The 135,591-nt window shown below is 56.5% G+C and overlaps 6 protein-coding genes across 13 annotated transcripts in view; 3 read left to right on the top strand and 3 right to left on the bottom strand.

Annotated features, from left to right (window-relative positions):
• Window positions 1-20,367, top strand: part of COL5A3 (collagen type V alpha 3 chain) — a 38,864-nt gene extending 18,497 nt beyond the window's left edge. For both annotated transcript variants that reach the window (XM_062179231.1, XM_062179230.1), the window contains 40 exons: window positions 1,348-1,392; window positions 1,522-1,575; window positions 1,706-1,813; window positions 2,426-2,479; window positions 3,899-3,952; window positions 5,275-5,319; window positions 5,515-5,568; window positions 5,696-5,740; window positions 6,672-6,725; window positions 6,822-6,875; window positions 6,975-7,028; window positions 7,205-7,312; window positions 7,447-7,536; window positions 7,825-7,878; window positions 8,302-8,409; window positions 8,512-8,619; window positions 8,701-8,754; window positions 9,288-9,341; window positions 10,212-10,319; window positions 10,395-10,448; window positions 10,609-10,662; window positions 10,750-10,803; window positions 10,924-10,977; window positions 11,435-11,542; window positions 12,488-12,541; window positions 12,682-12,735; window positions 12,972-13,025; window positions 13,130-13,183; window positions 13,341-13,448; window positions 13,617-13,670; window positions 14,076-14,129; window positions 14,314-14,421; window positions 14,718-14,771; window positions 14,854-14,889; window positions 15,236-15,289; window positions 15,758-15,977; window positions 16,055-16,167; window positions 18,567-18,635; window positions 19,068-19,307; window positions 19,401-20,367. In XM_062179231.1, the coding sequence (XP_062035215.1) occupies window positions 1,348-1,392; window positions 1,522-1,575; window positions 1,706-1,813; window positions 2,426-2,479; window positions 3,899-3,952; window positions 5,275-5,319; window positions 5,515-5,568; window positions 5,696-5,740; window positions 6,672-6,725; window positions 6,822-6,875; window positions 6,975-7,028; window positions 7,205-7,312; window positions 7,447-7,536; window positions 7,825-7,878; window positions 8,302-8,409; window positions 8,512-8,619; window positions 8,701-8,754; window positions 9,288-9,341; window positions 10,212-10,319; window positions 10,395-10,448; window positions 10,609-10,662; window positions 10,750-10,803; window positions 10,924-10,977; window positions 11,435-11,542; window positions 12,488-12,541; window positions 12,682-12,735; window positions 12,972-13,025; window positions 13,130-13,183; window positions 13,341-13,448; window positions 13,617-13,670; window positions 14,076-14,129; window positions 14,314-14,421; window positions 14,718-14,771; window positions 14,854-14,889; window positions 15,236-15,289; window positions 15,758-15,977; window positions 16,055-16,167; window positions 18,567-18,635; window positions 19,068-19,307; window positions 19,401-19,547 (3,102 nt within the window). In that variant the 3' untranslated portion in view covers window positions 19,548-20,367. The remainder of the gene's footprint in view (window positions 1-1,347; window positions 1,393-1,521; window positions 1,576-1,705; window positions 1,814-2,425; window positions 2,480-3,898; window positions 3,953-5,274; window positions 5,320-5,514; window positions 5,569-5,695; window positions 5,741-6,671; window positions 6,726-6,821; window positions 6,876-6,974; window positions 7,029-7,204; window positions 7,313-7,446; window positions 7,537-7,824; window positions 7,879-8,301; window positions 8,410-8,511; window positions 8,620-8,700; window positions 8,755-9,287; window positions 9,342-10,211; window positions 10,320-10,394; window positions 10,449-10,608; window positions 10,663-10,749; window positions 10,804-10,923; window positions 10,978-11,434; window positions 11,543-12,487; window positions 12,542-12,681; window positions 12,736-12,971; window positions 13,026-13,129; window positions 13,184-13,340; window positions 13,449-13,616; window positions 13,671-14,075; window positions 14,130-14,313; window positions 14,422-14,717; window positions 14,772-14,853; window positions 14,890-15,235; window positions 15,290-15,757; window positions 15,978-16,054; window positions 16,168-18,566; window positions 18,636-19,067; window positions 19,308-19,400) is intronic.
• Window positions 20,368-34,139: 13,772 nt separating this feature from the next.
• Window positions 34,140-92,480, top strand: OLFM2 (olfactomedin 2). 2 transcript variants are annotated; one of them, XM_062179133.1, is made up of 6 exons: window positions 34,140-34,161; window positions 86,927-87,076; window positions 89,444-89,590; window positions 89,784-90,003; window positions 90,287-90,393; window positions 91,367-92,480. In XM_062179133.1, the coding sequence occupies exons 2-6, from the start codon at window positions 87,068-87,070 to the stop codon at window positions 92,042-92,044; spliced, it is 1,161 nt and encodes a 386-aa protein (XP_062035117.1). In that variant the 5' UTR covers window positions 34,140-34,161; window positions 86,927-87,067; the 3' UTR covers window positions 92,045-92,480. The 2 variants fall into 2 exon arrangements, with proteins under 2 accessions (XP_062035117.1, XP_062035116.1); XM_062179132.1 differs by lacking the exon at window positions 34,140-34,161 and adding an exon at window positions 49,269-49,403.
• A 3,525-nt stretch (window positions 92,481-96,005) lies between these two features.
• Window positions 96,006-106,201, bottom strand: PIN1 (peptidylprolyl cis/trans isomerase, NIMA-interacting 1). Its single transcript, XM_062178450.1, has 4 exons — window positions 106,095-106,201; window positions 104,811-105,026; window positions 97,255-97,365; window positions 96,006-96,549 (listed from the first exon to the last, which is right to left on the bottom strand). Exons 1-4 carry the CDS (start codon window positions 106,150-106,152, stop codon window positions 96,440-96,442), a joined length of 495 nt encoding a protein of 164 aa, XP_062034434.1. The 5' UTR covers window positions 106,153-106,201; the 3' UTR covers window positions 96,006-96,439.
• LOC133749231 (uncharacterized) lies at window positions 97,374-101,859 on the bottom strand. 5 transcript variants are annotated; one of them, XM_062178446.1, is made up of 2 exons: window positions 99,244-101,859; window positions 97,374-99,147 (listed from the first exon to the last, which is right to left on the bottom strand). In XM_062178446.1, exon 2 carries the CDS (start codon window positions 98,702-98,704, stop codon window positions 97,394-97,396), a length of 1,311 nt encoding a protein of 436 aa, XP_062034430.1. In that variant the 5' UTR covers window positions 98,705-99,147; window positions 99,244-101,859; the 3' UTR covers window positions 97,374-97,393. The 5 variants fall into 5 exon arrangements, with proteins under 5 accessions (XP_062034430.1, XP_062034429.1, XP_062034431.1 ...); XM_062178445.1 differs by having other exon boundaries at window positions 97,374-99,279; window positions 99,342-101,859; XM_062178447.1 differs by having other exon boundaries at window positions 97,374-99,920; window positions 99,965-101,859.
• A 6,046-nt stretch (window positions 106,202-112,247) lies between the features above and the next one.
• On the bottom strand, window positions 112,248-113,731 carry UBL5 (ubiquitin like 5). Its single transcript, XM_062178612.1, has 5 exons — window positions 113,642-113,731; window positions 113,259-113,325; window positions 112,981-113,064; window positions 112,836-112,873; window positions 112,248-112,404 (listed from the first exon to the last, which is right to left on the bottom strand). Exons 2-5 carry the CDS (start codon window positions 113,312-113,314, stop codon window positions 112,361-112,363), a joined length of 222 nt encoding a protein of 73 aa, XP_062034596.1. The 5' UTR covers window positions 113,315-113,325; window positions 113,642-113,731; the 3' UTR covers window positions 112,248-112,360.
• Window positions 113,732-124,815: 11,084 nt separating this feature from the next.
• On the top strand, window positions 124,816-128,195 carry FBXL12 (F-box and leucine rich repeat protein 12). 2 transcript variants are annotated; one of them, XM_062179095.1, is made up of 3 exons: window positions 124,816-125,088; window positions 125,175-125,247; window positions 126,785-128,195. In XM_062179095.1, the coding sequence occupies exons 1-3, from the start codon at window positions 125,003-125,005 to the stop codon at window positions 127,604-127,606; spliced, it is 981 nt and encodes a 326-aa protein (XP_062035079.1). In that variant the 5' UTR covers window positions 124,816-125,002; the 3' UTR covers window positions 127,607-128,195. The 2 variants fall into 2 exon arrangements, with proteins under 2 accessions (XP_062035079.1, XP_062035080.1); XM_062179096.1 differs by lacking the exon at window positions 125,175-125,247 and having other exon boundaries at window positions 125,004-125,088.
• Window positions 128,196-135,591: the final 7,396 nt, after the last annotated feature.

The raw sequence follows: 135,591 nt of genomic DNA, 5'->3' as shown, positions 1-135,591 counted from the left end.
CACCGCAATGCCCACCCCAGAGGAGATTTTTTGGAATGTTGCCAACCTGTGGTGGGTGGACTTTGTGGCCACAGAGCCTGCAGATACCAGTATCTTACTGGACGAGCGTGCTTCAGAAAGTTCCTAGAAGTTTGAATTAAAAGATAAGCTCATTTTGATGCAAACAGTTGAAATCCATGCAGTTTTTTCATAATATGCATTAAAAATGTTTTATTTAACAAGAGAGAGTGAGAAAAAGAGCTCCCATCCATAGGTTCACCCCCAAAATGCCCACAAGGGCTGGGGCCAGGGCCAGGCTGAAGCTGGGAGCTGGGGTTCAGTCCAGGGACTCAACTGCTTGAGCCATCACCCGCTGCTTCTAGGGTGTGCGTCCCAGGAAGCCAGAATCTGCAGTGGAGCAAGGACTCGAACCCAGGCCCTCCAGGGTGGGGTGTGACATCCCAAGTGGTGTCTTCCCTGATGCCCCCATGCCTGAACCACGATTTGTCTATTTGATTAGTAGCTATTGTGAATCTCTTACTGTGCCTAATTTAGAAGCTCATCTTTGGCATAGGTATTTGTGCGCAGGAAAAAGCCACCATACATGTATTCCAGCACTAGGCAAGTGTCAGGTAGGCACTGGGAGTCTTGTGCCCCGAATCCCTCAGGACAGGGTGGAATGGCTGTCGTCAGCACCTGTGTTGTTGGCAACCTAATAACATTGTAGTTGGAGCCTATGAACAACTGTGGATATGGACTCCCAGGCTGTAGTTGAGTCCACTTACAATGGCCCCAAGGGAAGAAAACAATGTAGCCAAGTTCAGAGACATCATCCGTGGTGAAGTGAATGACCCCTAGCAGGAGCCGGCTGCGACATTGGCCGAACACATTGCTACATTGTATCCAAGTGCACTTCCTTTGTGGCTGCTGAGCTCAGCTGGGTTGTGGCCAAGGGCAGTGTCCCGAGTTTGGCGTGAGTGGCATCCAAGCCCGCCCTGAGCAGGCTCCTTGTCACCAAGCACAGAGTCGCCTTGTAGTCGGCTCAATGGGGAGACATTTCTCTCCTTCAGAGAGAGGACTGTTCATCCTCTCTCTCTTGCCAGGAGGAACTGTGCACACAGTGTCCCCGGGAGATGGGAATGGATTACTTGGAAATTTGGCCTTCCCTGCACAACTCCCATTCTGAAGACCCTGGGAAGCTGCCAATCTGGGAGGGGAGGGGGAGGCGGGGAGGGGCGAGTGCACCCCACGCTGGCAGATTCCCGGGGAAGACCACTTCCTCTGAGGCTGCCCCCAGCCCGCTCTGCTCCAGCATCCTTTTGGGACTGTTCTGGCTGGTTTATTTATTAATTATTTTTTATTCTTTAGGGTACTTCCGGCAATCGGGGTGTCCAGGGAGAGAAAGGCGAGAAGGTGAGAAGGGAAGGGATTCCTTGGAGGGGCAGGGGGAGCCCCCCTTGTGTGGCCCTTCCCTTCCCCGAGACCTTGACTTCTGACCTTGATTTTGACCTGTCTCTGCTCCCCCCAACCCCCATCTTCCAGGGAGAAGACGGCTTCCCTGGCTTCAAGGGCGACGGGGGCCTCAAAGGCGATCGGGTAGGACAAGCTCTGGATGAGGGGTCGTGAGGGTCTGGGGGGCTTGGGGACACAGGCAGGGGGTGGGCGAGGGCTCCAGGAAGCGGGAAGGACCAAGAACTGATACCAGGGCCTCTCTTTCCCACTCCAGGGGCAGCCTGGACCCCCAGGTCCTCGTGGAGAGGATGGTCCTGAGGGCCCAAAGGGGCCGGAGGGGCTGGCTGGTGAGGAAGGTCCCCCAGGTGCAGCTGGAGAGAAGGTGAATGCCCCTTGGTCACCCCTCCCTCCTTCTTGGCTTGCAGCCCAGGTGTTCTCCAGCCATTTGCCTCTGCCCTCTGCCCTTTCACCTCTGACCCCAGGAGGTGGCCCCTCTCACTGTCATCTTTCTCAGCTCAGCATTTCAGAGCAATCCCATGCAACAGGCATTTTAAAGAAAGATTGATTTACTTGGAAGGCAGAGAGAGACAGAGAAAGAAATATCAATCTTCCACCTGCTGGTTTACCCCCCCAAATGGCCACAATGGCCTGAGCTGGGCCAAGCTGAAGCCAGTGACTCCATCCAGACCTCCCACATGGGTGGCATGGGCAGCTTGGGCCATCCTCTGCTGCTTTCCCAGGCGCATTAGCAGGGAGCTGGATCAGAGGTGGAGCAGCCGGGACTCAAACCGACCCTCCGACGTGGGATGCCGGCACTGCAAATGGCAGCTTAACCCACTGGCCCCATTTTACAGATGAGAAAATAGGCCTGCAGGGGTTGAGTGCCAGCCCCAGGCTCACTCTGCTTCCGCCCCACCCCCCCACCCCCACCCCGGCCTTTCTTTCCAGACTTCTGGGTTGTAGTTTCTGACTTTGCCCCGTAATCTCTCTGCAGGGCAAGCTGGGGGTGCCAGGTCTCCCCGGTTACCCCGGACGTCCAGGCCCTAAGGTAAGAGGCTGAGGGACTGGGCCGGGGCGGGGCAGGGGTCAGGGATGAACATCCAGGGCTGCTGGCTGTGACCTTGGGGGTGAGCTGCCCACTCCGTGGTCACTGGGAGAAGATATGGGCTTTGGCATCAGGCAGGCTTGGGCTCAGACATTCAGTGCTCACCTGCTCAGTGCGCTTGAGCAAGGCATTCCTTTCCACTATGTTTCTTGAGATCCTTTTATTGTTACCAAGTTTCTTTTTATTTATTTGAACAGAGGAGAAAGAGAGAGAGAGAATTGCCCATTTGCTGGTTCACTCCCTTCATGCCCCAAACAGTTGGGGCATGGTCAGGCTGAAGGCAGGATCTGGGAGCTCCATCCGGGTCTCCCACATGAGTGGCAGGGGCTCAGCCACCAGAGCCATCACGGCCGCCCCCCAGGGTGTGCACCAGCAGGGAGCTGGAACTTGCAGCAGAGCCGGGACTCGAACCCAGGCGCTGCAGTGTGGATGCAGGCATCCCAAGCAGCGCATCCTCACCTGCCCCCCCTTGGATCTCATTTTCTCACCCGCAAAATGGAGAGACCGGGAGGACTGACCCGATCAAGCTGATGAAGATGGGTAAAATTTAGGATCCTTCTTATTGAGTACGACTGAGATTTGTTTGTTAACCACGTCAGTGAAGGGGGAGAATCGTGAAAAACACTTATCTTCCATATCTTGGATTAATTATAGTTTGCAACAAAATGTTCTTAAACGAAACATACATTTGCTTGCCAGTGTTTTGATGGATGAGGACACCAATAAAATTCATCTTTCTCCCTAATCCACACCCACATTACCTCATGGGTAATTTCTCGGTTCTGTTTATGTCAAGGAGAGCAGCAACTTAAAGACATTTGGGAAGGGATTTGAGTTTTGTCCTGTTGAGCTCCTGCTGTAGTTATCTCACCCACATCTAATTTGATAGCAGTTTTTTCTAGTTACTTCTTAGATTTCTTTTGTCCACTTAATTTTGATATACATCTTTTATTATTATTTGAGAGGGGGAGGTCTCATGGGTTAGTTCGTTCCCCAAATGCCTGCAACAGGGGTGCAGTCCGCGTCTCCCATGAGTGGCAGGGACCCAAGTACTTGGGCCATTGCCTGCTGCCTCCCAGGGTGCGCATTAGCAGGGGGCTGGAACGGGGAGCAGAGCCGGGGGCTCGAACCCAGGCTTGGGCGTCCCAATGGACGACTTAACCACTAAGCCAAGTGCTCAATCCCATCACGACTTTTACAAATGCATTGAGTCCTTGCTCGAGACGTGGATTGAGTTCCTGACTCCCAGCTGTGGCCCTGTGGGCATGTGAGGAGAGAAGCCGCAGATAGGTGCTCGCTCTGTCTCTCTGTCTCTCTGCCTACGCCTCATCCCCTCTCTTCTCTTGGATTCTTTCCATTTAGGGATCCATTGGATTTCCTGGGCCCCTGGGCCCACTAGGAGAGAAAGGGAAGCGGGTAAGTGGTGAGCCAGGAGGAGCAGTTTGCTCAAGGGGGCCAGCGTGTGCTGTGCATGAAGGTGGCTGGGCCATGGGTGGCTGTGTGTGTGCCTGCCAGCATTTGTGTGCACACATGCCCCTGTGTGCGGGGCAGGGCGCATGGCGGTGGTCACCGCTGCTGTGTGACTGCGTGTGCCGTGAACACACGTGCGCGAGGGGCGTTAAAAGTTTGTGGGCAATGGATGAAAAGATGTTTGCTTTGGTGCAGAGATTTTTTTGAAATCCATGCATAGTTTTCAAAATATGTTTTCCATGAACTTGAACATTTTTATTTATTTGAAAGTTGAGAGAGAGAGGGAGGGAGGGAGGGAGGGAGAGTCTTCCATCATCTGGCTCACTCCCCAAATGCCCACAACAACCAGGACCGAGCCCATCAGGAGCCAAGAGACAGGAGCTCCATCTGGGTCTCCCACGTGGGTGGCAGGGACCCAAGTGCTTGAGCCGTCCCTGCTGCCTCTGGGGTGCACGTGAGCAGGGAGCTGAAATTGGAAGCAGAGCTGGGACTCCAGCCCCGGGCACTCTGATGTGCAATGCCTGCCCCTCTGTGAACATTTGAAGAACTCTCCTGTGCATGGATTTCAAAACTTGTCTGCTTTTTGACGTTGATCTCCGTTTTGCACGAGCATTTTCAAACACTCTCGTATGTGTCTGTCTCCTGTGTTTTTCCATGCAGAGCTCTCGGGCTGCAGCCTGGGGGTTCTGCCTGCTTGCGTGTTACGTGACCATACACAGGTGCCTACGTGTGTATGGTACTCACGTATGTGTGCATGCTGCCACCCACACTCTGTGCTCTGTGTCCATGGACCCATGTGTGTGTTGTTTTGCATGTATTGTAGCTGGGCCAGTGGTCACTGTGACTGCACAGACAGTGGCGTGTTGGTCAGGGCCTTCCTGTGAATGCATGCACACACATGTTTGCACCGTGTGCAAGGCATGCATTGGCTGAGGAGCGCTGTGTGTCACCCTCGGGCTGCAGACCACCAAAGGCGTGGCACAATGGCAGGCGGCGATGTGTGCAGACCGCAGAGCTGTGACAATCGTGTGTCCGTGCGGGCGAGCAAGCTTGTGGGTTGGGCCTCTGTCGGTGTGCTCCATGTGCAAGGGTGCGTCTGTGACCTTTGCTGGCTGTGGGTGTCGGTGCTGGGTGTGTGTGTGTGTGTGTGTGAATGAGTGAGACACCCAGGAATCTTCCTGGCCTGCAGAGCAGAGCACCGTTGGGCTTGTGTCACCCCTCTGCACCCCAGCTCTCTTCCGCTTTCTCTCGCCCAATTCGTTTTGCAGGGCAAAGCAGGGCAGCCGGGGCTCGAAGGAGAGCGAGGACCACCAGTAAGAACACGCAGGGACTGACTGGGGGGCGGCGCAGGGAGACGGCGGGTGGGCAGGACAGTGGGTCTGGGTTATGTTGGTGTCCCTGGTGGGGGGAGCAGGAGGGGGCTGTGGAGGGAAAGGACTTGGGGGGATGTGGCCCCACCCTCTAGGCTCCCCTCTCACCTCTGATCTTTTGTCTTCTTTCTGTTTCAGGGCTCCCGTGGGGAGCGGGGACAGCCGGGGGCTACGGGGCAGCCAGGTCCCAAGGTAAGGAGCAGTGGCCAAGGCCCCCAGGCAGCTCCTTTGTCCTAGGCTCACCCAAGCCCCCTCGCTGCCCCGAGTCCCTCCCAGCTGAGTGTGTTCTGGGGCCTGAGTCACCTTCGCTCTGTCCTAGGGTGACGTGGGCCAGGATGGAGCCCCCGGAGTCCCTGGAGAAAAGGTGAGTTGAGGGGCTGAGGGTGCACTTTGGAATTTCTTATTTATTTGCATTGCAGTTATTTTCTTAAAAAGATTGATTTATATATTTGAAAGGCAGAGTTATAGAGAGAGAGGGCAAGACAGAGAGAGAGGTCTTCCATCCACTGGTTCACCCCCCAGATGGCCGCCATGGCCAGGACTGGGCCAGGCTGAAGCCGGGAGCCAAGGATTCCATCCAAGACCCCCACGTAGGTGGCGGGGACCCAAACACTTGGGCCATCCTCTGCTGCTTCCCCACGTGCACTAGCAGGGAGCTGGGTCAGAAGCGGAGCAGCTGAGATCCAAGCCAGGCACTCAGATATGGGATGTGGGCATCCCAAGAGCAAATGCCTGCCTCTCTCTCCGCACCCACTTAATCTGAGAGGCAGAGAGAGGGAGCGGCAGGTCCCCAGATGCCTGCAACAGTCAGGCCAAAGCCAGGAGCTGGAACTCAGTCCAGATCGCCCATGAGGGTGGCCAGAACCCAGCGAGTGCATTGGCCGGAAGCCGGGGTCAGGGGCTGGAGCTGGGACTCGAACCTCTGCTCTCCAGCGTGGGATGAGAGTGGCTAACCGCCTGTCAGGTCAGACACCGCCCTGTGTGTGAGATTCTGAGTGGAGGACAAACCCAGGGCGGGGGCGACCTAGCACAGCGGAGAGAGCCCAGCTCTGACATGCGAGACCTAGCTCGCTGTGTGACACTGGGCAAGTGGCTTAACCACTCTGTGCCTCCATTTCCTCCTCTGTAAAGTGAGCGTTACCACAGTCTTCACCCCAAAGGCTGGGGAGTCTCCATCCTCTGCCTGGTATGCAGTAGGCGCCTAATAGCTGCCAGCTCTCATGGCCATTCTGTGGGGCTCTGGGGGTGGAGAGCAGGCTGGAGGGGGGAGACAACACCTCCTGCCTCCATTTCAGGGCCTCCCTGGTCTGCAGGGCCCCCCGGGATTCCCTGGGCCGAAGGGCCCTCCCGTGAGTGATTGGGGAGCCCCTGGTTGGGGGGTCGGGCGGGAGGGGGACCGGGGAAGGGGCGAGGCTTCATGCCTGTACTCACACGGTGTCCTCCAGGGCTCCCAGGGGAAAGACGGGCGACCGGGGCACCCCGGACAGAGAGGAGAATTGGTGAGTGACCGCTTGACTTTGAACGCCTGACCCTCTTAGGGCCCCGCCTTCCCCCCCTCTGTGTGAAACCCCCTATTCATTAATTAATTTTCTCTCCAGGGCTTCCAAGGTCAGACAGGCCCGCCTGGACCAGCTGGTGTCCTAGGGCCTCAGGTCAGAGTGGACCCCTCCCCCTCCCTGTTCCCCCTCCCCTTCCCTCTTCCCTCTCCCCCTCCCCCTCCCCGCCCTGTACTGCACCTGCTGGGAGAGAATTTGGTGTGGGGGGGGAGCTGCATCTTTGACCATCCCTGCCCCCTCCCATTCAAAATGAGCCCTTTCCCCCTCCACAGGGAAAGACAGGAGAAGCCGGGCCTCTGGGGGAGAGGGGCCCCCCGGGTCCTCCGGGGCCGCCTGGAGAGCAAGGTCTTCCGGGCCTGGAAGGCAGAGAGGGCGCCAAGGTGAGACCCAGCCCATAGGGGGTCTTGGCTGAATGGCCCTAAATCCCCTCCATGGCTCTGATCATCCCTGGGGGAGGGGGATCCCCCCACCAGATGCAGCGGCCTCACCTCTTCTTCCCTTTGTCCTCCTGCAGGGGGAGCTGGGCCCACCAGGTCCCCTGGGAAAAGAGGGGCCAGCTGGTCCCAGGGGCCTCCCTGGCCCCAAAGGAGCCCCCGGTGACCCAGTGAGTAGCACCTGCAGCCCCCCCCCCACCTCCCGTGCCTGGATGGGCTGTGAAAGAGAAGGGACATGGGGGGGGTCACTGGGAGGGTCGTGACAGTGGCATCCTTGGATGGAGACAACGGTGAACATAAAGGCATGGCAGGTGCAGGGGCCTGGGGAGGCGGGCCTGGAACTGAGCCACAGTGCCCAGTCCCCAGAAGGAGGTGTGGACCGTGCCCCTGCTCCAAAGTGAAGACGGGACCTGCGCTTCCTTGGAGGCGTCTTGACTGTGGGTCACTTCCTTTCCCAGGGCCCTGTCGGCTTGAAGGGTGACAAGGGTCCCCCAGGCCCAGTTGGGGCCAATGTAAGTGTTAGCCCATCTGCTGGGTGTGGGTCAGGGAGGAGGGGACTTGGGGTGTCCGGGAAGCTTGGGTTGGTCACGGTGAAGCCCTGGTCTTGGAACTACACAGGCCTGGGTGACCCCAGCTCTGCTACTTCCTGGTTGGGCCATTGTGGGGGGGCTCTGTTTCCTTGTCTGCCCGACATCTGATGGGTGACCTCATATCTCTATACGAAAGTCTTCAAAAAGAGCAGGGAAAGCAGGTGCACCTGTAGGACAGAGTGGATGGGGGAGGAGCAACCTAAAGAGGCTGGTGGGGCAGGTCTCCCTGAGAGGTAGCATCAGAGCTGAGACCTGAACGGGATGAGAGAGGAGCCAGGTGACGACAACGGCCTGTGCAAAGGCCCTGTGGCCTGCTACTCTTCATTCTCCCTCCCTCCTTCTCAGGGCTCCCCAGGAGAGCGGGGTCCTTTGGGCCCAGCTGGCGGCATTGGGCTCCCTGGCCAAAGCGGAGGCCAAGGCCCTGTGGGCCCTGCAGGCGAGAAGGGGTCCCCGGTGAGTGACCTGCCCGCCCCCTACCCCAGCATCCTCAGGACCTGGCTCCTCCAGAAGCTCCTAGCCCTGACACCCCCCACCCTTGTCCCCTGTCCCCCTCAGGGAGAGCGCGGCGCTGCTGGCCCCACTGGCAAGGACGGGATCCCAGGGCCCCTGGGGCTCCCGGGCCCTTCTGGGGCTCCTGGGCCTTCTGGCGAGGAAGGGGACAAGGTGAGGGGTCCACAGAGAGGCGGGGAAGGGTCTGGGGCAGGAGGAGGCGGCCAAGTGCTCCTCATTCTGCTTCCTCTTCAGGGAGAAGTGGGTGCGCCTGGTCACAAGGGAAGCAAAGGAGATAAAGGAGAAGCGGTGAGTGGGGGTCCCTGGGTGTGCGTGTCGGGGGTGACCTTCAGGGGAGGGAGGAGGGGCCAGGGAAGTGGAGGATGGGCAGGTTAGGGCGACACCTGCATCCCTGAACCCTATGTCGCCACCTCCATGCAAGAGGAGCTCCTTGGGCTCCCTGGAGTAGCTGGGCTCCCGGAAGGGCGGGTAGCAGGTGTTACTCCCACTCTCCGTTTGCTTGTTGTGCACATTTCCCTCTGTTGCAGCTTCGCATGGCTCTGAGCCATTCGAGCCCCAGCTTCCCCCCTCCCCGAGTTTCAGCTCCAGTGCTGGACACCAGAGAGCCCACCCCGTCCCAGTCTCAGCGGGACTTCTGGGAAAGTGCCTGTGTGTGCCGTGGGCTTGGGCTCCCGGTCTCCGACCCCGTCCACTGGCAGCGGGGGACGTTAGTGGCTGCGACTCTGGTGGTGGGGAGGGGGTGGCTGACATCTGTAGTGCTGCCCCCACCCATCTGGAACCTGATAGAATGTTAGATTCTTCTATTCTGTTCCCTCTTCTAGGGCCCCCCTGGACCAACAGGGATCCGAGGTCCTGCAGGACACCCAGGCTCCCCTGTGAGTGCTCTCGGCGTTACGCCCCCTGCTCCAGCCCCTGGCGGGAGCAGAGTGTTCCCCCTCACTCAACCTCGACCCACTTCTCAGCCCCAGAATCTGACCCCATCCCAGCCTCGCTCCGCCCCGTGGTGCCGACACCCACCCAGTCACCTGCAGATGACTCGGCCCCGTTTCAGTGTCAACTGAACCCCTCACCCCAATGGGTCCTTTTGATTTTAAAGACTAATTTATTTATTTGAAAGAGTTACAGAGGGAGGTGGAGAGAGAGAGGGGGGTCTTCCTCTGCTGGTTCACTCCCCAGATGGCTGCAATGGCTGGGGCTGGGCCAGGCTGAAGCCAGGAGCCTGGAGCTCCATCCAGGTCTCCCACATGGGTCTCCCCCTGGGGTCTTGACTCCACCCACGATCTTCAGTCCCAGCTCACCCCTTATCTTCGGCTCTCCTATGAAGCCCACCCTAACCCAGCGCTATCATCAGCTCACCTGTGACCCACCCCCCAAGGCGGACCCCAAATCTGACCTGGAATTCGGCTCTGACCCTTAGTCCCTTTGAGACTGATGGCTTCTACCCTCATGGCCTCATCTGATCTACTACCCAGTAAAGGGCTCCAAATACCACTCAATGGGAACTTGGGGATCACGTTTCCAGCACTAGAACTCTGGGGAGACACAGGCCCGGCACAGCAGGCCCCGACCGGACCCTAAATCCCCAACCCTAAATCCTGTCTCGGTTCTTTCTTGATTTCATCTCTGCACTCTGACCCTTTACCCAAATCCTTCCTGAACCTAATCCCCAGCCCGACTCTTAACCTTTAACCCTTAACCTCCAACCCTAACCCTATCGCCAACCTTTGACCCTGTTCTTCCCCTAGGGAGCAGACGGAGCTCAGGGCCGCCGGGGACCCCCAGGCCTCTTTGGGCAGAAAGGGGATGATGGCCTCAGAGGCTTTGTGGGAGTCATTGGCCCCCCTGGCCTACAGGTGGGTGTAGGAATGTGCGGGGCGTCACCTCTGGTTCCTTTGCTCCATATGCATACTTGTTTTTTTGTTTCACAGGGGCTGCCTGGCCCTCCTGGAGAGAAAGGGGAGGTTGGAGACGTAGGCTCCATGGTATGGACTCCCAGGGAAAGGCTACTGGGTGGGGGTGGCCCCATTTAGGGGACCACGGGGTGCAGGTCACTTTAAGGGTCATACACCAAAGGTAACGTCTGGGGACGTTGTGGTTTTGGGGGGCGTGGAGTCACTGGCTGCTGCTCTGGCCCTCCCACAGGGTCCCCACGGAGCTCCAGGTCCCCGGGGTCCCCATGGGCCCAGTGGAGCAGAGGTGAGAACTCGGGGGCTCCGAGGTGGGGACTCCCGTTTCCCAGGAAGGATCGCACAGTCCCACCTCTAACCCTTGCTGTCTCTCCAGGGCCCTCCAGGGCCGCCTGGAGGGGTTGGTCAGCCCGGAGCTGTGGGCCAGAAGGTGAGAGAGCGAGGACAGGGGGTGACAGCTGTCCTGATGGGTGCTGGGCACTGGTGTGCTGGGGCTCCTGCCTGCCAGGAGGGGACTTCACTCTGTTCTTTCCCGCTTTGCCCCCTGCAGGGTGAGCCAGGGGACGCTGGAGACCCAGGACCCCCAGGATCCCCCGGCATCCCGGTGAGTGACAGCACCATGTGGCCTTGCCCCTGTCTCAGGGGACGCCTGCCCTGGGGCGTCCTAGGTCACGTGGCCCTCCGTGGGCAGCTCTGGGTCACCCACTGATGCAGTGCCCATGGGAAACTTGATTGTCCAGAGGAAAAACCCCAAGAAGCTCTCAGAATGGGCTGCTGGGTGCACGGTGCGCGAGGGTGATGCTCACCTCAGAGATGAGTTGCCCAGAGGGGACCGCTTTGCTCATTCACTCAAGGATGGCACAGGGGCTCCACGTCCCTGCCCCTGACCAGCGGACAGCTGGGCCATTCAGACCGCCGACCCTTCTAAGTCCGGGCCTCCTTTGGCAGCCTACGCTACTGTGAACAGTAGCAGACCACCCTGATGTCTGAGCCACGCGTGCTAACCCTTGGCCTCAGGAGAGCCCAGGCCACTCTGACCTCTGACCTCTGTCTCTGCAAAGGGGCCCAAGGGAGAAGTTGGTGAAAAGGGGGATTCGGGCCCATCTGGAGCTGCTGGACCCCCAGGCAAGAAGGGGCCCCCCGGAGAGGATGGCGCCAAAGGAAACATGGTGAGTGGAGGGGGGGGGACAAGAGGCAGAGACGGGGCTGCTGAGTGTGCTTGCACCTGCTCCCAAGCTCCCACCCTCCAGCTGCCCGAGCCCTCGAACAACCCAGAATGCGGCTGGATCAATGAATGAGTCAATGGGTGAACAAATGAATGGGTGAATGAATGAAACAGAAATGCAGTGGCGGCCGGCGCCGCGGCTCACTAGGCTAATCCTCCGCCTTGCGGCGCCGGCACACCGGGTTCTAGTCCCGGTCGGGGCACCGATCCTGTCCCGGTTGCCCCTCTTCCAGGCCAGCTCTCTGCTGTGGCCAGGGAGTGCAGTGGAGGATGGCCCAAGTGTTTGGGCTCTGCACCCCATGGGAGACCAGGATAAGCACCTGGCTCCTGCCACCGGATCAGCGCGGTGCGCCGGCCGCAGCGCGCTACCGCGGCGGCCATTGGAGGGTGAACCAACGGCAAAAGGAAGACCTTTCTCTCTGTCTCTCTCTCACTGTCCACTCTGCCTGTCAAAAATAAAAAAAAAAAAAAAAAAAAAGAAATGCAGTGGCTATGTGTCCTCGTATGGGGTGAGAGGTGACTTCACAGGGAAGGAAAGAACCCGCTGCTGTCAGGTGCAAGGCCAGACTTGGGGGGATGTGGGTTTTGGCATTGGGGTTTGGGGTGCGGCAGATCCTGGAGGGCTTGGATTTGCACCTCCCACCCCCACCCATCGCTGGGTCCCTTCTCTGAGCGTCTGTTCTGTCTGGGAGTCCCACACTGGGAGGAGGAAGCGAGAAGATGCCGGCACCCATTAACCACCAGGGTATCCGCTCCAGCAGGCGGGGGACTTGGTGTCTTGTTCACTCATGTGTACCCAGCAACCAGAACTGGGATGTTTTATCTGTTCAATAAATGCATGACTGCCCAATAACTCAGAGACGTGAATTTGGGTCATTCTGTCTTCCAGGGCCCCACGGGGCTCCCCGGAGACCTAGGACCCCCAGGAGACCCTGGAGTTTCGGTACGTGGGACCCCCCCCACCATTTCCCCATAATACAGCCTAGACCCCATTGCCCTGCCCCCATGAGCCTGGGCAAGGTCAGTGGAACATTTCCCCCAAGCCCTGTGACCCCTCCCAACTCTGCCTCCCCCCTCCGCCAGGGTGCAGACGGTGCCCCAGGGGAGAAAGGAGACCCTGGAGATGTCGGGGGACCGGTGAGTTGGGGAGCAGAAGATGTGGTCTGGGAGGGGGGTATGCGGCTGGTGGGTGGGTGAAATGGGGAGGGGGCGGGGAGGTGGGTTTGTGGGGGCACCCAGGACCCCTGCAAATTCTCCTCCTCTGCCTCTCGGGGACTGCCCATGGATGCAGCTCGGAGGAGGCGGGAGGTGGCTGGGACGGGGGTGGTGTCTGGGGAAAGCTGTCACACACTCCTGGTGTTGTCCTTCCACAGGGCCCGCCTGGCGCTTCTGGGGAGCCTGGTGCCCGTGGGCCTCCCGGCAAGAGGGTGAGCGATGCCTCCCACGGGTGACCTCGGCTCTGACCAGCCCGCCCCACCCCCCACACCCGCCCCTGCAGGTGCACCACCTCTCACTGGCTTTCTTTTCCCAGGGTCCTCCGGGCCGCATGGGTGGAGAAGGCAGAGAAGGGGAGAAAGGTTCTAAGGTCAGTCACCCCCACCCCGGGGAGGGCTCCCTGCACTGATGCCCAGGGCCATCAGAGGGATGGGGCTTGTGCCCAGGGCAGAAGGGGCTCTGACTCCCTCCCCCTCCCTGCTGGCACCCTCTGACTCTCTTGGTCGCCCCCCCCCCGTCCGTTTTAGGGGGAGCCGGGTCCTGATGGGCCTCCCGGGAGGACAGGCCCTGCCGGGGCTCGAGGGCCGCCCGGGCGAGTCGGGCCTGAAGGTCTTCCAGGGATCCCAGGCCCCGTGGTGAGTGATGTGGGGACTGGGGGTGTGGCAGAGGTGGGCCTGGCCCCTCCCTGTCTGCTCCCCCTCCTCATGACCTCCTCCCAGTCAGGAGGAGCTGGCCCTGTGGGCGGTGGGCATGTGCTGTGCATTCTGGCGGGAGACAGCCCTCACTCTCTGTTTCGTCCTCAGGGTGAACCGGGCCTCCTGGGAGCCCCCGGACAGATGGGCCCCCCAGGTCCCCTGGTAAGAGACTTCTTTGTCCCTACGGTCCCAGCCTCAGGAGCACACTGGTCACCCAGTGACCATATAGTGACCATTGGGGCTGCTGGCCCTGGCTGGCCCCTCTCCTCTAACCATCCATTCTGACCGCTCATCCTATTGGTCTACACTGATCACCCACATCGACCATCATCTTGATGGTCTACACTGACCACCCATGCTGGCTGTCCATCTTGACGGTCTACACTGACATTGATCCCAGCCACTGACCCTTCATTTGGGCCATTATCCAACCAACTCTATTCTCCTCCATTGTTCCTTCTGTCTCTTGACGGCCCCCATGATCGCCTCCCCCCATCTGAAATGTGGGTAATTTTTCCTGGAGATTTCTCACTGAGAATTGCTGACTGGTCCTTGCTCTCCTGTCAGGGGCCGTCTGGCCTCCCGGGGCTGAAGGGAGACGCCGGCCCCAAGGGGGAGAAGGTAAGGGCATCTTATCCCACGCTTCCCCCACCTACCCCATCCCCTCCTTCCCTCCCTCCCTGGCCAGGAGCTGGGAGATGGGGGTATCCTGCTCCCAGACTCAGCACCCAAAGGTTCTAGAGGAAAAGCCTCCAGCACCCCCCACCCCACTTCATCCCCTGCACGTACCTCTTTCGCCCTCCAGGGCCACATCGGACTGATTGGCCTCATCGGTCCCCCTGGGGAGGCTGGAGAGAAGGGGGACCAGGGGTTGCCAGGTGTGCAAGGCCCCCCTGGCCCCCAGGGAGACCCTGTAAGTGTGTGTCCTGCTTTGGGCGGGAAGAATATGTTCAAAGGAGTGGGCTGGGGCGGGGGTTGAGGGGGACGGCAAAGACTGGAGCCCCTGAGGACTGGGAAACCCAGCTGTGGGTTGTGTCTGGGCCAAATTGGGCACTTGCGGCTGTGGGGCTGTGTCTGGGGCTGGGGGGCTCTCTCTTTGGAGGGACTGGATGCTTGTGTAGGGCTTGTGTAGCAGATTGGGGTCTGGGCTGGGGACTTGAGCAGTAGCATTGCACCCCACCTGTAGCGACACTGATGTCTCTTTTGCAGGGTCCCCCTGGTCCCATCGGCGCTGTGGGCCACCCTGGGCCCCCAGGCGTGGCGGTGAGTGTGGACGGGTTGGTGGGATGGGGCCACTGTGGTGGGCCAGGCTGGGACCCCAGCTCTCCCTGTCTCTACCCCACAGGGTCCTCTAGGACAGAAGGGCTCAAAGGGGTCCCTGGTGAGTACACGGTGCTCCCCTGGACTCCCATCCACCTCGGCTTGGCAAAGAACCTGCCATGCTTTTGCATTTAGTGTTTATTCAACACCTACGGTTGTGCCTCATCAACCGCTCGATGCCGTCTATGGTGCAATGCACCGTTATTTTATAAACCGCACGGAAAGCGAACCGCTCTGCCAAGTCAACTTGCCAGAGACGTGAAGGCACTGGTGTTAAATTACGGAAGGAAAAACTGTGGCTTCTGCTTAGCCCTGCACGTGTGTGTGTGTGTGTGTGTTGTGGGAAGGGGTCACTGTAGAAGGGGTCACCATAGACAGAGTCCAACCTCAGCGACTTCTCTCCATAGGGATCCCTTGGTCCCCGGGGAGACACTGGACCTGCAGGACCCCCCGGCCCCCCGGTGAGTACCCCCTGGAGGGAGGAGAGGACTGGGGACAGAGGGCAGGGGGTGGCCTCATTGGATCCCTAGGAGCGCCGCAGTGGGCCCGGTGCTGAGAGGGTGCAGATGGGGAAAGACGGTCCCTTACAGCTGGGAGAGGCCCTGGGCTGGGGAGGGCTGGGAGGGTGGGGACATCCCCAGGGGCTGGGAACCAGGTCTTGTCTGTTTGGGCCCCGTCTCCCCCTCCCCCATCTCTCCCTCCCTATCTCTCTTTGGGACCTTTACTCTCTCCACCACTGTTTAATCTGTTTCTCTTCTCTTCCTCCCTCCCCCACTTTGCCCCACCCCCTGCATCTCTCTGCCTCCTGTGTTTCTCCCACCGGCTTTCCCCTCCCTTTCTTTCCTGTTTTTCTCGCCTATGTCTCTCTGCCTCCCGTGTCTCCGTCTCCATCTCTGCCTTCCTCTCACCCTCTCTCTCCCCCTCGCCAGGGCCCCCCTGCGGAACTGCACGAGCTGCGCCAGCGCCGGCGGAGGCGTTCGGTCCCAGGGAAGCCAGAGCCGGCGCCGGATGGCGGCCTGGAGGAGGTGCTGGCGTCGCTCACGTCCCTGAGCTTGGAGCTGGAGCAGCTGCGGCGCCCTCCCGGCACAGCTGAGCACCCGGGCCTCGTGTGCCACGAGCTGCACCGCAACCACCCGCACCTGCCCGATGGTGAGGTCCGGCGGGCGCAGGGGGCGGGGAACATAGGAGCCCCTCCCGCTCACCTGCTCCGCGCGATTCTGCGGCAGGGGAGTACTGGATTGACCCCAATCAGGGCAGCACGCGGGACGCTCTCAGGGTTTTCTGCAACTTCACGGCGGGAGGCGAGACCTGTCTGTATCCGGACAAGAAGTTTGAGTTGGTGAGTGATGGAAGCCACCAGGCTCCTCCCCTTGGCGGCTGGGCACTCGGCCTTGTGTGGGACTTTATCAACCAGCACTTGCTGCACCTGCTGTATGCCAGGTCCTGTCTGGGGCTATGGTGGATGGCCCAAAAGAAAACAAACTGCTTTAAAAAAAATTATGTATTTTATTTGAAAGGCAGAAAGGGGAAGAGAAGCAGAGAGATGGAGAGAGATCTCCCAATCATTGGTTCACTCCCTGCTAGCACAGTTTGGGCCAGGCAAAAGCCAGGAGCCAGCAACTCCATCCTGGCCTCCATGGGGGTGGCAGGGACCCAAGGACTTGAGCCATCACTGCTGCCTCCCAGGGGGCACATCAGCAGGAAGCTGGGGTCAGGGGCAGAGCCTGGACTTGAACCTGGCACGTGCTTGTGTGGCACGTGAGCGTCTTCATGCTGGCCTAAACGCCCACTTCTTGCACACAGCTTTTAATTCCATTTTCCATGCGGTCTTTGAAGCACACTTAGGCAGGTCTCTATGCTTTTCTGCCTCTCAAATAATTAAAATATAAACACAGGAGCTGGTGTTGTGGCATAGGGGGTTGGGCTGCCACTTGTAATGCCAGCATCCCACATGGGCACCGGTTCGAGTTCCAGCTGCTCCACTTCCGGTCCAGCTCCCTACTGATGGCCTGGGGAAAATAGCAAAGGACGACCCAAGTGCTTGGGCCCCTGCACCCACATGGGAGACTTGGAAAAAGCTCCTGGCTCCTTGCTTTGGCCTGACCATTGTGGCCACCTAGGGGAGTGAACCAGTGGATGGAAAAATCTGTCTCTCTTTCTCTCTGTCTCTGCCTGTCTCTGTGTAACCCTGACTTTCAAACAAATAAGAAAAAATTTTTAAAGATGCATTTAAGGGCCGGTGCCGTGGCTCAACAGGCTAATCCTCCGCCTAGCGGTGCCGGCACACCGGGTTCTAGTCCCAGTCGGGGTGCCGGATTCTGTCCCGGTTGCTCCTCTTCCAGGCCAGCTCTCTGCTGTGGCCCTGGAGTGCAGTGGAGGATGGCCCAAGTGCTTGGGCCCTGCACCCCATGGGAGACCAGGAGAAGCCCCTGGCTCCTGCCATCGGATCAGTGTGGTGCGCCGGCCACGGCGGCCATTGGAGGTGAACCAATGGCAAAGGAAGACCTTTCTCTCTGTCTCTGTCTGTCTCTCACTGTCCACTCTGCCTGTCAAAAAAAAAAAAAAAAAAAGGATGTATTTAAGACTCTTCCAAGTTTGGTTCTCTCTCATATATATATATATATATATATACATATATATATACATATATATATACATATATATGTATACTTTTGATATGAAAAGTTTTTGAAATTCAGATATCATTTTCCTTCCATAAAAATATTCATGGAAATGCATGGATTTCAAAGATTGTGTGCACCAAATAAAGTTATCCTTTAATTCATTTTTTGAAACATATACATTATATATACGTAAGATCTCTTTCCTTATTTGCAAGGCAGAGTGACAGAGGAGAGAGAGAGAGAGAGAGAGCGAGAGAGCGAGCTCATCCATCTCCTGATCCACTTTCCAAATGGCCACAATAGCTGGGGCTGGGCCACATGGAAGCCAGGAGCCAGGGGCTCCATCTGGGTCTCCCATGTGGAGGGCAGGGACCCAAGCACTTGGCCCATCATCCCGGCCTCCTGGGCACATTAGCAGGAGACTGATTGGAAGCGTAATGTAGCAGCACCTCAAATGAGGCACTCCCTTCTAGGGTACAGATGTCCCAAGCAGCAGTGGCTTAACCCATTGCACCACAATGGCCACCCCTACCTTCGTATCTCCGCTTGGGCAGAACCCCAATTCAGTGGGGTCTCAGGTGCCCAGTGGGTGGGAGTTTAGACAAACTCAGATCTCCGCACTTTAGGAAACCTGGAGAAAAGAATGTGACCTCTACATAGTCACTGACGTCCGGGGGCCCTTGGTGGTCTAAAGGGAGGCCAGGAGTGGAGTAAGAGGTTTTCTGGGTTTGGGTTCCCCAGCAAAGACCTACAGCAAAGACCGGAGCGCCAGTCATATGTTTAGGAGGTGACCCAAGAAGCATGAGGGGTGGAGAGAGGAAAGGAGAGAGGTGGGGGCAGGCAGCCAGGAAGGGATGTGGAGTTAATGTTGTACCACTGGGGGCCAGAAGCATAGTCCCCCTGGAGAATCCTAGGAGCCGAGGCACCTGAGCATTGTCCAGCTTGGGCAGGGAGCCGGGGTATTTATCACTGGCTGTGACAGGATCCTAGCTGGGCCCTCTGTCCCCAGGCTGGGCAACATCCCAAGATATCCCTGGTCGACATGAGCCAAAACGCAGAGGGAGTGAGGGTGGGCACCCAGGGGGTCTGCTACCTTGTCCCCTCCCTCCTCCAGGTGAAACTGGCCTCCTGGTCCAAGGAAAAGCCTGGGGGCTGGTACAGCACCTTCCGACGAGGGAAGAAGGTGGGTGCCCAGGGGCTGAGCCGGGGGTCGTCGGAAACTGCTGGGAGCCATGCGGGGGAGGGCAGGGAGGCTGGTGCAGGAGAAGAGGCTGCCTCACTGGGCAGAGTGCCTGTAGGCTCTTCGGGAGGTGGTCGGGTCTATAGTCCGTGTGGAGCTGGAGGCAGAGTTCAGAGTTCTGGGTAGAGGTGAGTACGTGAGAGTCCCATATTTGGGAGACTGAGTGGCCGCAATGGTGGGGGAGATCAGCTGGGCCAGGCGTGGGGGGGAGGGAGGCAGAGGGCATGGGAGGATGGCTCTTAGGCGTCGAGCTTGGATCTCTAGCTGGGGACATGGGGGAGGTGGCAGGCCCAGATGGACAGATGAGTGGAGGCTCTGGGAGGCATGTTCTTGAGAAAGAGGAGGTGCTGATGGGACAGCCCCCTCCCTCCCCAGTTTTCCTACGTGGACGCCGACGGGGCCCCGGTGAACGTGGTCCAGTTCACCTTTCTGAAGCTGCTGAGCGCCAGCGCCCGCCAGAGCTTCACCTACACCTGCCAGAACTCGGCGGCCTGGCTGGACGAGGCTGCGGGCGACCACGGCCGCTCCCTCCGCTTCCTCGGGGCCAACGGGGAGGAGCTGGCCTTCAACCAGACAGCAGCGGCCACCGTCAGTGTCCCTCATGATGGCTGCCGGGTAAGGGGGCGTGGCAGGGGCTGGCCAGGAGGGGGGAGGCGAGACCTCTGCTGCCCTCTCGCTCGCTCACCCCCTGTGTCTTCTCGCCACCAGCTCCGGAAGGGACAGGCGAAGACCCTCTTGGAGTTCAGCTCTTCCCGGGCGGGCTTTCTGCCCCTGTGGGATGTGGCGGCCGTGGACTTCGGCCAGACGAACCAGAAGTTTGGGTTTGAACTGGGCCCCGTCTGCTTTAGCAGCTGAGGGTGGGAGGGGCTCTGAGGGAGCCCCACGCGGGGCACAATGGTGCTGAGGCTTTGAAGCCACCGTATTTATCGTCTCCTGGGAAGACTCCGGAGCCAGCAGGTGTGACTGGGCTCAGCGTGGTCAAAACGGAGGTCCTACTCCCTTCCAGGAGGCCGAGGGTTGGACTCCCTGGCTCAGGGTCCAGCCCCCCACACACTCCAGGTGGTTTAACTGTAGTCTGGCTTTCTCATCTCCATCTGCACCCGACATTCAACTTCCACCCGACCCCCTAGGACTCCCATACAATAACTGACTCAGACCCTCCACTCAGCCAATGCCTGCCCTCCCAGCCATGCCCTTGAACACCCTTTGGTGCTACCTTTGCCCGGAGTTAAGCACTGGATTTCTCCTGATCCCAGGCCGGGCCCCCTTTGCTCATTCCTCTTCCCAGGTGGGTCCGTGGTGAACGGATTCAAGTCAGACTGCAGAGGGAAGCGGCCCTGCCCTTGGCCGGGCTGTATGTTCCCTCTGCTGCCTTGGCCCAGCTCTGCAGACTCCCCTCCTCCACTGCCCATTTCCCCAAGGTCACCTTGCCCTGCCAGGTGGTTTGGGGACCAAGATGGTGGGAGTGAACCAGGATCCTAATGGTGCTGCCCTATTTATAGCCGGGTCTGTATTAAAGGGGAAAGAGCTCCTCTGTTGTGTATTGAATCTGCTTCCTCGGGAGAGAAGGCTGGAACATGATGGGAGAGATTCCAGCACAGCCCCGGCCCTCGCCCCTTGGGCTGTAGGGCATAATTGGCATCTCAAGTCTGAGAATAAACCAACGAACTGTGTTCCTGTCTCTGTCTTTCATCTGGTGCTCGCCATCTCCCTCTAGGCTCTGGCTCTTGTCTCCCCTGTAAGGACCTGCCACTACCTATCTTCATGGACTTGGAGTGTCTTTGGGGAACTCAATTATGATTGCACTCAGTGGGCCTATTCACTAACCCAGGAGCCTAGAGGAAACAGCCAGCTGTCTACATTGATTGTGGTCAATGCTGGACTCTCCAGGCTGGATCAGGAGTGGGGAACGTCCAGCCCATGGACCGGACAAGACCTGCAAAGCCATTTGGTTCTGGCCCTGCCAAGGCAACAGCAGATGGGACTCAAAACTCAATAAAATCCATAGCTGGCTGATTTTTAAGTTGACATTTTGTATGGCCCTTGAATGATGTTGTAAATACCCAAAAGGTCCTTGGCAGAAAAAAGATTCCACAACCCCGGAGTATTAAGAGACAACAGCGACGTGGTTATGCTGTGGGGTGAGAGGACAAGAGGTTATCGGTCTGGGTGGCGAGTTAGGGGGGGACTTGGAGGTAGAAGTGAGTTTGCAGTTGAGGACTGGGTTGAGTTGGAGGTTGCGGCTGAGGGGTTGGTGAGTTCGATCTAGAACGAGGTAGAGATGAGTTGGAGATTGGCTCAAGACAGTGTGATGCTTGTCAGCTTTGTTACTACAGAGAAACAAATACCTAAAGTAGCCAGCTTCAGAGAAGAGGTCAAGTCAGCTCAGAGTTGTGGAAGTCTGAGGGCAGCAGCCTGGTCAACGGTGGGGGCGCTCCTGGTGATGTCACACATGTGGTGAAGTGACAATGGTGAGTGTGTGGGAGCAACGCTTTCCAGCCAGGAACCAGAGAGAGAGAGAGAGAGAGAGAGAGAGAGAGAGAGACAGAGAGAGAGAGACAGAGAGAGAGATAGGGGAGGGACAGGTTTGATCTTTTTACAATAATCCTCTTGTGAGAATAGCTAAGGGGTTGCCTGAGAACCACCTTAATCCCTTCTGAGATCAGGATCTCCAGTGACCCAAAGCCCTAGCTCTTTTTATTTTATTTTTTTAAGATTTATTTATTTAGGGGCTGGCGCTGTGGCACAGCAGGTAAATGCCCTGGCCTGAAGCACCCGCATCCCATATGGGTGCTGATTCGAGGCCCAGCTGCTCCTCTTCCAATCTAGCTCTCTGCTATGGCCTGGGAAAGCAGTAGAAGATGGCCCATGTCCTTGGGCCTCTGCACCCACGTGGGAGACCTGGATAGAGCTCCTGACTCCTGGCTTTGGATCGGCACAGTTGCGGCCATCCGGGAAGTGAACCAGCGGATGGAAGACCTCTCTCTCTCTCTCTCTCTCTCTCTCTCTCTCTCTCTGTGTGTAACTCTTTCAAGTAAAAAAATATTTTTAAAAAGATTTATTGATTCATTCATTTATTTGAAAGGTGGAGTTACAGAGAGGAGCCCTACCTCTTAAAGGGTCCACCCTTGCCCATAGACCCTTGGGGGCCACCCACACCACAGCTGAACCATAGCAAGTGAGTTGAGTATGTTCACAGCTGTGGACTGCAGATGGGATCGGTAGGGTTGGTGGTTGGCTGATGGGGGTGTTGAGAGTTCAGAACTGGCTGTCAGCTTGAGTTCTGTTAGTGCTGACTTGAGAAGTTGGTTGTGGATGAGGGTGGGGACTGGAAGCTCGGTAATTCAAGCCGAGATCAGTTATGACAAGAATTGGATTCACGGTGACTTGAATTGAGGGTTCCATGTTGGGTTGAGGTTTGTTTTTTTTTTTTTTTTAAAGAAACAGATTCACTGAGGTATAGTCCACATAACATATAATTCACCCAAAGTGAACAACAGAGTGGTTTTTCGTATTTTCACAGACCACTATAACCATCACCACAGTCAACTTTAGAATATTTTCATCATGCCTTCCAGGAAAAAAAAAATGTCCCGCATCCATTAGCAGTGACTCCTCATTTCTTCTGAACCAGTAACCCGCGGTCTGTCTGTATGGGACTGCCTACAGTCCTTCACAGTGTGGCCCCTTCTTCACAGTGGTCTCTGGGTTCCTGTTGTAGCACCCATGCTCAGTCCTGTGCATTGTGGAATGGTGTCCCATTGTATGGACTCACCCATCTTGCTTACCCATTCATCACTGGTGGATGCTGGGTTGGCTTTAGCTCCGAGCGATGGGGGACTGTCGCGGGGTGAGTCGGATCCAGTGGGAGGGGGTGAGTAGAGGTTGGAGATGGGGGTGAATTTTCTTCCCAGAACCCAGGACTCGCTTACCCTAGTGCTGCCTCCAGGGCCTCCTTAGACTGTCTGGGTCCTTGGCCTGGATCCTGTCATTCACTCAGTCCCTGCTGCTACGGGTCCTGTCCTCACTTACCCTTCCACGTCTCTCGAGTACTTTCGCAATGCCAGGTGCTGTTTGTAGATGCTAGGGAGAGAAGGAAGATGTGGCAGAGAAACAACACCCGAGTCAGTAGCTCTAGAGTGCGATTTCGTGGCTGTGAGGGAGAATCAAGCCAAGTACAGAGCAGAGAATGGAGGGCGGAGGGGCGGTCAGAGCAGGTGTCCCCAAGGTGACTTTTGTGTAGAAGCCTGAGAGGCTGGGGACAACCCAGGTGGAATCCTGAGGACATGCAACGGGACCTGAGAAAGCTTGTGGAGCGGCCGGCGTTTGGGCTTGTGGTCATGATCTGTGTCCAGCAGGCAGTGCCTGGGATGGACGCCTTACCCTGGCTGCCGGCTCCGGCTTCTTCCGGTGCAGACCCTGGAAGGCAGCGGTGGCTGCTCAGGTCACTGTGTCTCTACCACCTTACCTGGGAGACCTGGACTGAGTTCCGGGCTCCTGGCTTCAGTCTTTGGCCAGCCCTGGCCATTGTGGGCATTTGGGGGAGTGAACCAGCAGATGGGAGTTCTCTGTGTGCCTCTCTCTCTCTCTCAAATAATGGTAAAAACTAAAAAAGTTTATGGAAACATGGAATGAAAAGTCAAGTTTAGTTTGGAGTGAAAATATTTTTTTTTTGCAGTCCATGCAGTTTTTCTACGAACTTTCTGAAATCCTTTCATATACCATAGCTGGTGAAGAACCAGACACCCCCAGACACAGATGAATGAACACGCTGATCAACTTCCGGGGACCAGCGCTTACTGGAGTCAGATCTCTTAGCAACACGGGATGATGAGGGACTCTCAGACAACGAATGAAGGATTGGCGTTCCCTCGGTCCATTGTTTTTTTAAAAAAAGGCTTATTTACTTGAAAAGCAGAGTGATGAAAGAGAAAGAGAGAGTGAGTCTCCATCCTCTGGTTCACTCCCCAAATGGCCCAAGTCTGGGCCAGGCCAAAGCTAGGAGCCAGGAACTCCATCCAGGTCTCCCACGTGGCTGTAGGGCCCCAAGCACTTGGGCCAGCACTGCTGCCTCCCCAGGCGCAGTAGCAGGGAGCTGGATGGGAAGCGGAGCAGCTGACACTCGACTGCGGGAAGCCTGTGTCAAAGATGGCACCTTAACACACGGTGCCACAACACCCATCCCCTTCTTGGGGAATTCTGACGCTGCCTGTACCCCTTCTCCATCCTGCCTTCCCTTCCCTCCCCAGCCTTCTCCATTCTGCTCCAGCTGTCCGCACAAAGACAGAGGGAATTGCCCTTTCTCCTGAGGAACCGCTCAGCCCGCTTTGTGCCCCACCCTGTGGACCACACCTCACGCCCATGTGACTGGTGGTTACCAGCAGAGTTCCTCGTGGCTGTTCACCGAGAGTCCACGTGCCCAACCCTGCTCCTGAACTGTTCGCCTCATCGCAACCTGTGCGGAGAGATTCTGTTCTTTCCACCGCTATGGCTTCAATATGGAGTGCCCCCAAGGCTTCATGTGTTCAAGTATAGTCCCCTTGGGCAGGTGCTCAGAGGGTGGGAACTTGATCGGACCGTGGTGTGTAGATGCGGGGCTTCTAGAAGGTGATTAGGTCATCAGGTATCTTTGTAAGAAGAGGGAGCGCCCAGAAGACACACGTGCGCACACACACACACACACATGCCTGCTCCCTGTCTCTCACCACAGGAGGCTCCATGCTGCCCCGGGACTCTGCCAGCAAGAAGCCACCACCGGATGTGGCCCCTTGACCTTGAGCCTCCAGACCCTTGAGCCCAAAAAACTCTTTTTTTTTTTTTTTTGACAGACAGAGTGGATAGTGAGAGAGAGAGAGACAGAGAGAAAGGTCTTCCTTTTTGCCGTTGGTTCACCCTCCAATGGCCGCTGCGGCCGGCTCATTGTGCTGATCTGAAGCCAGGAGCCAGGGGTTTCCCCTGGTCTCCTATGCGGGTGCAGGGCCCAAGCACTTGGGCCATCCTCCACTGCCTTCCCGGGCCATAGCAGAGAGCTGGCCTGGAAGAGGGGCAACCGGGATAGAATCTGGCGCCCCAACCGGGACTAGAACCTGGTGTGCCGGCGCCGCAAGGCGGAGGATTAGCCTGTTAAGCCACGGCGCCGGCTCCAAACAAACTCTTGTCTTCCCACCTCGCCCAGGCTGGGCTGTTGCGCTGTTGGCACCAGGGAATGGGTGAAGACGTCCCCACTGGTGCAGAGGCGGAAAACCTGGCCCAGAATTCAGCTAGAAAGTTAGAAAAATCCATGAGCAAATTTCTCCGTAAGCCCCTTCTCTTAGAGGAAGGCTTGCCACAGCGCCGGCCCCTCCTGTGAGCTTCCATGAAGACTCTTTTCTTGGCCAAAAGCTCATTAATGAATGAGAGATGCAGCCTTGGAAAGAAAGGGTTCCCTGGCAAAGGTGTAGAAGGGAATTCTGGGCTTCGTTCTGCTCGCTCTGTTTACTTAGCAGCATTGTCAGCGCCCGGGCAGGCTGCTGGGAAAACCCCCAGCTGATTTGCATATTCAGCAGCCATAATTAATCACATCGCTCGTGCTTCCTGAGCAATTACTGACACCCACTGTTCCGTGCTGGAGGAGGGGCGGGCGGCCAGTGTGGGAGTCCTGGAGGGGAGCCTGGCAGGTGTTTGCCGGGGCACACTGACAGCGCTAATTACACGCGCGGACCACGGGCCGTTTAACCACGGCAGGTCACGGCCCAAACCCACGGCGTGCACCTCCCCCCGCCCCCGCCCCCTCAACCTTGCACCTCGCCTTCAGCCTCCAGAACCACAAGCCGAAACGAACCTCTTTTCTCTACATCTCGCCCGGGCTGTGCTATTGTGTTATTGGCACCAGAAACTGGACGGAGACAAACCCCACGGGTGCAGAGGTGGAAAACCTCACCCAGAATTAAGAACTATAGAAAGCTAGAAAAAAAATTCATGAGCAAATTTCACCATGAGCACATTCTCCTCTTTAGAGGAGTGCTTGCCATCTTTTTAAAGCAAGGTCGATTTATCTGGAAAGCAGAGGGAGAGAGAGATCTTCCATCTGCTGGTTTGCTCCTCAGATGGCCACAATGGCTGGGGCTGGGTCAGGCTTCAGGCGCAGTAGCAGGGAGCTGGATGGGAAGTGGAGCTGCCAGGACTTGGACCAGCGCCCCTACAGGATGCCGGCGTCACAGGCGGTAGCCTAGCCCGCTGCACTGCATCACGGGCCCCACCTCCATCTCCAGAGCTTTTCCATCTTTCCTAAGACTCTGTCCTCACGAGACCCGCGCTCCTCTTGGGATTTTCATCCCGAGAACCATGCTGCATGCTCACGGCGCGCGGGGGCTGCAGCGCGCATGACACACGTGCTTTGGCAGGTTTCAAACTCTCTCCAAGTGCGACGGCGCTGCACACATTCCTTCTGCAGCTTGCTTTGTTGGCTCGGCTGGAGATATTTGCATTGTCTCCATCCTGTCTTTTTTCTTGCTTGAGAGGCTGGAGAAGGAAGGGGGTGGGGGAGAAAGAGAGAGAGAGAGAACACTGGTTCACAACGCAGGTCTCCCTGTGGGTGGCAGGGGCCCAAATACTGGAACCACCCCCTGCTGCTTTCTAGGATGCACAGTAGTAGCACCCTGAACCTGGGCACTTCCACGTGGGACACTAGCACCTTTTTAAAAGAGATTTATTTATTTATTTGAAAAACAGAGTTAAAGACAGAGAAGGGGAGACACAGAGAAAGAGGTCTTCCATCCGCTGCTTCACTCCCCAAATGGCTGCAGTGACCAGAGCTGGGCCGATCCAAAGCCAGGAGCTCCATTCGGGTCCCCCACACAGGTGCAGGGGCCCAAGGACTTGGACCATCTTCCACTGCTTTCCCAGGCCACAGCAGAGAGCCAAATCAGAAGTGGAGCAGCCAGGACTCGAACCAGCACCCGTATAGGATGCTGGTGCTGCAGGTGGCAGCTTTACCTGCTGCCCCAGAGCACTGGCCCTTTGTTTGCTTTAATGGCCCTGCAAATGTCTTTTGCGCGCAGGTAGGTGGCCCTGGGGGGCACAGATCCCTAAGAATTGGAATTCCAGGTTATGGGGAAGGCATATTTTCAGGTGCCCTGGATGTGGACTTCATGCTGGCCTCCCAAATCTTCCTATGTCCCCCTTTTCACTGCTTTTCTGTTTGGTCCCAAGATACAACTTGAACCCTTCTCCCTGGCGGCTCTGGACTCACCTGTCACAGGCGAGCTCACCCCCGAACCTGTGGCCTCAGGGCCTTTGCATGTGCTCTTGGGCTTACCCACAGAGCCCTGCCAGCTCCTGTTCAAACTTCAGGTTGCAGCTGGGAGGGGTGGGGGAGGTCACTCCCCAGTGCCAGTGCCCGCAGGCTGGGTCAGCAACCCCCTCAATGCGAGAACCCCACACAGTTCTCACCACACTCTCAGCTCTAAGCTATTCTAAGAGCTGCCGTGTTCACCGTCACAGAGCCACTCACTTGGATTCAGCCCTCCTTGTGGCGACATCCTTGCATCTAGAGGCTAGGGTTGAGGAGAGAGAGAGAGAGATGGCTGGGATCCCAGCTCGGCCATTGCTGGCCGTGTGGCTTCAGGCCAATCGGCTCACCTCCCCGAGCCACCCAGGGTCGAACGCAGCAGGGACCCGGCCTGTCTCAGGGTTCACCACTCGGCGGCAGGAGCTGCCGCAGGTCTGGGCCAAGTTCCGGCCGCATAACCTTGGACTGGGGCCTCGCTCTTCCTGCCTTGGCAGTACTGGGAAGTGTTACTGGGTCTCCTTGTCCCGCCAATTCGGCCCTCAATTCCCAGGCCCGTGATGGGAACCACATGTGCTGGACGCCTGCCTGCCCGCCCTCCTTCCCTCCGCCTCCTCCCCCAGAGAGGCCTCCTGAGCCATCCCCCCGCGTCTCGCAGCCTCATTCCCACGCTGCCCCGGCCTGGGGCTCGCGTGTCCGAGTCCTCGCGGAGCTGTTTGCGTGTGAGTGAATCTTCTGCCTGTACTGAGTGTGTGTCTGAGAACCGTTGGCCTGTGTGTGGTGGGAGTGTGTGTATGCTAATGATGCGAATTAATGCATTTGTTTTGTTCTTTAAAGAATCGTTTATTTAGTTTGAAACAGAGAGAGAGAGAGATCTTCCATCTGCTGCTTCACTCCCCAGATGACCACAACACTGAGCCAAGCAGAAACCAGGAGTCAGGAGCTCCATCCAGGTCTCCCACACAGCTGCAGAGTCCCAAGCACTTGGGCCATCTTCCACTGCTTTCCCAGGCCATAGCAGAGAGCTGGATCGCAAGTGGAGCAGCCAGGACTCAAGCAGTGCCTGTATGGGATGCCGGCACTGCAGGCGGCGACCTTACCCGCTACGCCACAGCGCCAGTCCCTGGATTTGTTTTCTGAATCCGTGTGTGTGTGTGTGAATTGTGTGTTTGTGTGACTGTGGTCTTTCTTGTGGGTATATGGGGGTGCTGCTGTGTGAACAGCATATCTCCGCCAGGGATGTGTGCATGAGCCGTGTGCATGGGTTGTGGGTGTTGTATGTTGTTTTGTGGAAGCGAAGCTGTCGGCCATGGATTGGCAGTGGTTGGGGTGACTGTACCCAAGGGCGCCTGTGCTTGGCTGACACTTCTGACTGTGACTCCCCCTGCAGGTGGTGGATGTATGTTTCTGTTGGCTGTGCACCTGGACCGTGCGTCTGAGGACCTGCACTGTGTGTGTGTGTGTGTCCCCTGGAGGGCAGTCCCAACACCCAAGAGAGGGAAAGAGTGGAGCTGAGCAGTAAAACAGAGTGGACAGTCCATAGGGACTTGAAAGGTCAGGGGTCAGCACCCTTACAAAGCCACCAGGATGGGGCTGGCATTGCGGTGCATGCCCGAGTACTGGTTCCTGTCCTGGCTGATCTATTTTCAATCCAGCCACTGATGTCAGAAACCTGGATGGAGCTCCAGGCTCCTGGCTTTGGCCTGGCCCAGCCCTGGCTGTTGCAGCCACTTGGGAAGTGGACCTGCAGGTGGAATGTGTTTCTCTCTGTCTCTCTGCCTTTCAAATAAATAAATAAATACATATTTAAAAAAACAAAAGGGAAATATTTCCAGGGAGATCTTGTTAGCAGTCTTAAGAGCTACTGCTACTCTTCCCCTACTCTCAAACCCTGTCTTTGTCATTTTGACTCCATCCCGGGGAGAGAGACTGAGCTCTGGGAAGTGCCTGGGAGATGGTCCAGTATAGCCTGGGGCTCTGGGGCTGCAAGGGTGACACGGTTCTTTCCAGATAAATACTTGGAATGAGCATTATTCAGTCTTGAAAAAGAACCAAATTCTGACACCTGCTACAACACACATAAACCCTGTGCCCAGTGTAAGAAATCATTCGCGAAAGGGCAAATACCGGATGATTCCACTTCTAGAAGGTTTTGAGAGTAATTAAATTAACAGACAGCAGAAGTGAGATATGGAGCGAGAAACAATCCTGAAGATGAGAACGGAATTCCTGGGGCCGGTGCTGTGGCATAGCGGGTAAAGCCGCTGCCTGCAGTGCCAGCATCCCATATGGGCGGTGGTTCAGGTCCTGGCTGCTCCGCTTCCGATCCAGCTCTCTGCTATGGCCTGGGAAAGCAGTAGAAGATGGCCCCAGTCCTTGGGCCTCTGCACCCGCGAGGGAGACCTGGAGGAAGCTCCTGGATCCTGGCTTTGGATCAGCGCAGCTCCAGCTATTGTGGCCATCTGGAGAGTGAACCAGCGGATGCAAGACCTCTCTCTCTCTCTCTCTCCCCCCGCCCCCCGCCTCTCCTTCTCTCTCTGTGTAACTCTGACTTTCAAATAAATAAATAAATCTTAAAAAAAAAAAAGAAGAACAGAATTCCTGGATCTAGCCATAGCTGAATTCCATTACCCATTGATTTCTTTTTCAGTTATGTTAAGCCAATATTCTTTTGTTTCCTTGTTTGTTTAATCCGTTCAGGTTGAGTTTCTTCCAGTTGCTACCAAAGGAGCCCTGAATAAATGTTTTAAAGGGTCAGCAAGAGAAAGACTTGGGTAGACATGGTGCTATACATAGATTCACTTATTCATTAACTCCTTCTTGGCCATTTGCTCTGTGCATGGGAAACAAATACCCAAGCCATGTCCGTCATCCTCTGGCTGCACACATGGAGGGTTCACAGGAAAGCAGAGCCAATGGCGAGGTGCAGTCCTTCCACCCCGACTCCCACATGTTGTGGGGGGTGACTGTGGTCCAGGGCCAGACTCCGAGACACCTGAGTCATCAGTTCTGAGAAGCCCGTGTTGATCTCGTCAATGACAATCCACAATCCTGCCCACGACACTGTGGACACTTGGGATCTTCCGAATACTGACCACAGGGCTGAACTTGAAGCTGATGGCTGGGCAGCCACAGGGCTGAGCAGGTCACAGCCACAGGATGACCTGGTCACAATTTAGACCAAAGGAAGCTCTGGGCAGAGACCACAGCACCAGGATTGGCCATGGTTGTGATAAGCACGACACAGCCAGGAAACTGACCACAAACATAGATCGCCACATAGACCACAGCACAACCAGGAATGACCACTGGTGGCCACAAAGGTGACCACAATGCTAATCCCAGCAGAAGCAGGAGGTGCTGATGGCGCACAAATCACATTCAACAGGACACTGACCACAGCACGGTCATGACAACGAGCTCGCCACCGACCAATCGGAAGGATAGAGCCCGTGCCATGTGGTTCAGTAGAGGGTATTTAACATGGAGAATCTGTCACAGAGGTGCTAGGAAGGCTGAAGAGCAAGCAGGGAACAGAGAGCCAACTCTAGACAGCAAGTCGCCGTCTTCCCAAGGGCTGAAGTGAAACAGAGAGGAGGTAGTGGCCGCAGCCCCCTGGCAAGACTTGAACCATAGTGGGAACACCCTAGTGGGGCTGAGACCACAGAGGGGACACACGCTCACGGCTGGAGACACCCACAGTGGACAGAGAGGAGTACTCGCTTCCCGCCGGTCTCCTTCACGACCTCCCATTGGCTAAGCCGGATCAGAAGCAAGGGAGCCTGGGAAATGTAGTGTGGAGGGGCCAAGGGAGCTTGGGAAACAAGGTTTGCCGGAGCTGTTCCCCTGATACAGAGGGGAGCGGATGAAAGCATGGGGAATGGGTCTGAGAGCATACTGATCAAATCCCAACCATACGAGGGCATTTCCAGAAGTCTGTGGCAACTGCAATTAAAAGATGAGTTTAGGGGTGGGAGTTTGGCTGGTGGTTGGGTTGTCCACATTGGAGTGCCTGGCTCCGGCTCCTGGCTCCAGCTTCCTTTCCATGTGCACCCTGGGAGGCAAAAGGGATGGCTCAGGTGGCTGGATCCCTGCCACCCAACTGCGGATACCTGGGTGAAGTCCCCAGTTTCCAGTTTTGGTCTTGGCTAGGACCATTGTGGGCATTTTGGGAGTGAGCCAGTGAGCGGGGGCTCTCTCTCTCTGTCTGCTTCTTGAATAAACAGAAAATCTTTTTCTTAAAAAAAGTTTATTTTGGGCTGGTGCTGTGGTACAGCAGGTTAAACCACTGGCTGCTCCGCTTCTGATCCAGCGTCCTGCTAATGAGCCTGGGAAGGCAGTGGATGATGGCACAAGTATGTGGATCCTTGCATCCACTTGGGAGACCCAGATGAGTTCCTGGCTTCTGGCTTCAGCCTGGCCCAGCCCCAACATGGCTACCATTTGCAAGTGGACTAACAGATGGAAGATTTCTTTTTTTCTCTCTCTCTCCCTTTCTTCCTATCCCTCTGCCTTTCAAATAAATCTTTTTTTAAAAAAAAATCCCTGTATTTTGGAGCAAATTTTTTTGAAATCTATGTCTACAAAAGTCTTCAAAGTCCCGGTTGCCCCTCTTCCAGGCCAGCTCTCTGCTGTGGCTAGGGAGTGCAGTGGAGGATGGCCCAAGTGCTTGGGCCCTGTACCCCATGGGAGACCAGGAGAAGCACCTGGCTCCTGGCTTCAGATCAGCGCGGTGCGCCAGCCGCAGCGCGCTACCACGGCGGCCATTGGAGGGTGAACCAACGGCAAAAGGAAGACCTTTCTCTCTGTCTCTCTCTCACTGTCCACTCTGCCTGTCTAAAAAAAAAAAAAAAAAAGTCTTCAAAGTCTAGGAAAAGATCATATTATGAATAAACTATGCATGACTTTCATTCTTTAAGATCAAAGTAGATGCTTGTTCGCTCCATTTCCCATGAAGTTTCTGAAGTGTCTTCCTACAGGACAGCCACAGCTTGGCCTGGAGTGTGACGTCCCAGCAGCCGGAGCCTGAGGAAGACGCCGTTCATGGTCCTGAAGGTCACGGGCACTCACAAGGCCGCCCACTCTTGGTCAAGAGACTTTGGGTCCCACCCACCCTTCCCCTCCCACCCCATCCTACTGCAGCCTTGGCCTGAGAACCTAGCAAAGGATTCCCTTTGGGGGGGAGAAGAGGTAGAAGAATGGATGAGATACCTCCCCAGGCTCACATTCTGTTATTTTTTTTTCTTTTTTCTTTCTTTCTTTCTTTTTTTTTTTTTTTTTTTTTTGGACAGGCAGAGTGGACAGTGAGAGAGAGAGAGAGAGAGAGAGAGAGAAAGGTCTTCCTTTGCCGTTGGTTCACCCTCCAATGACCGCCCGCGGCTGGCGTGCTGCGGCCAACACACGGTGCTGATCTGAAGGCAGGAGCCAGGTGTTTCTCCTGGTCTCCCATGCGGGTGCAGGGCCCAAGCACTTGGGCCATCCTCCACTGCACTCCCGGGCCATAGCAGAGAGCTGACCTGGAAGAGGAGCAACCGGGACAGAATCTGGTGCCCCGACCGGGACTAGAACCCGGTGTGCCAGCGCCGCAAGGCGGAGGATTAGCCTATTGAGCCACAGCGCCGGCCAAGATTCTGTTATTTAAAAAAAATAATTTAATTTTATTTATTTGAAAACCAGAGAGACAGAGACAGAAAAACACACAGACGGACAGAGATCTCTCATCTGCTAGTTCACTCTCCAAATACTTCCACAAGCTGGGGCTGGGCTGGGCCTAAGCTGGATGCCAGGAGCTCAACCCAGGCCTCCCTGTGGGCTGCAGGAGCCCAGGTGCTGGAGCCATCCACCTGTTGCCTCCCAGGGTGTGCATTTGCAGGAAGCTGGAATCAGGACCATGGCCAGGACTCAAACACAGGCACTCCGAAATGGGATTATGGGTGTCCCAACCAGCACCCTAACCGCTATGACAGACGCCCACCCCCCACATTCTGCTTGGTGCCCATATTCCATGTCCAGGGTCCCCGACCCCAAGGGTCTGAGCGCTGGCTGCTTGTCTTATTCCCTCCCAACAACCCTCTGAGAACATGGGTCCTCCAAGAGACGGACAGCTCTTTGTCTCGTGTCCCCTGGTGAGCCAGTGACAGACCGACCTGGACAAAACCATGCACAGCGTGTGCTATTTGCGTGCACACAGTAGGGTCTCAAACCTGCCAGCCTGCCCTGCGCCCTGTTTCCTAGGTGCTTTCTCCAACACCTGACTTATTATCCGCTGCACCGGTAAAGCCATCGAGCAGTGGTGGGGAGGGGAGACCATGGAGGGAGGCTGATGGAGGCTCAGAGGCAGGCGGGCAGGCCAAGGACACCTTTCAGCATGCAAACAGCTTCCCGTGGAAGCAGAACGGGCCTTCTCATTCTCTTGGGATCTGGTCCCTAGACCAGGAGCCCAGCCCAGGTGTGGCGGGGGAGGGCCCGTGGGGAGTGGGCGCCCAGGAAGAGAGAAACGCAAACTCCCCCCTACACACACACACACACACACACGAACACACACACGTTGGCAGGCCAGGCCCCTCCGTCTCCACCCTGGCATGGACCCTTTCCCCAACTTCCGATTTTACACGCCCTGCCTCAGTTTCTCTGTTGGTTCCGGAGGGAAGGGGGTCTCCTCATTTCTCCCCTTTGCGCTGAGCCCCTCCTTCCTCTTCTCCCATCACCTGCGTGGGTCCCCCTCCCACGTCCACTTTGACACGGGGAGGGTCTGGGGAGGGCGAGATGGCAAGCACGTGACGGACACCCCTCCCCCAGCCCCGTGCCCCGCTCCCACGGCGGGTGGGGAGGTTGCGGGATCTGGTCCCCAGGCCCCCTCGCCAGCGCCAGCTCCCCCTCCCGTCCCCGCTCTCAGCGGACCACCCCCCCCCCCCGCTTGGTTGGAGCCCAAAGACGAGCTGGGGGCGGGGCGGGGGGCGGAGCCCGCCACAAAGGCTCGGCGCGGCCGAGGGGGCGGGGGTGGGGCGGAATCCCGGCCGCGGGCGAGGCGGGGAGGCGGCGGCGCAGGGTGGCCCCGGCCGGCCGGGCGGGGTCGCGCCTGGTGGCGGTCCCCGGCGCCGCGAGGGCGGAGAGCCGGGCGGGGGGCGCGTCATGTGGCCGCTCACGGTCCCGCCGCTGCCGCTGCCGCTGCTGCTGATGCTATGCCCAGGCCTCGCCGGACAGGTAAGGGCCCGGCGGGCAGGTGCGGGCGCGGGGGGCTCCAGGAGGGGCGGGGAGCCCCGAGGGTTCCCAGGGGAACGGCAATTGGGGGTGCTCCAGGAGCACCCCCACCCCCCACGGAGCCTCAGGGGTGGTGAAGGGCTGGGGGTCGCCGCGGGGAAGGGGCTGCTGGGCCGTTCACCCCGGCTTGGGGGGGAAGAGGCACTTCATATCCTGTCTGGGGCTGGGACAGTTTGGGGGTGCAGCGGGACACCGGCTTGGCGGTTGTCATTCCCTGGGCGACCCGGAGCCCACACCCCACCTCCTGGCTGGCGTGAAGTGGGGTGAAGGGGAAAACTTCGGGGGGCCTTTGCCTTTCCCCTGCACGGCTGGGGGACTTGGGGTGAAGACCCTCCCCCATCACGCACACACACTCCTCGCCTGCACCCCCAGTGTGGGAAGGGGGCGGGACTCACGTGTGAGTGACTGACAGGGACGTGTGTGGGGTGCAGGGTGAACGTGTCTTTGTGTCCAGGCTTGGGTGTGACCGAGGGGAGTTTGCGTGTGGGGGCGTCCACTTGGGAGTGAGTTGGGGTGTGTGTACGGCGGGGAGAGCCTGATGGGTGACGGTGCCTGGCTGCCACCCGTGTTGGGGTGGTGGTGCCAGGCGGGCGAGCCAGCCGTGGGAGTTGTGTGCCTGTGTGTTCCTGGCAGCCAGGACTGATCCCAGCGCTGTGTGTGACAGTGTCCCCTTGGGCATACAAAACTTGTGTGGCCAGGTGTGTGGCTGTGTGAGCGCACCGAGGTGACCCAGCACATGCGGTTCTGGGCCTTAAGTGCCTGGGAAGGGGCCTTGGGGGGCGAGTGACTGCGTGCAGGCGTGTGTGTGTGTGTGTGTGTGTTAGTGCCTCACACACACTGCTTCTCCCTCCCCATCCTTCCGCAAGGTTTGCAAAATGTGGGGGTCCAGGCATCTTCAGCTCTTAGGGAACCTCTCTTGTACTCTATCCTGGGGATAGGAGCACCCCCAAATTCCCAGCTCTAGACGAGCTCAAAGGGAAGCTGGAATCGAAAACAAGGATCGAAATAGCAGTGAGCATGCATTAAGTGGCTGCTGTAGCAGGCACTTGCTCGAGCCCACAGGGTGAGCGGAGGCGTTTCAGCCCCTCAGCCCCTACCTGGGGGTGCTGTCCGTACCCTTGCTCTGTAGATGGGGAAACTGAGGCGCGGGGAAAAGAAACAACTTCTGCTGAAAGACTCACAGCTCAAGAGTGGCAGAGAGAGCATTGGAATGGGAGGCAGTCGGGCTCCCGTGTCCACATGGTCAGCTTTTTGTTAAATAGCCCACCCCATGGATGGGGAAAGGGCTTGTGGAGATGTCGCAAGGTGGGGTTTTCAGCTCGAAATTCAGATTTAAAACCCTCTGGTCACCTTCCCTCTCCTGTACTGCACGCTGTACCCACCCCAGGAGGGCACTGGGAGAGATGGAGGTTTGCATCTAGATGCAAGAATTTCTGAGGGACCACGGGAGAGGTTGGGGGGTGGGGCCCCTCTTTCCAGGGTCTGCATCTCAGCACCTGCCCGCTGGGTGGGAGAGGGGCCGTGTCCAGCACCTGGCACCAGGCTACACACAGTAGGAGCTTAATGGATCCCTGATCCAGAGAGAAACAGAGAGAGAGAGAGAGGCATGGATTTGCAAAACGACTGGGGAAAATGGCCAGAAATGGAGTTGAATTTGGATTCCCAAAGGATCCTTGGCATCAGCACCTGGGGATCGCCCCTATCCGTGCTAGCCCCTAGGGAATGCCAGGCTTCCTGTCGTGTCACCCACATTGGCTGGGGACACAATTTGCTGTGAGAGGTAGTGGGTGAGCGCTACAAACTCCAAGGCCCAGAGTTCCCTGGGGGCGGGGCTCGCCTGGGTCCTCCTAGGGGAGGGGCTTAGCAGGGCGGCGTAGGGGCGGGGCTAAACGCAGGCAAGGGGCGGGGCTGCCGGAGTTCTGCTGCGGGCTGCAGTGCCTCCCAGCGGCCAGCACAGGTATGGCGCCCCGGGGAGCCCCAGGGAGGTTCTGTCCTCTCCATGGCTTCCCAGAGATCCGTCCCGGGTCCCTGATGGGCTGTGGGCTCCACCAGGGCTCTTTCCTGGAAGCCATTCGTTTATTCATTCATGTATCCGTCCATTCATTAAACACAGGGGGTACAGCCGTGACCCAAGTGGTCAAATCCCTTCTCTCTCACACTGACCTTTTAGCAGAGGAAACGTACAAGAACCAAATAAATATATAATACAAAGTCAACAGCGAGGTCCATGTATAGGAACATCAGGTAAATGTCGAGACGAGCAGACGGGCAAAGGAGATTACAGAGAGACCAGGGCGGGAAGTAGGAGCGGCCAGGTGTCTCTAGGGGGCTGATATTTTTACTTCTTTTTTTTTTTCTTTTTTTTTTTTTTTTTGACAGGCAGAGTGGACAGTGAGAGAGAGAGACAGAGAGAAAGGTCTTCCTTTTGCCATTGGTTCACCCTCCAATGGCCGCCGCGGTAGCGCGCTGCAGCCGGCGCACCGCGCTGATCCGATGGCAGGAGCCAGGTGCTTCTCCTGGTCTCCCATGAGGTGCAGGGCCCAAGCACTTGGGCCATCCTCCACTGCACTCCCTAGCCACAGCAGAGAGCTGGCCTGGAAGAGGGGCAACCGGGACAGGATCGGTGCCCCGACCGGGACTAGAACCCGGTGTGCCGGCGCCGCAAGGCGGAGGATTAGCCTAGTGAGCCGCGGCGCCGGCCAATATTTTTACTTCTTATTTATTTTCTAAAGACAGGCAAAGACATCTTCCATCAGCTGATTCACTCCCTTATGCACGCAACAGCCGGGCCGGGCTGAAGCCAGGAGCCTGGAATTCCATCCGGGTCTCCCACGTGGGTGGCAGGGGTCCAAGCACTTGAACCATCACCTGTGCATTGGTGGGAAGCTGGCTAGGGAGCAGAGGTGGGACTCGAACTCAAGCACTCAGATATGGGACGTGGCCAAATGCCTGCCCCAGGAAGTGTCGTTTAATGCGACAGCTGGAGGAGGTGAGAGAGGGAGCCCTGTGGGTATCCCAGAGGAAAAGCGTGGAAGGAAGGAGGAACAGCAGGAGCAGGTGCAAAGGCCCTGGGGTAGGGACGAGTCTGGTGTGTTTGAGAGCCATGAGGAGGCTGGTGTGGGCGAGAGGGATTTGGGATTTGGGTGAGGCCGGGGCACCTAGGAACTTGTGTGCTGTGAGACTGAGTTTGGGTTTGAGCTGGAAAGTAGGACCTGTCGGAGTCATTGTCCCTCCATCCAGGGTCTGTCTCTGGTGTTCTGGGTTCTGGTCTGTGATAGATTTGGAGCTCTCAGACATCCTGATAGCCCCAAGCCCCCCCCCCTTCCCTGTGGGAAAGGTACCAGCTTCCTAACCACTGGGAAGATCCCCCCAGATCTGGCTATATCCTTGGCACTATTTGGGTTTGGGGCCACTTGTTCCTGGAACCCCTCATCTCCCACAGGATAAAGGGAGGTGGATTGTCAGTTTGGATCATGTATCTCAGGGCTTTCGCATTTAACGTTCCCTCTGCCAGGGGTGCTGCCCCTCTAAGTAACTCCTTGCTGTCCTTTCTGCTTAAATGTCACCTCCTCTAAGAAGCCCGCCCTAAGCACCAGCTGAGATGGCCGCCCTCTGCTGCTCTCTGCGCGCCTCTCTGTGTTCTTCTTCTTTGTCATCCTGCTCTTGCCTTTTCACGGCTTGTCTGCTTATCCGTCAGCTGGCTCCTCATCACAGCAGAAACCCGTCAGGGCCCAGGGGTCTTTCCAGTGCCTAGGACAGAGCTCGGCCCACAGCAGGTGCTCAACGAATTTTTAAAAATGTATTTACTGGCCGGCGCCGCGGCTCAGTAAGCTAATCCTCTGCCTGTGGCACCGGCACACCGGGTTCTAGTCCCGGTCGTGGCGCCAGATTCTGTCCTGGTTGTCCCTCTTCCAGGCCAGCTCTCTGCTGTGGCCAGGGAGTACAGTGGAGGATGGCCCAAGTGCTTGGGCCCTGCACCCCATGGGAGACCAGGAGAAGCACCTGGCTCCTGCCTTCGGATCAGCGCGGTGCTCCGGCTGGCTGCGGCCATTGGAGGGTGCACCAACGGCAAAGGAAGACCTTTCTCTCTGTCTCTCTCTCTCTCTCTCTCTCACTGTCCACTCTGCCTGTCAAAAAAAAAAAAAAAAAAATGTAGTTACTGATTTGAGAGGCAGAGAGGCGCACGCACATGAGACAGCGCCATCTGCTGGTGCACACCCCAAATGCCTGCAGTGGCTGGGGCTGGGCCAGGGCGGGGCTGAAGCTGAGGCCTCCCACGGGGGTGGCAGGAGCTCAGTGGCTTGAGCCCCTCCCACAGTCTGCACGGACCGCAGCGTGGGATGTGGGAACTGCAGGCTTATTCCCGCCTCGGGACATTCCTGTGCAACGCCAGGCGCGCATCCAGCCTGGCTTTCTCTGGAACTCGTGACTCCCGTTCCGTTGGCCCCTCTTTCCCACGAGGGGTATGTGTCAAGACCCCCCCCCCAGTGAATGCCCAAAACGGCACACAGCCCTGGCCCCTAAACAGGCACGAGGGGAACTTGGAAAGTTCCTGGGGAGTGGGCGTAAGCGCTGAGTTTAGGGGCAGGCGTTTAACCTAGCGGTTCAGACGCCCACACCCCACATCACAGTGCCAGAGTGGCTTCCCCACGCTAGCTCCTGACTCCAGCTCCCTGGAAGGAAATGGTGATGGCTCAAGTGACTGGGTTCCAGCCCCCGACGTGGGAGACTGGTGACTCTCCCAGCTCCTGACTCTGGTCCCAGCCAGTGTGGGCATTTGGGGAGTGAACCAGCGCATGGAAGCGCTCTCTCTCTCTCTCTCTCTCTCTCTCTCATCTGCTCCTCTGTCTGTCTCTCTGCTTCTCAAATCAATAAATACAGAATTTGAAAATATTTTTTAAAATATTTATTTATATATTTATTTGAAAGGCAGAGTTACAGGGGTATGCAGGGGGAATAAAAAGAGTTCTTCCAGCCTCTGGTTCACTCTCCAGATGGCCACAATGGCAGGGGTCAGGCCAGGTCAAAGCCGGCAGCCTGGAACTCCATCTGGATCTCCCACGCAGGTGCAGGGGCCCAAGCACTTGGGCCGCCTTCTGCTGCTGCTTTCCCAGGCCATAGCAGAGAGCTGGATCGGAAGTGGAGCAGGGGCCGGCGCTGTGGCATAACGGGTAAAGCCTGCAGTGCCAGCTCCCATATGGGCGCCAGTTCGAGTCCTGGCTGCTCCACTTCCGATCCAGCTCTCTGCTGTGGCCTGGGAAAACAGTGGAAGATGGCCTAAGTCCTTGAGCCCCTGCATCCACATGGGAGACCTGGAAGAAGCTCCTGGCTTTGGCTCAGCTCTGGCTGTTGTGGCTATCTGGGGAGTGAACCAGCGGATGCAAGACCTCTCTCTGTCACTCTCTCTCTCTCTCTGCCTCTCAAATAAGATAAATAAATTAAAACAAACAAACAAACAAACAAACAAAAACAGTGGAGCAGCCAGGACTCAAACCCGCACTCACAGGGGATGCCGGCACCGCAGGTGGCAGCTTTACCTACTGCACCACAGCACCAGCCCGAGATGTTTATTTTAGTTGCACAAAGGTTTGAAACCCATGCACAACTTTCCACACGTGTTTCCCACAAACTGAGGGCAGCTGGTGTGCGTGCCTTGCAACATGCTTTAGCATCCAAATGAACATCTTCTCATTTCGCTTCCGGGAACGTCTGAGGTCCTCTGGTGCTGTGTGCTCTCCCGTGGGCCCTGTGGTGTTGCTACCTAGTGCTGGAGTTCATCCGTCCCTCCATGTTTTATGCCCTGGCCCCTGTTTTGTGCCACTGCTCTTGCACTTTGGGGCTGTTACTAAGTAAAACAAGGCTTCCTTGAACACAAGCACGGTAACCAGGATGTGACGAACGGGCGGGTGGTGTCTGCAGCGTGGATACGCTGGACCAGGGGGCCATTTGTCTCCTGGGCAGGGTGGAGTGCGGAGGGATGAGATTTCATCGCCCAGAGAAGCCCACAACTTCAAAGTTACCAAGTGCTTGCTTCTGGAATTTTCCGTGTACTCTTCTGGGAAAGTTGACCGTGCCCGTGGTGGGAAACACCGTGGCAGGAGGGGTCCCAGGAACCACGTGCCGCAAGACCACAAGACCAGAGGCATCAAGAAAACCCGTCTTCTTACCTTGTGCCTGAGGTCCCACCAGCACGGGGCACAGCTGTTTAGGGCTAAGACCCTGTTCTTGGTGGGGCAATTACAGCCCACATCCCGTGTTGGAGTGCTCGGGTTTGAGCCCCGGCTCCGCTTCTGATTCAGCTCCCTGGGAGGCAGCAGGTGGTGGCTCAAATACCCGGGTCTTTGACATTGACCTGGGCTGGAACCCGATCCACGCAGGAGCTACAGATTGAGTTCTGAGTTCCTGGCTTTCGCCTTGGCCCAGCCCCCACTGTGGCAGGTGTTTGGGGCATGAACCAGTGGATGGAAGACCTCTCTCTGCCTTTCAAATAACACTTTCTTTTTATTTTAAAAAGATCCTGTCTTCCCCAGGCTCCTGTAGAACGTGTAAAAGTCCAAAATGGGAGGAAATGAAAGGAAACCTTTAAGACGGCTATGAGAGTAAGGGCAGGGCAGAGCTGAGGCGGGGCTAGGTCTTTAATTAAAGAGCGGGAGCGCCACCTGCTGGTGAAGTGAGGTTTGTGCAGGGGCTGTGTGTGTCTACGTGACCGTGGGTATGTGGGTGTGTGCCTGTGTTTGCAGGTGTATACCTGCGTGTGTGTGTGTGCGTGCGCGCAGGTGTGTGCATGCTTGTAGCCCCCTGCCAGAGGAGAGCAAGTGAGACCCTCGCTTCAAGTGCAAAATTTAAGGGAACTCCAAAAACCTCATTAACCAAGATATTTTAATACATTTAAATTTTTTTAAATTTAAAAATATTTTTAAAAGATTTGTTTGAAAGACAGAGTTATAGAGAGACAGAGAGAGATCTTGAATCTGCTGGTTTATTTCCTAAATGGTCACAACAGTCAGGGCTGTGCCAGGCTGAAGCCAGGAGCCAGGAGCTTCATCCGGGTCTCCCATGTGGGTGGCAGAGGCCCAAGGACTTGGGCCATCTGCTGCTGCTTTCCCAGGCATATTAGCAGGGAGCTGGATCAGAAGTGGAGTATCCAAGACTCGAACCGGTGCTCAAATGGAGTGCCAGCATTGCAGGCGGCTGCTTTACCCTCTATACCACAAGGCTGGCCCTTGAATGCAATATTTTAAAGAAATGAAAATTCATGTGAAGAAATCTATGATGAGCACAATATCAACATTTTACATATAGATGAGGTCCAAGTCTGCACCTGACTTTAATCCTGGCCCATGGGAGCAGGACTGTGGTGTCCCTGTGGACGGTTCAGGGACAACGCACAGCGGTCCCTTGGTGTCATCGGGGGATTGGTCCCAGGACCTCTGCAGGTGCCCAAATCCCCAAATCTCAAGTCTCCCCTTTAAAAGCGGTGCAGTATTAGCAGAGCGCCTGAGCCCATTGCCCTGTAAGCTTCGTTTTGCATCATCCATCTCTCGCTGAGAGACGCCTGCTACGGTCTAAGTGCTGTGTCCAGAGCCATGAGGCCAGGGAAGCGTCTCTCAGGTGCTCAGGGAGGTAGGGGTCTCTTCCTGACCGTTTTCCACCTGCACTGGGCTGACGTGGGTTCGGAGCGAGGACTGCAAGTACTTGGCGCTGGTCAGGCTGTACCCTTGCTGACTTCATCGTCGGCACCCAGACCTGCTGCCTTCGCAGATTCATTTACGTACGGAGCGCCTCTCGGGCTGGGACCCCCACGCCTCGCACCGGCGCTGGGTGACCGGGCGCACTCTGCAGCGCCTGGCTGTGTTGGGACAAAGGCTGTGCTGACGGGAACAGGAGACTTCGCTCCTACATTCTTTAGAGAACAGCTCAGTGTCTTCACCCCTGGGTGGGGGCCCGCCCGGCTCACGACTTCATCTCCCCCCCCCCCCCCAGGGTTCAGGCACCAACCAAGCAGAAGCCGGAAGAGAGCAGAGAAGGCTCAGAGACACAGCCCCTACCCTCTGCAGGCTGCGTTGGCTCCCAGGAACCCCCGGCGGCTCTCCCAGGCCCGCCTGCAGGGCCCTAACAGTCCCGCGTCTCCTGCATCTGTGGCTGCGATGGCCAGGACTGGGCTGCACCAAACCAGGCTGCTGAGTCGGGAGCTCCGTCCAGGTCTCCCACGTGGGTGGCAGGGACCCAAGCATTTGAGCCATCGCCACTGCTTCCCAGGGCACGCATGCGCAAGGAGCTGGCATGAGGCGCAGAGCCTGGGACTAGGGCGTCCCAGGGGGCGGCTTACCCGCTTGGCTCAATGCCTGCCCCTCTGAGCCCCTCGTAGCAGGTGAGAAGGCCGGTGTCACTGCACAAGAGGGAAGGAAACAGAAGGCAAAGCCAGTTGAACGTGGGTACTTTAAAAAGTTAATAGAAAACGGAAAGAAGTGGCTGGCTTTGTGTGACCAAGCAGGGTAAAGCCACCACCTGCAGTGCCGGCATCCCATAGGGGCGCCAGTTCGAGTCCCGGCTGCTCCACTTCTGATCCAGCTCCCTGCTCATGCGCCTGGGAAGGCAGCAGTGATGGCCCAAGTGCCTGGGGCCCTGCCACCCCCGTGGGAGACCCGGATGGAGCTCCTGGCTCCTGGTTTCAGCCTGGCCCAGAAGTGAAACAAATCTTTAAAAAAGAAAATGGGACAAAAAGAGAACATTGCTTTAGTCCCACGATTTTGAAAATTCATGCATTTGAGGGATATTCAAAAAGTTCACAAAAATGTGTATTATGAGAGAAACTATGGATAGTTTGAAAAAAAATTTTTTTTTGCCTACCATAATGTTTGCTTCCACTTTTCCATGGACCTCTTGGGGTCTCCCCTAGCTGCTCAGCTTTCAAGCCCTGAAATTATCTTCATTATTCTCGTAAAAAATACATAGCCAGCAAAGGTGAGCTAGTCTTTGTAACTTCTGCACTGATCCCCATGAAAAAGGACCCACAGCGAGGCACTGGGGACGTGGAGAGATGTGGCAGCCTGCTGTGGAGTGGCTCCCGCCGTCCAAGTCGGAGAAGGGCACGGCAGGCACAGGGTACACAGTGCAAAGCGTCAAGTCCAAAGGGCTTCCTGGAGGAGGCGGCATTGGAGTTGAGTCTTGCAGGATGAGTGAGTGAAGGTGAGAGGGTGGATAGTCCAGGCAGAAGGCAGTCCCTGGCTGTGCTAACAAGCCTTGGAGGCCCATGGTGGGTTGTGGAAGTGGGCGGCAGGGTGGAGTGTGGATGGTACATGTGGGGAGGCCAGAAAGGAGGTGAAGTTGGGGACGGAGAAACCGTGATCTGAAGGCCTTGTAAGTGGGTTTGGGACTTGGAAATTTACTGAGCTGGCCGTGGGGAGTCATAGAAGAGGGGTGTGTGTGTGTGCATGTGTGTGTGTTTAAGGGGAGACAGCTCTTTTTACGATTTATTTATTTATTCGAAATTCAGAGTTACACAGAGAGAGAAGGAGAGGCAGAGAGAGAGAAAGAGAGCGGTCTTCCATCCACTGGTTCACTCCCCAATTGACTGCAATGGCCGGAGCTGCACCAATCCGAAGCCAGGAGCCAGGAGCTTCTTCTGGGTCTCCTACGTGGGTGCAGGGGCCCAAGCACTTGGGCCATTTTCTGCTGCTTTCCCAGGCCACAGCAGAGAGCTGGATCAGAAGTGGAGCAGCCAGGACTCGAACCGGCGCCCACATGGGGTGCCGGCACTGCAGGTGGCGGCTTTCCCGCTACGCCACAGCGCTGGCTCCAAATATTTCTGTTTGTGACTGGCTTATTTCACCCAGCAGAACGTCCTCAAGGTGCACCCACGTTGCGGCAGGGGCCAGAACTTCCTCCCTTTGAAGACTGAGTCCTGTCCCTTGCGTGGCCAGACCACACTCTGTCTCCTATCCGCCCCCCCATCCATCCGTGCACTGACGCTGGGTTGTGTCCACCTTTGGAGTATCACGAACACTGCTGGTGCGCACACGTCTGTGCACACAGCTCCTGGAGACCTTGCTCTCCAATCTTTAGGACATACACCCAGCAAGGGAGTTGCTGGGTCATGTGGGATTCTGCACGTAGGTTTTTGAGGGCTCTCAAAACCCAGGAGTTCCAGGGCTTCTACATCCTTGCCAACACTGGTTGTTTTCTTTTTTTAAAAAATGACTATTGATTTATTTGAAAGGCTGAGTGACAGAGAGAGGGGGAGAGAGAGGTCTTCCATTTGCCAATTCATTCCACAAATACTTGCAATAACTTGAGCTGGGCCAGGCTGGAGCCAGGAGCCAGGAACTGCAGGCAGGTCTCCCACGTGAGTGGCAGGACCTCAACTCCTGGAGCCGCCACCTGCTGCCTCTCAGGGCAGTAGGAAGCTGGAATCCGGAGCGGAGCTGGAACTTGAATCCAGGCGCTGCACTACTGGGATGCGGTGTTCCCAAGCAGCGTCTCAGCCGTTACCCAAATGTCCACCCTCCTTATTTGACAAGCGAGAAGGACAGTCCTGCCCGCTGCGTAGGTTATTCTGCGGGTCCAGTGAGTTAGCAGGTGCACTTCAGCCATGGTTTGAGGAGGGCTTGTTCTCGCTAAGGCGCATGTTCAAGAAGATAGCCATGGTGGAGGTGCTGGGAGATGGTGACATCATTAAGAGAGATCAGTGCTTTTCTTTGTAAGAAATGTTTCTTTTTATCTACTGAAAGGTAGAGTGACGGGGACATGGAGAGAGATGGGCGGCGGGAGAAAGAGAGCGAGCGCCTGTCTGCTGGTTCCCTTCCCAAATGCCCACAAATGGCCCCAGGCTGGGCCCAAGTCAGGAGTGGAAACTCGAGCCAGGTCTTCCACGTGGGCTGCAGCAATGCAGTCACTTCAGGTTTAGGGCGTTTCTATCATTCCCAACAGATCTCTGGGATCTGCGCACCACCCCTCTGCCTGCCCCAGTTCCGGTCATAAACCTACTTCCTGTCTGTTGGTTTGCCTTTTTCCGGACGTTTTGTGTACATGGAGCCTGGCTTCTTCTTCTTCTTCTTCTTCTTCTTTTTTTTTTTTTTTTTTTTTTGACAGGCAGAGTGGACAGTGAGAGAGAGACAGAGAGAAAGGGCTTCTTTTGCCGTTGGTTCACCCTCCAATGGCCGCTGCGGCTGGCGCACCGCGCTGATCCAATGGCAGGAGCCAGGTGCTTCTCCTGGTCTCCCATGGGGTGCAGGGCCCAAGCACTTGGGCCATCCTCCACTGCACTCCCTGGCCACAGCAGAGAGCTGGCCTGGAAGAGGGGCAACCGGGACAGGATCGGTGCCCCGACCGGGACTAGAACCCGGTGTGCCGGCGCCGCTAGGCGGAGGATTAGCCTAGTGAGGCGCGGTGCCGGCCTGGCTTCTTTTACTGAGCTAATATTTGGAGCTTCATCCACACGACAGTGGGTATCAATAGCTCCCTCCTTCTTACTGATGAATTAGACGCATGACGTTGGTGGACCACTGCTTGTCCGTTGGCCAGATGATAGGCATTGGGGTCGTTTCATTCACTTTGAAAAATGCTGGTATGAAAATTTACATTCACGTATGTCCATGTTCATAGGTGACGTGGGGTTAAAAGATGTTTATGTCGGTGCAACAATTTGTAAGAATCCATACATAGTTTTTTTAAAAGGTTTATTTATTTATTTGAAAGCAGAGTTACAGAGAGAGAGAGAGAGAGAGTCTTCCATCTGCTGGTTCACTCCCCAGATAGCTGCATTGGCCAGGGCTGGGCCAGGCTGAAGCCAGGAGCCTGGCCCTCCATCCAGGTCTCCCACATGGGTGGCAGGGATCTGAGCACTTGGACCATCTCCTGCTGCTTTCCCAGGCACATTAGCAGGGAGCCAATCAGGGGCTGGAGCTGGGAATCAAACCCCAGGCACTCTGACGTGGAATACGATGCCTCAACTGCTAAGCCCACCAAGCTTCTTACAGCAAAACACGCCTCATGCGAGGACGCAGTTGGTGGGGAATTCCCTAGAGAGTCATCCCAGTATTTCTCTTTCTTTTTGTAAAATTTATTCTAAAGGCAGAGTTGCAGAGAAAGAGAGACGCAGAGAGAGAGAGGGAGGGATGGGAAGATCACTCTCAGGTGCACAGCAGGGAGCTGGATCGGAAGTGGAGCAGCTGAGATTCGAACTGGTGCTCATATGGGATGCCGGTGCCAGGCAGCAGCTTGACCCCCTCTGCCACAACACAGGTGAGGGTCTGCCAGAGAAGCAAACCACTGTAGGTGCTTCTGAGAGAGGGAATTTAATAGAGGGCATTGGCGAAGTGGAAGATTGAGGAGCCAAGATCTGGGAACCCAGCCACAAACCAGAGCAGAAGGTTGCGGGGGGGTGCTAGTCGGGGGGAGCAGACCTTGGGGTGGGGTGCCCGAGAAGGAGCTCTTTCAGCTTCGCTGGGAGCGCTGTCAGAAACCAGTTAAGCCGACACCATGGCTCAACAGACTAATCCTCCGCCTTGCAGCGCCGGCACACCAGGTTCTAGTCCCAGTCGGGGCGCCGGATTCTGTCCCGGTTGCCCCTCTTCCAGGCCAGCTCTCTGCTATGGCCCGGGAGTGCAGTGGAGGATGGCCCAAATGCTTGGGTCCTGCACCCCATGGGAGACCAGGAGAAGCACCTGGCTCCTGCCTTCGGATCAGCGCCATGCGCTGGCCGCAGCGGCCATTGGAGGGTGAACCAACGGCAAAAAGGAAGACCTTTCTCTCTGTCTCTCTCTCTCTCTCTCACTATCCACTCTGCCTGTCAAAAAAAAAAAAAAGAAAAGAAAAGAAAAGAAAGAAAGAAAGAAAGAAAGAAACCAGTTAAGCAAACAGAGAAGGGAGAGATACCCTGGATCTCCCTCCATGCCTCTTTATTGGATGCACCTCGCAGTGTGCAAAGGATTCTGGGAAATGTAGTTTTCTGGCGGGAAGGGGCAAGGCACAGAAGCAGGGGAACACTGGGTGTGCATCTGTGGTGGTTGCCGACGTGGGCGGAGGGCACAGCAAGTGCCAAGCCCCTGAGGCAGGCGTGTGTCTGACGGAGCTGAAGCCTTGGGAGTGGGTGCCCAGGCCCAGGCGCGGAGGGGGTGTGCAGAATGAGAGTGGGGAGGGACCTGGGACAAAGTCCTGGGAGTGAAGGTGTACAGGGAGTGGACAGGGAGCAGGGAGGTGGGGACAGAACGAGGAAAGAGGGAGTGAGCCCTGCAGACTGGGAGGTCGGTGGCGCCTCTGCTGAGTGCAGTCTGGGAGGCAAAGAGGCGGGGCGTGGGGAAGTGAACCCAGCGAGTCTAGACGGCTCCTTGGATCACAGACTCAGTCTCCCACAGAGCCTACAGTGAGACCAGGAGCCCAGTGGCCCCCGGTGGGGCTCAGCAGCCTTGGGGTCTGAAAACATCCTTGGGTTCAAATCCTGGGCTCCCACGTAGCCTGCCGGGTCACCCCAAGCTGGTCCTGTCTCCCCTCTGAGCTGTAGGTGGGCGGAACCACTGTGCGTTCCATGGGCGGCTGTGCCAAGTTCTAGGAAGCTTCTCTGCGGAGCTGAGCATTCATAAACACCAGCTTTCCTACAAAAAAGCAAGACCCTCCCCCTTTATGTATCCTGGGGTCATTTATCAGCTGCAAACAGTAACAACCAGCCTGGCAGCGGCGAAGTCCGCAGGGTGTTTCACACTCACCGGCTCCCCCTACTCCGCACCCCTACCCCAGGACCTTGGCACCTGCTGTTCCACTGTCTGGCAGTCTTTCACTGGGCCATTCACAGGTTGTCCGTCCACCCACCCACCCACCCACTTGATGAAGACAGTGGCAGAGAGAAGTCGCAGGTCCCACGGAGGCAAAGCAATCTCTCTGGGGTTGTCCAGCTCGGGGAAAAAAAAAAAAAAAGGCGGCTGAAGACCCCCCCACGCCCCCCACCCTTCCCCAACCTCGACCCCCGCCCGGTGCGCCTCTCCCCCGGCCCGGCCGCTGCGGGAAACACCTGAGTCATCGCCGCCTCCAGACGGCGGCGGCGAGAGGTGATGCGGGGACGCCGGGAGGGGGCGTGGGTGCAGCCAAAACAGAGGGATGGAAACCCGCCCCGCGCCGCTCGGGACGCGGGTGGGCGAGGGCCTGGGGCCGGGGCCGAGTCGCAGGCAGGAGGCCGCGTGCCGGGTCTCTGCGGTCCCCGGCGGCGCGGAGACCGGGACCCCCGCGCTGCCCAAGTGACCCCCAGGGCCGGGGTGGGGGGCGGCTGCGGGCCCCTCTCGTCCCCACCCCGCCTCCCCCCACCACCAGAGTGGGCTTCATCCGGGGGGAAGCCCCTTCCCCCAGCCCGCGGAGACCCTGGGCTGCCCGACCCGAGGGAGCGCACAGGTGTCTGGCCCCCGGCGCGCCGCCCCTGCCTAGGCTCCTGGGGGGTCTGGCGAGCCGCGGTCACCGTCCCGACCGTAGTAGGTGGCCGGGGGTGGGGGGCGGCTGCTCGTGGTAACGCCGGGCCCAAGCGGCCGGGGGTTCCGCGAGGGGCGGTGCGCGGAGGGCAGCCCGGGAATACCGCGGGGGGTGGGGGCGGGGGCGGGAACACCGGCTGGGGGCGGGGCTGGGGATGCCGCCGCCGCCGCGGTGGGAGTGGGGTGGGGGGGCGGGCGGGAGTGCCTCCAGCAGCCGGGGGGTGGGTCCCCTGCCCCGGGGGGCGGTCCCCGGCACGGGGGCGGCGCGGCGGCGGGGAGGGGGCGGGGGCTGTCTGGGTGCCCCCCGCCCCCCGCCGGGCTCCGGGCCGGAGCCGTGACGTCACGGCGGCTGGAAGTGCCCGGCGCGGAGGCGCGGGAGGGGGTTGGGGGGGGCCCGAGCCGGCGCTTTATAAAGCCGAGCCCGCGAGGCGCGCCGAGCCGCAGCCCGCGTCCCCGAGCCCCCCCCCCCGGCCCGCCCCCTGCCCCAGCCCGCGCTCGCGACCCCCGCTTCCTCCGGGGGTGGGTGGGTGGGTGGGTGTGCCTGGGTGGCTTAGGGACCGTGCGCCCGGCGGCCCCGGGGCATGAGGCGGGGGCGCGATGTCGGTGCCGCTGCTCAAGATCGGGGCGGTGCTGAGCACCATGGCCATGGTCACCAACTGGATGTCGCAGACGCTGCCCTCGCTCGTGGGGCTCAACGGCACCGTGTCCCGCGCGGGCGCTTCCGAGAAAATCGTGAGTGGCCGCCGCGCGGGGGGCGCTCCCTTGGGGGGGGCGTGGTGCCCGCGCCGCAGCCGCAGCCCCCGGGGGGACCTCGGACCACCAGCGCCTGGCGCGCCGGGGCGGGGGGCGGGCGGGCGGCTCTCCCGGGACCCGCTCAGCCTCCCTCCCGGTGCTGGTATTATTATTGATTGCTGTTACTATTATTAATGAGCAGGGTGGCCCGAACGCAGGCAAACGCGCCAGGCTCGCGGGGGCCCGGCCCGGCCCCCGGGGCGGAGGCCACAGGGGCTGCGGAATGGAGCCTGGTCCCGGCCCGAGCGGGGCGAGCGGAGCGGGCGGGATCTGGGGGGCTGGGAGGGGCCCTGCGCCGGATGGAGAGGGAGAGGCTCGGGGTCTCCCAGTGGCACCTCCACCTGCAGGGGCTCCGAGTAGTTCTGAGTGTCTCTCTGCTTCTCGGGATGTGTCTTTCTGTCTCTCCCTGTCTCTGTATCTCTTTGCATCTCTCTTTTCTACTCCCCCCGGAACACCCCCCCCCCCCACAGCAAGTGCTGAATATTTGTCCGCAGCTGCCTCACTCGTCCTCCCAGGGAGCCACACCGGGGCCACCACCTCCGGAAACTCCAGGATTGCGCCCTCCCGCCCCATCCACCACCCCCGCATCGCCTATGTCCTCCTGCTTCCCCCCGGGTTAATAACGGTGGTCCTGGGGAGACAGAAGGGGTCTTCCTGCCTTGTGACGTCCCTTAGTCTCCTCCAGCTCGGCCCCTGGGGGAGCCCCTCCCATCTTCTGTCTCCAGGACCCCTCCCCCTAGGTGCTTCTGGGATGCCCGGGCTCCCTCTCCCCTCCCTGTTGCCCCAACTTCGCCAGTCCCCACTGTTTGGTTCCCGGTAGCCACCACACCACACCACCTCTTTTCCCCTTGCTGGAAGGCAAGACTTGGGTTCCAAGGGTTGCAGGCTAATGGTGCTGGTGGTGTGGGTGTGTGTGTGTGTGTGGGGAGGCATATCCACTGGGACCAAGCTTTGTCCGGTCCCTGGGCGCAGTTGGAATTGGGCTTGGCACAGGTGACACCCTTAAGTCCAGATTCCCACTGGCAGCCCGTGTGTGAGGCAGCAGTGTCTATCACACCAAGTGGCATTGTCTGGGGTTTGTCGTGGTGTGTCTGTTGAGGGGGCAGGTAAGAGTCGGGGGCATCAGGACAAAGTTTGTGTGCAAGTGTGTCTTCCTGGGTGTGAGAGTGAGTGTGAGTGTTGAGACGCTGTGCTGTGTCCCTGCCTGTAGGTTGGGGTGTGTGTGTGTGTGTGTGTTTGCAGGTGTGCCTGGGAGTTTGTGACACAGCCTTCTTGTTGTTGACATCCCAGTGGGGAGGGAGCAGCCCCACACCTCCCTCCCCGCCGCCTGAGAGTGTACACATGCATGCGTGTGTTGTGCGCGGGTGTGTGTGTGAAGGCAAGCAGGTGGCGTGTTCCGAGGAGGCTTGCACAAGCGGGCAACTCTGCCTTGGGTGTGTGTGTTTGCAGGGTGGATGTGTTTGCCTATGTGGGCAAGTGTGTATCTAGGAGTGTGTGTGTGTGTGCCTGTGTTGTATGGATGTGGGTGAATCCCTGGGCGCATTGTATGTTCTCTGTAAGGCTGTTTGTGTGCGTCCACGCAGACCTGGTCCCCACTCCAGCCCTTTCATAGCTAATAGCCCTTTGATCCGGTACTGTGTGAGAAATCAGTGGCTGAAAGCTAATGGTTCGCCCATCCTCCTCCCCCCAGGCTCACCATTGTCTTTCCAGTAGAGCTTTCCATAGAATGAGATGCAGAGGGGCTGGGAGAGGACAGTGACTTGAGGATGCTTGGGGAGTCTGAGAGACCTGGGTTGGAATCTAGATTTTTCTCCACCTTGCTGTGTGGCCCCAGGCCAGTAACTTCACTACCCCAAGCTATAGTTTCCTTGTCTATTAAAAAAAAAAAAATGGAAATGCTAATTTCCAACTCAGCTGTTGCGGGTATCAGAGACTCTACTGTCCTGATGCTTGCCCATTCCTTCTGTCGCTCCACCCAACTCTCCATCCACTCATCCATCCATCCATCTTTATATTTGTCCTTGGATCAATCCATCCATCTAGGCACCCACCACTCCTTCCACCCATCCATTATCCACCATCTAACCATCTCTATCCTCTGTGCGTCCATCCCTCAACCCGTCCGCGTCTCCATCCACCCACCCGTTCATCCTTCCTCCTTTTTATTTCTTCAGTGAACCTACTGAGCGCATCCACTGTGTGGAGCGTGTGTATCCTGGAAAGCCCCCAGTTCCGTGCCGTTCATAGCGCATGCTGAGGTGGTGTTAGGACTTGGAGTTGAGCTCATCTGGGCTTGAATTCTGGCCCTACAATTAACTAGTTGTATGACCTTGGGGAAATTATTCCGTCTTTCTAAGCTCCAACCTCCTTATTAGTCAAGGATTCTGAGTCTCCATTAGACCATAAGGTCCGCATCTTCTTTAGAACTGAACCCTAAGGCCGGCTGCATAGCAGGCCTACGAAAAATAATTGTCAATTGGCTGAACCAACAATTGACCCTTCAGACGGGTCCTCGGATTCCACTTTTAAATGTAAACAAATGACTGGGCGCAAAGTAGGTACTTGTCCTGTCAGGAGGGCTTTTGTGTATCCTTGTAGCCAAGCACGTAGTAGGCCTGCAATAAACAGTTGTCAAACATCCAGATCAGCTTCAGCTCGCTCAGGATTGGGGAGGATGGCCGGAAGTGCCCAGACACGTAGCAGGTGCTGGGTTGAGAGGACTTGCAGGGCTAGGTGAGCACCGGTGTGGGAGGGAGATGGGGAGGGGTTCTGGAATTGAAGCAGTGGCAATTCCCAAAGTTCCGGGGCAGGAGGTTGGGTGCTGCTGTTTGCCTTAATAAAGGACCTCACTGGTGGGTGGGGTTAAGCCCAGACCCTTGGGTCATACTCCTTTCTGTCCCCAACCCCCAACCTGGAGAAGCAGTTTGGCATTCTTGTGGGAGGAGGCAGGAGGAAGTTGCCCCTTCCACTACCTTTGGCCAACTCCCAGCGTAGAGCATCCCTGTGGGATGGGAGCCTTCCCCAGAATGGCTGGGGATCGTAAATCCAGGACCAGACTAAGAGCTGTCAGCCCCATTGCCAGCGACTGCGTCCTCGTGGGGCCTGGTGCCCTCGTGGGGCCTGGTGCGAGCACGTCCTTGCCCCTCCCCCCCTTAGGCAAGAGGAGGCAGGAGATGTGTTTTTTTTTTTTTTTTTTTTTGACAGGCAGAGTGGACAGTGAGAGAGAGAGAGAAACAGAGAGAAAGGTCTTCCTTTTTGCCGTTGGTTCACCCTCCAATGGCTGCCATGGCCCGCGCGCTGCGGCCAGTGCACCGCGCTGATCCGATGGCAGGAGCCAGGTGCTTCTCCTGGTCTCCCATGGGGTGCAGGGCCCAAGCACTTGGGCCATCCTCCTCTGCACTCCCGGGCCACAGCAGAGAGCTGGCCTGGAAGAGGGGCAACCGGGACAGGATCGGTGCCCCGACCGGGACTAGAACCTGGTGTGCCGGCGCCACTAGGTGGAGGATTAGCCTGTTGAGCCACGGCGCCAGCCTAGGAGATGTGTTCTACGCTGGGGGAAGTGGGGAGGGTGGGGGCAGGTGTCAGAAGACCCTCTTTGAGGACTTCCCCGTGAGGAACCGAAGCTTGGGCATCCGTGTCTCTTCTTGACAGTTCTCTGGAAAGCCCTGGATAGCCCGTGTCTGGTCCAGAGAGACAACACTACACAACTTCAAGTTCCAACACTGCTTCTTGAGGGCTCTGTCCATGGTAGCCATTGTCCACTGAGGAACCTGAGATGATGGAGGCTCTCTTGGGATCCGGTCGTTGGGGCAAGAAATAAGGGGGCAGAGCAGATCCTTTTCCCGCTCCTAAAACTTCGCCTGTTATTTTTTTCTCACTCACAGTTCATTGGTCAAAGCAAGCCATGTGACCACGTCTAACTTCAAAGAGTGACAGGTGTGACCAAATGTTCGTGAATGCCTCCCCTACTCTTGGCGGTCCCTCCTTCTCTTACCTGAACAATGAGAACTCTGGCTTCTAACACTTCAGCTCCTATGGCTGAACCCCGGTGGCTTTGTAAGAAAGAGAGGGGCCTGCACTGTGGTGCAGCTGCCACCTGTGACCCTGGCATCCCATATTGGAGTGTTCAAGTTGTAGCTGCTCCACTTCTGGTCCAGCTCCCTGCTGATGCGCCTGGCAAGGCGGAGGAAGATGGACTAAGTATGTGGGTCCCTGCCGCCCATGTGGAAGACCAGCATGGGGTTCGACAATTTGCCATCCATTGGTTCACTCCCCAAATGGCCTCAACAGCCAGGTCTGGGCCAGGCCAAAGTCAGGACCCAGGAACTCCACCCAGGTCTCCCATGTGAGTGGCAGAGTTTGCTAGGTGCTGAAAACAGTGGAAAGGCATGGACTTATATATATATCATCTGTTCATATTCGGTGTGTTCTTCCAGACTGCTCGTTCTCTACTACCTGTGGTAATTATGTGCTCAATTCACAATACGCAGATCATAGGAGAAGTGGCAGAAGGCTTGCAGCATCGCTGGTTGGGCAGACTGTCGAATTGGGTGACCAATCACGGCACAACGATGAGATTTTCAGAAATATGTCCAGAATTCTGTTTGTGTGAGTTCTTTGTCAAGTGCCTGTTAAATCATGGATGTCCCTCAAAGTGTAACACCTGCGTTACATCATTGAAGGTGCCTTCTGTCAGAGCCGAAAGGCCTTGTAGGTGGGGAGTTCGAAACCTACTTCCTTTTCACTTTTCCCTACGATGCTGGGCCAGGAAGGGAGGGAAGGCAGCTTTCTCTGAAAGCTTTTTAAGAAGTTATTTGAGTGGCAGAGAGCCAGGAAGAGCCAGAGAGCGAGAGATTAGATAGATGGATAGCTAGCGAGATGACAGATAATCTTCCATCCACTGATTCTCCAGGTGCCCAGAGCTGGGCTGGACCAAAGCCAGGAGCTTGGAACTCAATCCAGGTCTCCCACATGGGCAGCAGGGGCCCAAGTTAGCACTGCCCCCAGGGTCCACATTAGCAGCATGCTGGAATGGGGAGCCAGAGCTGGGACTTGAACCAGAACTGTGATACTGGGTATGGATGTCTAGGTGAGATGCCCATCCCTGAAGGATCGGATGGGGTTGGATGTGTTTGTGTGTGGGCGGGAAGAGGCCACCACTGGGCAACTGAGGCAGAGACGCAGAGCTCTCTGCCCATGGCTGCCTCTGTCCTGTTTGTCTTTGTCTCGAGCCCTATGTTTAAACTGCCCTTCTATGCCCACCCCCATCTCATTAACCATCTTGATTTCTCTCTGTGTGTCTTAACTGTGTGTTAAAACACAGAGTAGATATTCACTCTATAAATGTTTGTTGAGTGGCTTATTGATCGTAAGCTCTGTCTGTTCCTTGATCTCTGCCTGTCTCTGTCTTGTCCCGGCTGTCTCTGCATCTGTGTTCCTCTCTCTTTGGTCTCTGATTGTCTCTGTCACCCGTGCCTCTTGGTGTCTGTGTGTGTACCTTTTTTATGTCTGTCTGTCTGCGGCTGTCTGTCTATCTCTCTCTCTCTGGGCTCCTTTCTCCTTTTCACCCTAGGACCCTGGTGGGGACCATGGAACGCAGTAGAATTCTTGGACCTGAGTGACCTCCTGAGCCAGGAGCGCTGTTGGGTGTTAGGAAGGGCCCAGCGAGGGTGGCGACATCAGCCCGACCAACACAATCCCTTAAAGGCCCCCCGGAGAGTGCTGGGGCTGGGGGCAGAGGTGGGCACCCAGCCCTCATCCCCGCTCCCCCCGCTGCCACCCAGCCGGGCATCATCCCTCTAGGACCCAGCCACCAGGCCCCCTGTGCTGGCTCCAGGATGGAGCGGCTGCCTGGGCTGCAGCTGCAAGAGCTCATTTTGAACAAGGGAGATGATTGCAGGGAGAATTGCAGGAGGGCAAAGAAGGGGAGAGTGGGGAGGGCCCAAAAGGAATCAGGCTCCATTGTCGCTGCGGGCCCGCTGCGCTGCCCAGGGGCCGGGAGGCTGGGCGAGGCAGGAAGAGGCAGAGGCGCGGTTGTCTGTCCAGCCGTGAGTCCATCCGTCCCTGCTTCGGTCCCTCCGTGGTGCAAACTTTCTGTGCCTCTCACTGCCTGTGTCTTGCCCTGGGTCTGAGCCTGTGCCTCCTGTTCTGCCTCCTGCCTGGTGTTGCGTCTCCCCCATCTCTCGCCGCCCGGGTCTCTGTGCCTCGCTGCGGCTTCCTGCACATCATAACCAGCAACACAGCCAAGGTTCAAGCAGTCCTTGGAGAGCTCTTTCTTTTCTTGTCATTTCTGTGACACTCAGGGACCAGAGACAAACAAGAGGTGACAAATTCCCAGGAAACGGAAGGAATCGTGTCCTTCAATAAAGACGTATTTGCGAAGATATCTCAATTAGGACTAATTCATTAAGCGAGCCACTTCTCCTGCCCTCTCCCCCACCCCGCGGTCCCGAGGCCTCCTGGGAGCCCACCAGCCAATGAGTGCACGGATGGCAGAGCCGGGTGCTCAGCCGGCCACGATGTTTAATTTATAACAGCCTTCTCCCTGCTGCCCCGTCAATCGTATAGAAGGGCAAGGCGGCTGCGGGCAGAGGCTGGAGACCCGCACGCCCCACAGCCTGCTGGGCCGTGTGCGTGTGTGTCGGAGCCTGTCCCTGCACAGCGGGGCGTGTCATGGTGTCAGAGTGAGTCTTCCTGGCAGACAAACCCCTTCGCGTAGGGAATCAGATGGCCGCCCGGCGTGTCTGAGCCAGGGGACATGCTGGAGTTGGTCTCCTTGTCCCGTGGGGAATGTTTGAGCCACACCAGGCGTGCCTGAGTGTGTGGAGGTGCAGTGGGGCGTGTGGAGCACAGCTGAGGACGTGACCCGTGCCGGCACCTGTCACGGCGTGGCTCCTGGGGCAGGCCGTGAAGACCCGTGCTTGCAGGGTCAGCATCAAGGGCGTGCGTGGGAAGGAATGGCTTGGTAAGGGCCCCCAAAGGGGTAGCAAGGACATAGCAGGAGCTTCCAGCTTCCAGGAGGAACCCCAAGCTGCACATTCTGAATCTCCCTGGCCCCTCCCCTGCAGCACGGCTGGATCAAAGGCACGATTTCTAGCTCTTCATGTGCTGTGTGCACCTCTGTCCACTGTGGCTTCCCTGCCTCCCTGTGGCGTGAGGTCAGGGCCCCCAGTTCCCCTACTGCTGTGGTCCTTTAGGGTCATTTCTGAACCCCACCTCTGCCCGCCCCTTTGCACCCCACACTGAGGGAATAGCAGTGCAGAAGGAAAATGGTCGCTTCTCAGTTTGGGCTTCCTGGTTATGAAGGCTTCAGGATAATGCCTAGCTTGGGATTGGGACCCTCAGAGGTACGGACAAAAAGAGTGATTCATTATATGTCTTAGGATGTAATCCTCACTGATGTGAGGTAAGGCAGTCTTCAGCATAATGACAGTCCTGTTGATGCAGCCTTCAGTGTAGTACTCATCGGGGATGCAGCCCTCAGTGTAGTACCCACTAGGGATGCAGCCCTCAGTGTAGTGCCCATCAGGGATGCAGCCCTCAGTGTAGTACCCACTAGGGATGCAGCCCTCAGTGTAATGCCCATCAGGGATGCAGCCCTCAGTGTAGTACCCACTAGGGATGCAGCCCTCAGTGTGGTGCCCATCAGAGATTTAGCCTTCAATAGGACAAGTCTATTAATGTAGCCCTCAGAATAATGACAGTGATGCGGCCTTCAGTATAATGACAAGTCTGCTCTTGCAGCTCTTAGTGTGATGCCAGTAGCCATAAATGTATCTTGAAATCTGACTTAGTTCTATAGCAGACATTGGCTGGGACATTGTAGTACGTGTAGGAAGGGGAATTTGCTCTTTCTTGGAGGGAGTGCATTCTCTGCTACTCCAGGAGTCCAGGATTCCCTAACCCTGCTGGCCGGGGCTGGCTCCATTAGCCCTGGTCAGTGCCATGTGACCTCCGCGGGAAGCTGGCCTTATTAGTGGAGCATAAGTTCTGCGGGGATATTTCAGGAGCAGCTGCAACGCTAATGAGTTAGCTGAGGGGCCCTGAGAGGGCAGCTGATGGAACAATACAGATGTCGCTTCTTACCGAGAGGAGCACAGGCTGTGTTCGCGGACACTCACGGATGTAGAGTGTTAGGGGTGGAAGGGCCCAGGTGGTCTCCGGTGGACACACACGTGTGGCATGGCTGTGGCTTCTGCACGGCCGGGCAGAAGAGCGCGCAGAGGGCCGTGGGTGTTATCCGTGTGCGTGTTGGCTCACTGGGGGAGGCAGCCGAGACTCTGGTGTGCTGTGCTGCCAAGCCCGGGTGTCCAGGAGCTCACGTGGGTTAGATGCATCATTACTTATGATATTTTCAATATGCGTTGCGTTACGGGGATGCAACTTCTGTAAGTTGAACGGCATCTGTGTAGGGAAATAAAAGTTCTTTCTATAAAAAAAAAATTTACTTATTTACTCAAAAGGCAATGTTACAGAGAAAGAGGAAGAGACAGAGAGAAATATCCCATCTGCTGGTTCACTCCCCAAATGGCCACAACGGCCAATCTGAAGCCAGGAGCTAGGAGCTTCTTCTGGGTCTCCCACGTGGGTGCAGGGGCCCAAGCCCTTGGACCATCTTCCCCTGCTTTCCCAGGCACATTAGCAGGGAGCTGGGTTGGAAGTAGAGCAGCTGGGACTCCAACCCGTGCCCATATGGGATGCCGGCACTGCAGGTGGTAGCTTTACCTGCCGTGCCACAGCACCAGCCCCTGAGATAAAAGGCGTGAGGATGTGTGTGGACGACAGGAAGGTTCATGGCCATGGGCACCAGCTCACAGATGCACACGCGTGTGCACATGGCTAGTCCTGTACAGACACACCACCTGTGTACCCCATACCTCTAGGGGGGACACAAAGGACCACATCTGAGGACAGCCCCAGAATTTGGCAAAGTGAGGTCTCAGAGCCAACAACAGTGGTCTTGGAAGGGCCCCCAGGCCCATCCCAGAAGAGCATGGGGCAGGGGTCTGGGTGCGCAGCCACCCAGCTCCCCAGAAATCCAGAGCCCTGAGCCCAGCCTCACTCCCCCAGGTTTCTCTCTCCCACCCCAGCTAATTACTGGGCTCATGCACAAAGGGCGAGCCTTTTGTGGGAGCCTCACAGAAAACCGAGACTACCAGCGTGATGCTGTCCTTGCAATGCAGAGGGACCTTAGCCCTCTGGCTAGTTTCCCAGCCTGGTCTCCCACCAGCCCCCCACCCCCACCCCGCCTGGCCTTGCACCTGCCGCGCTGTCCCTGGGCTCCCAACCTAACCAGTTGCCCCTTCTCTTCCTGCAGCCTGAGGGAGGGGAGGGAGGCAGTCTTCAGAGCCACCCCCTCTCCTGCTCCCAGGTTCCCTCTCTCCTCGGTGGACATCTCTCTCTATTCTCATTTGCTTCCTGTCAGCCTGGGGGTGAGTGGGGGTGGGAGAGTCTGCTGGGTCCAGGAACACAGAAATCTCACAAAGCCCGATGGCTGGGGCTCCGGGGCCTTGGAAAGCCAGCATTCACCCGCCAGTTCCGTTAACGAACATTTATGACTGTGCACCCTACAATGTGCTAGGTGGACACACTTGCTCCTGTGGAGCTGGTGCTTTGGTGGAAAGAGAAACAAATACACAAAGGAGGCGTGATCGCCTGGGGGAAGATGCGCAGTGCAGAGCTGGGCAGGGCGGAGGTGGTGGGGGCGGGGTGCTCCTTGGTGTTCAGGAGCCTGGAGAGAGGCCTCTCCACAGGCCAGTGCAGTGTGTCTCCCCCTGGCTTGCGCCCCACCTCTGTTTCGGAGGTCCCTCTTTTCTTTCTTTTTTAAAGATTTGTTTTATTTACTTGAAAGGCAGAGTGATGGAGGAGAGACAGATGGCCGCAACAGACCCAAGCCAGGAGCCCAGAACTCCATCTGGGTCTCCCATAGGGGTGGCAGGGGCCGAAGCACTCGGGCCATCTTCCGCTGCTTTCCCAGGTATGTTAGCAGGGAGCTGGATCAGAAGCGGATCAGCCAGGACTCAAACCGGCATTCTGATATGGGATGCTGGTGTGGCAGGCGGAGCTTAACCCGCTGCATCACCATGCTGGCTCCATAAACTTGTCTTTTAATGCATTTTTCCCAAAAAAACGTTTTGAAGTGTCCCTGTATTCTGTTGGTCACCTCCACTCCCGAATTCCTGCTTCTGGTGAATTGCTGTTCTCTACTTGTGCCCTTCAGAGTTCCCTCTGATCTTTACCATGTCTCAGAGCTCCGCCCCTGAGTGCGTGGAGAGCCTGGGCGCCGGGCGGGATCCCCAGACTTGATCCTGAAAGCAGTCAGGCCACTTTCCGATCCCTGGACTTATTCAACAAGTGCTTATCTGAGCATTTCTTCTTTGTGCGTTGTGGGAGGAAAGGTGGTGAGCCAAGCAGACATGCATGCCTGGAGTCCCCTTGCAAAATATGAGAGGTCAGCGCTGTGGCGCAGCGGGTTAAGCGGTCGCCTGCACTGCCTGCATCCCATATGGGCACCGGTTCGAGTCCCAACTTCTCTCTCTCTCTCTCTCTTTAAAGATTTATTTTATTTTTTTGAAAAAGAGAGAGAGAGAGAGAGGTCTTCTATCCTCTGGTTCACTCCCCCAAATGATTGCAGTGGCGAGAACTGAGCTGATCCAAAGTCAGGAGCCAGGAGCTTCTTCTGGGTCTCCCATACAGGCTCAGGGACCCAAGTACTTGGGCCATCTTCCACTGCTTTTCCAGGCCATAGCAGGGAGCTGGATCGGAAGTGGAGCAGCCAGGACTTGAACCAGCGCCCATATGGGATGCCAGCGCTGCAGACTGGGGCTTTAACCTGCTGTGCCACAGCACCAGCCCCAAGTTCCAGCTTCTCTACTTCCAATCCAGATCCCTGCTAATGCGCCTGGGAAAGCACGGAGGATGGCCCAAGTGCTTGGGCCCCTGCACCCGTGTGGGAGACCCAAAGGAAACTCTTGGCTCCTGGCTCTAGTCTGGCTCAGCCCTGGCCATTGTGGCCATTTGAGGAATGAATCAGCAAATGGAAGATCTCTCCTTCTCCATGGCTTCCTCTCTGCGTAACTCTGCCTTTCAAATAAATAAATCTTGTTTTTAACTAAGAGCAGAACTTAAAAAGATATAATAAATGGCAAGTATGGTAAAAAGAAAAGCTTTGAGGGAAAAAAAGATCCCATAAGGGTTTGATCTAATTTGAAATAGAGGAGGCCGGCGCCGCGGCTCAATAGGCTAATCCTCCGCCTTGCGGCGCTGGCACACCGGGTTCTAGTCCCGGTTGGGGCCCCGGATTCTGTCCCGGTTGCCCCTCTTCCAGGCCAGCTCTCTGCTATGGCCCTGGAAGGCAGTGGAGGATGGCCCAAGTGCTTGGGCCCTGCACCCCATGGGAGACCAGGAGAAGCACCTGGCTCCTGGCTTCGGATCAGCGCGGTGCGCCGGCCGCAGTGTGTGGGCCACGGCGGCCATTGGAGGGTGAACCAACGGCAAAGGAAGACCTTTCTCTCTGTCTCTCTCACTGTCCACTCTGCCTGTGGAAAAAGAAAAAAAAAGAAAAGAAAGAGAGGAAGCATGATTGGAGAGCTGATGCAAGAGGACAGGGAGCTCAGGGCAGCGGGAACAGCGTGTACAAAGACCCTGGAGTGACAGGCATCACAGGAAGTGTGACAGACCCAAGCATCCCCTGGAGTGGGAAGCCCACACAGGACGAGAGCAATGAAGTAAGCAAACGGCAGAAGCACAGGACCTTGTAGCCACAGGAAGAAGTTGCCTCTGTATCGTAAGCCTAGCAGCAGTCCAGCTCTGGGGAGTTTGTGATGACAGGATCGCACGTGTGCCGTCAATGTTCCCTCAGGCTCCCATGTGTAGAGTGGTGTAGCAAGACAAGACAAGGCGGGGTGTGTGTGTGTGTGTGTGTGTGTGGCTCGAGGTAGACCAGATGGATTTTCTGAGTTGTGAGCATGGCTTGGTCTACTGCTTAGACTGAGAACCGTGCGCAGATCCTAAGAAAATCTAGGAATTAAGTCAACCAGACTTGGTGAGGGACTGGGGATGGGGATGAGGGGAGTGCCTGGGTGTCTGAGCCCCTGATCTGTGGGACTGGAGAAGAGCACACCTTCCATTTTTTATTTTATTTTTTTAAAGATTGATTTATTTAATGGCAGTGACAGAGGGAGGGAGCGTGGAGGGAAGAGAGAGAGAGAGAGAGAGAGCGCCTCCACTGACTGGTTCACTCCTCAGATAGCCACAATGGCTGGAGCTGGGTGAGGCTGAAGCCAGGAGCCCAGAACTCCCCTCGAATCTCCCATGAGGGTGGCAGGGACTCAGCTACTTGAACCACCATCTGCTGCCTCCCCGGGTGCACATTGGCAGGGCGCTGGGATTGGGAATGAAGCCAGGAGTTGAACCCGGACACTCTGCCACGGGAGGCAGGTGCACCGAGAGACATCTTAACCAAACGTCTGCATGTCGGGGAGCACTCAGTGGCCGGGTGGAGGAAGCTGAGCCTGCAAAGGAGATGAAGACTGGTGGGAGGGGAGTGTGTGAGCGTGCATCTTTCCCATCGCTATAACCGAATGCACAGACTGGCCAGGAGACAGACAATGAAGGTTTATTTAGCTGATGGTTCTGGAGCCTGGCCCAGCATGGCTCAGCATCTGGTGAGGGGCGGCTTGCTGCAGTGGACTACGGGCAAGAGTGTGAGATCACAAAACACAGCGAGGCTAACCAGAGAGAGCTTTTGTCACAGAGCCACCCCTGTGACAGCCTCTGGCTCCACTAATCCACCAGTGGCCCCATCCATTCTCAAGGGCAGAGCCTTGTGACCCATCACCCCTTAAAAGGCTCTACTGCCAATACCATGAACTTTGGCTTTGGGAATTAAGTTTCTAAAACATGAGTTCTAGGGTGCATACCCAAGGCATTGCAGTGAGTGTTGTGGTGGCCAAGGGAAGGAAATGCAGAGAGAGCGAGAGCGAGCGAGCAGGGGTAGGCATTTAGCCTAGCAGGTAAACACCTGTGCCCCACATCAGAGTACCCGGGTTTGACTGCTGGCTTCAGCCCCTGGCTTCAGCTTCCTGCTAGTGCAGACTGCGGGAGGCAGCAGCGATGGCTCAGATCCTTGGGTTTCTGCCGTCCATGTGGGAGACCTGGATTGTGTTCCTGGCTCTTGGCTGTAGTCCAGCCCAGCCCCAGCCATGGTGGACATTTGTGGATGTCAGCAGATGGGCGAGCTAACTTATGCATATTCTCTCTTTGCTTCTCAAATAAATACATTAAAAATTTAAACATTAACATAAGTAAATTTTTAAAAAAAGGAACAAGAGCAGTCAGTAGAATTGGATTGTATTAAGAGATCAAGAAAGATGGTGGTCTGAAAAGAAACTCGTGGGAGGCCACTGGTGGACTCTGCAGAAGCTTTGGTGGTGGTGCAGTGGTCAGAAGCTAGGTGGACTGGTGGAGGAACCAGTCTAGGAGGTGAAGAAATTGAGCAGGTAAGGTAGATGGGTAAGAACAGCAGGAGAGAAGCCGGAAGTCGAAGAGAGAGGTCAAGGAGGGTGTGTTTTGCTTGTGTGTCTTAATAGGAGGGCTTTGCATGTACTTAAAAAGCAGTGAGAAAGTTATACTTGAGAGGAGGAGGAGTTGAGTCTGTCAGATGTCAGGTGTCAAGTGCGTAAATAAGCAAGATGCAGGATACTGAGTGTCTGAGACCCCAAGGAGGCAGGAGGTACCCAACGCAAGGATGGTGCCGTCAACCTTAGGATGACAGGTGGCTGCTCTGCTCTAACAAGCAGGGACCAGGAGGGTTGCCTGACTGTGATTCTGAGAAAGGAGATCCCGTTTCACAGCTCTCGCTCCCTCTGGGAGGTCTGCAGGGGAGGTGGGGGGAGATTGGGAGACCTGGAGAAGTTTTGAGCCTCCCTGTTCAGTGTGTGCTGGCCCCTAGCCATGCGCTGGCTTTCCCCCTGCTAATGCACCCAGGAACAAAGCCCTCTTCAATGCTTTCACTGGAGCTCCCGCCCTGAGGTTTGGCATCTGAGCCTGGGGAGATCTCAGGTGGTGGGGGGCCATGCCCCACTCCCATATCTGCGAGGTAAGACTCATGGTAGGTTCTTGGCCGGCGCCGTGGCTCACTAGGCTAATCTTTCGCTATGTGGCGCTGGCACACCGGGTTCTAGTCCCAGTTGGGGCGCTGGATTCTGTCCTGGTTGCCCCTCTTCCAGGCCAGCCCTCTGCTGTGGCCAGGGAGTACAGTGGAGTCCAAGTCCTTGGACCCTGTACCCGCATGGGAGACCAGGAGGAAGCACCTGGCTCCTGGCTTCGAATCAGCGCGGTGCGCCGGCCGCAGCGCACCAGCCATGGCTGCCATTGGAGGGTGAACCAACGGCAAAGGAAGACCTTTCTCTCTGTCTCTCTCACTGTCCACTCTGCCTGTCAAAAAAAAAAAAAAAAAAAAAAAAAGACTCATGGTGGGTTCTCGTAAAGCCCCCCAGTCTTGAAGATTCATGCTACTTATAACAGCTCGTCAAGAAAGCCTTGCAATAATCCTGGAAAGAGACCCATAAATCCACTTTAATGAATTTTAGATCATGGCATTGGAAAAGTAAAATCCCCTTACCCTCATTAATCCTGGGCCACAGCAGTCACTTGCCATGGGTATTCATCCAAAGGGCTGTGAGCTTTTGGGGGAAGGTTCTCCATGAGAGATAAGATACCCGAGGAGACCCTCACCTGGTCGTGAGAGCTCACCTTGGGTCAGGTAGACTCAGGAGCTGATGTAGATGGGGAGAGGGGGTGCTGCCTTCTGAAATATATCAGATTCATCTCAGGTCCCAAGATGGGGAGTGAATTCAGTTCTCGAGACTGAACAGGGACACACCTTGGAGGTCTTAAGATACTCGGTGGTTAACTCTGTAATGGACTAGGGTCAAGCCTGAACCCTGGATAGACAAGGGCAGAACTTGGGTATAGGAACAGACCAAAGATAAGACTGGTCTGGTGAGACACAGAAGACCAAGTCCAAATCCAATCCCTGGGTAGATCAGGGCTACCCAGGGGCCTTGAGATAGACAAGGCCAAACCAAGGTCCTGGGATAGACCAGGGTTGAACCTGAGTTCTCAGATGGACCAGGGGTGAAGCCACATCCTGAGACAGGTCAGAGCAGGACCCAGGAGGACGGAACTTGGAGAAGAGGTTTGCCTTCCCTACTTGTTGAACCACTTCACCCCAACTGTCGAGTGCCCCTGGGATTAATGGCCATTGCGAATGACCTGCAGTGTCCCAAGATTTAGGAGGGGAAGGGACTTTTATTCTACAATTCCAGATTGTCCCAGGACCCAAGTTGGAGCCAGCTAGGACCTGTGAGCCTAGAACATGCTCAGGTTGACCGTCTTGTTGACCACGTCTGTTCGGAGAGTGACACGCTCATGTGCACACGTCCCCACACGCACACTGTCTGTTCCTGTACAGATCAGCTCTATGACTTCCTTCATCTCTGGGATGCAGCAGGAGGCCACACGTGCCTGGTTCATGGTTTCTCTGCAGGGTCCCCTTTGCCTCATGGTGCATTCAAGGGGTCTCCCCCTCCCTCCTGAGCTGGGGTCCCAGGGCAATGAGTTTCCAAGCCGACGTTAGCTCTGGAGCGAAGAAAACATTAGACGCCTATTCTGCCCCCGGAGTGGGTGGTATTTTTCCACAGACGCTGGGGAAGAATACTGAGAGGCAGTCGTGGCTCCCTGTATTGACCGAGAACCTTCCTCCTCTCCCCAGCTGCAGCATGACAGGGAGCCCAGAGAGGAAGAAGCAAATCCAGAGAGACCCCCGCGCCCCTCCCACCTGCACGCTCTCCCAGCACCACCGGGACCCTCTCCTTCCCCTCTCCCCGGCTGCCCCACTCCTGCTTCCGACTACTCAAATATTCCAAGGCAGGAAACTCATGAATATTTATAAGGGCCTGGCAGCGAGGGAGATAGGGGAAAAAAAAAAAACATTTGGAATTTATGAACCAGGATCCGTCTATAAATAACAAGTCTCTGGCTGATGGGGTTGTGTATTCACCCTCTGCTTTCCTTCCACTTCAGCTCCAGTTTCATCTGGGCCCCCCAGAGCGACCCCTACACGCACACACGCACACACACACACATGCGTGCACGCACAGAGCTTCAGCATGAATGCACAGTTTTGCATCCTCTGATGCCCGGCCACACACAGGCATTCACACCCAGACACCTGCTCACACCTGCCTGGGGCCGGCCCACTGCCTCCCTCCCGTGCACGGATGTGACCACGCAAAGCCGGCCACTCACACGGTAGAGACCGCTTCCCCCTCTGGGCCTGTTTTCTTGTGTGCATAAGGGGCAAGCTGTGAATCTTCAGCTCATACGGTTGTGGTATGGATTTTATATATATACCTTTTCTCCATGGATATTTCAAAAAAAGCGATTAACTGGAGAGACAAAAGGCTCCTGTCTACTGATTCACTCCCCAAATGCCGACAGTAGGCAGTTCTGGGCCAGACTGAAGCCGGGAGCTGGGAGCTCCAGCTGAGTGTCCCGGCTGGGTGGTAGGGACCCAAGTCCTTGAGCCATCATTGCTATCACCCAGGCCATGCGTTAGCAGACAGCTGGGTTGGAAGCAGAGGAACTGGGCCATGAACCAGGCAGTCCGATAAGGGATGCAGGCGTCTCAACTGGTGTGTTAACTGCTAAGCCAAGTGCCTGCTAGTGTTGTGCAGATTTTTAAAAATAACAAATAGATGCCACGTGCCCTTCTTGTGAGCAAAGTGCTCTGTTCTAGGTGCTGGCAGCACTGCAGTGCACAGAAACAGGAAGCCACTGAATGACTTGGTGGAGGGGAAGAAAGATACTTTGTAAAATTAATGCATAAACAGGCAAGCTTTTGGCTTAGGAGTTAAGATACCACTTGGGACGCCCTCATTCCATACCAGAGCGCCTGGTTCCAAGTCCTGGTGCTGCCTCCAATCCAGCACCCTGCTCATGTGCACCCCCGGGAGGCAGCAGGTGGGGGCTCAAGTGCTTGGGACCATGCACCCACGTAGGATACCTGGATGGAGCTCCTGGCTCCTGGCTTTGGCCTGGCCCAGCCCTGGCTGTTGCAGGTGTAATACAGGGTAAACCAGTGGATGGGAAATTTCTGTCTGTTTCTCTGCCTTTCATATATATTGAAATTTTAAAAATGAATGCAAACGTGGTTTCTGGGAAACCGACAGAGCAGATGGACGGATGGGGAGTGCTAGGCGCTTATAGCTGAAAATGTCATGATCGCTGTTTCCAGGGTCTGCATTGATAGGAAGCTAAGAGCAGGAGCCACAGCGAAGAATTGAACCCAGGTACTCTGATATGGGATGCGGGCATCTTAACTGCTAGGCCAAATGCCCACCCCACCCCGTGGATTACTGCAGAGAGGCACTCTGGGCTCTGAGTCTTGCGTGTTGGTCATTCACATAACATATACTCCCTATCCTTCCCTGTTGTGTTGTGGGTCATGGAGGGTGTTGAGCCGTGAAAACTACATTTCCCAGGCTCCCTTGCTCACTGCCTTCTTGCTGGGTTCAGCCAATAGGAGGCTGATCTGGGAGTTTGGGGGCAAGGTAAAAGAGGGGTTGTCAAGGACTTGCTCCATTCTCTCAGCTCCCTGGCTTGGGGTCCCACCTGTCCTGGGCAGCTGCTTCCCCAAGTTCCCTGTCTGGTGACCCCAACTCCAGGGCGCCATCACCACCACCTCCTCCTTTTGTTCTGCCCACCTTAAGTAGGGTGGCGATAGCTTCTCATAGTTGCTACTCTGGTTTCTCTCAGCCCTTCCAGGTCCTCTTATTAAATTCCATCCATGGCCGGCGCCGTGGCTTAACAGGCTAATCCTCCGCCTGCGGCACCGGCACACCGGGTTCTAGTCCTGGTTGGGAGCCGGATTCTATCCCGGTTGCCCCTCTTCCAGTCCAGCTCTCTGCTATGGCCCGGGAGTGCAGTGGAGGATGGCCCAAGTTCTTGGGCCCTGCACCTGCATGGGAGACTGGGAGAAGCACCTGGCTCCTGGCTTTGGATCAGTGCGATGAGCTGGCCGCAGTGGCCATTGGAGGGTGAACCAACAGCAAAAAAAAAGGAAGACCTTTCTCTCTGTCTCTCTCTCTCACTATCCACTCTGCCTGTCATAAAAAAAAAAAAAGTAAAAGCTCTATCATTATAAAAAAATAAAAATAAAAAAATAAATTCCATCCATGGAACCTTCTAGAATTTCCCGACAGTTTCAATCTCTGAGGGCACGTCGGGCCCTGCCGCTTCCTCACCTTCTTCTGCCTGTGACATCCCCACTGCTGACAGCCCAGCGCGGTTGGGAGGTGAACGGAGATGATGATCCCGGTAGCTGACCCTTCCTAGAGCTCCGAGCTCCGTGCACACAGCGTTCGTTTAAGCCCCAGAACAATGCTAAGAGGCCGGCACTTCTGCTGGCTCCTGTGAAGCCGAAACTCTCAGAGGCTGAGCATTCTTAGAGATAAAAGGGTTTATTGAGCTGTTACAGATACTAGCCAGATAGAAAGACCAGGTCTTGGCTTAAGTTCCCACAGCCAACAGCAGGTAGCAGTTGGAAATACGTCCACAGCCCAGCACTAAGAACTTTTTCATATGGAAAAAAAATTAAAAATTAGAAAAACTGGGGAAGGAAATCATAAATATAAATTGTCTGCAATGAGGCTACCATGGCTGATTTCATGATTACATGAGGGTTGGGTTACCCAAAGCAAGGAAAGGTTTGGGATAGGAGGCAGCCCATAAGACGCACCTGTTGTTTCAACTGGTTGAGGTTGCAAGCAGGATGTGGTGTGGCCTAGGGGCTCCAGAGAGGATGTGAGTTAGGATTTTAACACATGAGGAGTCTTCCAAAAATTCATGGAAATGCATATTATGAAAAAAATGCATGAGTCTCAGAAGTGTTTTTGCCCTAAAATATGCATGCATATTAAAGTTTTATTTATTTGTTTATTCGAACAGCAGAGTGATAGAGGAAGAGAGAGTTTTGTTTTGTTTTGTTTTGTTTTTGTTTTGTTTTGTTTTGTTTTGTTTTGACAGGCAGAGTGGACAGTGAGAGAGAGACAGAGAGAAAGGTCTTCCTTTTGCCATTGGTTCACCCTCCAATGGCCGCCGCGGTAGCGCGCTGCGGCCGGCACACCGCGCTGCTCCGATGGCAGGAGCCAGGTGCTTCTCCTGGTCTCCCTTGGGGTGCAGGACCCAAGGACTTGGGCCATCCTCCACTGCACTCCCTAGCCACAGCAGAGAGCTGGCCTGGAAGAGGGGCAACCGGGACAGGATCAGTGCCCCGACCGGGACTAGAACCCGGTGTGCCGGCGCCGCAAGGCGGAGGATTAGCCTAGTGAGCCGCGGCGCCGGCCAAGAGTTTTTAAAGCTCATTTATTTTCATCTAGTTGAAAGGCAGAGTGACACACACAGAGAGATATCCATCCACAGGCTCACTCCCCAAATGTCTGCCGTAGCTGGGGCTGGGTCAGGCCAAAGCCAGGAGCCAGAAGCTCCATCCAGGTCTCCCACATCAGTGGCAGGGCCCCAAGGACTGGAGCTGCTACCTGCTGCCTCCCAGGGGTATTAGCTAGGAACCTGGATCAAAGCCGAGACCCCAGCCAGGCACTCTGATACGGGATGTGCGCATCCCAAGCAACAGCTTAACTCATTTTAATCCAACTTTTCCATGAACTTTTTGAAGTACCTTTGCGCAGTCAGGACTGTGCAATGGTCTTTTGTTCTCACCAGGAGCTTGTTAACCAATTAACCTTCCCCTTATCCCTCTTCCTCTCCATCCCCCAACCCTGGCAATTCAATTTAGCACATCTCAGAAATGAACATCCCATCATCCCATTTTGCAGATGGGAATGTTGAGATGCGGTGAAGGTTCAAGTCACTTGCCTGGGGTCCTGTGGCCAGGAGGTGACACCACAAGGTCCCTCGTGCCCGCATTGTGCATAGAAAGTGCCGGGCACACGGGCAGTGCTTGGCTGGTGGTAATGATCAGTGTGCCACGCGGGCTGGTCTCTGCTGGATGCTGGGGCCGGAGGTGAAGTTCAAGCTCCCCCATGGCGGAGGAGGAGGACGGGCGCAGGCGCTTGTGACCACAATGCGGGCTGATTGAGGGCCTTTCAGGGCCTGCCACCTGGCAGAACAAGCCCCTAGTTCCTGCTGGCTCTCATCCCGGCCCTGGAGGGGAGGGGGCGGCTTTGGCTGGGAGCAGCTGCTCCGGCTTAGCCAGGATCGATTTCCCTTCAAGTGGCCCACTCTCCATCACAAAGGGCTCGGGCGACCCAGGTGGCTGTGACTGCCCTCTCCCCTCCGAGCAGAGGACCTGCCTCGCGGCTGGGGCTGTGTTATGTCTTTGAGATTCGTTCCTTTGAAAGACCAGGAGAACTCAAAAGGCTGGGCCGAGGCAACCCCTGATGCGCGCGCCTGGAGCTCACCGGCGGCTTTCATCGCCTCTTTCAGCCAGTCCACCTCCCACCATCCGATCTTCCATCTTTGCTAGCTCTCCCACGGCTGTGGGCTGACTTCTGTCTCCCTGAAATTCTTACGTGGAACTCTTAACTCCCAGTACCCCGGGATGAGAGTGAATTTGAAGATAAGCTCTTTAAAGCGCTGTGGGGGCAGTTGTGTGGTGTGGCAGTTATGTCACCGCCTGGGATTCCCACGTGCCGGGTTCGAGTCCTGGCTCCCTTGCTTCCGATCCAGCTCCCTGCTCATGCACACCCTGGGAGGCAGCAGGCTCCAGTACTTGGGGGGGGGGTCTCTCCCACTCTCACGGGAGACCTGGATGGAATTCCCCTGCTCCCCACATCAGCCTGGCCCAGCCCCAGCTGTTGCAGATGTTTGGGGAGTGGCCCTGTGGGTGGGAGGTCTCTACCTTTCAAACAAATCAATAAAAATGTTTAAAACGAGGTCTTTAGGGCAAGCTGCAATCCATTAGTGTGGTTAGAGGAAGAGATAGGATGAAGAGGAAGCACCCCCCCCTCCCCAGGCCAGGAAATCTTTTAAAAAATTTTAAATTTGTTTATTTTATTTGAAAGACAAAGATTTCCTGTCCACTGGTTCTCTCCCCAGTTGTGCAAAAGCCAGGCTGAAGCGGCGAGCTGGGATTTCAATTCCAAGTGGGTGGCAGGGACCCAGGTACCTGAGCCGGCACTGCTGCCTCCCGGGGTGTGCGACTGCTGGAGTCAGGAGCTGGGAGCTCCACACAGCAGACAGGAACCCAGCTACCGCCTGGAGAGAGGGGAGTGAGGGACGTGCAGACCCCAGCCTCCCCCAGTTCTGCCCTCTGATCTCTGTGCTGGGCCAGATTTGCTGTGGGATGTGCAGGCTGCAGGACGTGTCCCCAGGAGCCCAGAGCTCAGAAACTAACAGAAAACTCCACCTCATTTCCCATTCTCTTTCTTTCAGCCTCAACGCCTCCTTGAGCCACACCCACATCCCTGGGAGCACTGTCTTTCCCCCCTACTAGACAAGAAGCTTGCTGAGGGTGGGGAGGGCTGCCTGGCCCCTGGGTGCCTGGGACACAGTAGATGCTCAATAAATAGTGCATGGGCTGAGCAGACGCTCTCGGCCCTCCAGGCACTGCTCCCATGCCCCCGATCCTGCTGACTCCGGCTCAGCCCCCTCCCCAGCCATTCAGACCAGTGCTGCCTCCAGGCTCAGCAGCACTGCCTGCTTCCCCGCCACACCCTTCTGGATCGCCTCTGGACTCCTCGTCCAGCTGCGAATCCTGGGGGCTGAGAGCACAGCACGCTGGGCGTCCTCTCTGGTGCTGCAGGGAAGACAGCTGCTGACATTTCTCCAGCACTCGCTCTGAACCGGGGCGGTAAGCGCCGCAGAGACATTAGCTCCCAAGGCTCCAGTCCGGTCCTCTCCTGCCTGGGGTCCTGTTTGATAAACGAGGAAGCCGAGACTCTGTCCACGCCTTCTGTCTGTTGGCTTCTTTGTGTTCCATAGGCAGTTGCATCATGCTGGCTGGTGTGTTTCCTCGCACGGCTTCAGCCGTTTTAATATGCGAACAGCAACCTCGCTACGTCAGCACTGTTCTTTGGCTGCTGTGACGACTGGCCAGACTGAGGCACAGGATGGTTCAGGGGCTGGCCTGACGTCACACAGCACAGCTGGATTTGAACCCAGGAGCTCTAGCTCCCATATCAATCGCAACAAGATGCCTGGGGTGGGGGCAGGTATGGAGGTACAGTGGGCTAAGCTGCCGCGTGGCGTGGGACAGCTGCCTTCCATACTAGGGTGCCAGTTCAAGTTCTGGCTGCTCCACTTCTTTGTTTTTTTAAATAAAGATTTATTTATTTATTTGAAAGGCAGAGTTCTATAGAGAGAGGAAGAGGCACAGAGAGAGAGAGAAAGAGAGAGGTCTTCCATTTGCTTGTTCACTTTCCCACATGGTTACAACGTCTTGGGCTGGACCAGTGCAAACCTGGAGCTTCTTCTGGGTCTCCCACGTGGGTGCAGGGGCCCGAGCCCTTGGGCCATCTTCCCCTGCTTTCCCAGGTGCATTAGCAGGGAGCTGGGTCAGGAGCAGAGCAGCCCGGACTCGAACCAGAACTCCGATGTGAGATGCTGGCATTGCAGGCAGTGGCACAACACCCGCCCCCTGCCCCCAAGCAGCCTTGTAACTGCTCGCAAGCACCAGTCCTGGTCCTGCTTTCTTTGAAACCTTGGCTCTCAGCTTTCTTGTCCCTGCCTGTGGCTCTCCCTACCCCCTAGCTCATAGCTGACAGGTCCGTTCTCAGCAGGGGTGTCCCTGACCCGTGTGCTCCCCCCCACCTTCCCCCCCTCCTCCCTCGAGCTGCAGGATTGGATTCCGCAGCCCGCCCCCGGCCCCCACCTCCGACCCTGGGGGCGCTGATGGCTGCAGATTTATACCCGGGCCAGAAATTAAATTCCTGTAAGTCGCGGGAAGTGTCGCCCAAGCTCCCTGGGGCTCGTTTTCACTTCTGACAAACTTCGGGCGAGAGATTAAACCTGGGCCGGTGTCTTTCCAGCGGCAGGGACAGCGGTGGCTGGGAAGTGACCTTGCCGGGGGGCGTTTGGCTCCTGTCCCCTTGCTTTTAGCACATCCTGCGGGGGCTAAGATGGATACAGCAGCTGGCTCTGCTGGGCTGCGCGTGGCAAAGGGATTTCCGTTGCTGGCTACTTCTGTGTACCCAAGGGCAGCCGTCTCTGTCCCCGTGCTCAGCACCCTGCTATGACCCAGGTGAGGATTTTGTCTCCAGCCCGGGCCCCGGCCCCAGCTCCGAGGCCGAGTCAGTGCCAGCAGCCCGGTGAGGCTCTAATTAAGTTCCCATGGCCGTGGCCGAGAGGACCTCCGCACCCATGGATGATTCCAGAACCTGGCCTCTCACCCCCTGCCCAAGGCCCGAAGGCCGGGGAGCGCGAAGCAGAGAAAGCAAGTGACAGATCTGAGAAGCAAGAAACCCCGTGTTGCCAGGAAGTTCTCTCTTGCTTGCCTTAAAGAAGAGACATCTGATGCAAATGTGGCTGCTTCTCTCGGTTCAAAAGCCCCTAAATATTAAAGAAATGAACCCTTGATGTCTACAAAGAAAGGATCAAACAGGAATCTTTTTGAAAAGAGAAGGGCTCTTATGTGGCTGTGAACTTGCAGATCCCGCCTGTGGCAGGAATGCCAACAGAACACGGGATGTGGGAAGATGAAGAAGGAAGGCCTCCATTCATGTATTCACTCATTCAGGAAGTGTCCCTGGGGCCGCGGCTCCGGGCCAGGCCAGCCACCCAGCCTTGGGCTGGGGAAATGGGCTTCCACTTCCTACCCTTCAAAGCCAGCCGGGCATTGGACAAAACCCCTGACCGGTAGCCCTGAAGGCTGTCAAGGTCATGAGAAAGCAAGACTGAGACGCTGCCCCGGACCCGAGACCGAGCAGAAGCCGCGACTCGTTGCGCTGTGCCGACCTGGATTGGATTCTGGACCCAAAAACAACAACAACAACAACAAACAAAAAAGACACAAATGAGGAAATGAGGAGCTTTCTAAGAAAGTCTGGCATTTTAAAAAAAATATTCATTTATTTGAAAGAATAACAGAGAGAGAGAGAGAGATCGTCCATCCGCCGGTTCACTCTGCACCTGGATGGCTGCAGGAGCCGGATCTGGGGACCAGGGACTCTCTCCTGGTCTTCCACATGAGTAACAGGGGCCCCAGCGCTTGGGCCATCTTTCCAGGCGCCTTTAGTAGGGAGCTAGACTGCAAGCAGAGAAGCCGGGTCTCAAAACCGCTCTCCGATGTGGGACGCTGGCATTGCAAGTGGTGGCTTAGCCCGGTGCACCACGCTGGCCCCACGGTGGGTAGGATGTGAGCGTGTCCTCTGAGGGTGCGTGTGCTGAAGCAGCGGTCAGGTGGGACTTAGTGGCAGTCAATCAGGTCACTGGGGCGCTGCCTTCCAAAGAGCTTAATGCAGGTCCTGAGAGGCCTGGTGAGTTCCTACAAGTAGAGCAGGCTGTCATCCTGTCTTGCTTCCCTTCCTGCTGTGTCATCTTGCCATTCTCGCGTGTTCTCCCTTCACTGCGACATCACGCCCCAGATGGCCCTCCTCAGGGACAAGCAGGCACCAGCATCACGCCCAGGAGCCTCTAGTACTGGGAGCCGGGGTGGGTGTTGGGCAGAGGGGCTAAGATGCCCCCATCCCATATCAGAGAACCTGGGTACTCGGCTTCTGATCCCAGCTTCCTACGAATGGGCACCCTGAGAGGCAGCAGGTGACGGGTCAAGTCCTTGGCCCCCTGCCACCCACGTGGGAGATCAAGCTGGAATTCTGAGTGGCTGGCTTTGTGGACATTTGTGAATCAGCAGATGGGAAGATCTCTGCTTCCGTCCCTCCACGTTTCAGAGAAACAACAACAAATACAAATGTTTAAAATGAACCAGGAGCTAAATAAACCTCTCTTCTTTATCAAATATCCAAGGACTCATACCCATGAAGAAGCAGAGAGCTTGAGAGAGGCACAGAGAGGGGTGGGCGTTGTGGGCACAGCAGGTTAAGCCGCTGCTTGGGACACCCGCGTCCCATACCAGAGTGCTGGCTCAAGTCCTGGTTGCTCCGCTTCCAATCCAGCTCCCTGCTAATGCGCTTGGGAGGCAGCAGAGGGTGGCCCAGGTGCTTGGTGCCTGCCACCCATGCGGGAGACCCGGGTGGAGCTCCAGGCTCCTGGCTTCAGCCTGGCCCAGCTCCAGCTATTGCAGGCCGAGGGGGAGTGAACCGGTGGAAGGAAGATCTCTCTGTCTCTTTCTCTCTCCCTCTGTCACTCCACCTTTCAGATAATAACTGTGCCATTGGCCATCTGATATCAGAGCCTTGAACACCCCTGGGTGTAAGTAACCAGCCGTGTGACGGGCTCAGGGGACTGCCGTCTTCTGCTAAGGCTTGCGTGGCTTTGGAGGGTGAGAGGTTGTGTGGTCCTGCCAGCCTGGACAGCTTCCCAGGACAGGATGGGCTTATTTCTTTGGGAGGGATTGAATAAATGAATGGATGGAGTGGTGGCTGAATGAATGGGTGGCTGGACAGATGGAATGAATGATGTGTTGTTGGATGGATGGATGGATGGATAGATGACGCTTTGATGGATGTGCAGATCAATGAATGAGTGAGTGAGTGGCCTTGCAGCCATCCCCTGTCCCGACTCCTCCTCCAGCCACGAGCCTCTCTCCGACAAAGCCCCAGCTGTTGAGGCTGACGGAGGCACCCGCGACTCCCACCCCTTCAGCCGGGCACGGCTGAGCTGATGTCTTCTTTAAGGCCTGTCGAGCTTGTCACTCGGGGGGGATTTGCCCAGCACCGCAGGCTTTGACAAGGTCAGCCGGCTATTATCTCAAGCTCTCCAAAGGGATGCGCCCCCGTCACGGCGCAGACGCGCTAGACGAGCACGTCCCTGATCACTCACCACGGCCCCTTCTGCCACCCCGGCAGTGGGAGAGAAGCCGCCGCCACCGCTGAGCCTGCAGGGCCGGCTGCAGCTTGGTCGCAGCCCAGCTCTCCCTGGGAGGGACAGAAGCCAGGTCAGTTGCAGAGCCGGAGCTGTGAAGGTGTTTGCTCTCTGTCCCACCGGTCCATCAACATCCAGTCATTCAACAAACATTCCACATGGGAGTCAGTGATGAATTGTCTGCCAAAGCAGATAAAACTCCCTGCTCCCTGCTGGTTCCTGTCCAGGGGCAGAGGCAGGCTCCAGTCATACCAGGGCGATCCTAATGGCCGTTGTGACCTGAGCTTGGAGGAGAGGGACAGGGAAGGTATGGCAGAGCGATGCAAGAGTACATCAAAAGGCTTGCGGAAAATTGGAATTAAAAGATTATGTGGGAGGACTGGCATTGTGGCGCCGTGGGCGAAGCTGCTGCCTGTGATGCCGACATCCCATATGAGTGCCTGGTTCCCATCCGGCTCCCTGCTCAGGCACCTGGGAAAGCAGCAGAGGATGGCCCACGTGCTTGGGCCCCTGCACCCACGTGGGACACCCGGATGGAATTCCAGGCTCCTTGTTTCGACCTGGCCCCGTCCTGGCTGTTATGGCCATTCAGGGAGTGAACCAGCAGCTGGAAGGTCTCCTCTCTCTCTCTGTCTCTCCCTCTCTTTCTCTGTCACTCTGCCTTTCAAATAAATAAATCTTTAAAACAAGATTATTTTGGTGCAAAAAAAATTTTAAAGTCATGCAGTCTTTTCCTAACATACATTTTCCATGAAGTCTTTGAAGACTCCTTGTGTGCTTGAGTCACAAGATTTTTTTTTTTATCAAAACCAGGGTATTTTAAAATTTTTATTGATTTATTTTTATTTGCTTGAAAAGAAGCAGAGAGACAGAGACAGATGGAGAGAGGTCTTCCGTTGGTTCCCTCCCTAAAGCGTGCAACAGCAAGGGCTGGGCCAGGCTGAAACCAGGAACTGGGGACTCCGCCCAGGTCTCCCACGTGGGTGGCAGGGACCAGATACTTGGGCCAGCCCTTGCTGCCCGCCTCCCAAGGTGCACAAGAGCAGGAAGCTGGAGGCAGCGGTGGAGCTAGGACGTGAAGCCGGCACTGTGGCGCGGGTTGCAGGTGAAGTCCCAAGTGACGTCTCCATCACTCAGCCGAACACCTGCTCTTCCGGAAGCCCATTTTGCATAACCCTCAGACAGACTGTGAAGCAGATGGCCCAAGTGTGAATCCTGGCTCCACCACTTTGCCCAGGAGCCCTGACCTCTCTCTACCCTTGTTCCTTCACTTACCAAAGCGCCTGCCTGGGTCAGGACATGCAGAGTGCTTGGAGCTGTGCAGGGCCCCGCCGCGTTGCAGGCTTGGTCCCCAGCGTGGTGGTGGGCAGTGATGGGACCTGGAAGGGCTCTGTCCAGTTGGGGGTGTGTGGCTTCAGAAAGGATTGTGGGAGCTCCGCCACGCGACCACTTCCTGTTTGACGCACTCCCGCCAGCCGCCGTTGTGGTCCACCCCATGGGCCTCACCACAGCCGCATTGCTGCAGGTGTCCATGCCCTTGAACTTGCAGAACTTTGTGAGCTCTGTTACAAGAAGTTGCCTGTGTCAGGTATTCGTTCTCATAATGAAAACCAGACCAAGGCAGTGAGAGACAAATGTTAGGGGGAAAATGCACAAGATCCCTTGAGAGATGGGTCGTGTGTGTGTGTGTGTGTGTGTGTGGTATGAGCAGTGGAGGCTGCTTTGGGCAAGAGATATTGAGGCCTGAGGCCCGCCCCAGGACAGGGGAAGAGTTAGCCTGGCTGTGAGAGTGCCGAGGGCAGAGGCCCAGCCAGTGCAAAGGCCTGGAGGTGGGGCAAAGCCATGACGAGATATCAGAGGGAACCGGGTATTGGGAGCCTTGCGGATGACACAGGAGCCCGCACGCCCCACTCCACCCCCCCCCCCAGTACCCCTACCCCTGGCCAGTTCTAGCAGGGATGCTCTGGGACAGGACCGCGTGAGAGCTGGGGGAGAGCAAGCATCTTCTCCCATCCGTCCCCGGCTCTGCGGCACTGTCGAGCCGTCTTTGCCTCGCCATCTGGCAGCCTTGGTCCCCACTCCATGACACTGCAAGGGATGCTGGCTTTATCACTTCCGCCAGGTCAGAGCATCGCAGTGTCTGCATCAAACTCACACCGTGTGGACTTCCGGAACTTACTGTAGTGGCCTTCTGAGTGTTATGTGAGTAAAAGCAACAGTAAGGATAGTACCGGGGGCACGTACAGCACGCTCTTGACTGTTCTCATGCTTGTACGTACAGGGGCGCTTCTAGAAGCTCGCGGAAGGGGGACTGTTTGGCGCAGTGGTTCAGATGCCCTGTGGGGAGTGCCTGGTTCAAGTCCTGCCTCCTCTTCTGAGTCCAGCTTCCTGCCAGTGTGCTTCCTGGGAGGTAGCAGATGATGCTCAAGTAGTTGGGTCCCTGCCACGCATCTGGGAAGCTTGTATTGAGTCCTAGGCTTCATTCTGGCCGAGCCTCCACTGTTGAGGGCATTTGGGCCGGTGGATAGAGCTTGCGTTTGCTCTCTCTGCCTCGCAAATACATAAATAAAACTTTAAAAAGTTCATGGAGAGATGAACTTAAGACATGTAAGTTGATTTTGGTGCAATTTTGAAACCTATGCGTATCATAAAAATAACAATGCATTGGATTCTTAAATGTTTGGCACCAAACTAAACTTGTCTCTTAATTCCATTTTCCATGAATTTTTTGAAGCCACTCTGGTATCTTAATTGGCTCGTTCAGCTCCCCATCCCCCCATCTCCTGCTACCCTGTAAGGTGGGGAAAGTTACCACGTCCGTTTTGCAGATGAGAACCTGTGGCTCAGAGAGGTTAAAACGGCTTGCTGAGGCCGGCGCCGTGGCTTAACAGGCTAATCCTCCGCCCTGTGGCGCCAGCACACCGGGTTCTAGTCACGGTCGGGGCACTGATTCTGTCCCGGTTGCCCCTCTTCCAGGCCAGCTCTCTGCTGTGGCCCGGGAAGGCAGTGGAGGATGGCCCAAGTTCTTGGGCCCTGCACCCACATGGGAGACCAGGAGAAGCACCTGGCTCCTGGCTTCGATTCAGCGAGATGCGCTGGCTGCAGCGGCCATTGGAGGGTGAACCAACGGCAAAAAGGAAGACCTTTCTGTCTGTCTCTCTCACTGTCCACTCTACTTGTAAAAAAAAAAAACAAAAAACAAAAAACAACCGGCTTGCTGAGCCCACACAGCAAGTGAGCGGGCCGAACAGGACACGCACACCAGGACCCTTAGCAGCCGCCTGTACTCCATCCGCTGAGTAGACTAAGGGAGCGAGAGGAAACGTGTCGTCTCTAGTGTAAGGAGCTTGTCCAGAAAGATGCAGGTGACATCACATGGGATCCTTTTTCGGAGGACCGTGGGAGAAATCCCTGTCTGTCCTCGGCACCAAAAATAGTTGCGCTTTCTCCTAAGCATCTGGTGTACTTTTGTTTCAGGACGCTGGGAACCGCAAAAGTGACCAGCTTTCTCTTTTTGAGTTGGCTGCTAAGCATCTTGGAGCCAAATTTACGACCCAGCCATATGCCGACGGGTCGGGCTTTGAAGGGTTGGGTTTTTCTTAGCTTCATTTCTAGCTCTGTCTTATGCACTCACTTTTGTTTCTTCTCTCTTTTGCAAAAAAATTTTTAAAAATTTAAAGGAATTCTTAAAATCTTTGCAAAAATACATGTTCATTGCAGAAAAGTTGATGAAGATAAAAGATGTAGATAAAAATCCCTGCTAACCTCCAATTTAAAAAAAAAAAGATTTATTTATTTATTTGAAAGGCAGAGTTACAGAGAGACAGATCTTCCATCCGCTGGTTCACTACCCAAATGGTCATAACAGCTAGGACTGAGCCAGGCTGAAGCCAGGAGCCAGGAGCTTCTTCTGAGTCTCCCACATGGATGCAGGAGCCCAAGCCCTTGGGCCATCCTCTGCTGCCTTCCCAGGTGCATTAGCAGGGAGCTGGGTCAGAAGTAGAACAGCTGGGACTGGAACTGGTGCCCGCTGGCACTGCAGGCCAGGGCTTTAACCCACTGTGCCACATCACCAGCTCCTAACCCCCAATTTTTAATGACTGAATAGTATTCCAGCCTATGGAAACAACCTTTAAATCACTCCCTCTAAGCATATCTCAAAAAGCTCATGAACAGGGGCAGGTGTATCCCATATTGGAGAGCTTGTTTGAGTCCCAGCTGCTCCACTTCCTTGCTAATGCAGCTGGAGGAGGTGGAGGAGGGTCCAAGTTGTTTGAGTCCCTGCCTCCCACGTGGGAGACCCGGACAGAGCTCCTGGCTTGAGCCTGGCCCAGCCCTGGCTGTTGTGACCATTTGGGGAGTGAACCAGCGGATGGAAAATCAGTTTCTCTCTCTCTCCCCCTCTGTCACTCTGCCTTTCAAATTAGTAAATCTTAGAAACAAAACAAACAACAAAAAACTTGTTGCACCAAAGTAAATTCATCTCTCTAAAAAAAAAAAGTCCAGAGTCGGTGCTGTGGTGCAGTGGGTTAAAGCCCTGGCCTGCAGCACCAGCATCCCATATGGGCACCAGTTTGAGTCCAGGCTGCTCCAGCTCCCTGCTAATGCACCTGGGAAAGCAGTAGAAGATGGCCCAAGTGCTTGGGTCCCTGCACCTGCGTGGGAGACCTGGAAGAGGCTCCTGGCTCCTGGCTTCGGACCAGCTCAGCTCCGGCCTTTGCAGCTATTTGGGGGAGTGAACCAGTGGATGGAAGACCTCTCTCTCTCTCTCTCTCTCTCTCTCTCTCTTTACCTCTCTTTGTGACTTTGTCTTTCAAATAAATAAAATTAAATTTAAAAAAAAGATCAGGGACAGTGGAAAAAAATTTTTTTGAAACCCACGCATAGTCTTTCCACATTTTCCAGGGACTTTTTGAAGACCCCTCATATGCACCGATTTCAAACATTTGGTACGCAGATAAACTCATTTTTTCATTCCATTGTCTATGAACTTCTTCAAGTACCCTTGCACTGTCAGTCAATTGGAAGAAAAAAAATTGTAGTCCTCTGATTTGAAACAGTGCTTTCACAAACATCCTCATTACAGTGTGGATTGCTTGGCTGTGGGCTTCCAAGGGCTGAATAATTCTCAGTTTCCAGTTGGCAGGGTAACATGTAAGTGCAGAAACCCTAACCTGTGTCTGTGGATTGGCAGCGTGCCTTCCAGAAACATCTAATCCCTGCTCTCGTCCTTAATTGGAGCTATCTTGTGGTATTTTACATATCCTTGTAAACCACTTAAGAGTTTTCTCTGGACAAGCCAGGGTACAAATAAATATATAAGCCTCAAGCCACCACTGCTTCCTGATTAAATTATCCAGCCCCAAACACAATAATATCCTCCTTTGATTAAGAGGCAGCTGCTTGCGCGTCTCCGATAGCCGGTGCTCAACGCATGGCTGCCCCCAGGACTCTGTAGCGATCTCTGTGCCGGGGGAGCATCAGGAATTGTTTTATTTATTTACTTATTTTTATTTATTTGAAAGTCAGAGTTACACAGAGAGAGGAGAGGCAGAGAGAGAGGGAGAAGTCTTCCGTCCGATGGTTCACTCCCCAGATGGCTGCAACAGCCGGAGCTGCACCGATCCGAAGCCAGGAGCCAGGAGCTTCTTCCAAGTCTCCCACGTGGGTGCAGGGGCCCAAGTTCTTGGGCCATCATCTACTGCTTTCCCAGGACACAGCAGAGAGCTGGATCGGAAGTGGAGCAGCCAGGACTGGAACCGGTCCCATATGGGATGCTGGCCCTTCAGGCCAGGGCGTTAACCCACTGCGCCACAGCGCCAGCCCCCAGGAATTATTTTTTGAATCCTGATGTCAGCGCTGTAACTGTATGAGGATACTTGAGAAACTTCGTGGAAAACTAGAATTAAAGGTGTGAGTTTATTTTGATGCACAAAGATGTCCTGGTGCAAACAATGTGGAAACTGTGTCTTAATGAAACAGTTTGCACAGACTTCAAAAGCCTTTTTTGCACCAGAAATAAACTCATATTCCATTTTCCATGAACTTTACATATTGGACATTACAATATTTTTAAAGATGTATTTTATTTATTTGAAAGGCAGAGGGGGAGAGAGAGAGAGATAGTCCATCTGCTGATTTATTCCCCAAATGGTTGCAACGGCCAGGGCTGGACCAGGCTAAAGGCAGGAGCCAGGAACTCTATCCACATCTCCCACAAAAGAGGCAGGGCCCCAAGCACTTGGGCCATCTTCTGCTGCTTTCCCAGGTGCATTAGCAGGGAGCTAGATTGAAAGTAGAGCAGCCGGGATTTGAACTGTCACTCATATGGGATGCTGGTGTTGCAGGTAGTGGCTTAACCCACTGTGCCATAGCAACTACCCCTAAATTTTCCTTCTTTAATTTATTTGAAAGGCAGAGAGAGAGAGAGAGAGAGAGAGAGAGAGACAGCACCCTCCTTTGTTGGTTCACTCTCCAACTGTCCAAGATGGAGAAATCTGGGAATGAGTAACTCCATCCAGGTCTCCCACATGGGTGGCAGGGACCCAACTACTTGGGCCAACACTCTTGTCTCCCGGGGCCGGCGTTAGCAGGAAGCTGGAGTGGGGGGCAGCAGAGCCAGGAATCGAACCCAGGCCCTCGAATGTGGAGCACGGGCATGTTAACCACCAGGCTGAACATATATGCCTTTCCGTAGATTTTTTGAAGAAACTGTGAGACAATGACCCCAGGACCAACAGCGAGAGCAGTTTCTCCTGCGTGTTTCGTGCTCATTTAATCCTGGAGCCGGCAGGCAGCCTGGCGCTTAATTGGGGCAGTGGCCTCCGAGAAAGCGTTTGAAAAACCCCAGCCAGAAGAGATGATTTGAGGAACAGCCACTTGAGTGCCTCTCTCGCCCTCTTGGAGCCCGTTAGCAGGAAGATTAAACTTGGAATCAGAAGCTTAGCACATGAGAGCGGCTGGCTTCTGCAGCGCATCGGCCGTGTCTGTGCTGACACGGGCTGCTCCCCTGGAGATTTCTGCACCGGAGGAACCCCTGTGGCCTCGCGGCTGCTGGGTCAAGCACTTTCCTTGAGATGGACCAATCTACTACCCCTGGGGCTCTGAGCTGCAAGGGTCCATCACTTTGGTTGCTAGCTAGCTACACCTTCGTCTGGGCGAGCTGGCGTGGGTACTGTCCAATGCTGAGCCTTCCAGGATGTTCCGTCGCCTCCCAGGGATGTGAACTTGCCTGTGTATTTGAACTTAAGCCTGCTGGGCGAATCTCAGGATCTCAGAGCGGTGAGATTCGGCAGCCAAACCCTAGGCATTTAATTACACAGCTGCAGAGAACACTCCGGCGAGGTGCGTCCAACGCAGGCGATTATTTTAGGAAAGCTGTGGAGGCTTTCTTCCCCTGCCACTTAAATCTTGCTTCTCTTTTACAATTCAATATTTCATGTGTTGGGAGAAAATGTGTTGTTTGCTTCAAAGGACACGCTAGGAAATGTAGGAAGGACATGTTAATTATGTTGAACTGGGCTGCTTTGTCTCGACACAAATGAGGATCTTGGGGGGCTTCCGTCCTAATTGTTTGGGGCTCAGAGCCAAGGGGAACGTGAGCCTGGGCTCATGTTCACTGGTTTTGCTTTGTGTTGTGTTTTAAAAATTGGATTTGTCATGAAAGGAGGTGAAGCTAATTCAGATTCTCCCAGAACCCAGAAGGAAGGCTTTCTTTTTCTCTTGAGGGGAGGATTTGAAATTGCTGTAATTTAATTCTTTTTGTTTTACCTAAGAGCAGAGAGACAGAGACAGACAGATCCTTCATCTGCTGGTTCACTCCCCAAAAGTCCGCAACACCTGGGGCTGGGGCCAGGCCAAAGCCAGGAGCGTGGAACTCCATTCAGGGCTCCCACGTGGCTGCCAGGGACCCGGGTACTTGAGCCAGCACCGGCAGCCTCCAGAGGTGTACAGTAGCAGGAGGCCGGAGGGCTTTCTGTGTGGATCTGGGAACCCACGGCGGGTCCTGGGACACGAGAGACGACTGTCATTGCCTAGGAGCTATTCCTGGGCTGAGCCAGTGCGGGGGCAGGGAAGCGAGGGAAGCGGGAGAGGACGCTGGCCAACTGGGGCGCAGTCCCAGTGGGCTCCCCTGGGAGACCTCATGCACCTTGCACTTCAGAATTCTCGCACTGCTTATCCTAGCACCTGTGAGTCACTGTTGAGGACTGCTGGGTGGGAGGTACAGTGGTCCGTTGTTAGCCACGGGGGATCGGCTCCAGGAACCCCCAAGGCTTCCCATCTGCAGATGCTCCAGTCCCTTCTAGAAAAACGGCGTCGTGTTGGCACAGAATCCCGCCTACTTCAAGTCGTCTCTACATGACCCAGGAACCTATACGACGTCGGTGCTGTGGACATTGTTATGCTGTGTTGTGAATGGAATCATGACAAGAAAAATAGTCCGTGCGTGTTCAGCACAGGTGCAGTTTCCTTTTATAAAATCATTAATTTATTTGAGGAGAGAGAGAGAGAGAGAGAGATCGCACTTCCACCTGCTGGTTCACTCCCCAAATGCCTGCAACAGCCAGGGCTGAACCTGGTTGAAGCCTGCAGCCAGGAGCTCCATCCAGGTCTCCCCTATGGATAGCAGGTACCCAAGAACTGGAGCCATCACTTGCTGCCTCCCAGGGTCTGCAGGGAGCAGGATTGGAAGGCAGAGCTGGGAACTCTGTCCTGTGTGGGGCATGGGTGCCTTAGTCCCCTGAATGTTCCTGACACGTGGTTGGACCTATAGCTGCAGAACTCACAGATAAGGAGGGCTGAGCATACTTCTTGCCTACCCAGTGCAGAGGCAGAATGGACTCTGAGCCCAAGAGACGGCTCTGGCACAGGGAGTTCTGGGTGCTTCTGCCGGGAGTGTTGGTCCCACTCAGCTCCTTCCTGGGTGCGGGAAAGGCTAAGAAGGTGAGTTACCGTGTTCCTGCAGGAGGGAGATGTGGTCTCATTGAGATGGGGTTCTCCCTGCGTCTGTAGGCACAGAGAATGGCTCATTACAATGGCTTCAGACGGCGCTTATGAATGGTTTGTTTTTCTTATAAATTAGCAGAGCAGTCAAGCTCATGTGTACAGTAGTAGCATTTGCTTGCACTCCAACAAGCATTCAAAAAAAGCATTTTATTGAGTGGGAGAGAGCAACAGGTGGGATAATAGCTGGAGTCTCGTCTCCACGGTTGCCCCTAACAGCCAGCCTGGCTTATCTGTGCCGGGGCTTGTGGGAAGGAGACGGCTGTGAAATGCTGCACCATGGCTCAACAGGCTAATCCTCCGCCTTGCGGCGCCGGCACACCAGGTTCTAGTCCCGGTCGGGGCGCCGGATTCTGGCCTGGTTGCCCCTCTTCCAGGCCAACTCTCTGCTGTGGCCTGGGAGTGCAGTGGAGGATGGCCCAGGTGCTTGGGCCCTGCACCCGCATGGGAGACCAGGAGAAGCACCTGGCTCCTGCCTTCGGATCAGCACGGTGCACCGGCTGCGGCGGCCATTGGAGGGTGAACCAACGGCAAAAGGAAGACCTTTCTCTCTGTCTCTCTCTCACTGTCCACTCTGCCTGTCAAAACTAAAAAAAAAAAAAAAAAAAAAAAAAAAAAAAACAGCTGGCTTTTAACCAGACCTGCTTCCAACCTGCTTCTGTGCCTGTAAGAAGGCATCCTAGGTCAGACCTGAATCTTCCACCTCCCGCCTCGAGAGCCACCCGTGGGCCACCACCCGTGGTGGCTTGCCTGGACCCACATGGTCCCTTGCCATGCAGCAGCCAGCAGTCACTGTGAACGCCAGGCACATCCTTCCACGCTTGGAATCCTGCATCGGGGGCTGGCGCTGTGGCGCAGTGGGTTAAGCTGCTTCCCGTATCAGAGTCTTTGCCACGCTGCCTCTGATCCAGCTCCTGCCGAGGTGCTTGGGAAGGCAGCGGAAGATGGTGTGAGTACTTGGGCCCCTGCTGTCCAGGTGAGAGACCCAGATGGAGTTCTTGGCTCCTGACTTTGGCCTGTCTAGCCCTGGCTGTTGTGGTCTGGGAAGTGAACCAGCAGATCAAAGATTCTCTCTCTCTCTCTCTCCCTCCCTTCCTCCTTTCCTGAATGCCTTTATTTGAGAGTTACAGAGAGAGGGAGAGACAGAGAGAGAGGTCTTCCATCCACTGGTTCACTCCCCAGATGGCCGCAACAGCTGGAGCTGGGCTGATCTGAAGCCGGGAGCCAGGAGCTTTGTCCGAGTCTCCCATGTGGGTGCAGGAGCCTAAGCACTTGGATCATGTTCCGCTGCTTCCTCAGGCACATTAACAAGGAGCTGGATCAGAAGTGGAGCAGCCAGGACTCAAACCAGCTCCCATATGCGATGCTGGCACTGCAGGCGGTAGTTTTACCCACTGTGCCACGGTGCTTGCCCTCAAAAAAAAAATATTTATTTATTTATTTACTTGAAAGGCAGAGTTGCAGAGAAACAAGAGAGAGAGAGGTCTTCCATCCGCTGGTTCACTCCTCAAATGGCCTTAATGGCTGGGGCTGTGCCGACCCGAAGCCAGGAGCTTCTTCCGGGTCTCCCATGTGGGTACAGGGGCCCAAGGACTTGGACCATCTTCTACTGCTTTCCCAGGCCATAGCAGAGAGCTGGATCAGGAGTAGAGCAGCCAGAACTTGAACTGGCACCCAATAGGATGCCAGCACCATGCCGCAGGCAGTGGCTTTACCTGCTATGCCACAGCGCTGGCCCTCAAATAAACAAATCTTAACAAAGCTTTCTCCGTGGCTCCCATCTCACTCAGGGCAGAAACCAAAGCCCTTACTACAGCCCACAAGACCCAACACAGTCTCTACATTTGCCTCCCGGCCCTCATCAACCTCTACTTATCCCTCCTCGCTCTGCTGTGACCACAGCAGCCCCCTCCATTTTCCCAGTCACACCAGGCATGGTCCTGCCTCAGGGCCTTTGGTTGGGAACACCCACCCCTAGATGTTCGCAGGGTTCTTCCCTTACCCCCTCTGGTCTTTCTGCAAATGGCGCTTAGAGTTGCAACCCTGAACCACCCAGCCCCAGTGTCCCCCCCCCCCCAATCCCTGTCCCTGCATTGCTTCTGTCTTAAAGGTGATTGTGATCTTTAAGTATGGATTTGACTTACTTACCTCCTTGCACTATAATAAAAGCCCCTGTAGGAGCTTGTGTATGGAGTGTGCGTCAGAATGAATTCCTGTCTTGGGGAAGGGCCTGAGTCCCATGATTCCTTGCTGTCTTCCTTAACCTCTCCCTGACCTTGGTCTTGTCCACTGTAAAATGGGGCTCCTTGAAGAAGGATCACATCACATCAGGCCCTCAGCACGTGGTCCCGCGCATGCCAGGTGTCCCGCAAAGGGCATTGGCCATCTCCCAGGTCCCCTTTCTCTCCCCGGGAAGGGCGAGACGAGCCCCCTCCGAGCTCCTGTTCTCTCTGCAGACTCTCTTCCAGAGCCCAGAAGAGGGCTGGCAGCTGTACACCTCGGCCCAGGCGCCCGATGGGAAATGCATCTGCACGGCCGTGATCCCCGCCCAGAGCACCTGCTCCCGCGATGGCCGGAGTCGAGAGCTGCGGCAGTTGATGGAGAAGGTGAGAACCTTCTAGTTCCCTGGAGGGGCCGGTGCAACCCCCTACCCCCCAGCTCCCACCCTGTCTTCTGCCCCATCCAGATCAGCCCGGGCTGGTTCATTCAGAGCTGGTGGATAGCCCAGCTCCCCTGCAGGTCGATATTTTATCCAATATCTGTGCAGCGCTGCCTTGGAAGAGAAACCAAGCTCTTGGGGGGTTGGGAAGGCAGAAGTGCCAGTGGTAGCATCTGAGTCCCAGCCATGCAAGTCCCCCGCAGCCCTCAGTGGGCGCAGGTTCACCTGCGTCCTGTGCGCCTGGTGGGGCTCTCAGCCACACCCCACCTTCCTGCTCTGACCATGGTTCAAGACCTCCCCAGGGATAATTCTGTGCCCCTTTTAGACTGATTCTCATCCTTCCAATGGTCTCTTTTTAAATTTTTTTTATTTATTTATTTTTTGACAGGCAGAGTGGACAGTGAGAAAGAGAGACAGAGAGAAAGGTCTTCCTTTGCCGTTGGTTCACCCTCCAATGGCCGCCGCAGCTGGTGCGCTGTGGCCGGCGCACCGCGCTGATCCGATGGCAGGAGCCAGGGGCTTCTCCTGGTATCCCATGGGGTGCAGGGCCCAAGCACTTGGGCCATCCTCCACTGCACTCCCTGGCCAGAGCAGAGAGCTGGCCTGGAAGAGGGGCAACCGGGACAGAATCGGCGCCCCAACCGGGACTAGAACCTGGTGTGCCGGCGCCACAAGGCGGAGGATTAGCCTAGTGAGCCGTGGTGTCAGCCCCAATTGTCTCTTTTTTAAAAGATTATTTTTATTTATTTGAAAGAGTTAGAGAGAGGTACAGACAGAGAGAGAGGTCTTCCATCTGCTGGTTCACTCCCCAGATGGCCACAACTGCTGGAGCTGCACCGATCTGAAGCCAGGAGCCAGGAGCTTCTTCTAGGTCTCCCACGTGGGTGCAGGGCCCAAGGACTTGGGCCATCTTCTACTTCTTTCCCAGGCCATAGCGGAGATCAGAAGAGGAGCAGCCGGGACTAGAACTGGCGCCCATGTGGGATGCTGGCAATTTAGGCCAGGGCTTTAACCTGCTGCGCCACAGCGCCAGCCCCCAACTGTCCCTTGGTCAGCTCTGATGTTGGTGGACAAAGAGGCCAGCAAGCTCCCACCCACCCTCGTTTGCTAGGGAAGGAAGCTGAGGCTTGGCTGAGAGGACAAGAGAGTTTGTCAGCACCGACATCTCCCACCCAGTAACTCTGCAGGGTCCCGCCCTGCCCACAACCCCAGAGCTTTGGACTCCTTTCCCCAGTCATGTGGGGCATGCAACATGGTGTCTTCTGATTGTTGACCAGGGCTACGAAAATGTGCTGGGGCATCCAGGGTGGGTGCCAGGCTGTACGGTTTCTGACAGCATCCAAGAGTCACATCCACAATCGTAGAGGGAAGTCTGTATTTCAGGCTGTGTCTGGATCAGTTAACGTTAGCCAGCTGGGAGTCTGCCTTGGGCCAGGTAAGGGCTACCGCAGCCAGGTGAGCCCCACCCCAATCAGGTGGAGGCCACGTCAGCCAGGTGGGGTCTAATCAGCCAGGTGGGATCCACTTTATAGGGGGCCCCCACTTTCACCATGGGGGGGTCTACCTTAGCCAGTGGAGATCCACCTGTCAAGAGGGATTCACCTTAGCCAGGTGGAGGTGGGAGCTATGAGCCCTCGGGTTGGGTCAGCAGAGGCCAGGGCGAGGGGACTAAAGTTCGTTTATTCAGCCTAAAGGTATTCACTGAGCATGGCCTTTGGACCAGTGCTGGGCACTGAGGCTTCAGCTGTGGGCGAGCGAGACCCCACCTGAGGGAGGCCGATGGGTAGAACATTCCAGATAGCAGTCACCGCTGAGAAGAGTTAAGGGGAGAGTGGGTGCATGACTACTTGAGACGCGGTGGTCAGGGAAGCCACTCTGGGGAGCTGGCGGAAGAGGAGGGGAACAGAAAACCAGACAGAGGAATCTGCGTGCAGATGCTGTGAGGCGGGAAGGAGCTTAGCATCCGTGAGAAAGGAGTTGGTGGGCATGGCGTGAACCAGAGAGCAGCCCATTTAGGGGCAGCACCAGCCAGCCGTGCGGGATCTTTGGAAAGCTGACCTCCTTGCTGCTGTGTGGAGAGCTGCCTGCAGGGGTGAGGGCAGAGGCAGAGACTGGGGAGGAGGGGAGAGGTGGAGAGGACGGACAAGGCTGCACCCAGGAGAGCAAGGATGTGTGGACTGGATTTGCTGTTGGGAAGGCCAGGACAGGGAAGTTTCTCTGGGTGTTTGTCCCAGTCTGGCCTTCTCCATGGCATCTCTGGGTTTGGGGGTCGGGGCACGGAGTTTGGCTTTCCTGAACCTGTCGCCATTCCTAGGTGCAGAACGTCTCCCAGTCCATGGAGGTCCTTGAGCTGCGGACGTACCGGGACCTGCAGTACGTGCGCAGCATGGAGAACCTCATGCGGAGCCTGGATGCGCGGCTCCGGGCAGCTGACGGGTCCCTCTCCGCCAAGAGCTTCCAGGTGGGTCTTTCTGGTTCAGGCCAGAGGTTAAGGGAGTGACCGGGATGGGTGCCCATTAGTTAGTTCCAAGAGCGGGGTCCACAATGAGCCGAATGTTGAGGGCCAGGAGTGCGTCCGAGATAAGGGGGTGAAGCTACGCATCAGAGGTGGGGGCTGTGAGTCAGGGTTGGCGACGTGCCGTGTTGGTGGGCAGGAGCTGAAGGACAGGATGGCGGAGCTGTTGCCCCTGAGCTCGGTCCTGGAGCAGTATAAGGCGGACACGCGGACCATCGTGCGCCTGCGGGAGGAAGTGAGGAATCTCTCCGGCAGCCTCGCCGCCATCCAGGAGGAGATGGGCGCCTACGGGTATGAGGACCTGCAGCAGCGGGTGATGGCTCTGGAGGCCCGGCTGCATGCCTGCGCCCAGAAGCTGGGTATGCTTGACCCTTGACCCTGGCCCCTGACCTCCCTCCCCACTCCCAATACCACCTGGGTACAGAGCTGACCTCTGACTCCCAAACTTCAACTCTCGACCTTCCTACCGGGATTCCGGAAATGACCTTAACCCTGGACCTCCAACCTCTCGTCCTCAACCTGGTTCCTCGCTCCCCTGTGGTCCCAGCTGTTCCCAGTTGGATGACAACACTTCACCCCTCTTCCGCCTCCTGGTTCTGCCCATCCCTCCACCCTCATCCCGCCCTGTTCCTGCTCCCTCAGGCTGCGGGAAGCTGACTGGGGTCAGTAACCCCATCACCATTCGGGCCATGGGGTCCCGCTTCGGCTCCTGGATGACAGACACGATGGCTCCCAGCGCGGACAGCCGGGTGAGTGACAGTGCCCACGCCAGGAGTCACAGCCTGGGACTGCCCATGGGTGCTCAAGGGTTCCACTCCAGTAACTCCCTGTGACCCCAGGGGTCCTGGGTCCCCGGGGCGCTTGGACCTCCCCTGAGTGCCTCGTGACCACCAAGTGACCCCTCTAGACTTCTAGGTACTCTACTGCTAAGCAGTTCCCAGGGACAAACGCCTCCCCAAGGACTCGTGACCCCTGCCCCAGCACGGCTTAGTGACCTTTGGACCTCCCGTGACCTCCGTGGTCGTGATTCTGCATCCCCTAGACATGAACCAGCCTTGAACTTCCCACTGCCTGTTCGGTAACAGTGACCTTTGCGGCCGACACTGGTTCACTGGCTGGCCAATGGAGATCAGAGATTGCCCCCTGGGGGTTATGGCGGTGCAGCCAATTGATTGCTTGGGAATCAGACTTGGATTTGCAATCCAGTCCCACCACTTCTTAGAGAGCCTTGGGTCAGTTCCTTCATGTCTCCGACCCTACTTTCCTTACCTTCAAAATGGTCATGGCAATGACAGCGCTGCAGCTTTGGAGATTCTTAACGACAAGGGCACCGTGCACGCTGGTTAACGTGAGGAAGATGTCAGCACTATCTTATTGTCACAGGGGCTAACAATGGGCAGTGAGTTTTAAGTGACCTCTTACCGCCCTCCCAATGGCTGTCCAGGGACCACTAACCATCTAATGCCTAATGACCAGTGAAGTCCTAGGCCCAGTGGGTCCCCAGGGACAGCAGTTCTCTCCGACCCTCTGGGGTCAGGCACCATCTACTAGTGTGTGTGTTAAGACCAACAGGGATCCTAATCACCGGGTCTAGGACTGGTCATGGCCGGTCAGCAGAAGTCACACAGTGCCCTGACTGTTGATCCCTAACGACTGTGGTTGAATCCTGAGTGGTTGCTGGGACCTGTGGGTCCCCTCACTGACCAGTGGCTGCCCTCGTAGGTCTGGTACATGGATGGCTATTACAAGGGCCGGCGGGTCCTGGAGTTCCGCACCCTGGGAGACTTCATCAAAGGCCAGAACTTTATCCAGCACCTGCTGCCCCAGCCGTGGGCAGGCACGGGCCACGTGGTCTACAATGGCTCCTTGTTCTACAACAAATACCAGAGCAACGTGGTGGTCAAATACCACTTCCGTTCACGCTCCGTGCTGGTGCAGAGGAGCCTCCCCGGGGCCGGCTACAACAACACCTTCCCTTACTCCTGGGGGGGCTTCTCGGACATGGACTTCATGGTGGACGAGAGCGGGCTCTGGGCCGTCTACACCACCAACCAAAACGCGGGCAACATCGTGGTCAGCCGGCTAGACCCGCACACCCTGGAAGTCGTGCGCTCCTGGGACACCGGCTATCCCAAGCGTAGTGCCGGTGAGGCCTTCATGATCTGCGGTGTGCTCTACGTGACCAACTCCCACCTGGCGGGGGCCAAGGTCTACTTCGCCTACTTCACCAACACGTCCAGCTACGAGTACACGGATGTGCCCTTCCACAACCAGTACTCTCATATCTCCATGCTGGACTACAACCCCCGTGAGCGCGCCCTGTACACCTGGAACAATGGCCACCAGGTGCTCTACAACGTCACCCTCTTCCATGTCATCAGCACCGCCGGGGACCCCTAGGTGCTGCTGCCGCGGCTCAGGCTGCCCCAGCGAGGGCCACCGGGGGCCCGCCCTGCTCTGCCTGTGTCCCCTCAAGTTTCTCTGTCCGTTGTGTCGTCTCGCCCCTGTCCTGTGCTTTTTCTCGTCCCAGCTTCCGTTCTCTGCCTATTTCTATCAGTGCTTTTTCTCAATTTTGTGTCATCTCCTTTATCGACCTCTGCTTTTGATACTCCACTGGTCTTCTGCCTTCTTATTGATGTCCCCCTTTCTTTTTATCGATCGGGGCCTCCTCTGCCTCTCTCTCTCTCTCCCCTCTTTCTCCTCTTTCCCACTCTCTGCTTCCCACCCATTCCTCATCCCTGGCTCCTCACCTCCACCCTCCCACCCCCAGGAGTTGACTGCATGGATTTCCTTCTTTTTTTATTTACACTTTTTCTTTCCGGGTTGCCGGAATAAACGGGACCTTTGACATTTGATGCTGTGGTTGCTGTGTGTGTCCAGGGGAGGCAGATGTGGAGGTGGGGGCCAAGTCTGAGCCTGGAGACCCATCTCCGTCGGGCCCCCTCACTCCGTGACTGTTGGCTAAGTGACCTGGGGCCAGCAAGCCCAATGTGGGGCTGGGGGAGCTGGGGAAACCCACCCCTCCCCAGGGCGAGCCCTTTCTGGAGGTGGGTGAGCACAGCACAACCCAATAGTTGTTTTCGATCGAAAGCAATTCGCTTAAAAGCAATTTGATCAAAACAACCGAGAATTCTATCACAACGACAAAAATTGGCCCCAGATGAATATTCTCTGCTGCTGGCTTTTCAACCCATCGATCACTCTGGTGCATCGCTGAGCTGTCTGGCAATTTTTTAATGGGTTTTTAACAATTTGGCTGCTTTTAAGAATCTGAGTATGAGAGGGCCGGGGCCCGGTCAAATGTTTCCTTTTGCTTGCTTCTTGTTTTTGCTGTGCAATTCCAAAAATCGTCATGCCTGTTCTGAGTTAGCTAATAACAGAAAGCTAGAAATAGCCTACACGTGCACTTGGGGCCTTTGGTCAAACACACCCACGTCCCCCACAGCTGGGGCAGTGATGGCCGCTGGCCGGGAGACCGTGGAGAGGAAGGGACAGGCCGGGGAGGAGAAAGAGGAAGGCAGGAAGAGGCTGAAGGAACCCTAGGGACCTGGCTAAAGGCGGAGCTTGGGGTGCACAGCAGGGAAGAACAATCTAAGGGCTTTGTGTTGGACACAGCCGCCTGGTGACCTGACTAGGGGGGTGAGCCTGAGGGACAAGCTGGAGGAACTATGAGAAGGGTGGGAGGAACTACTGCTGGGGCTGTCTCCACCTGCACTTTAGGTAGTGAGGGCACAGTGCCCGGCCGTGTGCCTTGTGGGACCTCATGGGTGGTTCCTACTGAATTCAAAGAGGATCTGACCCCACCCTTCTGAGACCACAGGGGTGAAGCTCTCCAATCCCTCCCCATCTGTAATTAATGGCCCGTCCTGATTAGATCATCTCTCATCTCCGGGAACCCAGACACTGGGGCCATATTGGGAATGAACTGATGAATAATAGATACAACTGCCTAATGCACTCATTTAAAGCCAATTTTTAAAGAAATCCGTAAGAAAAGCAATTAATTTCCATTTCAATGAACACGTTTGACATAGAAAAAAAAGATCCATTCCCAGTTTAGCACATGGAGATGTATTTTGCTCCATTTCGGCTCAAGAAGAAAGAAAAAAAATGGCGTGGAGCAGGGGCACATCTGTATGCCCACCCTCCACCTCACCTCCACGCTTACAGATTTGGGGGCAAATCTCCAAGGTGACGGGGCAGGTGGTTCATGGGTCGTAGATAACAGAACCAACCCCCCCCCCCCCAGTTGAGTTGGAAGGGAGGACTGCTGAGTTCCAGGGTGTTTGTCCAAAGCACACGCAGGTCTGAAGACCCTCATTCTCCCACCAAGGACAAGGGCGGGATGTGGGTGTGTGTGTGTCACACCTGTACATCAGGTCCCCAAACAGATGCCCAGGCACCTGGCATCACAGCTACAAGCACTCTCTCTCGATGGTTCTCCCTTCTCTCTCTGTATGTCTCTGTCAATCTCCCTCTCTCTCACACACACACATACACAGAGGCTCAGCGCGCCTGGTACTTTTCATATCTGTGGCTCGTTCCAACCAAGAACGGGCAAAACCACCCTCACCCCTGGCCGCAGGCCAAGATCTGTGTGTGGGGTGCGTCTTAGGGTGTCCATTGCTACCTTGCTGACTTGGCCCCGTGCCCCTGGCTGCCAGGGGGAAGCTGCCACTCCCATCCCATGGAGGTAACCCCGCTTCTCCGGCAGAGACCTGCTCTGGCCCTGCTGGGTGTCCACGCAAGTGGCTGGAGGAATGGAAATCAGATCTGGCCTGGGAGGCACCTGGGAGAGAGAACCCTGGGTGGAGGAGGAAGGCCACGCCATGGCCATCCTAGAGGCCTGGGATTTGCGGCCCCAGTTCTGGACAGGAGGGGATGGCTGGGAATATGACGCTGAGTGGGCTCCAGGGGCATGTTTACCTAATGACACACTTTATTTGTGCTTTGGCCACTGCATGGATGGAAGAGGCAAAGGGAAAGGCCTGGATTGGGGGCAGGAGGTTCCTCGCAGAGATGGGCACTCACACAGGCCAGACACAACCAATCGCAGGGACACACACACACACACACACACGGCGGGGGAGGTGTGATGCTCAAAGTGGCATGAATGCTGTAAAATCCATTTCTTGGCCAGCCCGCCACCCCAACCCCGGCATAGGATAGTGCATGCCCCTCCCAGGCGGCATCTCCTGTGGGGGCCCGTTCACCCTGACCCACGACAGCAAGCCTTTGCCCTCGCCCTCCCCGATCACCTGCCTCTGAGCCGGCTCAGGGACTCCCTTTGACCCTCCCCAACCCCGCCCAACTGATGGCTGGGTGGAGGGCAGTGGGCTGCTTGGCCCTCGCACGCCAGCCACGACAAGTGTTCCGTGCGGAGGTGCAGCCAGCCAAGCCAGCTCTCCCCAGCCCGCTAGGGCTGCAAGGAAACTCATTAAACCTTCCTAATGACAAACGCTCGGGCAGGCGGCAGGCAGGGAGAGTGATGGCTCCAGAAACCTGCCAGATGGGAGCAGGTGCAGGTGACTGTTTCTGAGGCTCAGCGGGGGAGGGGGAGCGGCCTCCTGGGGTTGGGCTTTATTCAGCCCAGCTGGCCACCCCCACACTCTAGGCTGGACCCCACCAAGTGGGGGTGGGGGGAACCCTCTTTCCACCTAACAGATCCACAATGTCTGAGGGAGTCTGGGCTCCCAGCCCGGGCAGCCACGGAGGAGACAGCTGGCCGACCACACCCACAGCCCTCCACCCTGGCCAGGGTCCCCCACCCCAGGGGAGGGCGAGCCCGCCACCTCCTCCCCACCTGCTGCAGGGCTCCCCTCTGCTTCAACACAGCCACGGGAGGCTGCATCCCCCCTCCCCAGGATCCCTGCTCTCAGAGGTGCAGGGGGCCCTGTTGCCATGGGAACGGCATCTGCAGAGGGTGCTGGGCCTGTTGGCCAGACCCAAGAACAACCTGCCAGGAGCGCTCCAGGCGGCAGGGAAGCGGGCATCAGGGTGTTGGGCATACGCTGTCCTAGTTGGAGAGGACTGTGTGTGGTGGGGACTGGGGGGTGTGGAGGGGCCTCTGCCTGGCTCTCACAGGACTCCCCCCCACCCTGGAATCTGCTGGCTCCACCCCCAACCCACTGCATCTGCACCCAAGAACACCACCACCACCAGGGCTGGCTTGGCCACCTGGCTGAGACCCTCTGGAGCTGGACAGTGCCCCCCTCCCTGGGAGTTGGGCTGCTGGGGTTTCCTCGGGTCCAGGAAGAGGGGTGACCTCTCAGGGATCACCCGGACATCTGGGATGGAGGGTGATGGTTCCCTCCCCACCCCATGCCTCACAGGGAGAAAATGAGACACAGGACAGCAGAGCAGTGGTTCTGGGTTTAATCTAGGGTGAGAAGGGTGCTGTGCTGTGGCCCAGAGGGCCCCCGACCAGGCACCCCACGTTCGTTCGCATTTTCAACTGGATAGAGGAACAAGGTGTAACTAGAAACAACAACGCAGGCCCCTGCCCGCCTCCAGGACCCGGGAGGGGGCGGGGCGGGGGCAGCTGAGAGGACTAGGCCTCTGGGACCCATCACCCCTCCCCAGGGCCCGGGAGCCTCCCCAGCCCCGCTGCCCTTCAGAATTCCTTGAAGCCAGGAATTGATGGCCCCAACCGCAGGTGGGTGGGTGGGGAGCGGGGACCCCAGAGCCCCCTCCCAGCCATTTAGGGTACAATAAATACTGTGTGGCAGCAGCAGGGGGAGCAGGGGCGCCGCAGCCCCGCCCGCCCCGCCCGCCGGCCCCAGCCACCCACAGCCCTCACTCTGTGCGCAAGATGATGTGGATGCCGGAATCCGTGAACACAGGCCCGCTCATCTCCCCTGTCCGCAGCGCAAACGAGGCGTCTTCGAATGGCTTCTGCATCTGACCTGGGAACGGGGAGGGGTCAAGGCCGAGGCGGGCAGGCGGGCAGGCGCAGATGGGGCTCCTGCCTGCGCTCATCCGTCACCCACTTTATGGCCCTGTCACGGTGCAGCGCTGTGGCTCAGCTGGGGGTGGCGGGGCCATTACGGAGGCCCTGGGAAGGCGAGGACAGCATGAGGGATGGCAGGCAGAGCTGCCACGGCCGCACATTTAGAGGCGCATTCTGGTGATGAACTGTTCTCCAGCGCCGGGCTCCCCGCCCCGCCACGGCATCTGTCCTGCTGGCCTCGCGGGGGCATCAGGGAGCCACAGCCCCTCGCGGCCTTCCCCACTCTCCCACACCCCCACCCCATCCTGGGCCCCTGACTAGGGCTGCCCACCCGAGCTGCTGTCCTCACCCACGGTTTCCCCATCTCTGGGAGTGGAGTGGCAATGCTGGGGGACATGCCCCGGGGCACTGAGGGGTCCAATGACAGGACACAGCCTGCTTGGTGACCCACGATGTTCTGCAGCCCTTACTCACCCCTCCCTCCCCTCTTCCCCTAGCAGGGAGAGCCTCTGAGGCCCCAGGGAGGGACTGTGCTGCCACCTAGTGGACTCCGAAGGCCGGTGCAGCAGGGATTGCTCCTCTGGGAGCCAGGCTGGCCTATTCTAGTCTCTACCCACTAAGGGCGGCAGTAGGGGTTCAGGGCTGGTGCCCACTCTCGCACCTCTGCTGAAGGCACCCAGGTCTCCCCTGGCCTTGGCCGAGCTGCAGTCGCTGAACTGCGAGGCCAGAGACTCAAAGTCCTCCTCTCCCGACTTGATCTTCTGGATGTAGCCTGTGGACAGGACAGGGGAGGCTGCACGTCAGGAGTGGGCGGGGCCCTCCCTCCTGGAGCAGCTGTGCACACCCTCCCCGGTGCCACCCGCTGTAGTGTGTCCACATACATGCACAACCCTGCAGTCCTGACAGCCACGCTGGTCTCCCCAGCCCACGCGTGTGCACACACACCACTGAGAAAAATCTAAACCAAGCCCAACGGGGTGGAGAGCAAGGCACCGGCACAGGCTCTGGACGCGGCGGCAGGGGGCTGGGGTCCTCAGAACAGGGTTGGGGAAGTTTCCTAGAGAGGGTTTAGGGGACAGGCCCAGCTCTACCACGGGAACCCACCGAGGCCCAGCCTGTGGGCCCCAGCTGTCAGATCTGGGGCAAGTGGGAAGGGTGTTGGGGAGAGACCCCCATGTGGCCCAGGTAGGGCTGTGCAAGGCCTTTGCACTGTGGCCCCAGAGGCCACAGACTCCTACTCCAGCACTTCCCCAGAACACAGAGCATGGCAGCACAGCTGTGTGACTGGGTACACCGACACACATGCACACTCCTGGTGGAAAGGAGCTGCCAGTTGTCGCCATGTGCATGTGTGACCACGTGTGACTGGGCACATACACACGTGCACACACTCCCAGTGGAAAGGAGCTGCCAGTTGCCACTGTGTACGTGTGTGACCACGTGTGACTGGGCACATACACACGTGCACACACTCCCAGTGGAAAGGAGCTGCCAGTTGTTGCTGTGTGCATGTGTGACGTGTGACAGGACACACACACACGTGTGCACCCCCAATGGAAAGGAGCTGCCAGCTGTCGCTGTGTGTGTGTGACTGTGTGTGACAGGGCACACACACATACTCCCGATGGAAAGGAGCTGCCAGTTGTCTCTATGTGCATATGTGACCTCGTGTGACAGGGCACACACACACATGCACACACTCCCAATGGAAAGGAGCTGCCAGTTGTCTCTATGTGCATATGTGACCTCGTGTGACAGGGCACACATACACACACACACTCCTCCAATGGAAAGGAGCTGCCAGCTGTCGCTGTGTGCATGTGTAAACATGTGTGATTGGGCACACACAACCCCAATGGAAAGGAGCTACCAGTTGCCGCCGTGTGCATGCGTGACCACGTGTGACTGGGCGCACACACACAATGGAAAGCAGCTGCCAGTCGCCCTCCTGAGTCCAGGCAGCCCTCGAGGTGGGCAGCAGCCTGTGCTTCCCTGCCCTCCACGGGCCCTCTTGCACTGACCGCTGCCCCAGCATGCACGGTGTCCTTGCCAGCTCCTTCCCGGGCTGCACAGCTGCCATCTTGAGCAGGCTCCCAAGGCTCGCCATCCATTTCCCAGCTCGGCCAGCAGCCGATCCCCAGGGGACTCTGGGGGCCGCACACCTGCCCTGCACACCTGCCGGCGGGGTTCACAGCACCCTGACACTCCCACCTGTTGCTCCTGTCTGCCCACAGACCTGCTGGGTGTGAATGTCACTGACATGGCTGCCTGGCTTGTGCCTGAGCGCTGGCTGATTTAATCAGCGCTGGGTGGCCTGGAAAGCCAGCCTGGGCGTCTGCCTGAGGCTGGGCTGCTGCAGACTTCCTCATAGTCCGGTCTGACCTCCACACCACATGCCACCTCCTGCGACTCTACCTACACACTACCACACTCTACCTACACACCACCACACTCTACCTACACACCACACTCTCTACCTACACATCACCACTCTCTACCTCCTACGACTCTACCTACACACCACCACACTCTACCTACACACCACACTCTCTACCTACACACCACATGCCACCTCCTGCGACTCTACCTACACACTACCACACTCTACCTACACACCACCACACTCTACCTACACACCACCACACTCTACCTACACATCACCACTCTCTACCTCCTACGACTCTACCTACACACCACACTCTCTACCTACACACCACCACACTCTACCTACACACCACCACACTCTACCTACACACCACCACACTCTACCTACACACCACACTCTCTACCTACACACCACCACTCTCTACCTCCTACGACTCTACCTACACACCACCACACTCTACCTACACATCACCACACTCTACCTCCTACGACTCTACCTACACACCACCACACTCTACCTACACAGCACCACACTCTACCTACACACCACACTCTCTACCTACACACCACCACACTCTACCTACACACCACACTCTCTACCTACACACCACCACACTCTACCTACACACCACCACACTCTACCTACACATCACCACACTCTACCTACACACCACACTCTCTACCTACACACCACCACACTCTACCTACACACCACCACACTCTACCTACACACCACACACTCTACCTACACACCACCACACTCTACCTACACATCACCACTCTCTACCTACACACCACCACACTCTACCTACACAGCACCACACTCTACCTACACACCACCACATTCTACCTCCTGCAACTCTACCTACACACCACCACACTCTACCTACACACCACACTCTCTACCTACACATCACCACTCTCTACCTCCTGCGATTCTACCTACACACCACCACACTCTACCTACACAGCACCACACTCTCTACCTACACACCACACTCTCTACCTACACATCACCACTCTCTACCTCCTACGACTCTACCTACACACCACCACACTCTACCTACACACCACCACATTCTACCTCCTGCAACTCTACCTATACATCACCACACTCTGCCTCCTGCAACTCTACCTACACACCACCACACTCTACCTACACACCACCACATTCTACCTCCTGCAACTCTACCTATACATCACCACACTCTGCCTCCTGCAACTCTACCTACACACCACCACACTCTACCTACACACCACCACACTCTACCTACACACCACCACATTCTACCTCCTGCAACTCTACCTATACATCACCACACTCTGCCTCCTGCAACTCTACCTACACACCTCCACACTCTACCTGCCCGGGACTCTACCTACACACCACCACACTCTACCTGCCTACAACTACAGCTGAAACGGCTGTTGTGGCTATCTGGGGAGTAAACCAGCAGATGCAAGCTCTCTGCCTCTCAAACAAATAACACAAAAATTGCACAGGGGCCAGTGTTGTGGCACAGCAGGTAAAAACTGCTGCCTGTGACACTGGCAACCCATACGGGTACCGGTTCCAGTCCCAGCTGCTCCACTTCTGATCCAGCTCCCTGCTAATTGCCTGGAAAGGCAGTGGAGGACGATCCAAGTGCTTGGGCCCCTGCACCCACGTGGGAGACCCAGATGGAGCTCCTTGCTTCAGCCTGGCCCAGCCCTGGCCATTGTGGCCATTTCTGGAGTGAACCAGAAGATAGCAGATCTCTCTGTTTTTACTCATTTTTAAAGATTTATTTATTTATTTGAAAGGCAGAGTTAGAGAGAGGCAGAGGCAGAGAGAGAGGTCTCCTTCCACTGGTTCACTCCCCAGTTGGCTGCAATGCCCAGAGCTGTGCTGATCTAAAGTCAGGAGCCAGGAGCTTCCTCCAGGTCTCCCATGTGGGTTCAGGGGCCCAAGCACGTGGGCCTCCTCTGCTGCTTTCCCAGGTGCATTAGCAGGGAGCTGGATTGCAAACAGAGCAGCTGGGACTCGAGCTGGTGCCCATATGGGATGCCAGAGCTGCAGTTTATCCTGCCGTGCCACAGCCCCAGCCCCAGATCTCTCTGTGTCTCCCCTCGTCTGTAACTCTTACAAATAAACAAAAACAAGAAGGAGAAAAGAAACAGCACAATTGTGACAGTACAACGTTGCCCCCGTCTGGCTACACGTCATCCTCAACGTCCTGGTATCTGCTTTGTGACAATGGGATGCAGGGCTTGTCCCCTCACTGCCCTGTGTCCTGTCACCTCTACACTGGGCTTTTACAAACATGCCCATGAGGCACAGCCACACGGAGGACACACAGGCCTCACCCCATCTGGATGGCGGACCGTAGTCTTCTGGGAAGCCCTGTGGGGCAGCCTTGCTCCCGTGTCAGAAGTATCCACCCGTGACTCTGATCTAAACCGGACATGCTCAGCACATCCCTCCTGCTCCTCCTCTGCCTGGCCTCACCACTGGATTCCCCTGACTCCTGTCTGGGCGTCAGCCAGCGCGGGATCTGGACTGCACAGCGCCCCCTGCCTCCAGGCCTAAGCACTGGCTGGGGTCCTGGACCAGCATCACCCAATAGCTGAGGCCGCAGGGATTCCCGACATTGGTAGCCTGGCCAAGGCAGCAGCGAGGGTGCAAGGAGTTGGATCCCTGCCACCCATGTGGGAGACCTGGGTTGTGTTCTCGGCTTCTGGCTCTGGCCCGGTCCTGGCTGTTGTGGGTATCTGAGGAGTAAATCAGCAGATGCAAGCTCTCTGTCTCTCAAATAAACCAAACCAAACCAAACCAAACCAAACCACTTTCTCCTTCCTTGAGGCTGACCTTCAGGGCGCTGGCCCCTGTGCTCCCCAGCCCAGTGTGTTCCCTCCCCCCTCCCCCACTCCATCCAGCCTGAAACCTGCCTGTTGTCCTCTGGTCCCCACCCCTCCCCCTAAGCCCCGGCAGTGCGAGGTGCACCTGCGGGAGTTCCATTTGTCAGTGTCCTGTTCAGGCATCTGCTGCCCGCCTCCCAGCAGGAGGACAGGGGCCGGCTGCGCCACGTTCACCACTGTCCCCTCAGCACCAACGCTGAGCACAAAACGGGTAAATGAGACAGAAATGGGCCCCAGGGAAGGGGGCAGCCAGGGCCCCGGCTCTGGGCAGAGATGCAGGAATCCGACACCTTCTCTGTTGGCAAGACTTCCCAGTGCCCCGGCCTCCCTGACCGCACCAACAGCCCTGGCCGAGACATCACCGTGGGACCCTGAGCCGGCAGGGCTCCAGCCCGGCACTGTGCAGACCCACGGCCTCTCCAGGAGCTCCCAGTCTGGAGCAGAGACTCTACACCTGCTTCTGGGTGTTCAGGACCTCCTGCCAGCCCACCTGCCCACAGCATGTTTCTTAAGGCCAAGCCAGGCCCCACTCTGCTGCCCCTGAGCTCTGGGAGTCTGGAGGTGATCCTGCAGGTTTGTAAAGTGGGGTAACAGGGGGTCCCACCTGAGAAAACTATTCTGAGAGGGGATGAGCGGCCGCTGCAGCAGCACCAGCCCTCACACAGGGATGAGCTGTCCACCCAACTGCTAGGGGCTAAATGTCTGTATCCCACTCCCTCCAGATCCTATGGTGAAGCCCCAACCACAGCGTGACTGGATTTAGAAATGGGGTCCCTAAGGCATTGAGATCAGGGACGGGGGTCGGGCCTAGTGGTTAGGAGGCCCGCATCCCACATGAGTTCCTGGGTTCAAGGCCAGCTCTGGCTTCTGACTCCCAACTTCCTGCAGGCCCAGGGAGGTAGTGATGATGGTTCAAGTAGTTGGGGTCCCTGCCATGCGTGAGAGACCTGGACTGAGTTCCTGGCTCCCGGCTTTAGCCACAACCAGGGGCTACTGAGAGCACTGGGGGAGTGAACCAGTAGAAGGGAGGGTGGTCTCTCTCCCTCTGTCTCTCAACACAGAAAAATGAAAAGATTACCTGAGGGCACAAGGGCGGGGTTCGTGCCCTTTCAAGAAGAGCCGTCTGGGTCTCTCCCAGATATGCAAGACAGTCAGGACACCTAATCTACACGCTGTCTGCAAGCCCGGAAGAGAGACCTCGCCACGTACCAACCTGGCCAGAATCTTGATCTTGAACTTCCAGTAACTGTGAGGAAATAAATTTCTGTTGTTTAAACCACCCAGTCTGTGGTATTTTATTATGGAGCCCAAGCTAACAGATCATTGTAACCATCCAAGGGAGCATGAGTGAACAGACGGAGGGGTGCCTAATCCCAAAAAGGTTTAGGGACAGACTCCCTGCTCTGCCCTACAACTCAGTAAGTTGCTTCCAGTCCAAAGGCACCCAAACACCAAAGTGGGAGGGGCCTGGGCAGGGAAAGAAGTCAGGATTACGTCCCCAGAAGACCCAAGATCCAGCAAGGGGCCCGGAGGCCAGTCCAGGACCACTGACCCTCCCTGGGTTGGGGGTTCCCACATCGAGGCCTCCCCGGGACCCCTGGGCAATGGGCATGGAGGGACAGGGAACAGGCAGGGCTGGCTCTCCCCGACCGGCCGCTTCAGGCAAGGACGCCAACAGTGACACTGGGCGGGCCTCGGATTCCTGACAGCCCCTGGCGGCAGCCCAGCAGCTGCAGGGGAGCCGATGCTGGGAAGAGGAGCTCTGCAGAGAGGCGCTGGTTCTCACTGCGGACGTGTCCCCCGGGGCAGCACTGGGTCCCAGTGGGCACCGAGGAGACTCGTGCGGGCCCAGGCTGCCAGCTGGGGAGGGCACTGGCCAAACCATCGTCTCCTGATCGTCTGGAACACGGCCAGACCGGGGAGCAGTCACCTGCACACACAGGACGAGGCCCAGGCGCCCAAGGCTTGTGGAAAACGCACAGGGATGTCTGGTTACTCAGTGCGCCACAGCCGAGGCCGACTCACCTCGGCCTCCCAGCAACCTCTGAGGGTCCTGCACCAGTCCCACCTCGGGCAGGAGGACACGGAAGTCAGAGAAGGAGGTCGCAGTCCAAGGTCACCAGAGGGTCTGTACTGAGCCCACCAGACCGCCCGTGTCCCGGCCCAGAGATCTTGCCAGAGCCTCAGAGAAGCAGCCCTCGACCTCAGCTCCCCCACACATATGCCTCAAGGACCGGGGTCAAGCCCCAGACACCGAGCCCACGGCTCCCGGCTCTTCATGGGGACACGCGCCCAGCCTACAGAGGCAGCCACCGAGGCTCAGAGAACACAGTTGCTCCAGGACACACAGCCGGCACAAGACCCCAGTCCTGAGGAGCCCAAGGTGGGCCTCCCAAGCAGAGCCTCGCCCACCTCACGCACCCCTGCATCCTCCCAAGTCTGCCTCCTGGATCTCTCTAGAATCCGCCTCCTCCTCGTTTCCACCCTCGGCCCACCCCAGGCCCGAGCCACGCTGCCTCTGCCTGCAATCTCTCCCACAGCCCACAGGGCCCCCTGGCACCGGCAGCCTGCTGACATCCACAAATCTCCATCGATTGAAGGGCGGGCCTGGGCCCACCTGCTCATGGCCTGTCCTTTCCTAAGACCCAAGCTGGTGAGCGCAGCCCCACCGCGGCACGGGCCCAGAGCTGGGAAGACCGCTCAGCCTCCCGCCATCTCACCGGGATCACCCCACGTGTCCTCTTGGCCTCGCTGCTCTGCCCTCAGGATTTAAAGGGCCCCGCCCCAGGCTGAGCCTCTTCCCAAGTTCCCCCACCTCCAAGCGCCCTCTTCCTCTTGGAGTCTGCGAGCCTCAGAGCAGGGAGGGCAGGAGTGGAGGGGCCCGCACTGGCCCTCCTGGGAGAGGATCCCCGCCCGAGAGCCCGCCCTGCTCACCGTTGATCAGCTCCAGGGCCTCCTCCTTGGTCCGGGTGATCTTCTCCTGCCGCCAGGACGAGGGCCGCCGCGACTGGCTGTGTTTGACGAGCAGGTGCGAGCAGCGGACACGCGCCGGCTCCCCCTGCCCGATTTTGCCTCCACCGCTGCTGCTGTTGCCGCTGGGCCGTTCCCACTGGCTGGCGTTCGTGATGTGGTTGAAGTAGTACACCCGGCCTGCGGGGAGGGCAGCAAACCCACCGCGTGTCCACCCTGCGCCACGGGCGGACACGGCAGCTTGCGGCCCCTGTCCTGAGGGGGCTCACGTGCTCGGTGGGGGAAGACGGGCTCCAAACCAGCAAAGACGACCACAAGAGAACCCCAATGACTGCTAACTTCAGGGAAGAAAAAATACCGCAGGGGAGCGGGGGTTCCAGCGGCAAATCCAGCTGAGCCACCCACTGAGGCTAAGATGCTGTCTATGGGCCTTATCTCCCCGAGCCTCAGTTTTACCCATCTGCAAAATGGGGGTGAGCGAATCAACACCATCGAACCTCCCTGGGTCGACACACAAGGACTACTACTTCGACTGTGCCCACTGCGGGCTCCAGAGGCGGCAGAGCGACCCTGGACCTACTCAGAGACGCCGGGCCAGCTCCTTGGGCGCTTGCGGTGACACAGGCAAAGCGCCAGGGGCCCTGGAGCAGGCAGACTGGGTTCTAAGCCGGCTCCAACCGCCCTGAAATGCACGATCTTGGAAGACACTCTTCCGCTTCCTGGCCTCAGCGTCCCCACTTGTAAAATGGGCGCAACAACGACCCATCTCCCAGACGTGCGGCAATTCTGGAGAGCTACAAACACGGTGCTGGGCGCACGCCTAACGGGGCTAAGCTTTCGATCGGGCTCCAAGCAGACTCAGGAAGAGGTGCGGCCGGCAGGGGTGTTGCCACGCCCCTCTGCTCGGTGAGGGGTGTCCCCCTCCCCAGGGAGTGCCCCGGGCCCAGCTCCCCGCAGGGCGACAGGTGCAGCAGGCCCGAGCTGGCTGCAGACAGCCGGGCTGGCAGACCCAGGGCCGCCGCGGCCTCCCGGCCCCTCCCCCGCCCCGCCCCCTGCCTCAGTTTCCTCCCGGCTCCTGAGCCTTGCAGCCCTCCACGGGGGCGGGCCGGCGCCGTTACTCCGAGGGCGACGCGGAAGCCCAGACCTCACGGGGCGGAAGCGGGGGGCTCCTCCGCGCTCGAGGGCCGAGCTCGCGCCCTGCTTCCGTGGGCCCGCGCGGCCCTGCCCCGGCCCCGATCCCCGCGGCACCTGAGCTGCGGCTCATGCGCTTCTCCCAGCCGGGCGGCAGCTTCTCCTCGTCCGCCATCTTCCCTCCTGCCGCAGCGCCCGCTCCGCCTCCGCCGCGCCGCCTGTCACCCGCGCCCGCCCACCGACGCTGCCCATTGGCTCGGCGTTCTCCGCACCGGGGCCTGGCAGCGACGCTCATTGGACATTCCAACCGTCAGGATGAGCTCTCCGGCTTGCAACTGGGCAGAAGCGAGGGTGGGCGGGTCCCCTCACGTTACACGGGTACCCGGCCCCTAGTCGGGCTCTCCCAGGCCCCGCCCCTCTCCTCTCCTTGGCTCCTAAGTGGTGGATTAGAGACTCGAGACCGCCCTTCTCAACGCCCTTTGGCGAGAGCGAAAAAAGTCCCAACCCCCTTCTTGGCGCTCTTGGCGGGCGGAACCCGACCCGACAGGATAGAGCTTACTGATTGGCTGCCGGGGCAGCAGTTCCCGCCTGCCCGAGCCGTTCCCGGAAGGCCGCGCGACCCTCATGCGGAAGCGTCTGGCCGCTGTGCAGGTTACTTGTGGGAGGAGGAGGCGGTGGTACCGTGCTGTTGCCATAACAACGCAGTTGCCTTGGTGACGAGCAGCTCGGTGCCCGAAGCCTAAGTTTGGCTTCTCCAGCCTCCCTCTTCCCACCTGCTTCCTCCAGATGTCCAAAGCCAACCCGGCCTCGCTGGGCTACACCATTTTCCCCCCGCGGGCCCTTTGGAATCTGCTTATTCCCTCTCACTCTGGCTGCTTCCTCCTCCCGGGCGAGGAGGCGCAGGTGCGAGAGGCATGAGCTGCTGGAGTCGATTTAAAACAGGCTGCGGGGGTGGCCGGGAGGGCCGTGGGCTGCAGGCGGACAAGGGAGCGCTTTATCGGTGTGCCAGTTCAAGACCTAGCTCCTCCACTGCTGATCTGGCTTCCAGCCAATGCACCTGGGAAGACAGCGGATTATAGTCCCTGCACCCACATGGGTGCCCCTTGTGCCCGTTAACGACATGGAGGCTCAGAGACGTGACCCAGGGAAAACACAGAGGTAGGAGGCCAAGGGCGCTGCGGAGCCACCTTGCTTGGGGGTGAGGGGGTGAGAGCAAGTTACTGAACCCCTGAGCTTCAAGTCCTCCGATGGCAAAGTCGGAGGAAGCAATACTACCACTTCCTCTGTTTGATGCGATGGTTAAGGGAGTGGTCCCTATAAAGCACTCAAAACACTTCCTAGCCCACAGCTAAGATATGTTAAGTATTAAACGATACTGTTGACCAGGTAAAAAAAATAGTCATAGTTCAGTGTAGCAACTGTAATGTGTATGAAAGCATGACAAAACCAAAGGTCAACAAAGAAAATCAATTTTAAAGAATCTCTTGTGGAAAGATATCAAAGGTAAGACATAAGAAAGCAAGCTGCTGAAAAGCATTTTGAGTATGTATAATTATCTCAAATTGTCTAAAAAATTATAGGCTTATATCACAGCAAATTTATAGATTCATTAAAATGTTGATTACCAGTGGTGATAAAAGTCAAAGAAAAAAAATGAAGAACTTTTTAATGTTTTCATTTTTAAGCACATCTTAGCATAATAATTGTAAAAGATAATTGGAGTTGCAAAAATAGATTTCACCCAGCTGGCAAATGGGCTAGCAGAACAGAAGTTTTCACTTAGGAGCAGTTTTGTTCTCCAGGGGACATCTGGTGATGTCTTGACAGCTATGGCTGTCACAAAGGGAGGAAGGCACATGCCACTGGTATTTAGTGGGTAGAGGCTGTGGGTACTGCTGCACATCCTGCAAGGCACGGGCCAGCTCCCCACAGCTCAGAATTTCCCAACCCCAAATGTCAGCATTGCCACAGCAGAGAAACCCTGCCATGGAATAATCCTCAAAGCTAGGAAATCAACAGCGGTGTGAACCTCTTCACTACACACTGGTTCCTTCTTCCCACCATTCTGTAATGGGCTTGTCTCGCGCCAGCTCACGGTGGGACTGAGGGTGTGTGTGGACCCTGGACCCCTCTCTCTGCATCACACAAGCTGGCTGATGATGTTCAAAATGCATTGCTGGTTGCATTTAAGCTATCTACTGCTGCATAGGAAAACTGCCCTTCATGTAGGGGAGTAACACCTGTTTCAGTTTGTGTGGGTTAGGATTCTAGCTAGGCACAATGTAGCTCATGTCAGCAGAGGTGGCTGTGGCCTCCTCTGATGGCTGGACTGGGGTAAGATCTACTTCCAAGCCAGTTCCTGTGGCTGCTGGCAGGAGTCAGCTGCTAATGGCATGCTGGACTAAGGACCAAGTTTTTTTTTTGCTGACTTTCGGCTGGGAGTCTCTCCATAATGCAGCTCACGACAGAGCAGCTGGCTTTCATGAATGAGCAAGTGAGAAAGCAAGCAAGACAGAAGCCACAGTCTCTTCCCAACCTAAGCTCACACATGATAATCACCTTCGCCATATTCTGTATGTGAAAAACTAGGTCTGTGCTCAGTTGGAAGGGTTTACACAAAGGCCAGAATACAGAATGTATGGGGGCATTTGGAGTTACCTTAGAGGCTACCTACTACACTTTTAATTTTTTAGATTCATTTATTTATTTGAAAGGCAGAGAGAGGGAGAGGAGAGATCTTCCATCTGCTGCTTCACTCCCCAAATGGCCACAATAGCCAGGGCTGGGCCACATTGATGCCAGGAGCCTGGAGCTTCATCCTGGACTCCCTTGTGGGTGCACGGACTATAATCTGCTGTCAGGTGCATTAGCTGGAAGCCAGATCAGAAGTGGAGTAGCTAGGTCTTGAACTGGCACACCGATAAAGCATACTAGAATTGCAAGCAGTGGCTTAACCCACTGCACCACAATGCTGGCTCCTCCTACTGCACTTTTGAGGGTAACTGATCATTTGGTTAAAGGCAGTACCCAATCTTATTGTGATAGGACTTCAGATAATGTGTGGAAAACAGATTTAAAAGATGTCAATTTTAGTTCAAGAAATTTTTAAATCCATAGTTTTTTCATAGTATGAATTTTTCATAAACCTTCTTAAGACCCCACATAGGTATGGACTTCAAAAAATTTTGTACCAACATAAACTTACCTTTTAATTCTATTTTCCATGGACCCCCCTTTTTTTTTTAAGATTTATTTATTTGAAAGACAGAGTTAGAGGGAGAGAGGTCTTCCATTCATTGGTTCACTCCTTAGACGGCTGCAACGGCTGGAGCCAGGCCGATCCGAAGCCAGGAGCCAGGAGCTTGTTCCGGTCCTCCCACACAGGTGCAGGGGCCCATCTTCTGCTTTCCCAGGTCATAGCAGAGAGCTGGATCGGAAGTGGAGCAGCCAGGACTCAAACCGGCACCCACATGGGATGCTGGCACCGCAGGCAGTGGCTTTACCTGCTATGCCACAGCGCTGAAACCCTCCATGAACTTTTTGAGGTCCCCTCCTATTTCTCCTTTTGTAATAAATACTTGAAGGAAGGCACTTTGATTAACACCTACCAGTGCATCCTGCCACCAGCAATCACCAGTATGTTGAACTGGGGGGGATCTTGGGGAGGGGAGTCCAAACTTAAACATCAGCAGGGTCAGTGCAGAACAGGGAAGAATGGATGGAGCAAAGTTTTGCATGAGGCTCTAGAGAAGGGCTCCAGAAAGGGGCTGGGCCCAGGTCCCTCTCCTACCCTGCAGTCAGATCCAAGGTCAACACCAGGACCTGTGGCTAGGGGCCAGGTAGAGCGCTGGTCTCCTCTGTACTCACACCCAGAGGAAGAAGACTGGAGACAGCACTGACACTACATACCAGGCATCCCTCTTTTTTTTTTTTTTTTTTTTTTGACAGGCAGAGTGGACAGTGAGAGAGAGAGAGACAGAGAGAAAGGTCTTCCTTTGCCGTTGGCTCACTCTCCAATGGCCGGCGCACCGTGCTGATCCGAAGGCAGGAGCCAGGTGCTTCTCCTGGTCTCCCATGTGGGTGCAGGGCCCAAGCACTTGGGCCATCCTCCACTGCACTCCCAGGCCACAGCAGAGAGCTGGCTTGGAAGAGGGGCAACCGGGACAGAATCTGGTGCCCCGACCTGGACTAGAATCCAGTGTGCTGGCGCCGCAAGGCAGAGGATTAGCCTATTGAGCCACGGCGCTGGCCTATCCCTCTGTCTTAACTGTGTTACCTTACTGAGACGTGAGTGCCATCACGGTGCCCCTTTGTGGAGGAGGCAAGAGGATGACCTTGACTTCCCTGAACCCCACTGCTATAATCCATCAAAATTCAAACCCACGCGGTCTTTTTTCTTTTTCAAGATTTACTTATTTATTTGAAGGAGCTACAGCGAATGAGAGAGGGGAGAGGTGAGAGGAGAGAGAAGAGAGAGGAGAGAGAGGAGAGAGGGGAGAGAGGGGAAAGGGAGGGTGGAGGGAGGGAGGGGGGGGAGAGAGATAGAGATAGAGAGAGAGATCTTCCATCCATTGGTTCACTCCCCAAATGGCTGCATCAGGTGGGCCAGGCTGAAGCCAGGAGCCATGTGGGTGCAGAGGTCCAAGTACTTGGGCCATCCTCTGCTTTCCTAGGCACATTAGCAGGGAGCTGGATCAGAAGTGGAGCAGCCAGGACTCGAACTGGTGCCCATATGGGATGCTGACCCTGCAGGCGGAGACTTAACCTGTGCCACAGCACCAGCCCCAATGGTGGTCTGGCTCTTGAGGCTACACTCCTATAGCCTGTACCACACTGCCCCCTCTGCCCAGTGCCAGGAGCTGTAATGCTCAAATATGCTTTATCTCACCTTTCACCACACACCAGTGAAGTAGACATGGTTCGTTCCAGTTTGGTTAAGGCAAGAAGGCCGTCTTAGCCCACTTTCTGTGGCTATAACCCCAGATACCAGAGTCTGGGTATTTTTTATAAAAACGTTTATTCAGCTTATGGCTCTGGGGGCTGGGAGGCCCAAGGTGGAGAGGCCGTGCCTGGTGAAGGCCTTCTTGCAAGGGCAACACGTGGACAGCTGGAGTGGCTCTGACCACAGGCCTCCTCTCAACATAATCCGTTCACCCACGAGTGGATCCACTCCTCTGTGAGGGGCAGAGACCTCACGACCTAATCACCTCGGACGGTCCCGCCTCGCAGTTCCTCCCGGTGCAGGTTAAGTTTCCACAGGGCTCAGTGTGTGTCCCTGTCCAATGTCTGCTACTGTGACAAAGTACCTGAGGCAAGGCAACTTCACAGAGAAGTTCCGCTCACAGTTTTGGAAGCAGACAGTGCAAACAGCACAGCACAGGCTCTGGTGAGGACTCCCTTCACTGCGCCACCCCCTGACAGATGGCAATGACAGCGCCCGTGGGAGACCGAGGGATCATCTCGTGACAGGGAGCCAGAGACGCTGGGGCCCCACGACCCCTTATGTGGGGCACACCCCACTTGACCTTAGGGCCGCATGCTAGGTCTCACCTCTTAGAGGTCCCACTGCCTCACTAAGGACCAAGCTCCCAACGCAGGATCTCTCAGGGGACACAGTCAAACCATAACCAAATCTAGTAGTGAGGATATTCAAACAATAGCAGAGACTTAGGGAGGTTGAGAAAGTTGCTAGGGTTACTCAGCTGCCGATGGCGGAGATGACATTCCACCCATCGTCTGTCCGAATCCAGAACCTATCCTCCTCATTCTGTGGCAGCGACTGTCCCTACCCAGCAGCCTCTTGATCTGTTAGCATGACGGTAACTGCAAGGTCTCGTGGCTTCCAGAGCTCTGGCTCCAACTTTATTTTTTGTTTGTTTGTTTTTGTTCTATGTATTTGAAAGGCAGAGATACAGAGAGATTGTCCATCCACTGGTTCACTCTGCAAATGGCTGCAACAGCCAGGGCGGGGCCAGGCCGAGGCCAGGAGCCCAGAGCTCTTCTGGGTTTCCACTTTGGGGACAGGCGCCCAAGGACTTGGGGCCATCTTCCGGTGCATTGGCAGGGAGCTGGCTCTCAAACTGATGCCTGTATGGGATGCCAGCATTGCAGGCGCTGGCGGTGGCTTTATCCACTGCGCTGCAATGCCACCCGCCCCCAACCTAGCCTGAGCTGTCACTGAGCAGCTGCAGACGGACAGAGCTACAGACAAGACCAACAGCAACCCCCCGTCCCCCGTGAGCCTGCTCTCACGCAAAGATGACAACACAGCAGCATGTAGGCTTTTATTAACGAGAGTTTTTAAAAACAAGCATCCATACCCGTGCAGGGGTGCGGGTGGGGCAGGAGGGCGAAGCGGGGGTGAGGGGGGCAGGAATTCTGCTCTATTGGTAATAAAGCTCCAGGTTCATCCCGTCGTGGATTTCATCTGAAGTAACCGGGTTAAGGAATCCTCGTGGTGTGCCCCACCTCCACCCCTCTCACCCACTCAGCTCAGTCCAAGTGGCCCTCAGGACACTGAGGCAAAGGAAGCCGCTGTGGGCTGGGCCACTTTGATTTGCAGAGGATCCCAGCTGTCAAAACGTGCACAACAGACACGCCCGGGTCTTCCGCCACCCTGACCTCCCGTCCAACACCTGCCAACACCCAGGTGTCGCAGTCACAAATAACTTGCCTGAAGTGTCAAACTATTTCACCAGTCCAGTCACCCTCCTCCCCCGCAAAACAACCGCACGGCTCTCCTGTCCCAGGCGCGCACCATGTGCCACGCATCACGCACCTTACGTGTGCAGTCTCTAGCACTAAGCAAACAGACACAGGGCTGAGCCCGAGGCTCTTCCACAAGAAATCGAAGGATACAGTCCCCCAGCGACACGTGGTCCTTAAAAATCGTGTACCTAGGGGATAGAGAGACTGGCTGAGGGAGCCCCGCCTAAGCTTCCCCGGGAGCTCACCGTCTTCTACCCTCGTCCCGCCCAGCCCGCGGCTCCACCGCTGCACCCACCACTTCTTAAGGACAATCTTGTTCCAGCGGGTCCCCGTCTGGGCTGCGATCAGCTTCTTAAGGTCCCCGATGGTGTCATCGGTGCTGGGCCGCGGAGTTAAGGCAAAAGGGAAGGAGAGAGAAAACGAAGGACAGGGCGTTCCAGGGCTAAATGCGCTCTGCCAGGACCCCCATCGTCCCCTCTCCCCGGCTGAACCAAAAACCACCCTGCAACACAGAGTTGCCTCCCTCAATGCCAAGGACGCCAGGGATCACTGCCCCCCGCTGTCGGTGGATACTTGCACTTAACGCGGACTTTCTTCCCCAGACGGTCGTTGCAGACAACCTCGATCATCCTGGCTGGAGCTACGGCAGGGGAGAGGGAGGCAGTCAGGACTTCCGGGGTCCCCTACGCCCCAGCCCACAGGTCCCAGGCCCTAAGAACCCCCCGGGTAAGCCTTCCGTTCCTCCTCCCTAGCTCCCGGACCCGAATCCTCGCAGGTTCCAAGCCCTGGATCCCAACATCAAGGACCGCAGGCAGTCGCGTCTCCGCCCCTCCGGCCCTTTTAAAAAGGCTCAGCCCCACGACTCCCGGCCTCAGCTCCCGCCAGCTCGCAGACCTTAGGCGACCAGGTCCCGGCCACTTTCCCTGACTCTGGGCCTCTCTGTTTAATCCGCTCACCTTAAATCTCAAACACGCAAGACGCCACAACCTCCCCGCTCGAGCACTAGACTCCGACCTGAGCGGATGCGAGGAAGCGGAAGCGGAAATAGGCAACCGGAAGTGGCCGCCCGTCCTGCGTGCCCGTCAACACCTGGTCGGGTTCTTCCGTATCGGGTCGGGCATTGTAGTTCCGAGGCTGGGCTAGGAGACGCCGGCAGTGAGTGCGGGGCTCGTGTGTGGGTCCTGGCGGCTGCAGGGCCAGGGGCAGGGGCCGGCGCCCTGCCCCTAGGAAGCCCGTGTCGGAGGCCTTTTGGCTGTGGGGAGACCCGAGCAGCTATGGGAAAGCCGCAGGTCACGGGGGTCGCGGCGGGGCGGTGGTCTTCAGTTCCTGAGCCCCGACACGGCCTCTTAGTGCAGCTTAAGGGCAATGGGGAGCGGGGGGTCGAGCCCTGCAGTCATCCCGCCCGGCTCCCTGACTGCGTCCAGCGCTGGGCCTCGTACGCGTTTTGCTCTCCCGCCCACCGTCTCGGGCTGTCGCGCCGGCCCCGGCGACATCTGGGATGCAGGCTCGTCCCGGGCTGCCCGTCGCCCGGCCGGTGCCCGCGAGGAAGCTGGAAGTGGCCCAACTGTGACACCTTCTGCATCCTCAGGGAGCGCTTTGCACGAGCTGCCGGGTTCGTTAGGGCCCCCAGCCCTAATTTCAAGCAACAGCTGCCCGTGGACCTGCCAAGTCTAAATTGATTCACTAAGAAAGGAGGCCACCGCTTTTTCTTTTTAAAGATTTATTTATTTATTTGAAAGTGTTGCACAGAGAGAGGAGAGGCAGAGAGAGAGAGAGAGAGGTTTTCCATCTGCTGGGTCACTCCCAGTTGGCCACAACAGCAGGAGCTGAGCTGAGCTGAAGCCAGGAGCTTCCTCCGGGTCTCCCACGTGGATGGAGCACTTGGGCCATCTTCTGCTGCTTTCCCAGGCATATTAGCAGAAATGCTGGATCAGAAGAGGAGCAGCCGGGACTCGAACTAGCGCCCATATGGAATGCCAGCACTGTAGGCGGAGGCTTAACTTACTGTGCCACAGTGCTGGCCTCACAAAGACTAATTTCTGTCTTCCTCCCTTGTAGGCTCAGAGGTCACATGTCACAGCTTTGGCCCAGCATTCTCCAGCCCCTGCAGGGTCCCTCTGAGTGGGCTTTCTCTGTGGAAAACTCATTCAGACTGGAGACATGAACTTTAGGTCCAGACAGATGAGTGAAACCCCAACCTCACTCTTTAATGTTGATCTGGATGACCTAAGACAAGACATTTGAACTTCCCTCTCATTCTCCTCTGTGGAAAGGGGACAGCAGTTCCCAGCCCGGCATTTGTAAGGACTGGTCCCAGACTGCGTTTGATCTTCCCCCTAGTTTCTGGGCATCCAACTTCCAAAATCCTTGCATCTCTGAGTGACAGTGTCTCTTTGTGCATTAGCAAGTTGGCAGCTGGTTGGCTGCCCCTCAGTAGCTTCAGGATGTGTGGGGGCCTGGTTATAGGCCAGACCAGGGCAGGGCTAGAGGGCTGCGACTTTGAGCTGCACACCCTGGTCCCTGGGGAGGGAAGAGAGGCTGAAGCATGGAGGACTCCACAATCCCTGCCCCCCCAGAGGACAGGGTTCCTAGAAGGCAGTGCACCTGCAGAGGATGTGGAGGTTCTGCAACTCTTCCCCTGCACCTTGCCCTGTGCAACCCTTCATCTGTAAAGAAACTACATTTCCTTGAGTTTTTTTTTTTGGACAGGCAGAGTGGACAGTGAGAGAGAGACAGAGAGAAAGGTCTTCCTTTTGCCGTTGGTTCACCCTCCAATGGCCGCCGCGCTGTGGCCGGCGCACCACGCTGATCCGAAGGCAGGAGCCAGGTACTTCTCCTGGTCTCCCATGGGGTGCAGGGCCCAAGCACTTGGGCCATCCTCCACTGCACTCCCTGGCCACAGCAGAGAGCTGGCCTGGAAGAGGGGCAACCGGGACAGAATCTGGCGCCCCGACCGGGACTAGAACCCAGTGTGCCGGCGCCACAAGGCAGAGGATTAGCCTGTTGAGCCTCAACGCCGGCTTTCCTTGAGTTCTGAGAGCCCCTTAAGCAAATTAGTCAACCAAGGAGAGGGTTGTGGGAACCCTGATAGCATAGGCCAGATCGGCCGGGGCTTGCGATTGGCATTGGAAGTGGGGGACAGCCTTGAGGTCTGAGACCTGAGCCTGTGGGATCTGATGCCATCTCCAGGGACATTGTGTCTGAATTGAACTGAATACGGTGACATTCTGCCGGCTGGCGTCCCCTGCAGAATGCTTGCTTGCTTGCTTTGTGTGTGTGTCGGGGAAGGAGCCCCACACACGTGGGGTCAGAAGTCTTCTTGGCTGGTTGGTGTGGTGTAAGAGCAGAGGAGAAAGCAGTTTGGTGTTTGTCCAACTCAGACATCCCATTAAAGAGTTTGCAGAAGGAACAGAGAGGGGTGGAGGGGAGGTTGGAATTAGCGCATCATGGCAGTACCGAGTGGTGACCACTAGATGGCAGAATTGCCGAGCGTTTCATTTTTCCTTTAATGCCTTTTGGTGTGTTTCCTATGTTTTCAACACTGAAAACAAATTACTCTGTACTAGAGGAGAGGAGTAATTTTTGTTTTGTTAATATTTGTTTATTTTAAGATTTATTTTATTTGAAAGCGGAGATACACAGAGAGATATTTTCCACCTACTGGTTCATTCCTCAGATGGCTTCAATGGCCAGGGCTGGGCCAGGCCAAAGCCAGGAGCTTCTTCCAGGTCTCCCATGTGAGTGGCATGAACCCAAACACTTGGGCCATCTTCTGCTGCTTTTCCAGGCCATTAGCAAGGAGCTGGATCAGAAGTGGAACAGCTAGGACACAAGCTGGCACCCATATGGGATGCTGGCATTGCAGGTGGTGGCTTTATCCACTGTGCCACAATGTTGGTCCCAAGATTTATTTATTTGAAAGGCAGAATTAGAGAGGGAGATACAGAAAGAAAGAGATATATTTTATCCGCTGGTCCTTCCCCATATGATCACAACAGCCAAAGCCAGAAACCTGGAACTCCACCTGGGTCTCCCACTTGCGTGCAGGGACCCAAGCACTTGAGCCACCTTCCGCTGCTTTCCCAAGCACATTAGCGGGGAGCTGGATTGAAAGTAGAGCCATTTGGGATGTCCATTTGGGATGTCAGCATTGCAGGTAGCAGCTTAACCTGCTATACCATCATGCGAGTCCTGTAGTTTTAAAAACATTTATTTTAAGCCGGCGCCGCGGCTCACTAGGCTAATCCTCCGCCTTGCGGCGCCGGCACACCGGGTTCTAGTCCCGGTCAGGGCACCGATCCTGTCCCGGTTGCCCCTCTTCCAGGCCAGCTCTCTGCTGTGGCCACGGAGTGCAGTGGAGGATGGCCCAAGTGCTTGGGCCCTGCACCCCATGGGAGACCAGGAGAAGCACCTGGCTCCTGCCATCGGAGCAGCACGGTGCGCCGGCCGCAGCGCGCTACCGCGGCGGCCATTGGAGGGTGAACCAACGGCAAAGGAAGACCTTTCTCTCTGTCTCTCTCACTGTCCACTCTGCCTGTCAAAAAAAAAAAAAAGCATTTATTTTATTCATTTTTTAAATATTTATTTATTTGAAAGAGTTACACAGAAAGGAGAGGGGGAGAGAGAGAGAGAGAGAGAGAGAGAGAGAGAGAGAAAGAGAGAGAGGGAGGTCTTCCATCCGCTGGTTCATTCCCCAAATGGCTACAACAGCCGGAGCTGTACCAATCGGAAGCCAGGAGCCGGGAGCTTCTTCTAGGTCTCCCACCTGGGGGCAGGGGCCAAAGCACTTGGACCATCCTCCACTGCTTTCCTAGGCCGGTGCTTCAGGCCAGGGCATTAACCCGCTGCGCCACAGCGCCAGCCCCTATTCATTTATTTGAAAGGCAGAGAGAGGGCTGGCGCTGTGGCTCACTGGGCCTGTGGCGCCGGCACACTGGGTTCTAGTCCCGATTGCTCCTCTTCCAGTCCAGCTCTCTGCTGTGGCCCAGGAAGGCAGTGGAGGATGGCCCAAGTGCTTGGGTCCTGCACCCCATGGGAGACCAGGAGGAAGCACCTGGCTCCTGGCTTCGGATTGGCGCAGCGCGCTGGCCGTAGTAGCCATTTGGGGGGCGAACCAACGGAAGGAAGACCTTTCTGTCTCTCTCACTGTCTAACTCTACCTGTCAAAAAAAAAAAAAAAAAAGGTAAGTTTTCAATATTTGAGTCAAAGACTACTCAAGTGTTGCAGTTGATTTCTCAACAAAGTTGCAGTGGATTCTTTTCTAGAGGAGGAGCGTGGAGGCGTGGAGGACCCAGGGAGTCAGGTGAAAGCAGGCCTGAGGCGAGCAGCCCACAAACTCGTTTATTTGAGTTAGTACAGCAGCTTATATAGCCAAGACCAGCCAATCCGATCAAGGGGCAGTCTATGCCCCAACCAATCACAGCCTGTTGCCAGGCAGTTTCCAAAGCCATCCAATCACAGCCTGTTGCCAGGCAGGCTCTGTTGCCAGGTGGGTTTCAAAGCCATTCCTGAGTAACTGAGGCTTGCTTGCCAGCGGCCATCTTGGCATGGCCTTCTCATTCCACCACACTCAAGTACACGGTCATGGTGCAGGGCTGGGGAAGGGGGGCTGGAAAGGGGCAGTGAACGATATGGCCTGGGATTGCTCCAGGCCTTGTTTCCCGGGTCCTTTTCTCTCTCCCACCCCTCCGTCCCGTGTGCTGGTGACGCACGAGATGGTTCTTAGGACTGTCTGTCACCGAGCCAGGTGGGACATGGACCGCTAAGTTCTGCAAAAAATTAAAGGCAACTCCATTACTCAGAGTTCACTAGAGGGGCGATAACCTTTGTGGTGCAAGGAGGTGCTCCCCACACGTGAGCATCTCAGTGGACAAGGCCCAGCTGTCAGCCCAGAATTCACAGTAACACATGCTGTGAGGGGAGGGCCTGGGGGCCACCAGCACGAGGCAGCACTGCCCGCGCGTGGCAGAGGGAACTGGGGCCACCGAGCACTGTGCTGACCTGGCATCCGAAGGTTCTGGGCTTGTGGCCCCGGGCAAGTGACTTGACACCTCAGCCCCCCGCTGTGGTATCGAACACTTGTGGCTATGGAACTCAAGCGAGCTAAATGGAGTAGGTGCCCCACACTAGTGGCTGCTTCGTGCTTTTATTGCTGGTTGTCAGCCAGAAAGGCAGGCAAAGTCATGACCACAGTGTCCCAGGCAGAGGGAGGAGCCTGTATGTTCAGTTAGGAACCTCCTGGCTTCCAGCCACAGAACACCTACAGCTGCTCAGACAATGGTGCTTTGTCTCAGAACAGAACTTCTGAAGTCGGCAGCCCTGGACCAACACTCAGAGATGTCTGAGGCTAGCGTCTCATGATTCTTTTGGGTTGTCCCTCCACGGTCGCGTGATGGTTGCAGAAACATGAAGCATTTTATCTGTGTTCTTGTGGGCAGAAAAATGTCAAAATGATTTATTAGTACACATTTCGAACTTTTTAAAGAAGATTTATTTATTTGAAAGTCAGAGTTACACAGAGAGAGGAGAAGCAGAGAGAGAGAGAGAGAGAGAGAGGTCTTCCATCCACTGGTTCACTCCCCAGATGGCCGCTACAGCCAGAGCTGCACCGATCCAAAGCTAGGAGCCAGGAGCTTCTTCCAGGTCTCCCATGCAGGTGCAGGGGCCCAAGGAATTGGGCCATCTTCCACTGCTTTCCCAGGCCATAGCAGAGAGCTAGATTGGAAGTGGAGCAGCCTGGACTTGAACCGGCGCCCATATGGGATGCCAGCACTTTTTTTTTTTTTTTTGGACAGGCAGAGTGGACAGTGAGAGAGAGACAGAGAGAAAGGTCTTCCCTTTGCCGTTGGTTCACCCTCCAATGGCCGCCACGGTAGTGCGCTGCGGCCGGCGCACCGCGCTGTTCCGATGGCAGGAGCCAGGTGCTTCTCCTGGTCTCCCATGGGGTGCAGAGCCCAAACACTTGGGCCATCCTCCACTGCACTCCCTGGCCACAGCAGAGAGCTGGCCTGGAAGAGGGGCAACCAGGACAGGATCGGAGCCCCGACCGGGACTAGAACCCGGTGTGCCGGCGCCGCAAGGCGGAGGATTAGCCTGTTGAGCCATGGCGCCGGCCAAGGATGCCAGCACTTTAGGCCAGGGCATTAACCCACTGCGCCACACTGCCGGCCCCCAAACTTTTTTTGATTAAGGTACAACTGTTAAAAATTCAAGCGGTATAAAAGTTAGTGGTTTTGCCAACCCTCCAGACCCCCAGCCCAGTTCCTAAATTTCCTTTCTTTTAAGATTTATTTGTTTGAAACACAGAGTGACAGAGAGGGGGAGAGACTTGAGAGAGATCTTTCATCCTCTGGCTAACACCCCAAATGGCTGGGCCAGGCCAAAGCCAGGAGCCCCATCAAGGTCCCCCATATGGGTGGCAGGGGCTCAAGCAGCTGGGCCGTCCTCCGCTTCTCTCCCCAGCACATTAGGGAGCTGGGTGGGAAGTGGAGCAGCTGGGAGTTGAACTGGTGCTCTGATAAGGGGCACTGGCATCGCAGACAGCAGCTTATCCCACTGAGACTTATTAATTTGAAAGGCGAGATAGAGGGAGGGAGAGAGAGAGAGCGAGAGAGCGAGCGAGTGAGTTTCATCTGCTGGTTCAGCTGCAAATGGCTGCAGTGACTAAGGCTAGACCAGGCTGAAGCCAGGAGCCAGGAGCTTCTTCCAGGTCTCCTACGTGGGTGCAGGGGCCTAAGCACCTGGGCCATCTTCTGCTGCTTCTCCCAGGCCACCAGCAGGGAGCTGGATTGAAAGTGGAGCAGCTAGGGACACCGACCAGTGCCCATATGGGATGCCAGCACTGCAGGCAATGGCTTAAACTGCTGTGCCACTCCAGCCCCCCCCCCCCTTTTTTTTTCTTTAAGCAAACGGTATTCTGGAGATTGTCTCAAATAGCACAGAAACACCTGCCTCTTCTTGAAATTTTGAAATCTTAGGAATGGGACTGCCGGGAGCCACATGTGGCACAGTGGGTTCAGCTGCCGCTGTAATGCTGGCACCCACGTGAACCCACGTGATCCCACGTGAACCAGTTCCAGTCCCGGCTGCTTCGTTTCCTTCCAATCAAGCTCCCTGCTAACGCACCTGGGAAAGCAGCAGAAGATGGCCCAAGTCCTTGGGCCCCCACCAGCCATGTGGGAGACCCAGGTGAGCTCCAGGCTCCTGGCTTCGAACTGGCCTAGCCAAGACATTGTGGCCATTTCTTTCTGTCTCTTTCCTCTTCCTCCACAAATCTGCATTCAAATAAATTTTTAAAAAAGTGGGCTTGTTGGATCTAACTGAGCATTCTGATGTTGGCAAACTGTGCTGAAAGAACTTGGATCAATTCTGCCCCCCGAGAGCCTTCCCTGCCCCCTGCACTGTGAGAGGTTTTGCTTCCTAACAGCAAAGCCAGGGTGCCAAGGGGAGTATTTTCTTTTTCTTTTCTTTTTTTTTTTTTTTGACAGGCAGAGTGGACAGTAGAGGGAGACAGAGAGAAAGGTCTTCCTTTTTGCCGTTGGTTCACCCTCCAATGGCCGCTGCGGCCGGCGCACCGGCACACCGCGCTGTTCCGATGGCAGGAGCCAGGTGCTTCTCCTGGTCTCCCATGGGGTGCAGGGCCCAAGCACTTGGGCCATCCTCCACTGCACTCCGTGGCCACAGCAGAGAGCTGGCCTGGAAGAGGGGCAACCGGGACAGGATCGGTGGCCCGACCGGGACTAGAACCCGGTGTGCCGAGGGGAGTATTTTCAAACACCTTAATCTCCCTGAATCTGATACATGAAAAATCAGTTTTACTTTTTGCTTCTTTGTAGGTAAGTGAACATTCACAGCCTTTTTTTTTTTTAAACAGTTTCAGTGTCTCTAATTCTTGCTTGTGTGTGTATATATAAGAGCTTTAAAACTGTATTGATTGTCATTATAGTTTCTTGAAGCAGTAACAGCCAAACCAATTTAAAATTAAGCCTCCCATGTCTTCTGACTCATCAGACTTCTTCAAAAAGCTCATGGAAATGTTTATTATGAAGAACAGAGGGCAGCAATATTTGGCCTAGCAATTAAGACTACATCCCCAGTTGGCTTTGCAACACTGACATCCCACATGGGCGTGGGCTCGAGTCCTGGCTGTCCCACTAACCATCCAGCCCCCTGCTAAGGCCCCAAATGCTTGGGCCCTTGCACCAATGTGGGAGACCCTGGCTCCTGGCTTTGGCCAGCCCTGGGTGTTGCAGCCATTTGGGAAGTGAGCCAGCAAAGGGAAGATCTCTCTGTCCCTCTTTCTCTCTAATTGTCAAATAAATAAATCTTAATAAATAAATAAATAAATAAATAACTGCATCCTATCAATACGTCCCTAGGGTTTGGGTCCTAGCTGGGTTCCTGATTCCAGCTTCCTTTTTTTTTTTCTCCTAATATTTATTTATTTTATAGGTGGAGTTACAGAGAGGAAGAGAGAGAGAGAGAGAGAGAGAGATATCTTCCATCTGCTGGTTCACTCCCCAAATGGCCGCAACGGCCGGAGCTGTGCCGATCCGAAGCCAGGAGCCAGGAGCTTCCTCCGGGTCTCCCACACAGGTGCAGGGGCCCAAGGAATTGGACCATCTAATACTGCTTTCCCAGGCCATAGCAGAGAGCTGGATCAGAAGTGGAGCAGCCGGGTCTCGAACCGGCGCCCATATGGGATTGCAGCACTGCAAGCGGCGGCTTTACCCGCTCTGCCACAGCGCCGGCCCTTCCAGCTTCCTTAATGTGCACCCTGGGATGCACTAGATGGTGGCTGGAGTAGCTGGGTCCCTGCCACCCACATGGGAGACTGGACTGAGTTCTCAGCTCCTGGCTTAGGACTGGCCCTGCCCTGGCTGTTGCAGGTGTTTGGGGCGTGAACCAGCAAATGAAAGAGCTTTCTCTGTGCTTTCCAAAGCAAACACAAACTCCACAAATATTCCAAGCTTTCTTGCACCAAAATAAACTTTTAATTCCATTTCCCCCAGTACAGCACCCCGGTGCATACAATGTGTGTACATCTCCATATAAACTGGTGTGCAGTGTTGTAAAAGCAACTATGGAGGCCATGGGAATGTTAGATACATTTTAACTATCCTTACGAATTTCTGTTTTCGAACTTAATGATATACTTGCTGGGAATGTCAACTGCGGAGAACAATTTGGACGTCCTTTGGACAAGCACTTCCACTTACACACATTTATCCTCTTGCGCAGGCATCGGAAAACATTAAGAAAAAAAAAAAAAACAACTCAACAGGCTAGATCTCATTCTCTGCACGTCCTTGCCTGGCTGCTGCCCCGCCTTCCGGGCTGGGTCCCCGTCCCTGCCCCGCTCCCAGCCACGCCTCCTGGGCAGGAGCGATGGGCTCTGCCCGGTGCAAAATCCTGCGCTGACCCCGCCACGGGCCTCTCACCCGACCACGCCTTCCAGGCTCGGTCCGCGGCTGGTCCCGCCTCTCCCTGCCACGCCCCGCCCGGCCCCGCCCTGGTCCCGCCCATCGCCGGCCTGGCCACGCCCCTCCCCGACCCCGCCGCGGGCCTCTCACCCGACCACGCCTTCCAGGCTCGGTCCGCGGCTGGTCCCGCCCCTCCCTGCCACGCCCCGCCCGGCCCCGCCCTGGTCCCGCCCATCGCCGGCCTGGCCACGCCCCTCCCCGACCCCGCCGCGGGCCTCTCACCCGACCACGCCTTCCAGGCTCGGTCCGCGGCTGGTCCCGCCCCGCCCTGCCACGCCCCGCCCTGGCCCCGCCCATCACCGGCCTGGCCACGCCCCTCCCCGACCCCGCCGCGGGCCTCTCACCCGACCACGCCTTCCAGGCTCGGTCCGCGGCTGGTCCCGCCCCTCCCTGCCACGCCACGCCCGGCCACGCCCATCACCGGCCTGGCCACGCCCCCTCCCTGGTCCCATCCCGCCTCCGCCCTGCCTGACCCCGCCGCGGGCCTCCTCTCACCGCGACCGCGCCTTCCAGGCTCGGTCCGCTCCTGGCCCCGCCCCGCCCCGCCTGACCCCGCCCTAGCTCCGCCCACCCCGGCCTGGCCTGGCCACGCCCACGGGCCTCTCACCCAGAGCACGCCTTCCAGGCTCGGTCCGCACCCTGGCCCCGCCCCGGCCCGCCTCTCCTGGCCCGGGCCTCGCGTAGGGCCGCTGCCCACGCCTCCGCCCCGCTCTGCCTGACCCCGCCGCGGGCCTCCTCTCATCCCGAACACGCCTTCCAGGCTTGGTCCGCGGCTGGCCCCGCCACGCCCGCCTGACCACGCCCTGGTCCCGCCCACCCTGGTCTGGCCACGTCCCGCCCTGGCCCCGCCCCCCCACTTGACCACGCCCTGGTCCCCCCTCCCGCACCCTGGCCCCGCCCCGGCCCCTCCTGGCCATGCCCCTCCTGGCCGGGTCCTCGCCCTGGTTCGCTGCCCACGCCTCCACCCCGTCCTGCCTGACCCCGCCGCGGGCCTCCTCTCACCCCGACCACGCCTTCCAGGTTCGGTCCGCGGCTGGCCCCGCCCACCCGCATAGCCACGCCCCACCGGGCCTGGCCACGCCTCAGTCCCGGCCCTGCCCCGCCCCCGCCCCGCCCTGGTCCCGCCTGGCCCCGCCCCGGCCCCGCCCTGCCCTGGTCCCGCCTGGCCCTGCCCCTCCCCGGTGCCGCCCGCCCCGGCGTTCGGAATTTGCGCCGACGCCCCGCCCTGGTCCCGCCTGGCCCCGCCCCGGCCCCGCCCCGCCCTGGTCCCCCCTGGCCCCGCCCCGCCCCGGTGCCGCCCGCCCCGGCGTTCGGAATTTGCGCCGACGCCCCGCCCTGGTCCCGCCTGGCCCCGCCCCGGCCCCGCCCCGCCCTGGTCCCGCCTGGCTCCGCCCCGGCCCGGCCCCGCACTGGTCCCGCCTGGCCCCGCCCCGGCCCCGCCCCCGCCCCGCCCTGGTCCCGCCTGGCCCCGCCCCGCCCCGGTGCCGCCCGCCCCGGCGTTCGGAATTTGCGCCGACGCCCCGCCCTAGTCCCTCCTGGCCCCGCCCCGGCCCCGCCCCGCCCTGGTCCCGCCTGGCCCCGCCCCGCCCCGGTGCCGCCCGCCCCGGCGTTCGGAATTTGCGCCGACGCCCCGCCCTCAAGCTCGGGCCGCGCCTTGCACGTCAGGTGGTGGCCCTCAGATGCGCCTCCACCTCGGGCAGGTCCGGCCGCGGGGCGCAACCACGGCCCCGCGGGAGGGAAGTCGGAGTTCGTGGCCGCCGCCCCTGGGGGCGACCCCCGAGCGCGCCGGGCCGCGGCCGTAGTCGGAAACGGAAGTGCGTGTCGGCGGGGGCATCATGGCGACGCTGGCCGACCTGCCGGACTCGGTGTTTCTGGAGATCTTTTCTTACCTCCCGGTGCGGGACCGGATCCGCATCTCCAGGTGCGGCCCGGGCCCCGGGGGCGCGGCGGGAGGCGGGTGGGTCCCTGCGGGGCGGGGTCGTTCTGATGGCCGGTCCCCTCCCCCAGGGTGTGTCACCATTGGAAGAGGCTGGTGGACGACCGCTGGCTGTGGCGACACGTCGACCTGACGCTGTACACGGTAGGCCGGCTCGGCGGCCGGGCCCGGGCAGCCTCCCACCCCGGGGTGCACGTCTTCCCTGCTGCGGGCCTCGGTGGCCGCGTCCTTGGAGTGGGGCTGAGGATCGGCCCTGCCTCGCGGGGAAAGGCCAGAGCCGCGACTGGCGCTCCCGCCGGGCATACAGCAAGCGCCAATGTGTGCTCGCACTGCCAGACGGTCTTAATGCCGACCACTGCGTCTGGGGAGGTTACTTCCTCACGGCTTTCCGGAACTCTGATAGAATAAGAGAAAGCAAGAGAGGGAGGGAGGGAGGTCCCCTCTGCGGGTTCATTCTCCAGCTGCCCACAATGGCTGGCACTGGGCCCATCCCTGGCTCAGTCCGGGTCTCCCGGGGCCTAACCTGCTGCCCCCAGGGTGCTGACTGGCAGGAATGGGGGATGGAGCCAGGACCCAAGCCCACTCTGGTATGGAAACAGACCTCCCGAGTGGCATCTTCACTGGTGCACCAAACTGCCCCCTCCCCTCCCCCTCATTTTGGCTGTTCGAACGATGTTGGTGGAAACCAGTGTTTCTTTAGGGTAAATCCCAAAAAAGACATCAAACAGGGTCAGGTGGTGTGCACATTTAAATGAGGTAAAACCGTTGGCTTCCTCCCTCCTTTCCTTGCCTTCCATTGATTTATTTATTTGAAAGGCAGAGAGAGAGAGAGAGAGAGAGAGATCAAGAGACAGATCTCCCATGTACTGGTTCACTCCCCAGATGGTCACAATGACCAGGGCTGGGCCAGATTGGACCCAGGAGCCAGCAGCTTCATCCGGGTCTCCCACGAAGGTGGGCCATCCTCCGCTGCTTTCCCAGGCCATAGCAGAAGTGGAGCAGCCGGGACTCGAACCGGCGCCCTCATGGGATGCTGGCACCATAGGCGGTGGCTTAACCCTGTCAGCACCCTAGCATTGGTTTCTAAACGTAATACACACAAAGGACCCAACATTCAGAGTAGGCCTAGTAGTTAGGATGCTGGCTAGGACATCCACGCTCCCCAGCTGCTTGCCTGGGTTTCCCTCCTAGCTCTGGTTCTTGCATCCAGCTTCCTACTGATAGCAGACCTGGGTGGCGGCTGTGATGGCTCAAGTAGTTGGGTCCCTGCCACCCATGTGGGAGACTTGGATTGAGTTCCCACGCTCCTGGCATTGGCCTGACCAGCCCTGCCTCTTACGGGCATTCGGGGAGTGAACCAGCAGATGGGAGCGGTCTTTGTCTCTCTGCCACTCAAATAATAAAAATTAATATGAAAGTGTGAAAAGAAAGGGGTAAAACACTGCTGGGTTGCTTTGCTTTTTGACTTAACTCTGACGGGGGCGAGAATCTGCTGTGTTGGCCAAGACGGGTGTATTGGGATTGCTCCCTCAGTGGATTTGTTCAAAGCCCTAGCAGTCAGATGACGGGGGAGACTGGTGGAGAAAGGAAACCCTGCTGGGGCGTGTCTGTCTGCGGCCGGCCAGGGACCGTGGAAGCCCCGTCCCTCTTACCCCGTCACCCCCATCCGTGGCTCTTCCAGATGCGGCCCAAAGTCTTGTGGCACCTCCTGCGCCGGTACATGGCATCCCGGCTCCACTCCCTGCGGATGGGAGGTTACCTGCTTTCCGGCTCCCAGGCCCCCCAGCTGTCCCCCGCCCTGCTGCGGGCGCTGGGCCAGAAGTGCCCCAACCTGACGCGCCTTTGCCTGCACGTGGCCGACCTGAGCATGGTGCCCATCACCAGCCTGCCCTGCACCCTGAGGACCCTGGAGCTGCACAGCTGTGAGATCTCCATGGCCTGGCTCCTCAGGGAGCAGGACCCCACGGTGCTGCCCCTGCTCGAGTGCATCGTGCTGGACCGCGTGCCCGCCTTCCGCGACGAGCACCTGCAGGGCCTGACGCGCTTCCGCGCCCTGCGCTCGCTGGTGCTGGGCGGCACCTACCGCGTCACCGAGACCGGGCTGGATGCCAGCCTGCAGGAGCTGAACTACCTGCAGAGACTCGAGGTCCTGGGCTGCACCCTCTCGGCCGACAGCACCCTCCTGGCCATCAGCCGCCACCTCCGAGATGTGCGCAAGATCCGCCTGACCGTCAGGGGCCTGTCCGCCCCGGGCCTGGCGGCCCTGGAGGGCATGCCGGCCCTGGAGAGCCTGTGCCTGCAGGGCCCGCTCATCACCCCGGAGATGCCCTCCCCGGAAGAAATCGTCTCCTCTTGCCTTGCCATGCCCAAGCTCAGAGTCCTCGAGGTGCAGGGGCTGGGCTGGGAAGGCCAGGAGGCAGAGAGGGTCCTGTGTAAGGGGCTGCCCCAGTGCATGGTCATCGTCAGGCCCTGCCCCAAAGTGTCCATGGACTGGTGGATGTGACCGTACCCCCCCGTCGCTGGCTGCCATGCCAGCTGTCATTGTTTGGACCTTACGCCCTCTGAAGAGCACCTTAAGAGGGCCAGCAGTGAGGCTCGGGGTGAACTGGAGGCCATGGGTAGAGCTGACGCCTTGGGGCCTGCAGACAGCTGGAATCAGCGTTCGCGAGTTGTGTGGCCTGGGTGGGATCAGCCAGCCTCTGGGAGGCCCAGTTCTCCCAACTGGAACTAGATCAGATGGTTACTACCTCATGTTGCTGTTACTAAGACTTAAATCTCTAACAACCCGTGACCTCAGGAAGGCCTCCAGTGAAGGCTCATTGTCAGGGTCATCCGCAGAGGCAGCCTGGACGCAGACGGGCAGGGTTGAGAGTTAGGGGGACCTGAGAGGTGGGGGCCCCTTGAAGTCTGGCAGCACTGTCTGTGCATGCTCCCCCACATGCCTGCGTGCCATTCGTGTTCCTGCGCATGCTTAAGGACAGAATACACAGGGCAAGGGGGGCTTGCCGTTTGATGATCGCAGTATGAATAAAAGCTCTTAATTGTATTTTCTATAGTTTATATTCTGCATTTTCTAAGTTTTCCACAGCACCAATTATTTTGCTATTAAAAAAATTTTTTTTTTCCCAAAAAAGCATTCAGTGTGTTCATTCAACAAATGTTTCTTTAGCATCTACTATTTCGCAGGCACTGGGGCCACAGCAGTGGATAAAACAGACAAGGCCCCTGCCTTCATGGAGCCCAGGGGCGAGAAGGCAGGGAGATAAAACGTAAACACATCCCTGGGAGAATTTGGGAGGCAATAGACCAGAACACGAGCTGAGGCCCTTCTCACCTGAGATCTGAGAGGTGAAGGGAAGCCGGCTATGGGAAGATACCCTGAGATGGAAATGAACTTGGCGTTCTCCAGGAAGAGGAGGGAGGTCCCAGTGGCAGAATGGGTGAGGGGGAGTGATGGGCGTTTGGTGCAGTGGTGGGGTGCTGCTTGGGTTGCCGGGATCCGGGTGCCTGGCTTTGAGTCCCGGCTCTGCTTATGATCCTGGCTTCTCGATACTGCACAAGGCAGCAGGTGATGGCGCCAGTGCAGGGGTCTCTGCCACCCATGTAGGAGACTTGGGTGCAGTCCCAATGTCCTCGCTTTGTCCCAGGCCAGCTGCAGCTGGTGGAGGTATTTGGGGAGTGAGTCAGCAGATGGAAAATCTTGTCTGTCTCTATCTCTCTGCCTCTCAAATAAGAATGAAAATAAATACATAGAATGAGCATGGAGAGAAAGATCAAGGAAGCGAAGTGAGGGAGACAGGGCCCCCCAGGTGGCTGTGGCTTTAGGGATTCAGTAAGTTGGCAGCTCTTCTTTTTCTTGCCCTATCAGTTGGAACCACTTGAAAACTGCAGGTGGGAGGCCATGAGCATTCGCCTGTGAGATGAGCGTTACTTCTGATCTGAGCTGTTTTGGAGCTAGCCTTGTGGGTTTGCCACCTGGCTGGCAGGCCAGATGCCTCCTATGTGATGGGGGGGGGGGCAGCCGAGAGAAGTTGAGGCAAGGGGTTTTCAAAGGCGAGTGTTACATAGATATTGTGGAACAATAACCTTTGGCCACAGAAATTTGTAACTAGAGCAACATCAGTCCTTGGCTGAGTCACTGGGCGAATGTCTTTGCAGAACTCCTCCCCACCTCCTTTTTTTAAAAAAAGATTTATTTATTTGAAAGGCAGAGTTACAAAGAGAGAGAGGTGTTCCATCTGCTGGGTTACTCTCCAAATGGCCACAACAGCCAGGGCTGGGCCAGGCTGAAGCCAGGGTCAGGAGTTTCTTACGGTCACCCACGTGGATACAGGACCCAAGCACTTGGGCCATCTTCTACTGCTTTCCCAGGTGCATTAGCAGGGAACCAGATTGGAAGTGAAGCAGCTGGGACATGAACCAGTGTCCATACGGGATGCTGGCATTGCAGGCGGCTGCTTTACCCAGTATACAACAACGCCAATCCCTGGAAGTCCCTTCTGTGTAGAGTCGTGGTGGCCTCTGCGTAAGCTCATGGCTCTGGCAGTCTTGTAATAGTTGCTATCAGACAATCATGCATTCATAACCTTCCAGCTTTATTTATTTATTTATTAGGCTTGGCACAAGTGACTCCATCTTGATTCTGACAACTTTCATGTTCCAAGATCACTCATCAGAGAAGCTGAAAATGTTCTCCCTCTGCTTTTCCCACTTGAGGGTAGAGTAGAAATTCCTTCTCCATTGGGCCACACGAGGACAGGGATATGAGTGTACCCCTGATGTGGCCACGCTTGGAGTCCAGTTGCCCAATGCTATGATCAGCCTAGCAGCTCCAGCCCAGGGCATCTGAGGGACTATGTTGAGGCAGGGGGAGAAGTCTCAGAGCTAGGGGAGCAGAGAGGGAGATGAAAGGAGGTCTGTGACACTGGCAAAGGGTGTCTGGAAAGCTTGGGTCTGGTTGGGGGAGTGTGGCAGAGGGCACCACACCAACCCTGTGCCCCTACTATGGTTTGGTTTGAGTTTGTCCGCCAGGCGCTCGTGTGTTGGAAATGCGGTTGTCAGCATTGGGAGATAGCAGGAGGAAAATCAATACGTGCTCTTCCTTCCTTTCCCTTCTGAGTCTGGGACTAGTCACAGGAATTCGATGACAAAGGGCGGATTGGAGCCGGCAGCAGCGCCGAGGGGGCCCCAGGGAACTTTGGTATTTGAGCCCTGAATTTGCCTGACGCACTCGGGCATGGAACAGCTGGTCGACCACAGAAACTCCTTCCCTACCCGCCCCGCCCCATGCTTACTGCAGGCGCCAGCCTGGTCAAAATAGCCCCTCTCTGTGGCTGATTCTCAAGGGAGAGGGGACAGGCACGAACTGAACAAACCCATTCCTTCTTCCAAACTCACTAGTCAAAAAGTGTGTGAGTGTACAGGAAGAACACAGACCATTTTCCCTCTTGTCTCACCTTCTGCCAGTCAACAAACCTACCCCAGTCAGACCCCAAGACCTACGACCATTTCTTTCCACCAGTGGGCGAGCAAGCAGTGCTGCCGCAGCAGACGCCAGGGGGCGTGCCTTTTATTTCCGCTCTGGCTCCCTCTACCTGGACGTGCTGTCCTCCCACAGGTGAGGGCTCTGTCCTCAAGGTCAGCTCCCTACTCAGATGCCAGTAGCAAAACCCCAGGTAGTGTTTTCCCATGCTTCTGAGTGACAGGCTATAAACCGGGCTTCCCACAATCCCCTTCTGAGGGTTGATTCATTTGCTCGGGCGACTCACAGAAATATGGGAGACATATTGGTTTATTATAAAGAATATCACAAGGGGGCTGGTGTTGTGCTACGGCAGGTTAAGTCTTCCCTTGCAACACCAGCATCCCGTATCGGAGTGCTGGTTTGAGTCCTGGCTACTGTGCTTCTGATCCAGCTCCTGCTTATGTGCCAGGGAAAGCAGCAGATGATGGCCCAAGTCTTGGGTCCCTGCCACCCATGCAGGAGACCTGGATGGAGCTCCTGGCTCCTGGCATCGGCCTGGCCCAGACCTGGCCATTGTGGGCATCTGGGGAGTGAACCAGCAGATGAAAGAATTTTTCTCTGTTTCTCCCTGTCCCTCTCTGCCACTCTGCCTTTCAAATACATACCTCTTAAAAAAAAGAATATTACAAAATGATACAGGTGATGAGCTCCCAGGGAGAGACACAGGAGAAGGGAACAGAGCTCCCATGCCCTCTCTGGGCCACCACCCTCAGGAACCTCCATGTGCCCAGATCTCCAGAAACTTCCAGACCCAGGGGGTCCTTTTGGGTCTTCATGGAGACTGTGTTGCACAGCCATGATTGTTAATGAACTGAGTGGGGAAGCCCAGCAAGGTCCATCCATCCGGATCCCTCAGCATTGCTTTGTCCTGGGTATGGGGCAGGAGGCTTCTGGAGTGAGGAGGATCTTAGCATCTACTGTCTGCATTTCCACGACCCACCTTGCGGAGGGAGCAATGAGCCAGGATGTAAAATGTCACCGTGGGTGTGTGCAGAGAGGGCACGATGGACACTTCAGCTGAGAGCCCCCCAACCTGGAAACAGGAAGTCAGATTTGCTCCCCATGTCCCTAAACACACACACACACACACACAGGATAAATAGAAGTTCAAATGAATGGAGAAATTTGGGAGTAATGTTTACAACAAAACTAAGTGACACTTTTTTTCCGATGAGCCCCCAAATACAAAGAGATGAGTACAAGCCCCCAAGAGCTACAAGGTCACCATAGTATTGGTGTCTGTGCAGGAAGGAGGAAGAAGAGGAGGACGCCACAGGAGGTTAGTGTTGAGTCAGAGAAGAGGAGGAGGAAGAGGGAAGGAAGAGGTGGCCAGAGTAGCTAGAGACGTTTCTATTGAAGCTCATAGCTAGAATTCCAGAATAGTCAAGCATTGGCCATTGAGGGCCAGTCTGCCAATAGCAGCTGAAACAGGGAGAGTTTTCTCCCTTGCCAGGACTGGGTGAATGCAAGGAACTTACTGTAGCAAGGACTTAGGGGGATGGATTTCACAGTTTAGCCCCTGTGAATTCTCGACTCAGCTGGCCAGGATTCTCGTCTAAGGCAGAGCCTTGCATCAAGCAGAAGCTGCTCAGATGGAATAAAAATCAAGCAAGAGAGGGAGAAAAGAGAGAGAATGACTGAATAGAATTTTCTGCGATTACAGAAATGTTTTCCATCTCACACTGTGCCTTCAGCAGGCAGGTGCCTCTGGGTCTCAGTTTCCTCCTATCAAATGGTCGCTCCCCACCTTCTCCACCGCCCCACCCCACCACCCCCCAGCAAGCCGTAGGCAGATATGGTCCTGGGGCAGAAAAATGCTGTTGCTAGTGAAAGCGGTTGGTTTTAAAAGCTGCTGCTTGCGATGACGCGGAGTACCCTCGGTCTCCAGCAGATGGCAGCACGTCGCCTGCTTCGTCGTGTAGATTATCATGGGGGGGCTTCAAAAGGGCCGGGAGAAAATGGAATCATTATTTTAGTGGGGAAAAAAAAATTAGAACTGTATGGATCTGCGAAGATCTTTTAAAGCATTCAAGGAGGGGAGAGCGGAGCCGCGGGGCCGCCCTGGGAGTGCAGGTGGCGACCGCGTGCCCCGCAGACCCCGCACCTTCCCGAGGCGCGGCCACACCCGCGGGCAGAAGCAGAGAGACTCGCTCCCTGCCGGGACAGACACAAGCCCTTTGGGTTTGTGCTGGGCACCGGGGCTGGGGAGAAGAGGGTGCCCAGACCGGTGAGGGTCAGAAGTGACCGTGTCCCCAGACTCCGCCTACAGTGGACGTCCCACACCACCTGCAAGAATAGCTTATTTTTGTGTTTTTTTTTATAAATATCTTATTTTTGTGTTTGTGTCTATTATGTATTAAACAGTCTCGCTGCTGCAAAGCCACATGAGTCGCTGCGGAGGCCTGAATTATTTTGCGAGAGACAAAAGTGAAATGGGGATCGGAGAGCCTTTGGCTCCACAGCCCCAGCCCAGCCTCCCCGAAAGCCTCTGCCTTTTTCTTTCTTTTTTCTTTTTTAAGATTTTATTTATTTATTTGAGAGGTAGAATTAATTACAGACAGAGAGAGGGAAAGACAGAAAGAAAAGTCTTCCATCTGCTGGTTCATTCTCCAAATGGCCACAATGATGGGTTGGGCCAGGCCAACATTAGGAGCCAGGACTTCTTCTGGGTCTGCCACGCATGTGCAGGGGCCCAAGGACATGGGCCATCTTCTACTGCTTTCCCAGGCCACAGCAGAGAGCTGGATAGGAAGAGGAGCAGCCAGGACTCGAACCGGCACTCATATGGGATGCCAGCACTGTAGGCAGAGGCTTAGTCCACTATGCCACAGAGCTGGCCCCAAGCCTCTGCCTTTGATTCCAGTTCACTTCCTTGCTGGACACTAAAGGGACCTGTCTCTTGGTTCAGCAGGGACCTGTGAAGCCTTCTTCATGACCTGGCATTCATTCATTCATTCATTCATTCATTTTTGCTCCCATCCTGCAGCTTTTCTAGTGGATTTCAGAGCTTTTATAATCTCCTAACTATCCAAACCCCAACACTTCCCACCTTTTAAGAAACTTTTCGGGAAAGTTTTTCAATTGAAGGTGCTGTTTGCAGCCCGTCACCCAGCAAAAGCCTGGCCATCACAACACATCGGTGGGTGCTCCCTTGAGAAAGGGATGCTGATTGTTGTAGCTTCAGCCTCTCCTGGCGTTTGGTGCTGGGCTCTCCCTGGTGATCTCAGAGATCCCCGGGGCTCTTCCTCCCCACGCCTTGGCACTGTGACAGGGTGTCTTTAAGGTTAAGGTTTTCCCATGGGACACAGCCTGCCTGGGTGGTTATGGGTAATCTTGCTTGGTTGTTTCAGAGCAGGGACTGTTCCTCTGAGAGAAACAAGTTATAGATATCAGCCTGCTTCTCTGGCTGTAACCGGCACGTTCCTGGCTTCTGATTGCTTGCTTGATAATGGTCAAGGCCACCAAAATGTAGTTTCTGCTTTAAAACACCCCACCATGGCAACTCGAGGCTGTCTTCTCCGGACTTTAACTCGGGGCTGTCTTCTCCAGACTTGCTCTGGGAGAGGGCAGTTGTCAGCTGGCTAATAAAGACTCCTCTAATTTGACCTCAAAGGTCTCGCTGTGTTTGAATCCGTGTGCCCCACGACAACACTCCTCTGTGGTTCTGTGTAGGGTTTGGGTGAGAGAAACTGTTGCTGCCTGCCCCCCTTCCCTCTGGCGCCACTCTGTTTCCAGTTTTACTATTGCAACAGAATGTTTCATGCTGCCTTTTCATAAAACAAAAAAAATTAAAATAAAATAAAACATTCATGGAAAATTCATACTATGAAAAAATTACACACAGCCTTAAACCATTTTTGCACCAAAATAAACTTCTTTTTAAATTAAACAAATTATTTAACAGGCACGGAGACGGGGATCTCCTACCCCAGTGCCTGCAATGGCTGAGGCTGGGAATGAGGAACTCAGTCTAGGTCGCTCATGTGCATGGCAGGGACCCAACTACTTGATCCAACACTGCCACCTCCCAGGGTCTCCATTAGCAGGAAGCTGGAATCGGGACCAGGAGCCAGAAATGAAACCCAGGCACTTGGACATGGATTCTAAGAGTCTTAACTAGTGTTTTAACCACAAAGGGGAGTGAGAGAGAGAGAGAGAGAGAGGTCTTCCATCCACTGGTTCACTCCTCAGATGGTCTCAATGGCCAGGGTTGGGACAGGGTGACGCCAGTAGCCCAGAGCTTCTCCCACGTGGGTGCCAGGGACCCACGGACTTGGGTCAATTTCTGCTGCCTTCCCAGGCACATCAGCAGGGAACTGGATGGGAAGTGGAGCATGCAGGACATGAACTGGTGCCATGTAGGATGCTGGTATTGGTGTCACAAGCATTAACTTTATCTGCTAGTCCTCAAGAATGGGCACTGTACCTGATCAATGTTATATTTGCATCACTAAGCACTTGGGAATTACGAAGTTTATCTTTATTTTCAATGACCTTAACAACTTATCATTTAAAAAAAATATTTATTTGAAACAGAGTTTACAGAGAGGCAGAGAGAGAGAGAGAGGTCTTCCATCCGCTGGTTCACCCCCCAGATGGCCACAACGGCCAGAACTGCACCGATCCGAAGCCAGGAGCCAGGAGCCTCTTCCAGGTCTCCCACGCAGGTGCAGGGGCCCAAGCACTTGGGCCATCTTCACTGCTTTCCCAGGCCGCAGCAGAGAGCTGGACCGGAAGTGGAGCAGCCGGGACTCGACCCGGCGCCCATACAGGATGCTGGCACCGCAGGCGGCGGCTCTACCTGCTACTCCACAGCGCCGGCCCCAGCAGTTTATCTTAACTTGAGGTGTGAGCCAAAACCCAAACGGCCTCGTTTGGAAAAGGCAGCACTGGCCCCTGAGCACCGCCCACCGCACCGCACGTCGCCGGGCGCCCAGAACTCGCGAGGCCACGCCCCTTACGCT

Source organism: Lepus europaeus, chromosome 20 (assembly GCF_033115175.1).
Source record: "Lepus europaeus isolate LE1 chromosome 20, mLepTim1.pri, whole genome shotgun sequence".
NCBI lineage: Eukaryota > Metazoa > Chordata > Mammalia > Lagomorpha > Leporidae > Lepus > Lepus europaeus.
This window is presented reverse-complemented; position numbering and strand designations above follow the sequence as displayed.

Excerpts from the sequence above, each read along its gene's own strand:
- OLFM2 (XM_062179132.1), top strand. The coding sequence starts at position 49,269 with ATGTCGGTGCCGCTGCTCAAGATCGGGGCGGTGCTGAGCACCATGGCC. Across the intron at positions 49,404-86,926 it reads CGGGCGCTTCCGAGAAAATC|ACTCTCTTCCAGAGCCCAGA; the intron begins GTGAGTGGCCGC and ends TTCTCTCTGCAG. Across the intron at positions 87,077-89,443 it reads TGCGGCAGTTGATGGAGAAG|GTGCAGAACGTCTCCCAGTC; the intron begins GTGAGAACCTTC and ends CGCCATTCCTAG.
- LOC133749231 (XM_062178446.1), bottom strand. The coding sequence starts at position 98,704 with ATGGATGGCGAGCCTTGGGAGCCTGCTCAAGATGGCAGCTGTGCAGCC.
- PIN1 (XM_062178450.1), bottom strand. The coding sequence starts at position 106,152 with ATGGCGGACGAGGAGAAGCTGCCGCCCGGCTGGGAGAAGCGCATGAGC. Across the intron at positions 105,027-106,094 it reads GCGCATGAGCCGCAGCTCAG|GCCGGGTGTACTACTTCAAC; the intron begins GTGCCGCGGGGA and ends CCCTCCCCGCAG. Across the intron at positions 96,550-97,254 it reads CCTGGGTGCCTTCAGCAGAG|GTCAGATGCAGAAGCCATTC; the intron begins GTGCGAGAGTGG and ends CCCCGTTCCCAG.
- UBL5 (XM_062178612.1), bottom strand. The coding sequence starts at position 113,314 with ATGATCGAGGTTGTCTGCAACGACCGTCTGGGGAAGAAAGTCCGCGTT. Across the intron at positions 112,874-112,980 it reads AAGATTGTCCTTAAGAAGTG|GTACACGATTTTTAAGGACC; the intron begins GTGGGTGCAGCG and ends TCTATCCCCTAG. Across the intron at positions 112,405-112,835 it reads CCACGTGTCGCTGGGGGACT|ATGAAATCCACGACGGGATG; the intron begins GTATCCTTCGAT and ends CGGTTACTTCAG.
- FBXL12 (XM_062179095.1), top strand. The coding sequence starts at position 125,003 with ATGGCGACGCTGGCCGACCTGCCGGACTCGGTGTTTCTGGAGATCTTT. Across the intron at positions 125,089-125,174 it reads GACCGGATCCGCATCTCCAG|GGTGTGTCACCATTGGAAGA; the intron begins GTGCGGCCCGGG and ends CCCCTCCCCCAG. Across the intron at positions 125,248-126,784 it reads TCGACCTGACGCTGTACACG|ATGCGGCCCAAAGTCTTGTG; the intron begins GTAGGCCGGCTC and ends TGGCTCTTCCAG.